The 129,219-nt window shown below is 37.9% G+C and overlaps 4 protein-coding genes across 4 annotated transcripts; 3 read left to right on the top strand and 1 right to left on the bottom strand.

The window, feature by feature from the left end:
- Positions 1-14,444: 14,444 nt before the first annotated feature.
- On the top strand, positions 14,445-20,349 carry LOC131856678 (uncharacterized). Its single transcript, XM_059208547.1, has 4 exons — positions 14,445-14,843; positions 18,805-19,133; positions 19,253-19,417; positions 19,563-20,349. Exons 1-4 carry the CDS (start codon positions 14,445-14,447, stop codon positions 20,347-20,349), a joined length of 1,680 nt encoding a protein of 559 aa, XP_059064530.1.
- A 42,869-nt stretch (positions 20,350-63,218) lies between these two features.
- On the bottom strand, positions 63,219-106,322 carry LOC131064376 (uncharacterized). Its single transcript, XM_059208546.1, has 8 exons — positions 105,786-106,322; positions 105,281-105,461; positions 101,658-101,926; positions 100,814-101,540; positions 100,250-100,607; positions 82,211-82,290; positions 63,993-64,217; positions 63,219-63,269 (listed from the first exon to the last, which is right to left on the bottom strand). Exons 1-8 carry the CDS (start codon positions 105,827-105,829, stop codon positions 63,219-63,221), a joined length of 1,935 nt encoding a protein of 644 aa, XP_059064529.1. The 5' UTR covers positions 105,830-106,322.
- Positions 106,323-118,199: 11,877 nt separating this feature from the next.
- On the top strand, positions 118,200-120,095 carry LOC131856677 (uncharacterized). Its single transcript, XM_059208545.1, has 2 exons — positions 118,200-118,713; positions 119,320-120,095. Exons 1-2 carry the CDS (start codon positions 118,200-118,202, stop codon positions 120,093-120,095), a joined length of 1,290 nt encoding a protein of 429 aa, XP_059064528.1.
- Positions 120,096-120,889: 794 nt separating this feature from the next.
- Positions 120,890-121,483, top strand: LOC131856676 (uncharacterized). Its single transcript, XM_059208544.1, has one exon. The coding sequence runs from the start codon at positions 120,890-120,892 to the stop codon at positions 121,481-121,483; it is 594 nt and encodes a 197-aa protein (XP_059064527.1).
- Positions 121,484-129,219: the final 7,736 nt, after the last annotated feature.

Below are 129,219 nucleotides of genomic sequence, written 5' to 3'. Positions count from 1 at the left end.
AGGATCTAATCTTAATACTAAGAATGTAGGAGCAATGATTGATCTTTGACAAAACTCTAACTAGGTCTTGTTTTGACATCAATGGAACATCTACACAAGGCTAGTGCGATCTTCTAAGGGAAGCTTTATGATGTTCAAATCATCGCCGCAGGCATAGACACCATCCAAGTTGATGCATATCAATGAAGAGGCAACAAATTGAAATTGAGCTTAAGCTGAACGATTCCAGTTGACTACACAAGGCAAGTCTGCAATCAACAAACTGCTAGTAGTATGGATATACGAATTCCACCATCAATCAATCACATTTCCTCCATTCATCTAATCATCTACCATCTAAGATTGAAGACTCAACAAGAAACCATGCAAATTGCAAGAAAACGACATATTTCACCATTACTTCAATGAAAATGGAGTTTGTTTACAATCAATGGCAACAATTTCTTGCCTTGTCCTCCTATTCTACTCTAATTACTATTCTATCAACTATATTCTAACTCTTCCAACTATTTACATGCTATCTCTAACTTATTGCTAATTAGCCTTTACAAATGAAATGCCTAGGCTTATATAGTGCCCACAATACAATTTGATGGCTTAGATCAATTCGAGATCAATGGCCAAGATTTTACAATGAAAACCCTAATTAGGGTTTGTTACAACCATTACATAACATTTAATGCTTGACCAATGATAAAATTGTATTGCTTGGACACATGTCCCCTCTAGAAAAATCGACCAATGGATAGCTAGGGTAGGTACATCGGAGTTTGTGCCACCTTCCATGAGTTAAGTACATTGAATCTGGACATGCTGAGATGGACCTCACTGATTGGAGACGTGATGACTAGGATGCCACCTCATCTGACACTTGTAACTTTGGTAAATATTCAACTTGATGTTGTTGAGAAGCTTGCTTTAATTAATTCATCTGGAATTATTTGCTTCTTCAACGAGCCCTTGTTCTAGCTCCTTGTGTCCTTGATGTGCAGGATGATGATGTACCTCGCCTTGGAACGTTGGATTGAAAGAGGTTGCCCTTGTCCTGGCTTGATTGTCCCGACGAAGACCGTCCTTGATCCGGCTTGACTTTTCTTTGATGAGATCTCCATTTGATGCCTACACAACATTTCAAAATTAGTACCATGATTTTGCAATACATAACATAAATTAGAGAGCAAATTTTAGGAAACTTAATGATAAGTCCTTGAGTTATTATTTCCTAAATATGATTGAGCTATTACAATTCAAAATTTCAAAAATTCAAAATTTAAGGCTATGACGATCAAAATTCGAAATTAAAACAAGGGATCTTGCCATACCTTACTTGAGAGCTTAACTCTTAAAATGCAAAAAAAAGGTATTTGCCCAGGCAAAAATCAAAATTTGAAGCCTTTGACTTGATCTTGAAGGATAATGAACGTCCTCTTTATTAATTCGCCACCCTTGGAATATCTTTGACGTGGTCTTTGGCAAGTTCGCCCAACTTGAGACTAAGCTCGCACTCCTTTGATGATGTCTGCGCCCTCCTCTTGAATGACAATTTCGCACCTCCTTTGTATTCTCCAAATCGCATGCTAATGAAGGATGTTAAATGATGATTTGAAATGAATAAACCACCTTCCCTTTATAGGCGCTTACCTTCATATTAATCTTAGGCCGACTTTGGTAAATAAGACAAATTTAAAATAAACTTAAAGGCCGACCCTTGTAAAATGAAACAAATTTTAAATCAAGCGCCCCTTTTTTATTTATAATTAATTAATTTAGTGCCTATAATTTTAAATAAATTCGATTTTTAAAAGGCAAAAATTAATTAATAAAGGGCCATACGCTATTTTTAAATGCCACTTAATTAAATTTTCAAAACCTATCGAATTTAGCATTTAAAATAAATTCAATTGTTTGTTTTGGAGCCAAAATGGGAAGATGAAAAAAATACAAACCTCATCGCCCTGGTCCCTGACTGAGGGACAGGAGCGATCCACCATCTTGGTCTTGATTATTGCAATTTCGACGTCCAAAGTATTTATTTCCACGTTGAATTAGACATTTTTGCTAGGATCTTTGAGCTTGATTGACTTGTTCTTGCAAATGAATGTCCTTTTGTGGTGATATCGCCCTGGTCCCTTGGAGAGGGACAGGAGCGATCCATCAATTTTTACTTGAAATTCTCCATCCTTGATATCAACTTCTCCTTTATTACCTTTCAAACAACGCTTTGAACCCTTTGCAAGTTTGTTTTGTCATGATCTCCGAAGGAAAATGAGTGCTTTGGCAAATATCGCCCTGGTCCCTTCCTGAGGGACAGGAGCGATCCTAGTGTCCTGGCTCAAATTTGCAAACTTTTGATCTTCGTTCTTCGTTCATTGCCTTCCAAAGGATGTCCTTGACCTTGCCTATCCTTGCCTTGTCTTGGTTTTGACGGGACATAAGTGTTTTAATAAAGATCGCTTTGGTCCTTGTCCAAAGGACAGGAGCGATATAGGCTCCTTGGCTCAATTGATAACATTTTGACGTCAAAAACCTTTGTATATCATCTTCAAAAGACATCTTAGACCTTGTATGACCCCGCAAAACCTTGACTTAACGTGATTTTTGAGAGATTTGGCCAATATAATCAATATCGCTCTGGTCCCTTCCTGAGGGACAGGAGCGAACTTCAAGTTTTTGAGCTTGTCCTTGCTTCCATCAACTTGCCATCACTTTCATCGCGTAGAATGAAGTCCCTTTGATCCCCTTGGATACTTGATGTTTGATAAACTTTCAAAATTTAGAGCTTCATGAGGATTTCGCTATGGTCCCTTGGAGAGGGACAGGAGCGAACCTAGGTTTTTAAGTGCAAATCCTTCATTTTGGCGATCCTTGTAACTTTGTGCTTGATTGAGACGCTTCGAAATGTCCTTGCCACCTCTCTCCTTGACTTGGAGTGGTTTGAATTTGAGGAAAAAGGCAATATAACTAAGATATCGCCCTGGTCCCTTGGAGAGGGACAGGAGCGAATTTGTACTTGTAGTCTCCATCACACTTTGCCAGCTTCCAAATTTATCTTCAACGGTCTCGTAATGTCCCCTTTCATTCATCCATGCCTTGGAATTCATTGTAACTTGGCAAGAAATTTGTCTAAGACAAAAATCGCTCTGGTCCCTTAGAGAGGGACAGGAGCGAACTTGGGCATTTGGGTCCCTTGTTGACGTTTGATAATCTTCAATTTGTCTTCAATGGGTTCAATTCATCTCCTTTCTTGCCTTCAAACATAAAACTTGCTTGATCTTTGCCCGGATCGTACCTTATGAAGAATTTCGCTCTGGTCCTTCAGTGAGGGACAGGAGCGAATTTGACCCTCTAGGCAAAAACTTCATCATTTCATTGTTTTTGATCAAGTCTGGATGCTCTATCATGCTCATTTCGTCCTTCACCATGCCTTTGATGTCTCAATTCGTCCAAACACGGTCAGGAATAGCTCAAATAAGTATTTTCGCTCTGGTCCCTTGGAGAGGGACAGGAGCGAAATTCGCTCTTGATCCTCAGTGAAGGACATGAGCGAAATTTGACTTTTCGCACTCTCTTTCAGGATAATTTTTATGGAATATAACATTTAAGTATAAGTGACATTTTTATACTTTAAGTTATATTCCATATATACTTTCAGGATGTTTGAGAGTGGTTTCAGACCTCCAGGAGTTATATTGCAAAATCTAGTTTTTGGAGGTTTTTCAGTTTCCAGACTTAGTCAAATTCAGGATCAGGACATTCCAGACTTAGTCAAATTCAGGATCAGGACATTCCAGACTTAGCCAAATTTCAAGATCAAGACATTCCAGACTTAGCCAAATTTCAGGATCAGGACATTCCAGACTTAGCCAAATTTCAAGATCAAGACATTCCAGACTTAGCCAAATTTCAGGATCAGGACCTCACTCAAGCCGAACTTGCTTATCCATGTGATCCCCTGGGCAACGTTCAGAATGCAAAGGCTAGATAACAAAACCCTAAAAAACCTAAAGAACAAACCCTAAAAAGCAAAAAACATGGGTCCCCATTTGCAATGGGGCGATGTGTGAAAACGTCACAACACGTGGCTGTGTGGATTGTGCGGGCTTGGTCTCTTTTTTTCTTTTTCCTTTTGCGGCTGCTGCGCGTTGGTGTGCGTAACCCTTGCTGTGCGTGTTGATCGGGCCGTGCGGTGCGTGGTCGGGCCGTGCGGTGCGTGGTCGGGCCGTGCGGTGCGTCTTCCTCCTCCTCTATCCCTTGCTGTGCGGCAGTGTTCGGTGTTGTGCAGTGGTCGGGCTGTGCGGTGAGCGGTGGTGGGTTCATGTCTCGGCAACAACCTTCGGTGGCTCCCACCGCACGGTGGTTCCACCGCACGGTGGTTCCACCGCACGGTGGTGTCACCGTCGGTGGTTCCACCGCACGGTGGTGTCCCCGTCCACCGCACGGTGGTGTCCCCGTCCACCGCACGGTGGTGTCACCTTGGTGGTTTCACCGCACGGTGGTGTCACCTTGGTCCCACCGTACGGTGGCCATTTTCCCTTTTTCTTTTTCTTTTTTTTTCTTTTTTTTTTTCTTTTTTGACCGTACGGTCGCTGTCGTACGACCGTGCGATTTTATTTTTGTTTTTGAAATTGTCTAGAGAGTCTTCGGCTCGGGTCCCCTGTCTCTAGGATCGCCCTTCATCCTTCTCGGTTTTCCTCGCCCAAAAGTCTCCTTTTGTCCCGTGCCTCTCAAGTCGCTTGCCTGGCCTCTCGAGTCCCCCTCCATCCTCTCGGGTCCCCCTCCAGGCTCTCGGGTGTCTATCCGGGCTCTCGGGTCCCCTGCGCGCTTCGCGTGGTAAGGTTTCAATTTGTACCCGTTGGTGGCCAATCTATTTTCAATGGCCATCGGAAGACCTGGAACCACAAATTCTACAGGGACCACGACCTCCTTCCCGTACATAAGAAGAAGAAGGATAATAAAGATTTTGAAGGCTGCGGCCTTCCACACAAGGTTCCAATCGTTGCCGACACTCTTTGGATTATTTACGTCGCCAGGGTTTCGGGCGTCTCCCTTCCAATATTCTCTGTATTCCGGCAAGTACACCTTTGTTGGTTGCTCTGGTTCCTCTACTTCGAGCCTATAGCTTTGGAACATTTTGTAATCTGCCATTTGCCAGTGGAAGAGACCGTTAAGTGAGCATACCTCATCTTCAGAACATCCCTCCAATTCGAGCACCCCTTCACTGTTCGGCTCCATCGCGTTCTTGCCCTTGCTTTCATCGGGACCCCCTTCCCCTTTATTAGAGTCCGAGTCTGAAGAGGCGAGCTCTTCGCCGACATCTTGGGTGTGTAGGTCAATGGTATATTTCCGCCCTCCCTTCTCCATGGAAAGGGTATTTTTCTTCCAGTTGTGGTTTACCCTCGCGTTGATCAACCACGCTCTCCCCAGGATGGCGTCATAGCCTTTCTTCTTCGAGGGAATAACCACGAAATCTAACAAGAATGGTTGCGTACCAATCGTCACTTGCTGGGCCATCAACAGGCCAAGTGGCTTAATGCCGTGTTGGTCCGCTCCCACTAGCTTGAATGTGGGTGGCCATAGGGTGGGCTTCCCTAGCCGCTTCCATGTTTCTTCTGGTAGTACATTCACCCCAGATCCACCGTCCACAATGGTGTCCTTCAGAATGGTCCCACGGATACCCATTTCTACCACAGCTGGGTGTCTACCACTACTCATGGCTAGTAACATCGGGTCAGTCGAAGGGCTGACGGAAACCTCCACCTGTGGTGTACTCTTCGAAGCGATGGTGGGAACCCCTACCTGTGGTGCACTTGACGATGCGGTGGCGGGAACCCCTACCTGTGGTGCACTCGACGATGCGGTGGCGGGAACCCCTACCTGTGGTGCACTCGACGATGCGGTGCTTTGCACATTGGTGAGGATGGCAGTCCTCAATTGTGGCATAGAGTCTAGAAGGTCTTTTACCTTTATCAGCACCTCCATCTGCAATATTTGCCCAATGATGTTATTTTCCGCTTCCGTACGGAATGATGTACTCGCCACCTCGTTGTCCCGTCGTTCGGTCGTCATCTCATGTTCAATATTGGCCTTTGCCTCCAGTAATCTCTCCTTCTCCGTACGAGGGTCAGGATAAGTGGCTTTTTTCGTCTGGGTGCAGGTGATCGCCAGTACTTCTTTCTCACCAGTCTTCTCATCCTTCTCAATGTTGAGGAGATTAACCCCTGCCTGCGGGCAATTTGCGTCCTCATGTTCACCTGGCCCACACCAACGGCAGAGGTGCTGAGGGGTGGCTTCCTTCGTGCAATCACGGGCGAAGTGCCCCTACTGATTACAGGCCCTACATTGGATAATTGGCCGGCCCTTGGCGTCATTCTGGATACGGCTTCCGTTATTGTTATTGTTGCTATTCCTTCCGCTGCCGCGTCTATTGTCCTGGTATCCTCTTGATGATGCCATTGTGTTAGTATGTTGGCCGGTACCTGCTGGTGCGGATGTTGTGGCTTGCTCCGTGAACAACACCTGGCTCATTTGCGTACCTCGGGTTTTCATGTTGTACGGGCTCTCCTTGGTGGAGTGTCCCATCACTTGGCAAATCTCACAGAATGCCTTCTTTTGGCAAGTACCCTTTGTGTGCCCTTCCTCTTTGCACTCAGTGCACCATATGTCCCCTTCGTTCCGACCAGTGCTTCTCATTATTTTGAATTCCTTTCTCATTCGCTCCATGTCTTTCTGGAGCGCTTGCACCCGTTTGCCAGCCTCGTCGTCGCTACTGCTTTCCTGTGAAGAGTCATTGTCCTCGGATGAGGATTTATTACTTTTCTTCTTCTTTGATGTTTTGTGTTCGCTCTCCAGGTCCATCGCCCTATTATAAGCGTCGTCATATGACGTCGGGGGTACAATTTTCATCTTCCTCCGTAGGGAGGATTTCAACCCTTAAACGAACCATCGTTTCTTCAATCCATCTGCGGGTTGGCTTTCCATTTTACCCAAGAGTTCTTTCAGCCTCCGACTGTATGCCCGTACTATCTCCTTGGTACCTTGTTTGGTACTGTATATCTCCGTTACAATTTCATTATCATCACGGAGCAACCGAAACTCCCCCGTGAATTCCTTCTGTAGATTGGCCCAAGTGGCCACTTTTTGCTTGTCCACATCAGAGTACCAATCTATGGCAACTCCTCGTAACGTGGCTGGGAACTGCTGTACCCAGTCATCCTGGTCTATTACTCCGTTGGCGAACCAAATGGTTTCACATGTACGGCAGTTCCGTAAGGGGTCTTCCTTGCCCTCCCTTGTGAACTTTGGCAATTTTTGTTTACTCGCCATCCCACCACTGGGTCTCGCTCCTCTAATTCCTTGTGTGCTTGTACCTGGCGATCCTCCGCCTCCTGCAACTGAACCTCCACTTGTGGGTCCTCCGAAAAAAGTTGCTAACACCGAACCAAACAAATTGCCTCCCGTACGGTACCCTTGTGCTCCCTCGGCACCTTCGGTCGTACCGTCACCTTTCGGTGTCTCCCTCCGGTTGGTTGTCTCCCTCCGGTTGTCCTCTGAAATGGACAAATTCTTTAGCAAGTCTCTGGTAGCATCGATCAGGTTTAGACTTCGCCTTGTTTGTTCCACCAACTCTTCGCGGCTTCTTACCCTACGGTGGTATTCTGGCGAACTGTAGAGTTCTCCTTCGGCACCCTCCGTGACTCCTTCTGGCAGCCCTACAACAGTGTATACAATGTAGTTCTCTCCATCTATCTCTGCCTCCGCAACCTCCGTGACACCTCCTGGGTTCCCTTCGGGCAACCCCTCGGCCGGTCGTCCCTCGGCAAGCTGCCTTAGCCTACGCCTTCGTTCTATCTGCTGTCTGAGATTCAACGCGGTTTGTGCCACTTCCCATTCGTCACTCTGGATCTTTTTATTTTTGTCCTTATTTAGTCTATTGGGCATAAGTCACTTCCATACACAGCAAACACACGCCATGTACACAAAAAAACTTTTATTATTTTGATTTTTATTTTGCCTTTCGGCCACAATTTATATCAGCAGTGTGTCAGGATTATTACAAGGTTCAATTTCCTCCTGGCCTGGCGCCATCTCGTTTTGTTTCCCATCGGCTGTTCTCTTCGTAGCGTTGCAGGATTTGTTGTCGTCGCTCTTCCTGGGCAATCTCCTCCAGGCGGGCCTGTTGTGCCAGCAATGCCTGTGCAAGTAACCGAGGGAGGTGGTTCATCAACCGGTTTACTGCCGGGCTAACCTCCAGCGCTGTCCACACGGCACTTGGTGGGATTTCAACCTCCACCGCTTCTCGTCGAACGTATGTCTGAATGGCTACCTGGAGCAAAATTGAAAATTCTCGCGTTGCCGTGTCTTCTCCTGTGTAAAGTTCTGTCCGCGCATCGTCGGCCTCCGGGTTTACTTCACCAACGGGTAGGCCCATTGTGTTTGTGCACCATCCGTGTCTTCCGTTCCCGAGTTCGTCTAGGCAACGGCGCCAAATGTTTGCCCTCTCGAGTAAACAGTTAAATGCAGAAAGTAAATGCACAGAACATAATGGAAATATATTAAATAACCAGCCTCTGTATTAATTCCACAGTCCATGTACAATAAGTGCTTATAACATTACATCTGACACGACTATCATGATCCTACTTCGAAGAAAAGGTACACAATATATAATACCCGAAGGGGTACGACACAACCGTCGCGACTCCAACTACCTATCTGTCGGCTAACTAACTGACCGCCGTAACTCATTATTACCGACGACAACATAAACATAATATAACAACATAACATAATGATTATTCCCGTCAACAAAGAGATATGTGTTGATGTGTTTTTTTAGCACAATCAAACACAGAATAAATACCAAGGTATCTTAACCTCTCTTTAATAAAGTCTCTCAAATGCTATGCTTCACGATCAAATGAGACAACCCCAAGGTTTCTACTATTAGGTCTTGACTCGTGGATAAGCTCAATTGGTTGATATGATTGCTAGTAATCCAAGGGGACTTGCATTGAATACTTGAATGTTGAATGTTTGGATGTTGCTGGAACTTAGATTCTAACTACTTGCTTGGAAAATAAAATGGCAAAAGACATAAGGCTCAAGGAGTCTATACCAATCATAAGAATGTAGGAACAATGGACAATCTTTGGTTAAACTCGACTAAGCCTTGCTTTAACATGCAAAACAACTCCACAAAGCTTAGTGCGATCTTCTAAGGAGAGCAAAATGATGTTCAAATTACTATCAACAACAAGGATACCAACAAGGCAATGCATATCAAGGTATGAATAGCAATTGAATCTAAGCTCATTTAAAGATTCGAGTTGACCACACAAGTCAAACTTTCAATCAGCAAATCGCTAGTGGTATGGATATATGACTTTGACCATTGATCATGCACAGAGTTCTTTCATTCATCTAAACAACATTAAAATGAATTGAAAAGTAGAGACCATGCAACTTGTTGACATAACACATCAAATTCACCATAACTTCAATGAAATTGTATGCTCTTTACAACAAGGTCTTTGCAACAATCTTTGCCTTCTCCTAATCTAATTTCTATTATGATTGCTAGCTATTAATTGCTATCTATGAACTATTATCTATTACTCTACTCTTGTTGTCTTGCTATTCTTCTATTAATTCTCTTTACAAAGGTGGAAACTGAGCCTTATATAGATAGCTCTTTAAAATGCATAGTTCAGATTGATTCACAATCAATGGTCGAGATTACAAGATGGAAAACCCTAATTAGGGTTTGTTACAACAAACTCTGTTTGACCAATGAGAAAATTACATTTAGGTTCAATATTGAATGTGAACCAATGAAATATGAGGGTAGGTGGCTCAAAGTTTGTGCCTCCATAGGATGAGTTAGGTGCATTGCATCCAGACATGCTAATGTAGAACTCCTCTGATTGGTGGAATGATGACTAGTGTTAACCTCCTCATTTTCCTGAGGCATTTTGTTCTCAAGTTATTAAAAATAAGGAGTGTTTTATTTAGTCTGGGCTTGTGTAACTCTCAGTTTTTGTCTTGTTAAAGTTTTTCTTGAACTAAACCTCTCAGTTGAACCTCATATAAGTTCAAGGTTCAAGTTCAAACGGAGTATGTTGTATCGCGGCTTCATTTTTTTAAAAGAGTTAAAGGTCTTTGTAACAATTGTCATTGAACTTGAACTATTGAACCTTTTCAAAAAGTTCAAAGTTCACAGTTCAAAGTTGTGAAAGTCGAGTCTTGTCTGAGTCCTGTTCTTGTAACATGTAAGCCGCGGCATTTTGGTGTCTTTGTCTTGGTTTGTCCTTTTTCTGTTCTTTTGAACTTGAACTTTTGAACCACTTCTCAGAGGGTTCAAAGTCCAAAGTTCAAGGATTGTTAGCTTTGGACATAAAAGTGGCGAAGCATCAACATGGAGGGAATATTCCAAATTTAAAAGGTGAACCTCGAGGGAATGAGCCACGATGAAGAGCCATACTTGAGAATAATCATTTCAGGGAAGGATATGGAGAGAAAAGACTTGTAATTAATGAATTGTCAGAGTTAAAGTCTTTTCGGAGTGATTTGGCACGGATAAGTATGCTGTTACAAATCATAACAAATCGTTTGACCGATTTTTAAGCCTATTCCCAAGATTTGCTTTATTTTTAAAAACAAAATACTTGCCTTCTTCATTTGCCTAATTTGGTAAGTAAAGGATTTGCACAGGCGATATTTTTTGTTCTTGACTCTTTGGATTCCGAGCTCTGCATGAAAGGTGAGTTCAAAATCTTCCTCACATTCCTCTGATTTCTTAAATTGGAAGCTTTGTTTGGTAGTTCAGTTGGTTCAGTCCGTCTCCCCTGCTGTGCTTTTTTTGCTTGTAAATCCAAAATGAGACCCAAATTGCCCAAGATAGACCACATGTCTTGGTTAGTTTGTACCTTGCCTGAGTCAGGGGATACTTTTATGTCGTCAGTAGATCTAGACGAATTTCATGAAAGGGCACGAAATCCCACTAGTTCTCCCTTAATGCAAAAGATTCTAGATAGTGGGTTAGTAGAAGCGGCAGCTTTCCCTCCAGCGGTGTCATGTCCTGAGTTGGTTCTAGAATGCATGAATAGATATGACCCTGTTGAGAGATGTATAAAAGGTGCAGATAGTGAGGTTTTGCTCAAGGTTAGTCGGGAGGTTGTTGCTGCCATAATGAAAATACCTGAGAAAGAGCAATATGAGGATTGGACGGTGGGTAAGTCGCAGGGACTTTTCTCTTAAAAAAAATCATTCTATAGGAATGTCATTGCTAGAAACTGGTTGCTGAAATTTCAAAGGGGAGGTTCTCGACTGCCAAGTCCATTGACCCAGGAACATCTAATCAAAGAAGGGATATAGTCATTATGTTACATAGAGTGAGGGGAAACCAAGTTGCCTTTTATAGGGAAGATTGGATGTACTTTTTCATTCAGGTCATCTTTGGTGAGAGAAAATATATTGATTGGGCAGAATTGATTGCAGACAGGCTACATGAGGGTTTGAGTTGCTTCGATAATAAAAACTTCTATATGTCATCATATCTCCTGTATTGCTTGGCATGTATTAGGCTGTGGCTTGATTTGTATCATGAAGCGTGGGTTGATAATATGAAAATATTTGAATATCACCCACATCTACAACAACAAAGGTCTTGTGAAAATTATCGTAAATTGCATGACATCTTTCTAGGCAGAATGGTGTACGAACTGAAGGGAAACATTCATAAAAGGTTGTCGGATAAAGCCATGCAGTTGATAGGTACTTATGGCAGCTTCTTCATACAATTTCCCAAGTTTACTTACCTAAGGGTAGGCGGTTTTGAAGGAGAACCGTACAAGCTGCCTCGATATGCATTTGACAGGCAGATTTTAATGGAGATATGCAGGCAGCTGGCGTATACACCTGCCTGAGATATGAAGTACAGAACTAGACATCAGTCAAGTGTCTCATTTCCTATTGAATTAACTTATTTCATTTGTAATAATGTCTCTGATGCCTTGAATTTGGAATTAGAATTTAAGAAATTGAATTTTCAATTATATGGTCCACGAGCAAATTTTGATGCCAAGGGATTCGCCGTCGCCCATCTGACATTGAGAAAGGATTTTATCCATGTGCCAAATATAGAGGATTTTTGGGCTGACTGTTCTGATGAGTTTGAAGTTAGGAAGAGGACACATCAAAGGTTCACCCTACAGCAGGTCATGGCCTTTGAGTTGAAAATGAATATTGCTAATGTCAAAGATGATGAGAGTGAATTGATGGATCCTCAATTTGTGGATGATAGGCAGAAAGGAGTCATTCCAGAAGTGAACTGGGAAAAAGATGAGGAGGACCAAATTCAAACAAGAACATTCCCAGTTATCAGAAGAACAAAGAGATGGCTAAGAGAGTGAAGAATGGGAAAGGGCTCCAGAAAAGGTTCAACCTCACCCTCTGAAGTCCCATTGGCTAACTCTCGTGTTACATCTTGTGTTGCAGGATCATCCAGAATACAGACTAAAGTTAATCAAAGTGCTAGGCAGGTGGAAATCAAAAAGGAACCAGCTCCTACTAGGTTCACTAGGGCCAGAACCAGAAGCGGAACTAAGAAACCTCCTATGTATTCAATGGTAGTTCATTTGGAAGCCTCTCCTGATATGGACAATCCTTCAACTCATCCAGACTCAGAGGTGCCAAATGTTGACAATGCAAATGACACTCAGCAAGTGGATAATGTGGTAAACACTGCTACCACATTCGTAGTAAGGAATGAAAAAGAAACCGAAGTTGGCTCTGATGAAACTTATGTGTGCATTGGACCCCTGTGGTTAGAAAATACTCTGAATAGCAAGAAAAGGAATGTAGTTCCAGTTTCGGTTCCGCTTGGAGACATGGTGAGCAAGTGCTTGGGGAAAACTCCCAAAGTGAAGAAGCTGAAAACTATTTCAAAAATTGATTTTGATGCCGACAATGGGAATTGGACTGCGGAGATAGTACACCCATTGACAAATGAGAAAACAGAGAATCCTACAGCCTAGGATTTTACCGTTGAAAAGGTGAATATTGGTACTGCTTCTCGGGCCACGGATGTTCTTCATCTTGAAGCTTCAACGAAAAAGATCATAACCAGGACTTGGAAGGATGAAAAAGACAAAAAGGAACTAAAAGAAGCCTTAAAACAAATGGCAGAATACATTGACGCAATCCATGGACCAAATCCCCAACCATTGTCTGCACAACCAACACTCTTCGACCCTAAATCCCCTAGCAATCAGAAGTTGCTTGCAGAAGTACAAAGGAATAAAATGGTGCATGGGGTCTTCCTTGAATGGTTGGATACGATCAAAAAAGAGGGAACAGAATACATTTGGCATCTGAGTAAGGTGTATGATGATGCTGCTAAAGTCATCTGTGATAACCCCCGCATTATCACCTGATGTAAAGTTATGTAATAATATTAAAGGATATGGATCAAGTAAATAAGATTATTGTAAATACATGATTAATACGATAATATAAGTATTATATTAAATAGAGGAAATATATTTATATAATAAAGGAAAGAATTATTTAATATGTCATATATTTAATATATACATACAATAAAAGAAGTGTTATGTTATTATCTTAAATATATAACAAATGAAAGAAGCGTTACATTTAATATGTATATATATTAAAAAGGGAAAACATTATTATATATTTAAAATTAAATTATAATAAAGGCAAACGAATAAGTAAGCCCTCCCGATTCCCCCGCACCAAGAGGTGCGAAGGTACCACTGCACCCCTTGGTACGGAAGGGGATCGTGGAGGGTCACAGCCCTTCACAAGGCTTTAAAGGTAAGCAGCGGCCGCAAGGGAAGGGGAGGGGAGAGCACGGGAGAGCTTTCGTGACCAGCAGGTAAGAGGTAAGGTTGATTAAGTTCAACCAAGAGGAGATGGATCTGGGCCAGTCCACTCCGAGGACTTGGGTGATGGGATGCATCACCCAAGGCAAGGAATGACACGTGGTCTTCCTTGGAAGGCTTGGGCGTAAGAGGTTACACCCAAGACAAGAATCGAAATAACCTTCGATTTCCTGGAGGGCTTGGATGTAAGAAATTACATTCAAGACAAGAGTCGAATTCACCTTCGACTTCCTGGAGGGCTTGGAACCAAGATGGATTCCAAGAAGGCGAGCTTCACGGCCGCCTAAGGACATACTTTGTATGGCATTCATATCCTTTTTATTAGATTAAAATTATGATTATGTTAATTAAGTATTTTAAAATTCGGTTGCAATTTAGATTACATATATATATTTATATGTGTGTTGTATTCTAACAATCTGTTTTTGCAAGATAGTGATCCCTAACTAGTAGGGACATTACATTATCCAAGAGTTGGGAAAAGAAATCACAACCTAGAAGAATAAAGAAGCCAAATGGGCCCAAACAGTAGCCCACATGGAAGAAATTCAAAGGCATGGTGTAATGAAGTTCCTTGTAGAGAAGCCTTTACAAGGATTTGATGACAATGTTCTGTACATCTGCAAAAAGAACATTGAATGGAGAAATTCAGTAATAAAACAGGGTTATGAAGAATTTGTAAAACTTGGGCGAGAATTGTCTGAATTGGTGCAAAACATGCTTAATGATCTGAAATGCATAGGGGTGAAATATATGGAGGATGGACAAACTATTGACACTGCAGATGCCATAAGAAAATCCTTTGAAATGCAAGTTGATATGGTGAAGAGTGCAACAGTGATCACCAAGAATGATTTCTCCACCATTGCCAAAATTGAATCCTTACTATTTTTATGCAAAGATCATTTGAACAATCATGTCGATAAAGTAATACAGGTGCGTCGCGCTAAGGAGGTTTGGCAACAATGGATTTTACACGTAGGCATTTTGAATGAACCTGTCATCCAACAATTCACGGAGGCATTCACGGAGTGGAAGAAAGATCAAGTCGGTCGTCCGTTGTCATGCAATTGATAATTGTTTCCGTGTTTTCTTTGTTCTCTGCTATGTTTAGTCAAGAAATGGTTTTTAAAGTTAGTTTTTAAAACAAACTGTTAAACTTACCCTCGGGTAGGGTGGTGTAACTCTGTGGTTTCCAAGTGGTTGAGGTAGGAAGTTTAACTATATATTTATGGAAAAAAGACTTTAAAAAGGTCCGAGAAATTTTAAGAAAAATTAGCAGACTTTGTTTTGAATATTGTGGATTTTCAATGAAGACATTTTATCAATGAATAAAATTATACATTTTCAGCAGCTTTCAAATCTGTGTTTGAATGCGGAAAGAAAAATCTTTGTTGGGATATATCTGTTTGCACAGAATCTGTTACTTCTTTGATTGTCCACTTTTCATATGTCTATGACTGAATTTGATAAGTAATCCTTTTGTTAACTTTGTGTGGATATTCTAATTCCCTTTGTCTTGTGAGACACGAGAGAGACTCAATCAGAATCCATGATATTATGGTTTCTTTAATAAAAAATTTTGAGAAGTGAAGTTATTTTGGTTGTAAATCTGTGGGATTACATATGGAGTATTTATCTTCCTAGCATTCATGTGGTGTTGACTTATGAATGTGAAATGCCTTTTCTCGCTTTCTAGTTAAAAGTGAAGTTAATATTTGTGTATGTTTAAAAATTCATTGAATATCATATGGGAAGCTGCACCCTTATGCAGAGGGTAAACATTCATCGGTTTACCCAACTGTTGGTTCAATTTGCCTTTCACAAAACTAAGGGCATACTTGAGTCATTCATCGTAAAATTAAGAAAGGCTAAATCTGTTAACCAACAACTAGGATGCCACCTCAATTTGGACTTGTAGACTTGATAGATCTATTCAAAGTGTTTGAACAATATCTCTTGATACTCAACATTATTCGGTTTTCTCAATATAAGGATGATGGGCACCATTATAGTTAAGCAACTTTGATTAACTCTTCTGAAACTATCTGCTTCTTTGATCATGTTTGATGTAACTGTATGATGATCCTGGTTGATTTTCCCTTATTCAAGATACAATTGATGAATGATACACCCAATTGGATTTACCTCCTCAATGTACTAACTTTGACGTGTCTAGTTTTGGCATTACCTTCTCTGACAGCATTGTTTGGGTGGTTGTTTGAGCCAGGATGTAATTGTCATTTCAGTTTCTGTAGAAAACTATTGTGGTGTGTGGGTTGGCTAGAAAATTTTGTGTTTGGTGATCTTTATGTGTGTGACGACAACAAATAAAATATGGCTCAATGTGAATTGAAAAGGCTGGTGGTGAGGATTAAATTTTGTTTTCATTGCATCGATGGTTGTCTTCTTTTGTAGGTAACGTCTCTCTAAAACACAAAAAAAAGTGAAAGCATCTTTAATTTTTAAGTTGTAAAAAGAGGGGGGCAGCTATTGTTGATGAACTAGTAAATTCGATTATAAAGAGATTGTTTTTGTGTTGAGTTCTTTTGGCTGGTAATAATTTTGGGCAACCTGTGTAATGTTCTGAGCACGATTTTCATTTTTTTGAGTGTGGAGATTTGTGATAGGAGTTAGTTTTTTGGTTTATTTGGTAAGCATCAGACAGAAATTCTTTCTGGTACTGTTTTTTATGCAACTATATCTCTATGGAAGGAGTGTTTTCATTGAAATATTGTGGATTTCCTCTTCAGCTGCTTATCATTATACATGGGTGTATGAAATGTTGAAAGTATACACAGAAGTGTAAAAGTTGAAAGGAATATTTTGCAGTAAATCGCATACTGGCTACATTGTCAAAATGGTGTGACGTCTTTGTTGCTGTGGGAATTAAAAAGAGAGCTATTGAAGTCTTTTTTGAAAGAATCTGTGGGTCATACGATTTTTATATGAAGCTGTAAAAGATTTTTCTGTGATAGTTTTTGCTGAGAGACGTATGTTTTGCACAGACTGTAAAATGAGGTGATGAGATTCAGTGTGAGAACAATCTGATCTGCAGAAGTGTCAATCTTTGTTGTTAAGTAGAATTTTTTGTATTGGTATGGGCTGTGGTATATGAAGCTAGACTTTTATCCTGTGAAAAAGTACAGACATATAGTCTGAAAGGTGCTACTGTAATGTTTTTTTGAAAAGTGTTATTGAAGTATTGCTTTTTGTTGAGTTGGATCTTAAACAGAGGTTGGAGCCTCTGCTTCTAGGAGTTGGTGCTCTTTAAGAGTTGTAGCTCTTGTATGTAATTGGGTTGGAGCCCATTTTTTATAATGATAGCTATTGTGTGCTATGGTTTTTTACCTGAGAGGGTTTTCCACGAGATAAATTATGTGTCTTCTCTTTGAATGTTCAATCTGCTTATTTTGTGTGGCTTCAACTGTTAATAATTTTTGAATTACTGATTCACCCCCACCTCTCAGTATTTCTGAATTGGTTTTCAGGCTAACCTTGTCCCTGTAAGAAAGAAGAATGGGGAAATGGGGAAATCAGACCATGTGCAGACTTTAGGGATCTCAATAGAGCCTCCCTTAAAGATCATTATCCCCTTCCCTCCATGGAACAAATTCTACAAAAAGCCAGTGCCTTACAAAGATTTTCATTCTTGGATGAGTATTAGCTACAATCAAATTTTGGTCCAAGAGTCCGACCAATACAAGAATGGCTTTATTACTAAGTGTGGTACCTATGCTTATTGTAAGATGCCTTTTGGGCTAACCAATGCAGGTGCCACCTTTCAAAGAGCAATGGACATGGATTTCAAGGGTGCATTAGCAAATTTTGTGCTTATATACTTTGATGATATAACCGTATATTCAAAGCATGCAGCTGAGCATTTTGATCATCTTGAGCAGGTGTTCATGAAATACAAGGAATATGGTGTCCTTGAACCCAAGCAAATGTGTATTCGCCACTGATCAAGGAAGATTGTTAGGACACATTGTATCTAAAGAAGGCTTAGCCATTAATCCAAAGCAAGAGGAGGCTATTTTTTCCCTTCCACTCGCGAGTCACAAAAAAGGATTACAAAGTTTCCTTGGTAGGATCAACTTTGTGAGGAGGTTCATTCCCAACCTTGCCACCATGGTAAAACCCCACCTCCATGCTAAAGAAAAATTTAGCCCTCAATTGGACCAAGGAAGGGAAGGTCGGATTTCAAGAAATCAAGCAAGCAATTGCTCAAGCACCTACTCATGTCAATCCTAACTATAAAAAGGATTTTATCCTGTATACCTGTTGTGCGTTGCACACGCTCCCTGTCGCCGACAGGGTCCCCTTCCCTTTTTTTTGGCCTTTTCACCTTCGCCCTGTTGAGTTCCGCACAGAGTGTCTTGTGTCCCTTTGAGCATGCCCGTAATCAATCCATGAGATGATGATGTTATGAACGGAGGAGCCTGTGAATCCGTATGATCAGTTGAGCCTTCAGGCATGAAAATTCCAAGAGATCGTTTAAGCTTGTAAAATCGCCTGAGATAGGTGTAGGATGATAGAAACTGGCCAAATCCCCCCAAGTAAAGGATAAAGCATCTGAAGGTTGCATGAAGACCCAAAACGCCGATTTTCGTAAGAGGATATAGGAGAGATAAGAGGATGCAAAAGTATAAATTTTCAAAACCTCCTCTGAATCCTGAAATTCGCGCTAAGGAGGAAATTACATGATGTTTTGAAAGTGTCGAAATTCGCACTTTTAAGTGAAAACACAGAAAAGTAAAAAATTGGCAAAATCCCCAAAATGCCAAAATTGATAAAACCATTCAAAAGGCCGAAATTCGCATTTTGGAGGGCAAATGTAATTGTCACATGCCTTGCTAATTCTTATTTTTTGAAAGCTGTGGATTGTTCTGGGAAGCGTAAGGATGCAGAGTTCCAGTTTGGCATTTTGAGAGATGCCATAGAGGAGGTTGGGGCTGCTAATGTTGTACAGGTGATCACTGATTTAGCACGTGTGTGCAAATCAGTAGGTTTGATGGTGGAGGGTGCTTACAAACACATCTTTTGGACCCCACGTTGTGTTCATGCATTGAACAATGCATTAAAAGACATAGGGAAAATAGATTGGGTGAAGCAAGTGGTGGCAGAAGCTAGAGACATTCAAATGTTCATTTGCAACCACCACACCTCACTTGCTCTCTTTAGATCATTTTCAAAGAAAGAGTTCCTTAAACCCGTTGAAACAAGGTATGCTAAATTGCTAATGCCACTTAATTTTGTATCAAACTTCCAACTTTTTAATTTAATTCTCATTGAATAAAATATAGATATGCCACTTAATTTTTTTATTATTTTAATGAATGTAGGTATGCCACTTACTTCATCTTGTTGGAGAGGATGCTTGAGGTGCATGATCCTCTACAACTGATGGTGGTGAATCCTGAGTGGGGTAGATGGCGGGAATCAAACTCTACTGGAGGAAAATCTGTCAAACAAAAGATTCTTGATGACAATTGGTGGTCCACTGTAAGGTAAGACATCACTGATTTAAAAATTTTATTATCAAATTGTTGATTGTTTTAGATTGCTGATTTTCATATTCTAATTTTAATATTTTGAACTTTGCACTTGCACATATGTTTGCTCTGTCATCTCACCTATTGTAGATGTCATTAGATATGCTGATACAGACTCTCCTAGTCTTGGAGAGATATACGAGACATTTGACAGTATGCTTGGGAAGATTAAGCAAACAATTTTGGCGAAGGATCCTACTTTGGGGTTCTATGAGCAACATATTAGGCCCATTGTGACACGGAGGTGGAACATAATGAACACCCCGCTTCATATGGCAGCCTATGCATTGAATCCCAAATGGTATGCACCAAAGGATGGAAGGTTGCCTCCATGTGACGATGATGAGGTTTTAGATGGGTTCACGCGAACCATTGATAAGATATATACAGAGGAGCAGGCTTCCATACTTCGTGCACAATTCCTTGACTTCACAAATCTTCGTGGTCCTACATTGAGTAAACCACAGGCGAGGTTGGACATAGCTATATTAGCCCAGAGAGACCCTATTGGATGGTGGACATGGCATGGGAGGGATACACTACAATTGAAATTGCTTGCCACTCGCTTACTTTCACAGGTTGCTAGTTCCTCTGCTGCAGAGAGGAATTGGTCCACATATGGCTTTATCCACTCTATCAAGAGGAATAGATTTACCTCTAGACGAGCGGAGAAGCTAGTGGCCGTGCATAGTGCTCTTCGACTTCAGGATCGTCAGACTCCAGCTTTACGATGGGATGTTGATCCCAAAGATGTGGCCCAGGTTGATGAGGAGGAGACACCACAGGGATTGGTTGGGATTCCATTGGACGAGGTGGACGTTGACCAGGATAGTGGCATAGACTCAGAGGACTCTGATTTTGATGCAATGTTAGGAGATGTACATTAGGGGCAGCATTATACTTTGCTTTTTAGTTTTTAGTATTTACTTAGTACTATTTTGATTTCCATATCGCAATTGACAATGAAACAATATGGCAGCAGTGTAGCCTTTGGGCATTTTGTATGTTATTTATTTAATATCTATTATGATATGCATATTGACAATGTGAATGAATTGAAATTCTGACTTATGAGTGCATATTGAGTATTGACAATTGAGTCTATTGATAATGTTGTATGTTCAATGTTTGCATTCTAAAATGTTTTCATAGTATCATACACATGCTATATGTTCGATGTTTGCATTCTAAAATGTTTTCATAGTATCATACACATGCTATATCCATGTTTTCATATTTTCATAGTATCATACACATGCTTTATCCATGTTTTCATATGAACATTTAAATTTTCCTATATATTTAAAATTTTCCCTATATTTTATATAGCCGTCCCCTTTGCCGTCCCCCCCCGTCCCCAAATTTGGCAAAAAAATTTGCCGTCCTGGAAACTCGTCTCCTCGTGCCGGAAACTTGGGGTAACGTAGGTTAAAAGGTTAAAATTGCACAAGGAGGGATAAATGCGAAAAGTTTAAAACTTGTAAACTCCCCCAAATCACCGAAAAGCGCATTATGGCGTGAAAGTTTTAAAGTCAGAAACTTTTCAAAACCCCCTAGAATGCCGAAATTGCATGATGAGGTAAAAATATGAAAAGGTTAAAGGAATTTTCAAAAACCTCCACATCGCCGAAGTTCGCATTGTGGGAGTTAAGCGCGAAAAGGTAAAAAAGAGTTTGCAAAGCACTTAAAAGTGCCGAAATTTTCAAAGTGCCTAAAAACACAGAAGTTAGCAAAATTCCTTCAAAGTCCGAAGTTTGCAAAAACCTCATAAGTGCCGAAAATCACATTATTAAGGATAGATGAAAACTGTAAAGTTAGCAAAGTGGGTCAAAACCCCGAAAATGGCACTATAAGGTAAAACTCTGAAGTTTTCAAAGCATCTGTAAATCCCGAAAATCGCAAATGAAGGGAGAAGTGTAAGGTGCGAAAACTATAAGTTTGCAAACCATATCATAATCCCAAATCCTAAATTTATCCTAAATCCCTATAGTGTCAATACTTTCAAAGAATGGTATTGGACCCTCAGCATGAAGGACGACATGAGGGATAATATCAATAAAATGCATGATAAATGCGATGACACTTTATCAAATGTGAAGGATCTTGGTGAAAGGATCCTCAAATCCACGGTTCCCAGTGGATAGTGAGGTACAACCGCAGTGGGAGGACTGGCTCAATCCCAAGGTCACTTACTCCATAGAGGATCTAGATTTTGCTGCTAGGCTGCAAGCAGACATATCATATTTTGAAAATAACAAGTCATACTGGACAGAGGCCTGGAGAATTTATTACAAAATGTTCAACCCACCTATGCCGCCGACGACCGAATTATTCAAGTTACGCCTGAGATTTCAGGACTACGTTTAGGTAGAGCGTGCAACTGATCGGGATATATGGGGAGAGTATCTGCACAACGAGGTCGAGTTCATCACCGAGGAATCTAGGGCTGACAAAGAGAAAGTGCTTTCCTAAAGTGCCTTTTTTCTTTTATATTTTGAAAAGTGCACTTTTTGGCCAAAGGGTCATATTTGACTTCCAAGTCAACTGTAAACTTAAACCTTTTTGAATTATTTTGGATAAGTTCTAATTAGCTTTTTAGGTAGTTATTGCTCCCTTCGGGGTAGTTGCTGATATTTACCCTCCATTTATGGGCATGGGTACCTATTGTAAGGATGAATCTGGGCCATTTGTTTAGATTAGATCTTGGCCATTCATCTATTTTTGAAGCCTATTTAAAGGGACTGGTTTTCCCTCATTTTGTAAGAAGTTCATGGATTGTTGCTGAAGCTCTGGCGAAATTTACAAGATTTAATACAAAGTTAAGACTATTTCAATTTCATTGTGAGTGCATGGTCTCCTTCTTCACCAGTTTGAATTATTCTGTTATGTTGCTTTCATTTCTATAGCATTTTCTAGATAAACATCTGATAGAATCCTCATTGTTCATACCATTAGGGACTGACTGATTGTCACTCCTTCTGCATGGTTAATCTCAACCCTTTCACATGCTTAGTTTGGTTATTGAATACTCATTGAATGAATGTTAAAGTTCTAAAGTGTGTTTAATAGCATGAAAACTCAATTCTCCCTTGAAGATCGCACTAGATTCATACAAGTATTGTGCTTAAATAGCTGATAGTGTTTAATCTAGTTATTTGGAGGTGTCTGTCTGTTTTTCTTAATATGCTATCTTAGTTAAATAATTTAGACTTGTTGTACCTCTCTTTCCCTATCCCTCATTTTTCCCCTTTTTTTTAACAAGAAGAATCTACAGTTTTGCTGAAATAGTATCATCTAACTGGAACCAATCGATAATGAGACTGTCAAAATTTTAGGGAGCTCATCCAGCAATTATCCATATCACCGTAAGTCCCCTTTGTGTTTCCAGCAAAAAACATCAAACCACTGAGCAATCCTGCAGTCAAGACCTGACAATCGAAACTTTGAGGTCGTCCCCTTTGATCAAACGAAAACCAGCATTAGGGATTTCCTTATCTCAAGAGAGGATAGGATACTCAGCAAGTACATTATATTCTGCGTTGGCCGGATGAAGTCGCAAGTTCAGCGATTTTAGACACGTCAACAATACCTTTGGAGAAGAATCCAGCATCTCAATTGTCCTGACATAGCAGAATAACGACAATTTGGAGCAACTCATTGCCTTCTTCAGTGAGGGATTAAAGGATTATGAGCTTAGGTATACCTAGAAAAGCAGGTCCTCACTGTTAAAAGAGCATTGAAGAAGTTTAGACACATGTTGTCTAACAACAGGATCCAGCTCTTAGTTCCTCATGCAAGTGTCAAGGAATTCCTTCTAAACAAGGACATCATTGAGAAGAGGGTTGGGTGGATAACCAGGGTCATGGAACATGACATCCAAATCAAGATCACCAAGCTTGTAAGAAGAAAGGGCCTATGTGAACAGCTTGTCTCATCTTTTGTGACTCCTTCACAGGTCGCTCTTGTATTACAAGAGGATCAACCAACTAGCAGCGACACTCGGTTCAGTTGGATCAATGACATGACCACCTTCTTAATGGACAGTAGATATCCCCAAGGTCTCGATAGGACCAAAAGAAGACATTTCAGGTTGCAGTCCATTCCCTATGTCTTAGTGGATCGTCACCCTTTTCAAAAGAGAGAGTCTAATGGAGTCTTATTAAGGTGTATTGAGCATGCTCAGGTCAGTAGATTATTAGAAGAATTTCATGATGGCTCTTTGGGGGGCCACTTCTCTGCAAGGACTTGTTGACGTGTATTTTGTACACGATCATACACAGAATAAAATACCCAAAGGCATCTTATCCTCTCTTGAATAAAGTCTCTAACTGCTGAAGATATCGCAAGAAGATATCGCAAGAAGGATCAGTTAGGATGACTCCAATGTTCCTTTTTAGCATATGCAATGAATCTTGATACGATTCCTTCGATCTCAACAATTGGAATCTCGGGAAGATTCCTCATTCGTTCCTCTAAGTGGATGACCTGATCAAATGCCTTGAGAAGAGCAGCGTCCCATCCAGGTTCAAGCTCTTTGGTCTTCTCAATCAAGAGCATGGTAGCAAACATCTGGTCCCGTTGCTCATCTGTGATAACATTAACATCCTTGCAAAAGATGACCTTGACTCTATCCTCCAATTCCTGCAAATCCACATCTGTCTCAACCTCGATCCTCCTGCCAAGAATGGTACGTAGTACCTCAAATACTCTGTCCTGGATCGGGTGGATAACCTCCTCAACATGATTGCACCTAGTACTGATGTCCTCGAAGAGAACTTCCTTCATCTGGAGTAAGGTTGACCACTGGAGCAAACTATGAGGTCCTCCATCCATGATCTTTTCCTGTGCTAAGACCTTCCTTGATGTTTGTCTGATTACTTGCAAGACAGGAATGATAACATCTTTAGTATGAGCAAAAGCAGCTACTGTTATCATCAAATTGTGGATGATCTCAAGAACCTGGATAGCCCTATGAATGGTCTGCATCATCCTTGTTGCAAATTCCATGGCAACGGTATGAGATTTGTCAATCCATGAGCTCATAAGCTGGACCAAACTCCTGACTCTCTCTGCCTCACCAATTGATTGAAGGGGAAGCGCCTGTACGGGTGATCTTGCTGGATCCTGACGTCCCAAAGGCTGATTGAGATGGCTGAAATATGCTCTCCAAGCACCGACCTCTCTCTCAAGCTTCCTATTTTTCTCCATTTCTTCCCTAAGCTTGTCTTTCAGTGCCTCAAATGAATCGATGGCATCATCAAGTGTTTGCTCGGCTGTGAGTGGACCTAGCTCAAATGTTTCTACATCATATTCCTCTGCAAGGATCTCACCTTCATACTTGTCTACGGCCGGTGTAGCTATCTACAATTTTCTGGATCCAGTCTCATCTCGGATCATCTTGGACATCTTAGTGCCCTTCCTCTTCTCTGTCACTTCCTGGGAATGTCCAACAAGGCTCTCCAAATCAATCACATTGTCCTCGTCCTCAATCACAATCACCTTCGTTAGTCTTTCCTTTAACCAATCTGGGATGGCAGATCTTGTTTCTTTAACCTGAATCTCCTTAGGCAATTCTTCTTCTCTGGGAGGAGATGTTACTTCGTTATCTTCCCTATCTTCATGCAACTCATTATCTTGGAGAGATCCTCCTGGTGATCTTCGAGGTGCCTGTCCTTCTTTATCGTTCTGTACCATTGATTCCATAGACTCCTCTATCTCAAATGTCCTCTTCTCTTGTCGAGAAGATGTGCCGGATGAACGATCTCCGTTGGCCTCTTGCTTCTTCTTGGAAGATTCTCTTTTTTCAGGTCTTTCTTTCCTCTTCGAGCCTCTAGGATGGAGATTGCCTTCACTTGCGCTTCGAAGGTTGCCTTCACTTGTATTTCTGGGATTAGGATTACCTTCGCTTACACTTGCTCCACCTTCAGCTGGTCTCTCCTCCAAGGTGAAAGTCATAGCTATGCCCTGTTCTCTCAACTTCTGATGCTGCACATCAACCCATCTGCGAGTACAAGACAAAACCGGAGCCATCAAAGCATCTAGATCCACAACCTCGGGCTCATTCCAATCTAACCTCACTGTTTTGCTTTCTCGATCATAGGATGATTGGAGATGTCTGCCACTGTCCTGAGCTTGGTCGGCCACTCTGTAAATCTTGCATTTCCTGATGAAATCCAAAGGCAATCTAGAATGCATCTTTCTTTTCACTTCAAGATCATCTAAGAGATTCATCATAAAATCTTCTATCTGAAACTCATGCTTATATTTTCTACCGACTGTCTCCTCTATATATCCATGTGGATCAAAGCTTTCTCTCAAGGCAAAGAATGAAAATGAATACAAAGCTAACTCCTCTGCGTCATCCATGGCTAGAGCATTAGGACATACCTCAACTGAATTGCCTAATATGATAGGTACAGGAACTCCATTTCCATGTCTGTGTCTGAATGCATTCGCATAAGCTGCCAACTATCTAGTTACTTCAAGTAACACAATTCTATCTGTCGGATATCTCGGCAACATGTATGGAGGTGAAGGACATCCATGGACCCTGATATAAGTAAATTTCGGAAATTGGATGAACCAAGCACCGTACCTCTTTACTAGCTCTTGCGCATCCTATGATAGTCTATTGTGAATCCCACCTTGCAACGTCCTGGTGATATTCATCGTGAAGGTATCATTAACTAGCTTGTAGTTACTTCCTAGCGGATGATGCAAGTGAACATAGGAATCACAAACCCTGACCTCGCCGGGTCCTCTTCCAATCACCCCTCTATGAGGTAGTCCTGCGTACTCAAAGCTCCTGATCAAGGCATATATGACGTATGAACTCATGTGGAAGGACTTGGTAGCCTTCAGTCTCCTTAACTGTACGTCCAAGCAATGGCTAATCATTCTAGCCCAATGAATTGTTCCTTTTCCCTGAACTATCACTTGGATGAAGTAGAACATCCACTTCTCAAAATAGAAGGCTTGAGGAGCTCCTGTGACTCGGTTGAGCATTGTTATCAAATCTCTGTACTCCTCCTGGAAATCGATCCTATGTGGTGTGTTCGGGATCTTGCTCAGGCGAGGACGACTCTTGAGTAACCAGTTCTTGTTGATGATGCTTAGGCAAGCATCAGGATCATCTTCGTACATGGACCTGGCTCCTTCTATGCTCTTATAGACCATATCTCTGTGTTCTGGAAGATGGAAAGCCTCACTTATAGCTTCCTCTGAAAGATAAGCTAAAGTGTTTCCCTCCTTGGACACGATCGTTCTGGACTGTGGATCATAATGACGAGCACACTCGATCATCAACTCATGGCACTGGACTGCTGGAGGGAAGCCGGCCGCCTTAATGATGCCACTTTCAATTATCCTCCTGGCGACAGGTGATGGCTTGCCAATGTAAGGGACCTCTCGAAACTTCTTCGTACTGAAGTTGCCCAAGTTGGTATCTCCAATGTTGCTCCACTTAGACACGATCTTGGTCTCCAATTCCTTGTTCTTTTGATCTTCCTTCATGAGAGCTGGACGACTGGTGGATGCTCCGGCCTTCGGGGTCGCCATTGAAACACCTACACAACATTTCATAGTAAGTAATAGATTTTGCAATGTATAACTATAGATTAGAGATTAAATTTAGGAAACTTCATGATAAGTCTTTGAGTTATCATTTCCTAAATACGATTGAGCTACTGAAATTTCAAAATTTCAAAATTCAAAAATTCAAGACTAAGACTATGACGATCAAAATTCAAAATAAGGGAAGATTTCGCCATACCTTACTTGCGAACTAACTCTAAAAATGCAAAACAAGGAAATTCGCCTAGGCAAAAATCAAAATTTGAAGCTTTTCAACGTGATCTTCCTCAAGCGAACGTCTTCCTTAGCAACTTCGCCACCTTTGGGGGGTCTTCAATCGAGATGATGGCAAGCTCGCTCCACTTGAACCAAATTCGCACTCCTTTTGATGATGTTTCGCACTTCTCCTTTTGATGAAATTCGCACTTCTCCTTGTCTTCTCCAAATTGCATGCAAATGAAGGTTTAAATGATGATTTGAAAATGAAATAATTCACCTCCCCTTTATAGGCGCTCACCCTCTCAATCCCCTCTAGGCCGACTTTGTAAATAAGGCAATTAAAATCAAATTTTAAATAAAAATTAAGGCCGACTTTGTTAAAATATAGAAAATAAAACCCAAGCGCTTACCATTTTTATTTAATTAATTAATTAATTAATTAATTGCCTTGGTAATTAATTTTTTCGATTTTTTTTTTCAAAGGCAAAATTAATTAATTAAATGTCTTGCGCAATTTTTAAATGCTAATTTTAATTGGATATTTCAAATTTTATCGATTTTTTAGCATTTAATATAATTCAAAAATTATGTTAGCGCCAAAATTTGGAAGATGTAAAGAGGTACAAACCATATCGCCCTGGTCCCTGGCTGAGGGACAGGAGCGAACTTCATTTTGGCCTTGATTTTCTCGCCTTTTACGTTCAAAATCACATCCCTTACGTTGAAACTGGCAATTTAAACAGGAATCTTGAACTTGATTGATTTAATGTCGTAAATGAATGCCCCTTATGATCATTATCGCCCTGGTCCCTGACTGAGGGACAGGAGCGAACTTCAGTCTCTAGCTCAATTTTGTGATCTTTCAACCTTCACTTCTTGCTTGTTACCTTTCACATGACATTTTCAACCTTGTATAATTTTGCCTTGATGTGATCTTTGGAAGGAGTAATAGATTTTATGAATATCGCCCTGGTCCTTGACTGAAGGACAGGAGCGAACTTGCATTTTTAGCTCAAATTTGTGATCTTTAAACATCCACTTCTTGTTTATCACCTTGCAAATGACATTTTCAACCTTGTAAAATTTTGCTTTGATGTGATCTTTGGAAGGAGTAATAGATTTTATGAATATCGCCCTAGTCCTTGACTGGAGGACAGGAGCGAATTTGTCTCTTTGCTCAAGTTGATCACTTTTTGATGTTAACTTCCTTGCCTATCATTCTCTCAAAGACATTTTTGACCTTGTGTAACCTTGTACGACCTTGCCTTGACGTGGTTTTTGAAAGAAATGGCCAATTTAGTGAATATCGCCCTGGTCCTTGCCTGAAGGACAGGAGCGAACCTTGGTATATAGTGCAAATCCTTCATCATATTGATATCAATTTGTCTTCAAGGCGTAAAATGACGTCCTTTATTCCTTCTTGAACACTTGAAACGAACGTGGCCTTCGAAATTTAAGCAAATTTAGAGATTTCGCTTTGGTCCCTGACTGAGGGACAGGAGCGAACTTAGGCATTTCATCATATTTGGCGATCTTTGCAACTTCATTTCTCTTGGAACACCTTCAAAACATCATTGCTTCCTTGTACCCTGAATTGGAGTGACTTAAACTTGAAGGGAAATGTTAGATAACTAAGATTTCGCCCTGGTCCCTGGCTGAGGGACAGGAGCGAACTTTCACTTGTAGGCTCAATCACACTTTGCCAACGTTTAAAACTATCTTCAACGGACTCGTCATGCTCCCTTTCATTCATCTTTGACATGGAATTCGTTTCAACTTGGTGAGAAATTGGTCTAAGGAAGAAATCGCTCTAGTCCCTGGTTGAGGGACAGGAGCGCCTAGGCAAATATGGGCCTCACTTTGGTGTCTTGCAATCTTCAATTTGTCTTCAATGGATTCGTTACACCTCCTTTGCTTGCCTCAAGCTTAAAACTCACTTGATCTTTGCCCAAATCTTGCCTTATAAGGAAATTCGCTCTGGTCCCTGGGAGAGGGACGGGAGCTATCACTAAATTTCGCCCTAGTCCCTGACTGAGGGACAGGAGCGATTTTGCTTCTAGGGTCCATTTTCCTTATGATGGCAATTTCAAGTTATATTCAACTGATAAGATGTACTTCCTTGGTTCTCCTCAAATCGCGAAATCGTTCAAATCTTGCAAGGACAAGGCAATGTTGGATTTTAAGCTTCGGTCCTTCAGTGAGGGACAGGAGCAATTTTTGTTCCTGGCACATTTCCATGTTTGCGAATTTCTTCAAATTATATTCAACGGAAAGAACATGCCTCCCTTTATCTCTTCCAATCCAAAATTCGTCTTGATCCTGCAAGGACAATAAAATTTTGAGAAACAAGCTCCGGTCCTTCAGTGAGGGACAGGAGCGATTTTGTTCCTGAGAGCAAATGTTCATCTTTTTGTTGCAAATGACTAAGTCCTGGCGTTCCATCACGTTTATTCCATCTTCCAACACGTCCTTAGCGCTTTAGTTTGATCGAAATGAAGTCAGAATAGTCCAAACAAGACATTTCGCCCTGGTCCCTAACTGAGGGACAGGAGCGATTTGGCCTAAAACTCCAAAAATTTGCCACTTTAAGCTTCAAAAATCTTCCAAATCTTTCAATTCGCGTTCAAATATATCCCTTGGCGTCCCTGCATAAGACAAATGAAACAAATCAATAACCAAATGCATAAAGATACCATTTTCGCCCTGGTCCCTGGGAGAGGGACAGGAGCGATTTTGTTTCCACAGGTCAAAATATCATGATTTTAAGGCTTTAACCACTTGACAAGGCAAAAATAAGACTTTTCCAATACTCGGGATCAATTATCAAAATTTTCAAAATTTGGTCAAAATCATTCAATCAGACAAAATTCCATAATTCCAACATTAACACTTAGGCAAAATTTGGGCTTGCCTTCAAAATTCCGACTGAACCTAGACCAACTTTCTTGACCTCTGACAAATTCACCTTATTTCAAAATTGCATCTACGCGAAGATGCTCAATAGCTCTCAAAATTGACTGGACTCTGGCCTAAAAACACCAAAACGGAAACCCTAAGGCTTGACCCTAGTCCAGACGACTGACATACTAAACCAAAACCCTAAAAAGCAGAGAGAAGAACGAGCAAAAACGAGCAAAAGAAGGGGTCCCCATTTTAATGGGGCGATGTGTGAAATGGTCACAACATCTGGCGACACCACTGAGAAATGTTGAAAAACATTTGGGAATCAATCTTTCTAGAAGAAAACTCAGAAAATCTCCCTCAACAAAACCAAGAGTTAAGAAACACTTACAAGAAGAGACCATCATATTGAGACAAAGTATCAAGTCCACAGTTACCCATGTGTGTGCAAATACGTTAATTCCCCTAAACAAGATAATCATGATCTTCAGGTTCCCCTGTGATAAGCTACGTAGTTTGTCTAGACTCCAAAAGCATCCTAGATAGAGCCTCGCTGCCAGTCAAACGTCCATAGTCCCGACGAGGTTATCGCCGCAAGCTCACAAACATTGCTCCATTGCCAGCCAGGCGTCTATAGCCCCGATGGAGTTACTCGTACATTCCCTTTTAGCCAATTTGATATTTCCTTTTAGCTCATCTTCTTTTCTTTTGATTTTTTTCTTTTCTCATTTCCTCATCTTTTCTTTTGATACTGCTTTTAGTTCCGTCAATTCTTTTGGCTTTTAGCTATCAAAATAATGAGGATCAGTTATTACTGGCCAACCTTGTTCAGTGACACAAAAATTGGTGAAGTGTAAGAAATGTGCTTTCTTCTTAGGAAAGCAAAGGCTAGCTGCCTTTCCTCTCCACCCTATTCAAGTTGACCAGCCATTCACACAATGGAGTTTAGACTTCAGTGGAATGATAACCCCACCTTCTAGTGTTGGTCACAAGTGGATCTTAGCAGGTATAATCTATTTAACCAGGTGGACAGAGGCAGTTGCATTGAAGGATGCCACGGAGGTCTCAGCGTTGGAATTCCTTAATGGAATAGTGACAAGATTCGGTGTCCCTTCCACCATCATATCAAACAATGCCAAGGCATTTATTGGAGCCCACATCAGTGCTTGGACAGTTAAGCATTGTATATACTTAAAGAAATCATCCAATTATTACCCTCAGGTAATGGCCTAGCCGAATCTTCCAACAAAAAACTCATCGAAATAATCAAAAGAACAATTGAAGATAATCAAAGATCTTGGCATCCTAAGTTGAGGACAGCCTTATGGGTTGACACGATCACACCCAAGAGGGCAATCGGTAACTCCCCTTTCATCTTGGTATATGGGAAGGAAGCAAGACTTCCATCTTCCTTGGAGTTGGCCTCTCTTGAACTAGCACATCAGCCCAAATTGACAAAGAATGATGCCATGACAATGAGGCTAGCTGAGCTAATGGAGCTATAAGAAGTTACAAACCAGGCCATGCATACACTTGAGGTTCATCAGGAGTAGGCCAAAAGAAGTTTTGACAAAAAGACTACTAATAGGGTCTTCAAAGAGGGAGATTTAGTTCTCAAGTGGGATGCAAATAGAGCCAAAGTCGGTGGTCTATATGTCATCACCAGTTGCAAAGAGGCCAATGCATTTCATCTCTCTCAGCTCGATGGTGAAATTCTTCCAATCCCAATGAATGGGATTCATCTCAAGCCTTGCTTCTAAAGAGGGTCTTGATGAAAATGTAAACATTAGATTAGAGGTTGTTTTGCTTTCATAAGTGCTTTTGCACCTGCTACATTCTCCTTAAGAGAGTGTGTGCTCTAGTTTCCAGCTTGCCTCCAAGTGTTGGCACACACATGTTTTGGGTCCTCTCAGTGACTCGGTGCCCAATGGATACTCAAGGCCTCTAGATCTCATGCTTAGCAAGCAAGCATCCCGCAAAGGTCGCCAAAATGTTGTCATGTTATGACACCCTTGGTCCATCAATGAGAACCGATTAGAGATATATTCCATGGACAAATACTGCCTCAGTTGATCAAGTGCCAAGACAGAGAATCATGAAAATACTCAATTATTCTTTCATCATGAGGTGGGCTTCGGGCCTTCTCCTTTCCCCTTGCATCTTGACTTCATCCCTTGGAGTCCTTTGGTCCTTTCTACTTCCCTTTTCTTCCAGATTACGGAATACGGGGAACCAATTTACTCCTTCCCTTTTGGGAAAAGGTATATTGTCTCCCCGGACTCCGTAACCCAGACTTCCCTTTCATTCCAGATTACAGAATGCGGGGAACCAATTCACTCTTTCCATTTTGGGAAGAGGTATACTATCTCCCCAAACTCCATAAACCAGGCTTCCCTTTCCTTCCAGAATATGAAATGCGGAAAACCAATCTACTCCTTCCCTTTTGGGAAGTGGTATATTGTCTCGCCAGACTCCATAACCTAGACTTGCCTTTCCTTCCGGTTACGGAATGCAAGGAACCCATCTACTCCTTCCCTTTTTCGTAAGAGATATATTTTCTCCCCGAACTTCATAACATGGACTTCCCTTTCCTTCCGAATTACAGAATGTGACAAACCAATCTCCTCCTTCCCTTTTGAAAAGAGGTATATTGTCTCCCTGGACTCCATAACCTGGACTTTTGTTTCCTTCCAGATTACAAAATGTAGGGAACCAGTCTCCTCCTTCCCTTTCGAGAAGAGGTATATTGTCTCCCTAGACAACGTAACATGGACTTCCCTTTTCTTCCAGATTACGGAATGCGCAAAACCAGTCTCCTCCTTCCCTTGCGAGAAGAGGTATACTATCTCCTCAGACTCCATAACCCGGACTTCCCTTTCCTTGCAAATTAGGGAATGCGGGGAACCAATCTACTCCTTTCCTTTTGGGAAGAGGTAAACTGTCTCCCCGAACTTCTCTTTCCTTTCGGATTATGGAATGTTGGGAACAGTCTACCCCTTCCCTTTTTGGGAAGAGGTATACTATCTCCCCAGACTCCATAACCTAGACTACCCTTTCCTTCTGAATTACGAAATACAAGGAACCAGTCTCCTCCCCTTTTGGGAAGACCTATATTGTCTCCCCGAACTCAAGAACCAAGACTTCCCTTTCCTTTCAGATTACGGAATGCAGGGAACCAGTCTACTCCTTCCTTTTGGGAAGAGGTATGTCGTCTCCCTGAAATCCATAACCCAGACTTACCTTTCCTTCCGGCTTACGAAATGTGGGGAACCAATCTACTCTTTCCCTTTTGGGAAGAGGTATACTGTCTCCCCGAACTCCATAACTCGGACTTCCCTTTCCTTCTGGATTATGAAATGCGGGGAACCAGTCTACCCCTTCCCTTTTGGGAAGAGGTATATTGTCTCCCCGAACCCCAAGATCTAGGATCCTCTTATCTCTTCCCTCTCCTCCCTTCGGACTCTTCTCGCCTCGTCTCCCTTTGCAACGGTTTTTTTGAATGCTCAACATCCAACCTCTGGTGACATCAACACTTCCACATAGCGTGATCAACATTCAACGCTCTTAATGCTCCACCAACTCCTGCAACTTGTCTACTTTCATTTATAGAGCTACAGGGGCATATTTAATATTTTTTGCAAGACTGCCATCAAGTGGAGTCTAAGGCCATGCTTATTTATGGTTACTTGATGGCCTTCACATCAAGTTTGTATGCTCTGACTTTGGAATGTCTAACCAGAGTTCCGTGACTAGCGGTGAGTCACGCGAGTCAGCGGGTCGGGTGACCTCCGCCGGGTCACGGCGACCCTGACCCGGGCCTGGACGAGTCACAGGGTGTGACTCGCCTGACTCGTCGAGTCACCCCCTGACTCGCCGAGTCCGAGGGTCGTGACCCGACCGACGCAGCTTGCAAAAAGTGGACGCTAAAACAAAAAAAATATAACACATTTTTATTATGTTTTGTGCCATTTGCCTTTGTTATAACCCTAAAAGGGATTGCCATTCAGTTTTATGAGTGGAAGAGAGGAAAAAAGAGAGCCATAGTTTTGCAACCAGCTAAGAGGAAGAGGTGAAAAGCTTGCACAAATCACATTGGGGCAACACTGCAGTTGCATTGAGAGCATCAAGGAGCTCATTTCAAACACTTGTCAACAAATTTGAAAGAGGTAAGTTTTAATTTTTATTGATTATGTTGGTTTTTTTTCTATATTATGGATTTTTTCATTTTTTTTTTATTTTTTTTTTAACTTCAGCTTTCCAAATCTATATTGCTGCTTGCATACTTCAATGATTCAATCACAATGACATAAATAGAACAATAGCATAGCAAACCCTAGACTCTTTTTTTGAAAAAATTGTATACATGTATTTATAATTTTTTCTAAAAAAAATCTAGGGTTTGCTGATTTTTCTGAATTGTTAATTTCTTTCTTTGAAATTTGAAAATTTTCAAGAAAAAACACAATGCACAAATTAGTCTTTGCTGATTTTTTTTAATTAGTTTAAAATTTTTAATTTAAAACTTTGTCAAACACAATGCTCAAATGGTGATTTGTAAAATTGTCTTATTGCAGCAGCCCTCACGTTTTGAAAACAATTTTTTTTCCTAATGGCTCATCCTAATCCTCCACCTAGGAAACATGGTCAAAAAGATGAGGCATGGAAATACACTAAAGAATTCCCTAGTAGATAGAGAAATCAAACCGAGTGTATGTTTTGTAAGGAAATTAACCATGGGGGGATAAATAGATTAAAACATCATATTGTTGGCATACGTGGTCATGATACTGAGCCTTGTGACAAGGCAACTCCCGAAGCAATCCGTTTTTTTAACGTCCTATTAGAAAACTTTGAAATACATAAGCAAACAAAAAAAAGACAGAGAGGAGTTATGTCATATTGGTTCCCCTCCACCCACATCCGCATCCGGCTCCACATCCATAGCTACATCCATAGGTTGTGTTGGAGAGGGTTCTTCTATGCCTCCCTTTCGTCCTAGTGCTTCTGCTAGTGCCAGTACTTCTATTCCTACTCCTAGTCACACTTTTGGTCCTAGAGTGCGAAAATCCAAGATAGACAATTTTTTTGTACCACGCACTACTCCTGGCGCACAACCCTCGCTTGAGAGAATGTCTTGGAACAAGGAGGTCCATGATGCAAGAAGAAAAGCAATTTGCAAGTTTTGGTACTTCTGCAACATTCCATTTATTGCAGCCAAGTACTTTTTTATTTGATTGTTTTAAATTAAAATTTAAAATTTAATGGTTTGAATTTGAAAGTTGAAATTGAAATTGAACTTTTCTTATTTAATCTATTTCAATTTGTGATAGGTCTCCTTATTGGCAAGGCATGATTGATGCAGCAACCATTTGTGGGCCGGGGTTTAAAGCCCCTAGTGATACTGAGTTGAGTGGCCCTCTCTTGTTGGAAATGGTGGAAGATATGAAAGTTGACCTAGAGGACCACCGCCAATCTTGGAGCCAGAAGGGTTGCACCATCATGACAGATGGTTGGACTGATAGGAGGAATAGAACACTCCTAAATTTTCTTGTTTCCAGCGGAGGTGATTGATCATTTTACTTCTCTATATGCATTGTGATTGAAATTGAATAATTTGCATTCTAATTTATTGATAATTAATTTGTTTTATTTTTAGGATCCACCATGTTTTTGAAGTCCATCGATGCTTCCTCACATGTCAAAAATGCGGCATACTTATGTGAGGCTATTGAGGAAGTTATAGATGAGGTGGGGGAAGAAAATGTGGTGCAAGTGGTGACGGATAATGCAGCAAGTTATATTGCTGCAGGTAAACTTTAAAAGTTTTCTTTTAAGTTTTAACTTTTAACTTTTAAACTTTTAAGTTTTTGACGTTTAAATATTAATGGTAAAATTTCACATCTAATTCTTTAACTAGTTTAAAATTGTTGCAGGAAAACTTTTGATGGAGAGGCACCCAAAAGTCTTTTGGTCTCCATGTACGGCCCATTGCCTTGACCTCATGCTGGAGGATATAGGTAAGCTTCGATGGGTGAAAGAATGCGTTGAAAGGGCCAAGAATATATGCAAATTTATTTACAATCATGCATTGGTCCTTAGCATTATGAGGCAATACACGGGGGAAAGGGAGTTGGCTCATCCTGGTATAACGAGATTTGCCTCAAATTTCCTCACATTGAAATCCTTGTTAAAATCAAAGGCTTCTTTGAGGCGCATGTTTGTTGGTGAGGAGTGGACTTCCTCATCCTATGCTACGACCACTGCAGGGATGGATGTAGTAGATTGCATTTTTGATGAGCCAGGTTTTCGAATCCCTTGTGCAGAGATCGTGCAGGTAATCTTATAAATTTATAATATTATATGCATATTTTTGTTTTGTTTGCATTGTGCAACTTTGCAATTTTTCTTATTTTCATGCACACTTGTGAGTTAACTATTTTTGTTTAACATTATTTGCAAGTCACTGAGCCCCTAGTAGTTCTCCTACGAGTTGTTGATGGGGAGAAGCCCGCTGTGAGCTACATATATGAGGGCATGGATAGGGCCAAGGAGGCCATTAGATCCATATATGCTGGAGTTGAGGATAAGTATAGGCCCATTTGGGACATAATTGATAGAAGATGGCATAACCAACTTCATAGGCCCATCCATGCAACAGCTTATTACCTCAATCCATCATTTCGTTTCCGTGCTGATTTCAAAGCGGATGAGGAGGTTCTTAGCGGGCTATATTCAATAGTACAACGGATGGTCACTGACACCACAGCTACAATTCTTGAGATGGATGCATTTAATAATGCATCAGGGGCAATCTTTGCCAGCCAATTGTGCAAAGAGGGTCGGACAAAATTGTAGCCTGGTAGAAAATTCTAAAGTTTATGACATGCATTTTAATTTTTCATCTTATAATCTACCTTTAAAGTTGGAAATGAGACTAATGTTTTTTTCTTTACCTTATCTCAGATAGATGGTGGCAAATGTTTGGGCCTTCAACCCCAAACCTTCAAAAAATTGCCATCCACATATTGAGCCAACCGTGCAGCGCTTCTGGATGTGAGCGCAACTGGAGCATGTTCGAGCACATCCACTCGAAGAGGCGAAATAGATTGTCTGTGGAGAGGTTGAATGATCTAGTCTTTGTTCATTACAACCTCCGTCTCAAAACCAGACAGATTTTGGACGATGACTCCTCTCCGATCACTCTAGAGGAAGTCGACCTCGAGTCCGATTGGCTCACTGAGTCCACCGATCCAGTCTTCACTGATGAGGACCTTGAGTGGGTTGACCAGGCAAACAGAGAGGCTGAGGCTGTGGCTATGGCAAAGGAGGAGGATAGAGCACGATCAGGCACAGCACCTATGGCTACTCAGACTAGCACATCACAGGCAAAGACTATGGTTACTCAGTCATCCAGGACCTACCTTAGACGCCTTTGTAGGAGGTAGATAGACGAGGCTGAGCCTGAGCCTGAGCCATAGACTTGTTTTTTTTTACACTTTACAGTTAGATATATGTTTGGGAACATTTAAAGTCATGGATTTTATATTATACATTGGACAACATTTATAACTCTATATATCTATGTTTTCTAATTCCTTCAGCTACAATTTACATTTCTACGCATGTGATGGATGTATGTTTATGTATGTGATCAAATTAGCTTCTATTTGATGATGTTATAGTGTCTTTAAGCTTAATTCAATAATGGGTGTATAAAACAAGTTTTAAATTGTTAAAAATCTCTAAATTTCAAGGGTTTTCTTATTTTGCCGAGTCGTTGCCGAGTCATTGCCGAGTCCGAGCCGAGTCACGAGTCGAGTCAGCCTTGCCAAGTCAGAGCCGAGTCCGAGTCTAGGAACTTTGTGTCTAACAATCCACTTTCTAGAAGTACTTTTCTTCTTGGTACTGCCTTGTCAGGGTATGGATGGGTTTCTTGCACGCTGCCATGTCAGATCCGTGCACCGCCCTACCTTCTCGGACTGACATACCTCTACGTACGCCAAAGTCAAGGCTTCCCCTCTTTGACAATTGGTCTCTTCTCTACGACCAGTCTACTATATATCAACTGCTAAGCCTCATTGTAAATGGTTCTCCCCCTACTGGCTTGAGCTACTTTATGCTCTTTCACTTCTCTTGAAGATTTGTTTATTTTCTTGCATTTTTGCAACTATAAGTTTGGCCATTGGCCTGAGAATGAATTGAAATCATCATTCTTGTGCCTCTTTAACTTATGCATGTTGTGTATGATTCTTTGGCTTCATTATAAGTGTAGGTTTTGTGGCTTTCTCTCATGTATATGTTGTGTTAACTTGTTTCTAAGTGTGACTTGTGGGAAACCTTATCCCCTTTGACATTAAGCAAACTCTAACCTCCATACATGTGTTTGGGGTCATTCATGCAACTGAAGTCTGTGCATCTCCAAGGCATTTCTATTGGTTCTTTGTGTCATTTCAAGGTGGGGAGAGGAACATCTCTTATCTTGGTGCATCACCTCCTTTCATTTTAGCATTTCCTCCTTCCCTTTTCCTCTATAAGCTGTTACGATAGGTTTAGAAGTAGAATTTGGAGTGTTGAGTTGGTTCAACACCTGCACTTGGATTGAGAAGGAAGTCGGCCTTCTCCAAAGATTCAACCCCATTGCACAAGGTCCCACACTTTGGGGTTGTTTTCATGTTTCACAAATTGTTGAGTTGATAACTCAGCAAGGGTGTAAACGTTTGTGACTACAGTAGGCAAAGACTAGGACAAGTTTGATGAGTGTAATCATGAAGCAGTTATGTTGTTCATATTATTTGTTACCAACGAGATGCTTCCAAGAGTGCCATCTAGCTAGATTGTCGTAGAAATCTGGAGACACCTAAAGAATCTACACAAAACGTCAAACAAGGGTCGAGCATTCTTGCTTAAAAATTTGTTCTCGATTATGGTGGACGACAAGATGTCTTTGTAGGATCATCTCATGAAGATGAAAGACATTTGCAATCAACTAGAGGCCACTGGTTGCAAGATGGAGATGAAAATATAGTGGTTATCACACTGAAAAGCTTACCACAATCCTATGAGCACTTCATTGAAACTCTCAACATTACATCCACCGATGTTGACTTGAAGTTTGATGACCTGCGCAACAAGCTTTTGCAGCAAGACAGGTGAAAGAAGTAGTTTGGGAGCAACTAGACAACCACTGTGGACCAAGCTTTTACTACCAAAGACAAAGGCAAAGGCAAGTCCTTTTAGCAAAAAGCACAAAGCAAATCCGAGTAGAGTTCCAAGAATAATATTACATGTCATTATTGTGGTAAGCTTGGTCACATGAATAAACATTGCAAGAAGCAATTAGTTGATCTTAAATCCAACCAAGAAGGGTCTCACCAGAAGGCCCATGTTGCAAAGCATACTAAGCAAGAGTCTTCCTTTTATGCATGTATGGCCAAAAGACCAGCAAATCATGTCAAATCCTTTGCGTGGTACATGAAGTGTAAGGCTTGCTCAAATTCATTGAACCATTATGAGTCTTGCACCAGCTTTCCTCTCCAATCCTGAAAAAGAATATGATTGTCATTTCACAATTGAGATTGGTTGATCATATATTTTGGTTCAATTGGTGGTTTGTTGATGGTGTTTTTATGCATGATCAAACACAGAATAAAGTATTGAATACTCTATCCTCTCTTGAACAAAGACTTCTCAAATGCTGAAGATTAACAAAAACGATCGCTTCAGACGACTCAAAGTTTCTCGATGTCAGGTCTTGATGTGTTGGATAGCTTCAATGGTATTGATGTGATTTGTTGTACCTATGAGGGGACTTACGTAGTTGTTCTTTGCTAGATTTAAGTTCAATGGAATGACGGTCTTCAAATGATGTTGCAATGTCGCTCTCTTTACCACTACTACTGGTCTTTGATTAAATAAATGAGAAAAGAGTAAGGTTTAGGAATGCTGCACTAAAGCCAAGAATGCAAGACAATGGACAATTTCAAGTGAGCTCAACTAGGCCTTGCTTTAATATGTTATAAACAGCTCCACAATGCTAGTGCAATCTTCTAGGGATAGTTTAATGATTTTCAAATCACTACCACAAACATAGACACCTTCAAGTTGAAGCATATCAATGATGGAATAGCAATTGAAGTTAATCTTTGGCTAAATTGAGTTCAATTTACTATGCAAGATACTTCACCATCAATGGGGTACTGGTAGTATAAACAACGAGCTTCACTTTCAATCATGCACATGCATCTTTCACTCATCAAAAAGACTTAAAGCAAATTCTATTCTAATTTTTTGGCCTTTTCAATCATTAACTTCTCGCATAAAAGGATGAAGAAACAAGCAAATGCACCAAAACTCAAGAAGTCACCTATACTTAAATGATTTTATTAATTTTTGTAGCATCGAGCAACAATTCTTCAAAACTCAAAAAAATATATATATTCAAAACTCATCTAATCAATCCTTTAAAAATGAAATGAGTTGAGCTTATATAGAGCTCTCAATTACAATGAATGGCCAAGACTGAATCAAAATCGAGGGCCCGAATATTGGCACCTAAACCCTAATTAGGGTTTGTAACAGCCAAAATACCTAATTATTGCAATTTATTTAATGTTAGCCAATGGGAATGTGACATCCATTTGGCACAAACTACGAGGAAAAATCCTCCAATAGGAAAAATTGACACCACATAGGATCATAACAATCTATCTTCTAGAACCTTGTTGCCCTTATCCTTTTCTCTTTTTACAAATTCAACAAATTTGGACATCATTGATTCAATCTCAGTTATTGGAGTTGTTGGCAGGTTCTTCAATTATTCTTCCAAGTAATTGACTTCTTCCAAGCTTGAGGCAAAGGTAGCTTTCCATCCTAGCTCGAAATCTCTTGTCTTGCTGGCAAGTACAGTGAATGAATGGATATCATCCAACTGCCTCTTGAAAGGTGATCCGTTTGTTCCAAAGAATATGATCTTTACTCGCTCCGCTAGTTGATCGGCATCAATGTCAATTCCTTCATTTTTCTCTTTCTTAAGAATAATCTCGACTACTACCAAAACCTTGTCATGTATCGAATTTATTGCTTGATCAACTTGAGTGCATCCATCACTGTTATCCTCAAATATGACCCTCCTCATGCGAAGCAAATTACACCACTGTTGGAAATTAGGTGATTGTCCTATTATCAATGAAGCCTGCACCCTTTGCTAAAGCTGTGAACTTCAGCTGCCTATTGAAACATGGGAACACTTCAAGGTTGTGGGTAACCTAAAACTGAAGTGGACCTCCAAAGTAAGCTGGTTCTTTTCAAAATCTTCACCTAAACTAACAACTTCTTCAAGGAAAAGAGTGAGGAGGAAGACATATGAAACTAAAATCTAACCCTAAGGTGATACATCCAGAATGAATACTCGAAAACCTGGACAAACTGATTAACACACGAAAATAACCATTAATAAAAGAAACCTTGCACAACTCAGAAAATTCGTAACCTCTACATCAACACTTCATAAGAAGGATGTAAAAATAATAATCTCAGCAATAGAAAAGATGTTTTCTCACAAACTGAGGTTACTCTTACAACTGACACAACCTATGACCTACAAATAATTAGAAAAACTCTTGCATAAAGGTGCTAACAGCAACACAATCACAAGGATAAAAGACATCACTTGAAACTGCATTAGCACTAAGCACACAAAAACAAGAAATCTGAGAAGGCAAAATATGTATTACTATCAAAAGGTGTTACAAAGCTTATCAAAACTCTCTGAAACTGGTTACAAACTCCTTCCTTTCTGCAGAGATAACTCAAAAAATTACAGTCTGCAAGAAGCAAAAGGCAAGAACCCTTGAAATAATGAAGTCCTGCAGTATATATGCTTTCCAAAAAGCAGATAATGAATAATATAATCCACCTCCTCTTGGGCGAGCAAAAACATAAAGCCCACTTGGAAATACCTCTCTGAAAGGGAGAAACTTGGGCCAAAAGTCAAGCCAACCCATGCTGCAACCATAAAAGCTCATAAAAGCACCATAAATGGCCCCAAAATATCACTGACAGGCCTGCAAGCCTTCATTAATGCAAAAAATATCTCCTTGACTCCTCAATAAATGAAAATAAAATAAAATATACATCTCATAAAGTAATTGTTTTAAATTTATTATTTAATTAAATATTCTGTTTTATTTCATGCTTATGTTTAAAAAGCAAAATGCTAATAAATGAAAAAAAAAAATTAATAAAGTGACCAATTTCACTTTAATAACATTTTATTATTTTCATCTATTATTATTTTGATTTTAATTATAAACATGAAGTAAAATAAATTATTTAATTAATATAATGAAAAAAATTTTAAATCACCTTAATTAAAATGTATTGAATTTTATTTTACTTCATTTAGAAGTCTTCATAAAAGACATACTTATTAAGTGATTCATTAATATCACTTAATAAATATTTATATTGAAATAAAATATTAAGTGATATTAATGAATCACTTAACAAGTATTTACAATGCAAATATTTATATTGAAATAAAATTCCTTGGCAAAATCACGGGAAATAAGTATGAGGGGAAAAGAAATATTAATGATAAAATCAAAGGCAAAAAGCCAATTGCCTTTGTCATCGATGCACATGATATAGGGTATGAATAACCCTAAAATATATCATTTTTTTTTTCGATATTTCTCCTTTGCTCTGCCGCTGGAAAACTCTGGAGGAGCCGCCATAATTTGCAGGGTTCTCTTGAGAAAATGAAGGGCGTTTGTAACACTTATGCTGCATATTCCGCAAGGCTGGGCATGATTTTTTGCTCTATTTTTGGACGATTTTCTGATCTCTATGCATATTAGGGGTACCGCCATTGTTGATTTTCTGTGTGATATGCGTCGAGGCTGTCCTCTTGCTGGGCGTGATTTTCAGCTGGTTGCCATGGGTTTTTTGAAGATATTGCAGGTATTTCCGCCATTAATGGCTGGGCGTGATTTTCAGCTGGTCACCATGGGTTTTTTGAAGATATTGCAGGTATTTCCGCCATTAATGGCTGCTTCAGGCAATTTTCTGCTTCTTACATAGCAATTCGGTTTTTTAATAAGAATTCACTTGGAAAATTTCTGAATAATATTGCTGCTATCTTTTCATCTCTTTGTGGACAAAAGAAGGGCTGCCATGAGGGAAGTTACTTGTGGCTCGCTGCTATGTATTAGATCTGGGCTTATGACTGTAATTTGGTTGATTTTTGAAGACTTTAATCACCATATTTTTGAGTCTGATAGTGATTTGCAAACTAGAAATCTTTATTTTTCCCATACTCCTCTGTACTTTAGATTTTCCTTGTCTTATGCATTGACTGGGCAGCCATAGCTCACGTCATACCTGAATTCTTCCCTCTTTCATGTTGGGACTGCACTTATGAGTTTGAAAAAAAACCATAAAAGTCTCTCTAATGGCATATACGAATGTGTGAGACCTTAGCTATTATGATTCATGTCTGTATATGACTGATTTTAACCCCTCTATCCTCCTTAATGCTGCTCATACTATCTTTGAAACTGCTGTGACTGTATTGGTAGTTTAAAAAATCATTCATATGACTGAATGTCTGATACAAAGATTGCTTTGTGACCTGGAGTTGTCATGAAAGCATTTTGACTATGTACCTTTCTTCCACAAAGAATTGATTCCTATCATTGTCACCTACTGTAATCATCTTTAATTTGCAGCAGACCAAGGAAATTGGACTATCTGCATGATAAGCTGCTATAAAGACTACTATTAAGTTAAACTTGCTCCTTTTCATTACTGAGGGTTAAACTTGCTCCTTTTCATTACTGAGGACAACTAAACGCTGCTCACCATTCATTGTCTTTGGCTGTCAAGAAACTTACTGTGTTTGAGACTTTTGATAGTGAATAAATTTACTGTACCCTTTCCCATTGGCTGCTCAGAGCTCTGAAAATGTCTGATCATTGTCCTAGGACAGTCAATTACTTGAAGCTACTATTGGATCTTTGATTACATATGCTCTTTGTTGGATGTACTAATATTCACCACCCCTTACTCTTACATTAGATTTTGTGTGACACGCTGAGCTCAACCCTTGTGGGAGCCCATTTGACCCCACGCTGAAAATGAACATGATCAGATCTGTAGCTGCACATGTTAGAACTAAGACGCATCTGATCTCTTCTCTAATTTGATACTTGCTTCCTTCTTCTGAGACCCTCTGTGATGGGCTAGCTGATATAATGTATGTGGAGGCCATATTGTATGTTTATAGATGCATGTATGATTAGTGTTTGATGCCCCGACATTGCTCTAACAACACTTTCACCTCCAGATGCAGGCATGCGGAGTAGCTAGGAAGCAATAGTTGGATGCAAGGCAAGCGGGGAGACTAAAGACGATGCAGGGTAGCTCAAGCCGGACTTGTCATTCAGGCAATGACGAGTCACCCTTCACTACTCATACATTTTCTTTCCATAGCATCTTTAAATGTATCATGTGTATTTCATGTGCATTATAATGGTTAGTTTCACGGCTTGTGTGAGACATTATTTATTTATATTGTCAATAAAGATTACTTTTTCTTGCCAAAAAATTTGCACTCTCTCCTTGTATCATATGCATCTATATGAATGTAATCTGTAATCTGATAATGTAATTGCTTTTAGACTCTTCTTGGGCATTTGGAGTGTGACATAGCAGAAGTAATGTGTATCTTTGCTACATTTGTAAAGCAAGCATAGCTTAACCTATTTTTCAGCTAGAAGCGAAAAATAGGTAACATGTCCATCTTTCAATATTCCTTCTTTCACCAACGTCTGCCTTGGCGTATCCTTTATTAATTGCAATATGGGTATAGTGAAATCTTTGGTGTAGACAAAAGTATCATATGCTTTCATGAGCGCTTGAGTTCTTTCAAGAATGCCCATAGCTCTATCAAATATCTCTACTAACTCCCTTATGAATGCATTCGCTCTTTTGAAAATTTTGTTGATCCAAGTATCCATCAATTGTGTCGACGCTCTTATCTTTTCATAGTCATCAACTGAGTCGGGAGGAGGCAATGGCGACAACATAGCCAAAGGATCATGCTTCCTTAGAGGTTGCTTGAGTTGCTTGAGGTGACTTCTCAATACACTGTTTTCCTTCTCCAACTTCTTATTCTTTTGTACTTCCAACTATAGCATGTCGTGAACCATATTCACTGTGTCATTCATATCTTCCAATGCCTGATCAGTAGTGGGAGGACCTAAATCAATAGTCTCCAAGTCATACTCCTCCGCTATGATCTCATATTGGGGCTTGTCTACCCTTGGAGTGGCAATTTGTATTATTCTAGATCATTCACCATCTCTTGTCATCTTTGATATCTTGGTTGCTTTCTTCTTCTCGGTTCCTTGAATTCTATCTAGGTAGCTGCCCAAATCAGAAGGATCTTCCTCTTCTTCCACTATCACTTCCTTTTTCATCTCTCCCTTAGCCATGCAGGAATAGCTAATCTCTCTTCTCCGACTTGCATTTCATTCAACTGTTGATCATCTCAAGGTGCAGATGTAACTTGTTGATCTTCATCTTCAATGCTCACATGTGCATCATTTCCTACCTTATCATTGACTGGCTTAGGTAGGACTCCCTTATCTTGACCCAATGATTGCTTTCCCTTATCCGACCTTTCGTATCTACTATTCTTAATTATAGATTCCATGGACTCATTTACCCCATGCTCAATGCTTATCCTAGATGGGTGATCTTCTTGGGTGGTTGCTTGATTCGTTTCTATGGTAGAAAGGCAATGTCCTGAACTTGACTTATGCTTCTTCTTTGGAGGCTCTTCTTCATTGATTTCTTTCCTCTTGGATCCTTTGGAATGAGACGACTAGGTGGCACTTCCACTTTGGCTTTGGCTTTCTATCTCATCATCAAAAGACTCTACCTCTCCCATCAATTCAAAAGTCAATTGAGTGCCTTGGGTCTTCAACACATGGGTTTGAGCATCTACCCATCGCTTTGTGTATGATAAAGCTAGTTCATTAATTCCTTCAGATTAGTGACGTCTACCTCAATCCAATTGATTTTTACTTCTTTATCTTTCTCTTGCTCATATATTGGTAGGAGGCGCCTTCCACTGTCTTGTGCTTGATCAGGAAAGTCCAAGACCTTGCTTGCTCTAACAATATCAATAAGTAGCCTTGAACATGTTATTTTCCTTATATCAAGATCATCCTTAGCATTCATGAAATGATCTTCCAATTGCAACTTGCGCTTGTGTCTTCATCCACTTGATCTCTTGATGTTGCTGTAGGGATCGAAACTCTTTGGAAATACATGGAATTGGATGGAGAACAACTGAACATAACCCTAGCTTGCAATATCTGAACATAACTATTTAAATCAATAAATTATATCTCGAATTATGCTTAGATGATTAAAACGCATTGAATTAAAGCCTCCTATACCAGAAATCTCATGAAAGTTATAAGCAAGAAGCTGGATTGGTCTTCAAACAAAGTCTGATTTTGTGTAAAAAATCATCAAATAAGCCTATTTCAGACTTGTGAATTGTTTCAAATCAGACTGGAAACTTCAATTTGATTGTCCTTTGACAAAATTGTTGTAATGTCCCCAATTTTAAGGTGACATTTAATTAAATTGATTCATATTAAGTTATCAAAATATAAATAAAATATTCATATGATGACTTAATATTAATTAATTTAATTAAATTATTAAATATTATAATGTCACTTTATTAAATAAAGCTTTCCAATGTTCAAGTCGGCCTTATCTTCTAGAAAGTTCCTGGAGGTCTTTATAAGGAGGCTTGTTGGGAGTTGTAAGGCATGCTTTTGATTTGATAAACGCTTGGTGATTTCTGAAGATGAAAACCTTCAGGAGTTTGATAGGACTGGACGGAAACTTGGTTCTTTCTAGAGGTGGATTCACGACAGAGTTCATAGCTGAACAAATTTGTGAAGTCTCCATTGGAGACAAATTTGTAAGGTTAGGGTTTGTTTCAGAAATAATTGCAGATATTGATGATCAATATTGCCGTATGACAGAAGGAGACATTTATATATGGTTGAGAGCTAATTGCATACGTGCTTGATTAAATTATAAATTTATTATTGGTCTGCTGTATTCTGAATTGCTATATTTTTCCATAAGGAGTCTGTGTGATGGAATTGATATGAAACTCTTCAAAGTTCCTAGCATTGGTCGATATCAATATGAGTGCTAGGTGGCGATATTGAGGCAAAAGGGTCAATATTTCATCGGGCAATAGAAGAAGTTTCAGATAATAAAAAGTCAAAAAGTCCATTTGCTGGAAATTATATATGTTATACTTGGCGGCAGCAGCTATTGCGGGAGTGATAGTTAACGGAAAGAATACCAGACTATTGGCGGTGGTGGCATATCTGTCAGTTCACAGGGGACACACATCTATCGCGAGATAGTTTTCAGAGCGAGGCAAGAAGATTGGCGACTCCCAACACCAATAAATCGATCTATCCCTATCTGCCCTTGACTCATGAACCATTGTAAGAGCTATGGTGTTATGTTGATGTAAATCTGTTTGAAGCTAAAAGGCTGTATTCCTGAATTTGCTGATAATAAGAATAAATGATACTTGCCTTCCAAACTTTTTGGTGTTAAATCTGTTTATAGTTCAAAACCTGTCTACTATTCAAGTCTGAATGTAATAACATTTCTGGAAAGGAAAAATAATTCTATAAGCCAGGGAATTTTTTAGGATCAGAGATATCTCGGTATATTTCAGGCTTTGGGATATTTCAATTGTCTTTGTAAATGAGTGCACCTCTGATATCAACTGCTGGATTTCGTCAAGTTGCTGATGTAGAGGTGATAAACTTGTTTCTAGAATTCGTTGTTGATCAACTTGCTGGTGTTTCGAGGAACAATGTCGTCTCTAATGACAAACTGCTGGTTCAAGAAGTCAGTTCACTGTAAACAATGATTAGATTTGATGCCTTGAATGTCTTCGCCTCAGCCTTAGTCAAAATCACCTTCAACCAAAAGTGAATTCGCGGTGATTTGCAATAATGATCTTGACAATATCTAATCAGAATTAGAATTGCTGTGCTTGGAGACAAATTTGTTGTATAAGATAGTCAATTTTGATTCATCCAATGACTTCACTTTGCTCTCAATCAAAATCGTCTTTGCTCAAGGGATGAATTCGTTGTAGCATGTAAGGAATCACTACCTTTAATAAAAATCGTTTTTTAGTTTGATCAAATGAAATGATCAAACAAATCTTTATAGTTGCTTGAAGGGGTGTGGTAATTCATCACAAGGCCAACATCATTAAATGATTTGCAATAAAACTTCTAAGGCCGACTTGAATCATCAAATTCAAATTTAAATAAAAAACGCTCCTCTTTCAAGTCGTGGGGCCCATTCAATCAGCATTTCCTTAAGTCGCACTTTTGACCTATCAAAGGAAATCACCTTAAACCTTAAGTCACACTTTTCAACTATCAAAGGAAATCACCTTAAACCTTAAATCGCACTTTTCACCTATCAAAGGAAATAATGTGATTCCTTATGTCACACTTTTGACACAGCAAAGGAAATCATGTAATCCTTATGTAACACTTCCAAGGGGTCAAAGGAAATGATTAAAACCTTATGTCGCACATTTACACCCTCAAAGGAAATGCCTCTTCACTGACTGGAAATGCAATCGCTCATCTTGCTGATCTTGAACAGCAAAGGAAATAAAAATCTCTGAGTCACAAATTTGGGCATAGCAATGGAAATGCAGTCCGATATGCCTAACAATGCCCATTGGGAGCTTGAATGGAGGTTGAATCACTCACCCTATTGATCTTTATCAACAAGGACAATGAAAATCCCTAAGTCGCTGATTAGAGAAGGCAAAGGAAGTCTTAATCGCTCATCTAGACGAGCAAAGGAAATCGCTTGATCTCCTAAGTCACTCATTGAAGGAAGCAAAGGCAGTGATTATTGAAGTAGCCGCTTTCCTTCTTCACTTGATATTGCTTGATCCTAGCAACATCCTTGTCAAACAATGATGATCTTCAATCGAAAGTAATGTTGTGCAAGACCAAAGCAAAAAAATGCCTAAAAAATGCTTAAGTCACACTTTTGGGGGATCCATGACTAAGCCTGGAAGCTTATGTCGCAGTTTTGAGGGGTCAATGACTGATCCTCAAAATGCAAACTTAGAATACTTCCCTCCAAAAGTAGCCTACCTTAGCCAAATTTGTGCCTCATTTCAATCAAAACCAACGAATGGTGTGGATTCTTGACCTTCAAAGTGTCGAATGTGAGATCAACTCAAACTTACTCATTGTCAAAAGGATCGTTCTAGTATTCTATCCTAACAAACTCCTAAAACAGCAAACAAAAGAGGGGTCCCCATTTGTGATGGGGCGATTTGTGTGAAATGGTCGCAGCAGGGTTGTGCAACAATATTTTGTAAACAGCATTATATCAATTCATATCAACAATTATTCCTCTTATATGGTGTTTTGTAATGCATATGAATTAACCTTGTAATACTTTGTATGGTTATACCACCGAAGAATTGTCATTTCTATCCATTTTATATTGTAACTATAGATGGTAGTACAACCAATGAGTTCGCTCATTTCTCATTGATGAATGTACTTACCCCACTAAACAAGTGGAAACTTATAATTTGATTTCCCATTGCATAAATCGAAGTGACCTGTTAACTTTCCCACTATTTAAGTGGAAGTGCCTCGTTTGTTTTCCCACTGAATAAGTGGGAACTACCTTTTGTTTACCCACTAAATAAGTGGAAGCTTTGTATTTACACACTATGATGAATAAGCATGAAATGTTCGTTCTTTTCAATATTGCATAAGCATTCCACTACATAGGTGAGAATTGGCCAGCTTGCCACATGGTGCATTTCCTTTTCAGTTTCAACATTATAGTTAATTGTATAGTTCTAAACACTGTATGCTCTCACCTTGCCCATCTTGGGAACTGGGAGATCAAAAAATGGAAGACATTGCATTGCATCTTACCTTCTATTAGAACATATTTTAAAAAAAAATAGGGCTTCTTATTACATTCTAACTCAAACACTCCAAAGCTTTTCTTGACACTCTCAAAAACATTAAAATTCTCTACTCTTCTTGCAGCTTCAACATTTTGCACACTTATTTTCCTTCAAGTTCTCTTTTGTATGCTCCAACACTTGACCCAAGAATTTTTGGCTTGGTTTCTTCTTTTATTAGCAACTCTTCAATGCTTTGAAGGTTGCTCAAATGTACTTCACCTTCTCCACTCGTGAAAGATTCCATCTATCAACAAAGACTTTCCTCATCTAGAGAAGGTTGTGAGTCTTCTACAAAACTTGATTTGCAAGGTCAACCCACGCTTTGTCTTGTAATGGAAGATGTCTTGCTATTTCCACTTGCTCTTTCTTTATATTTTTATTCGTTGTGAGTTGATTGTTTTATTATTTGTTCCCAACTATGATTTCAACTAATGCTCCAACTTTTGCTTCTGGACAAACTTTGGCTTCAAATTTCCATTGCTAGAACCTCTTCAGCTACCTCTCATAGTCCTCTCCTTTGTTCTATTTGGTCTACAAGCCTTAAAAATCATATAATTTCTTAGTTTTGACCACATTGTGGTATCTTCCTATCATTATTGGGACCTAAAGGCATGAATTTCTTAAATCAAACTCGACTTCTCTAAAACAATGACACCAATGTTTACTCTTCAATATGAGTAGAAATAACACATAAAATATGAGTAGAAATAACAATACATACAAGATGAACAGTATGATATATCTTTACTCACATGAAGTTCTTATACAAGTAAAACAAAGATTATCTGCCAAGGATCACATTATCTTCCTTGACTACAACAGATCTATATAAAACCATTGTTTGCAAACCCTACAAGTACTCTCCAAGTTGCCAAGTACATTGTTTTTTTTCTTTGTGAGTTTTAACAAGTTTAACTTGCGAGTTTTTTTAGAAACAAGAAAAATATGGGAAAAATTACCTACTCAAGTAAAACACTAGTTAAAAAGCATTTTTCAAAACTTTTTTTTTTCTATAAAACCATGCATTTTCTTTTTCAGATGTCAATTTTCATTCTAATTGAATTTTGCAAAAAATATGTTTCTTAAGAAATTTTAATTTTAGTACTTTCTATGTTGCCGAGTTTTTGTCGAGTCAAAAATTTGGGCTTGTCGAGTACTCTTCAAGTTCGAATTTATGAACTGTATAAAACCATCAATGGCTGCCAAGTAAACACAACAATTTACTAACAAGAATTGAATTCTAATAACTCCCACAAGTTGACAAAACATTGACACATAGCCGGGGATAGGCAAGCAAGCAAGCAAACATAATCAAGACAAAATACTCTAACTATAAAGGGACAAAGCTCCCACCCCCAAGCCCAAATTAAGGCCTTTGAGACCACCTAGACCTTCATAGTGCATGCCATTTTCATAACTTTATCACTATGATTTCTCCAATGCCAAGTCCTCGCTATTTTAGTATTCTAACCAAATCTTCATTCTTCAAAGGATAATGCTGAAATTGGAGAATTTGACCAATCTAAATCATGACAGCTATTCAATTTCTATAGCTTTTTTTGAGTGAGTGGGTGTGTAATATCTCCATCTTTACACAATATTGTTTCGTGAGCGCTTGGCCAATTTTTGGGTTTCCCATAAGCCTCTGAATGTGTTGGAGAGAAGTCCAAGAGTCTTGGAGAGTTAGTGTGATGATTAGTTGATGCATAGTTGAAGTACTCACCAAAAACAAAAACTCGCCAAGGCCTGAAAAAAAACTCAGCGAAATCTTGGCAAAAAACTCAACAACTTAAAAAATTGCTTAAATTTAATTTGAAATGCATTTTTTTTGCAAAATTCAATGAAGAGATGCATCCAATGAGTCAATAAATGAGTAAACAAAAGAAACAAGCTAAGTCTAGATATATTCGATTGATTTAAATGCAAACTGGGTACAAAATGGCATCCTCTTATAGAATGCTAATGGTTAATAGACTGAAACAAAATGAAATAGCAATTGTTATTGTAAGACTAAAAGTAAATACTACATAAAAACATTTTACATCTCCCTCTTCCCAGCTCTTGAGAAAAATAGGGGAGAGATAGAACTAGAGGGTCTAGTCCTAGGAGTCTCATGTGGCTCGTCCACCTCGCCAAAATGAGATGGAGGGTAGCACCCCTTGCGAGGGTCCGAGGGTGAGAGAGTGAGGGGTAGAGAGATAGGTCTAGATCTTGGGGGTGAGTGGAGAGAGTGAGATAGAGAGTGTTAGAGAGAGGGGATAGAGGAAGAGTGATAGGGAGATAGATAGGTCTAAAATTCGGAGCAGATAAAGTAAGATAGAGAGAGCGAGAGAATGCCGATAGGAGCCTATTGATTACTGAAATTTGACTTAAGTCTGAAAATTTAAAAGATCTAAAACCTAGAATTTGCATTATAACTCCTAGAGATCTGAAACCACTCTCAAACATCCTGTCAATATATACATGAAATATAACTTAAAGTATAAGAAAGGAAAAAGACATATTCAAATGTGATGTTATATTTCATGTATAAATTTTGATGAAAAGAATGAGAGTGACTTGAAAAAAAAAGTGTTTGGGCCTCTCTTTTTTTATGCAGACGAGTTTTTGCCAGACACTCGCCAAGTTTTTGTGAAAAACTTGGGAAAAACTCACCAAGTTTTTCTCAATAACTCTGTGAGTTTTTTGTGAGTTAATGGTGTAAATACTTGTCGAGCAAAAAAACTAGTGAGGTTTTCAAAACTCTGCGAGTATTCCATCTATGAGTTGATATTCTAGTTTGCCGTGACACTCTTTGTAGCACTTTTGTCCTTCTGGGTTGTTCTCTACAATTCCTGAAGGACATTGCTATTTTTTAAAGTGCCCATTTTGGAACTCGACATCACTATTCAGCATCAATTGCTTCTTAGAGTGCTTAGTTTTTGTATTTGGTGCCTTGGCAATGGTTTCTACAATGTGGTCAGGATTATTTAAATTATTACAATAAAGTTATAAAGTTAATATTACATTATTTACTTTAATGTTTTAATTTTAATAAAATGATGTTATGTCCCCTCAAATGGATGCCTAGGGGAAAAGGGACTTGAACATAGGTTAATTTTATATTCTAAAAGGGGAAAAATTATTTATTTTGAAAGGAGATTTTGGCTCTCATTTTGATTATTGAAGGGTGCATATATAACAAGATCATATCCGAGTGAACAGATTGTTCTTTCAAGGATTGATTGAGGATGAACCCCTCATCAAAATTACTAATTTTGGTGGTAAAAGATCCTCCATAGCTGGTAAGAGTTGAATGTTTGTTAATTTTTCAAAGAGTCCCTTCTCTTCTATCTTATGCTCTGTTTATTTTTTGAAACTTAGTAGCTTCGGTAAGATAAATGATTGAATGAGAGACTTCATTTATCTCTCATTCAACCATCTACCTTATCGATATAACTACAATATAAACATAGACCTCATGATTAAATAAATGAACTTGTCATAATCATCTTATATGCATAATCGATGATATTACTCATGCTATGATCAAACCAAACTTATAACTATCATAGCTATCATATGATAACTATAATAGCTATCATCCTAATTGCATGTTAATACCAATCACTTATTTCAGAATTATATTTTATCCTGATCATTTATCGGATGACTATATTGATGTGCCTCGATTATTAATGGTTATCGGGCTAAGTTACCGGTACTTCAGGTTTTGCCCCCAAATCTGGATACGATACGTATCGGATTCGGATTCAACCCGGAATCCCTGTGGATTCGGACAGGGTACTGATTTTTGCCTCCTGAAACGCATCTGTTTTTGGAGTCACGATTCCAGACGCATCCGGTGTAGACGTGGCAATTCCATAGGGTTTTTTTGACGAATCCGCATCGGTCACAAATTTCAAGGCTTTTTTCACAGGTCGAATCATGTCTTTTCACGTTTTAAACCCTAAAGCAAAGCTAAAAGTTAAAAAACCGCAAAACCATTCCACGCGAAACAGTGAAAGGAAAACCGAAAAACGCAGGTGAGAGAGGAGGCGCGACGACAGAGGTGAGAGGAGGCGCTAGGGCAGGAGGCGTGACGGCACAGAGGCGCGACGGAGGCGCGACGACGGCACAGAGGCGCGACGGAGGCACGACGACGACACAAAGAGGCGAGACGGGAGGTGCCAGGCAGGAGGGCGACTGCCGACGACCAGCGCCCATTCTTTCCGGCGCATCCTCCATTTTTTCGGGCTTCCCTACTGCAGGTTTTAAATTTTAAATTTTATTAAAGTTTGTTAAAATAATTATCATAGTTTGTTAAATAATTAAATTTTATTATAGTTTTAAAAAAAAATTATTAGTTTGTTAAATTTTATTATAGTTTATTTAATAGTTTATATAAAATTAAATTTAATAATTTATTTTAAATGAAAGTAATTAAATTTTAAATTTTAATTACACAATTTATTATAGACTATAGTTTGTTTAATAGTCTGTTAAATTGTTTGTTTAACAGACTATTAAACAAACTATAGTGTATAATAAATTGTGTAATTAAAATTTAAAATTTAATTACTTTCATTTTAAATAAATTATTAAGTTTAATTTTATATATTTAACATTTAGAATCTATTGTTTACTATTAATTTATTAAATATTAATAATTATTTTTTAATTTGTTGTAGAAATCATAATGGCAACGACTACTAGCTCTACTCCTCAACGGGCTTTCAAAACTGACCCAAATTCACCTTTATGGAAATATGTCAAAATAATAGACCAAGTAAAAGGTGGTGGAACATTTTTATGGATATGCAACTTCTGTAGTACGAAAAAAACTAGCTCCTACAGTCGTGTCAAAGCCCATTTTTGTGCCATTCCCCAACAAGGAATCAAACCATGTCTAGGAAAGGATGGAAATGGGATGTCACCTCAAGAAATAGCAGGATATATTAGAGAGCAAGAGGAAGCAGATGCAAGAGTTGGTCGTGCCTCAAACCATCCTTTGTTGACAGGAAGAGGAAGTAAATCAAAGAGGCCCCCTACTTCTCCATCTTATAACGATTTTCTTGATATCGTGGTAGAGAGCCACCCATTCTTGGACCCAATTAGTGAAGAACCTGTTATTGTGAAGAGAAGCAGGGGACCATTAGAGAGAGCATTTAAGAATGATGCTAGAGAGATTGCAGATCAATCCGTTGGAAGATGTCTATATGCAAATGGTTTGTCATTTAATGTGGTACGATCACCATATTGGCAGGATATGTTGAGAAAGGTAAATGAGGCTCCACAAGGGTACACAGGGCCAGGTTATGAGAAGGTGCATAGTACCTTACTAGCAAAGGAGGTAAAAAACATAGACAATGCATTGGCTCCCATTAGAAATTCATGGAAACAAACAGGGGTGTCCATCATTTCAGATGGATGGAAGGATACCAAAAATCAGCCATTAATTAATGTAATTGCAGTGTGCCCTAAAGGGGGCAATGTTTCTGAAAGCTGTGGATTGTGAGGGACAGGTGAAGGATGCACAATTTATTGCTAACATCCTTATACAATGCATTCAGGATGTGGGACCTCAAAATGTTGTCCAAGTAATAACGGACAATGCAAAGAATTGTAGAGCTGTAGGTATGTTGATTGAGACACGGTTTGAACACATATTTTGGACACCTTGTGCTGTCCACTCTCTCAACCTCATGCTACAAAAGATAGGCAGGAAAATAGATTGGATCAAACAAATTTATGTTGAGGCTGAAGAGATCCAAATGTTCATCACAAACCATAACATGTCACAAGCCATTTTTAGATCATTTTCACAGTTGGAGTTGCTAAAGGTAATTGAAACACTTCAATTTTTAAAATCTACATTTCACTTTGATGGTTACTTAATTTTTATTTTTTTATCATGTCTTCTTTGTATTCTAATTTTTATTTTTATTTTTTGAATAGGTTGCCGAGACCCGATTTGCATCCAACACAATCATCTTGAGGCGACTTGTGAAGGTGCGACAGCCACTTGCTAGCATGGTAATTAGTCAAAGTTGGTCCCTATGGAGGCAATCCAATACTGAAAGGGCAGCAAATGTAAAGCGCATGATCCTAGATGACACTTGGTGGGATCGAGTGGAATATCTTTTGAGTTTCACTGAGCCCATCATGAGTATGATCCGTTATACTAACATGGATCACCCATGTTTGGGAGAGGTATATGATGGCATTGACTCGATGATTGAGAAAATGAAAGCCATCATCAATGCAAAAGAGCAAGATCCCGAAGAAACTTTCTTCAAAGAGGTTCAATCAATTTGTGTTGAGCGGTGGAACAAAATGACCACCCCACTACATCTTCTTGCATTTGCATTGACTCCCAAATTTTATAGTGATGAAATGCTTGCTAAGCCATCAAGGGTACCACCATATAGAGATTCAGAAGTCAGTGAAGGGTGTAGGACAGCACTTACTAAGCTCTTCCCAGATTTTGAAATGGAGGATTTAATGACAAGTGAGTTTGCTGATTTTGTAGCCTCCAATGGTCAAAGTGTTTCCGCTCTCCATGACAAGTATAAAAAGGATTCTCATGCTTGGTGGTACCTCAATGGCCATACATCACCAAACCTTCAAACTCTTGCAATCAAAGTTTTATCGCAAGTAAGTTTCTTAATTTTTATTGCTCTCTAAATTTAGATTTTTTACTATTTTATAATTGTCACCCTCTCAATTTGTGTCAATTATTCAATAGGTTGCTAGTTCCTCTTCATCTGAGCGAAATTGGAGCACATACTCCTTTATCCACTCAGTGAAACGCAACCGACTGGCAGCAAGTAAGGCAGAAGAGCTCGTTTATGTGCATTCAAACTTGCGCCTTCTTACTCATAAACAAAATGAGTATAAGGATGGGAGCACAAAGTTTTGGGATGTAAATCCAGAGCGAACTGATTTGGATTTTTCAGCTGCCACACAATCTTTACTTTCTGGGGAGTCTGATAGCCAATGTGCTGCTAGTGCAAGTGGCAGTGAGGCTGCATGTGGTTCCAGTACTCTACCTACATCATCTAATGTCAATGATGATGTTGATCTTGATCTTCCTAGTGACCCATATGATGCTATTGCTGATTATTAGTTGTGTTATTTTATTGTTGAACGGTTGAGCCAGTGAACAATGAATTCGATATCTATCATAACATTCAAAGTTTGACAAATGGATATTTCATATTAGATTAGACTTATAGTAAATTTGTAATTTTGTTATAGACTTATAGTTATATCAATATGAATCATATATGATAGTTCCAAGTTTTGTTTAGCATATGGATGATATGTGGGATTCTAAATTTAATTTTTGTTTCTACTTATTAGAGTGTATATATGTATATATTTATGATTTTTACTTTTTTTTGTACGGACATACCCATACGTACCCAGCCCCCCCCTAAAAAAATTGTCATACCAGCGTATCGTACCCACGTACCCGTACTCGTGCCCGTACCCGTACCGGCAACATAGGTTATCGGTTTAAACATGTTAAATGGTAAATAACGTGACTGATAGTTATCGGTGTAACACGCGATAAAGGATAAATGACGTGACTAATAGTTATCGGCATAACACATGTTAATGTGGTAATATTAACTGAAACGGTGCCTATGCAACGATCAAGACATGTCTTGATCGGGCATGTCAAAAGACATGACCGGTCAAGGCATGCCTTGATCGGTGAGCATAGACTATAAGTATATGTCAATAGACTGTTGTAGAAGCATCGAAATAATTAATGTTATCTTCAGCAACCTGTAACATAAGAAATAGAAAATATCAGTAAAGAAAAATAATATATATATATAACTTCAGACTTGAACTTAAATTTGAATATCATTTACATGGTATCAGAGCCACGCTGATCGAACTTGAGGCATTCAAATTTGAGAAGTTCAAACCGAAGATATAAACATCATATTTCCCATGGCTAATGCTATCAGATTTGAGGACAGACTTGAGGGAGGCAACAATTTCTCAACATGGAAATTCAGAATTAAAATGATTCTAAGAGAAAACAAGGTTGAATCATTTGTTAAAATTGAATCTAAAGAACCAAAGGATAAACCTGACAAATCAACATAGATCAAGGGAAATGAAAAGGCTATGAAGATCATAGTCGATGGAGTAAGAAATCACAACATGCCAATAATAACAAAGCATGAAACTGCCTATCATATGTTCAAAACACTTGAAAGTGCATTTGAGATAAATAATGCAAGTAAAACCCTGGCTCTTAAAGGGAAATAAATCATATAAGTATGAACAAAGGGGAGTCAATCAATGCATACTTTATGCAGATATCAGCCCTAAGGGATGAACTGGCAACGCTTGGATATGAGATCCAGAGCAAAGAGCTAACGCTCATTGCTCTAGATGGGTTGCCTAGTACATGGGAGACATTCATCCAAGGCATCAGTGCAAGAGCTATAAATCTGCAATTTGATAGGCTAAGAGCAAATTGTCTTCAAGAGGAGTCAAGGCTAAATAAGAAGGGGATCAAACAAAAGAACATAGATGAAGATCTCCATGTTTTAAATACCAACTCCAACAAGAAAAACAAGAAGAAACATTTCAAGAAGAGAAAGAACCGACATGAGAAAAAGTCATCTAAAAGAGACAACTCTCACATTCAGTGCTTTAGGTGTGATCAATATGGACACTATGCAGTAAGATGTCCAGATGGAATCAAACAACAAGCTACATTTGCAAAAGTTAAAAGGGAAGAATATGACTCCGAGAAGCATGTATTCTACTCTGCTCTCTCCAGTCAAGTATCCAATAAATCTAACATCTGGATCATTGACAGTGGGTCTTCAAGACACATCACTGGGTATAGAGAATTATTGGATTCCATGGTAGAAGAAACCGATGAGGAAGTAACCATTGGTGATGACTCTGCACATCCAATGAAAGGCATTGGTACCTGCACCATTAAGCTGAAGACAGGCATGTCTCTTCAACTCACTGGAGTCTTATTCATTCCTGGCATCAAGAGGAACTTAATATCCATATCTGCACTTGAAGATGATGGGTACTAAATAACATTATGAATGGTAAAGTTCTAGTATGGCCACAAAACTCTTCCATCAAGAAGGCTACAACCCTAGGACATAGAAAAGGCTATTTCTATGAGGTATGTACTAAATCTAACCTAGCCCTCCTGCATGAGATTACAGATTCAAATGAAATTTGGCATAGAAGATTAGGTCATTTAAACTTTTGTTCTTTATGTTCAATGGAAAAATTAGTAATTGGTTTGCCTAAGTTAAAAGAATACCATTCTGGTACATGTAAGGGGTATGCCCTAGGCAAAAATACTAAGAGTTCTTTTCAGAATAGTTCTAGAAAAACAAGCAATGTTTTAGAGCTAGTTCACTCTGACCTATGTGGGCCAATGTATGTACCATCATTAGGGGGGTTCCATTACTATGTAATATTCATTGATGGCTTCTCCAGGAAGACCTGGATCTATTTTCTTAAACGTAAAGAATCAGAAGAGACTCTCAAGAGATTTAAGGAATTCAAATCCCTCTCTGAAAACTCTTCCGAAAGGAAAATAAAAACCTTAAGGACTAATAATGGGAGGGAATACACCTCAGACATTTTTAGAGAATTTTGTAAAGATGCTGGGATTAAGAGGGAGTTCATTGTCCCCTACAACCCCCAACAAAATGGGGTTGTTGAGAGAAAAAATAGAACCATTGTAGAGGCAGCCAAAGCCATGCTTCTTAACCAAAACTTAGAAACTCATTTTTGAGCAGAAGCCTCCAACACTGCTATATACATACAAAATAGATGCCCTCACTCCCACATTGAAGATAAAACTCCTGAAGAAGTTTTCACGGGTATAAAACCTGATATCACTCACTTTAGGATATTTGGATGCCCTGTTTATATTCATATACCTAAAGAGAAAAGAACAAAACTAGAACCTTCTGGAAGAAAAGGAATCTTTGTTGGGTATAGTGAAACTTCTAAAGCCTATAGGGTATTTGTACCTGGACATAGTAATATTGAACTTAGTAGAGATGTAATAGTTGAAGAAGACATAGCTTTCAATAGGGCTAGATACTCTATTGAGTCAGAAACTTATGCTCCATCTTCAGACCTAGAAAAGGATCATGTTCCTAAGGTTCAGAGGGAGTATTCAGAAGAGAATGAGAATGAAGTTCAGATTCCACACCAGGAAAACCCTAAGAAAAGACCACTATGGGTTCACAAAACAGTGGAAGATGCAAGGAACTTTGTAGCTCCTTCAGGGACCTTTAGAGAAAGTAAGAGGCCCCAAAGATTCACTAGCTATGTAGCCTTAATGAATGATCTCTCCAAATCAGAACCTTCTAATGTATCAGAAGCACTTAAACATCAAGTATGGAAAGATGCCATGTCAAAGGAATATCGATCCATCTTAAACAATGATGTTTGGGAAATTGTTCCTAGACCAAAAGGAAAATCTGTTGTTTCATCCAAGTGGCTATTCAAAATCAAACAAGCTGCAGATGGTAGCATAGAGAAACATAAAACCAGATTTGTAGCCAGAGGGTTCTCACAGAAAGAGGGTATAGACTATGATGAGACTTTCGCTCCAGTTGCTAGATACACCTCAGTCAGAGCAGTACTAGCCATTGCAGCAGCCAAAGGATGGAAAGTCCATCAGATGGATGTAAAGGCTGCTTTCCTGAATGGGAAAATTGAGGAGGAAGTCTACTTAGAGCAGCCAAAAGGGTTTGAGATCCACAATGCAGAATCACATGTGTGCAGATTAAAGAAAGCCCTATATGGACTGAAACAAGCCCCCAAGGCCTAGTATGAAAGAATTGAAAGCTACCTCATGGGATTGGGATTCTCAAAGAATGATGTAGATCCAAATCTATACTTCAAACAAATCAAAGGTGATATGTTGATATTGATCTTGTATGTTGGTGATCTTTTGATTACAGGAGAAGATCACCTTATTGATCAATGTAAGAAAGACCTTAAGAAGGAGTTTGATATGAAGGATTTAGGCCTTCTACATTACTTCCTTGGATTGGAAGTTTGGCAAAACTTTGACAATATTGTGCTTAATCAAGGGAAGTACACCTTAGACATATTGAAGAGATTTGGCATGATGAACTGCAGACCGATGACTTCTCCCATGGAAACTAATATTCACAAACTAAAGGAGGCAACAGCAGATTCCCCATTGGTAGATCCTACGCTCTACAGACAGATGATTGGTTCATTAATGTATCTAGTCAATAGTAGACCTGATATCTGTTATCCAGTAAATGCCTTGAGTCAATCCATGTGTGAACCTAAGGAGATTCATCTTATGGTAGTAAAACATATAGTGAGATACCTTCAAGGCACTCTCAACTATGGACTCGAGTATGAGAATATTGATTTGAATCTTCACAGGTTCACTGATTCAGATTGGGCTGGAAGTGTGACTGACAAGAAAAGCACCCCAGGGTGCTGCTTCAGCTTGGGTTCAACCATGATATCTTGGATTAGCAGGAAACAGTCTTCAGTAGCTCAGAGCTCTATAGAAGTTGAATATATCGCAGCGTGCATGGCTGCACGAGAAACTGTATGGCTACGGAAGTTACTTGTGGGATTATTCGGAGAACCAATCAAGCCTACTATAATTCATTGTGACAATCAGAGTTGTATAAAACTCTCTGTGAGCCCTGTATTTCATGATCAATCCAAACACATTGAGATCCCTTATCACTATGTGAGAGATATGGTGGACACAAATGTGATTCAGTTACAGTATATCAGTACAGGAGACCAGACAACAGACATACTGACCAAACCTCTTGCCAAAGTAAAAGTCGAACACTTCAGAAAAGGTCTTGGTATGATTGAGTTATAATCAATTTTTGTAATTTGTACTAATATATGAGATGTTTAATGTGTAAACTTCTTTTGTCATGTTATGACTTTATGGGCTCCACCCCTATGTACAATTCTAAAAGGTGACAATCTTTTAGACTATGAACACTTGTATTAAACATTATGAGGTGGCGATCTTGTAATGTTGATATCATGTTGACTTGATATCACTCTGACTCATGGATGTGCCATGATATGTTATGGTAGACATTATGTGACGTAATGTCAGTGCACATGCCATAACCTGGATATAAGGGAATTCAACATTCTCAAGTATTTTATATCCAAGGTATCATGTGTTATGTGATATCTATATCTCGAGATGATGTGATATATTCTTGTGTCACTCATTGCGTGATGCATCATGTCACGAGCATATGTGATATGATCCTTTGTATTATGTAGTCGTGTAATACATTTTATTATGAGAAATAAGATGCTTATTTTCATAGGTCTCTAGTTATCTTCCCTAGCTAAGAGGGAGTGTTGAAACTTAGTAGCTTCGGTAAGATAAATGATTGAATGAGAGACTTCATTTATCTCTCATTCAATCATCTAGCTTATCGATATAACTACGATATAAACATAGACCTCATGATTAAATAAATGAACTTGTCATAATCATCTTATATGCATAATTGATGATATTACTCATGCTGTGATCAGACCAGACTTATAACTATCATAGCTATCATATGATAGCATCGATTGATGCTATCATATGATAACTATAATAGCTATCATCCTAATCGCATGTTAATACCGATCACTTATTTGAGAATTATATTTTATCCAGATCATTTATCGGATGACTATATTGACGTGCCCCGATTATTAATGGTTATCGGTTTAAACATGTTAAATGGTAAATAACGTGACCGATAGTTATCAGAATAACACACGATAAAGGATTAATGACGTGACCGATAGTTATCGGCATAACACATGTTAATGTGGTAATATTAACTGAAACAGTGCCTGTGCACTGATGAAGACATGTCTTGATCGAGCATGTCAAAAGACATGACCGGTCAAGGCATGCCTTGATCGGTGAGCATAGACTATAAGTATATGTCAATAGACTGCTGTAGATGCATCGAAATAATTAATATTATCTTCAGCAACCTGTGACATAAGAAACAGAAAATATCAGTAAAGAAAAATAATATATATATAACTTCAGACTTGAACTTAAAATTGAATATCATTTACATATTGACCCAGCAAAAGGTGGCAACAAACAACTATTTCATCAAACATAACATAGGTCAATATGTAAATGATATTCAAATTTAAGTTCAAGTCTGATTGTTGCCACCTACTAGCTATTGTGATTGGAGCAATACCTAATCATCCTTTCAGATATGTACTCCTAATCCTCCTTCAAAAGCATCAAGGACCCAACTAGTTATTGTGATTGGAGCAATACCTAATCATCCTTTCAGATATGAGCAGTACTTAATGCACTACTTATTGAACTTTGTAAAACTGCTTGATACTGAAGTATGCAGAAGTGAATGAGTATTTCAATTTTTCTAGCAACTGTTCTTCTGGGACTGTGATGTACTGCAAAATGCAAGCTAATGGGGAGTTCAGGCATCAGAACCAAATGGAGTAATAGGTGACAATATTACTATATTATGTTCACGGCTTTAATGGCTTGATGATTTTGTTTCAGATATTTCCTTGTGGACCCCTAATCAGGTTTCACAATCTTACTACCAACTTTTCTCTTCATTGTCTCTCTATGTTCATTTTGATCATTAGGTACTTGCCAAGAGCACAGAATATGTCCAAAAGCACTTTCCTCCACAAAATATTGGTAACTTCAGAATATGACATCCCTACAATGCAAAAAGTAAACGAAATATTTCTAACCTTAATTCGAGTTGCTATTAATGCTGCAACTGTTCCACTTGTAATTTTGTGCTCTCCAATTGACGGCTCAAATCCCCATTCTATATCAGGAACTGCTGTAAATCCAAACCATATACAATCTGAAGGAGGTGGTTTAATACTTATTCTTACTGTCCCTTTCAGAGACAAAACTCGGATTGACAAAGCTAGAGGCACCTGTAAAAACAACTCCAGGATTGATCAAGCATGTTTAAAACTCTATTAATGTTGGAAAAGAAACAGCATACAAACTTATTAGAATACCACAGAAAAATTTAAATTCAATAGCTCATATGTAATTCAATCCAAGATTACAATAATCTAAATTGATTTGAAAGAAAAGGAAAGAATTATTTGCTTCTGTACTCTTGAGTACCATTGACCTACTTCTGGTCATCTGTGGACATTAATATAATTTCTTTGTCTTTCTTGCCCATCCATACAAGGCAATCTTGAACAGTGCTCAACATGCACTTGGTCACTCAAAAGACAAGAAGTTCACACAACCATATTACCTTAAAAAAAATGTAACTAGCCATGTATGCCCTTTTAAATATTCAATTATCATTTATCTGTGTTAAACATACTGTTCCTTACTGCATTTTTTTCTTATCATTAGAAAGTTCAACAGATGCAATAAATTTGGATATGAAGCTCTGAAAATTTCTTCTAGAAACTAAAGCATTATAAATCAAAAATCAACTACAAGAACTATCGTATTCGCAAACGACCTGTTGACTGCTTTACATCATTCTTCACATTTTCACTAGTGGTATGTACTATGATTTTTATATATCTTGTGCCAAAATGGGATTAGTAATAATATTGACCATAGAAGAACCAATCCAGGATATGACTGCTTTTAGCTCAATGTCCTTAAAGTGGACCTTTCTACTTGGGATCATTGAGGCTTCTTTTGGTAGTAACTTCATGCTTGTTACGTAGAGGAGTGAACCTGGCATTTGATTTGAAAGGTGCAACTCCAATTATTTGCTTGAGCTTAAATGGTGTTGCTGCTGCTCACCTGAACAGCTTGTGTTTTTTGAATAGTTTCTCAATTGTTTGAAGTCTGAACTACAGGTAATTGCAGCTCTTCATCTGCTACATAATGTGCTCATTGTGTTGTATCACATAGTTGTGCATCTGCATTTTCCGGATTGAAGTATTTAAGTTTTCACAACTTCTCATCTTGTCCTCAAGGCTATTAACGGAGTTGTTAAGAGTATCTTGAACTGTAAAATCTCAAATTATGGTCTGACTCTTGGTCTTCCTGAGTAGCTTTAATTTTGTGGCTACAGAAATTTATTAGTGAATAATTAATCAATCTAATAATTTAAATATCATATATATTTGTAGCACCGTAAATTGTTTATCATAACAATTTGGTGCTCTGTTTGGCATGTAATGTCCCCTCATTTACTACATATAGGATAGGGATAATAAACTTGCTAAGATCAATTGCGAGACTTCTTTCCTCATTCAACTAATGATACTTATAGTATTTGATGAACAATGTAAGAAAACAATGGTTTACTATTGTAATTTAATTGATAATAATATATGAATATTGACAATCATCAATGCTACTGCTATCCCTGGTTAGGCAATCAGATGTATGCTTAAGTGAATTGACCCTTAAGATATATTATGCTTGGGGCAGACCATATGGTATTCTGTTATATTTGATATGGTAACTCAAATCTGCAAGATGATCTTAATAGCCTTCACAGGTGTAACAATGGGGGAAAAATGCTATGCACTCGTCCACAATTGCTTATAGTGATGGGATTTCTATTTCTGATGTAATCCTTCAATGTCTGGCTATCTCCAAAATGAAAGATTGATAACCATGCAAAGAAATCTTTATTGTCTCACTGAATTTACTGATGTAAGGCTCTTCCTGATATGTTGATACGAACTTGCAATTATGACTCCTAAAATCGTTTTAGTATGACATGATAGTCTGTTGGTCTTTAAAGATCTTTATGGATGTGCAGAGGTATATGCTGTTATGATATCACTGATAGTGATATGCTGCTGCCCCTGGTCTGGAACTATATGCTTGCAATAATAATTCATGGTGCTGTTTCTGATATCACCTTGAGCTGCATGCAGTAATGGTGTCGTCTCTGATATATGCCCTTTATGGGATTGTGCATACGATATTTGGGCCTTCGGCCTTGCTAGAGTTCTTCCCACGAAAAAATAGGAAACAATATATAAATCAACTCCCTGTCTTTATAAAATGGATTTGATATGCATTATATACCTTTGATTGGTAACATCTCTTTGGGTAAGTCTCTTCACAAAAGATAGGCTTTCTTAAACCCATCGCACCCTTTCTCTAATTAAAGATTATGTGTCCGCACCCTATGGATAATAATAATTCTTCAGCAAACTAAAGAATCACACCTCTTCATTGTCTTTGACCAAATCGTATCATGGGATTTCACCTTAGTTACTTCACTGCCTCAACATATCGTATTACTTCAGAATTACAATATCAAGTCAATGTTGATCTTTGCATATCATTACTGTGGTTTGTTTTAATACTTTAATATTGGGGGATTGCTGTTTGATAATAATCTCAATCTTTTAATAACTGTGCTGGTGCCTAAGCAGATCGTATTCCTTCCTTATGTCGGGATCAATATCTCATATCTATCGTATTACATTGCTGCCTTTGCCAATATTATTCCTTCTTAACCGCTGACTAGGAGATAGTCGATTTCTTCATTTATAAATAGTTTTCAATTTCTTGTATAGTTATTCCATATGGCTATAAGAATATATTGATATCGGGTAGCACAAATATGTCTTGTATCGGCTCTCAGACGCCTGTTCGGAATAGCCCATAAAGTTCCTCACCGTATTATCAGTCACGCCCATACTTCATACAATGTTCGAGGGATTCATTTGAAATGTCAGTTTGTGGCAACTGGTAGTACACACACTCGCGACATTACATTTCTATTATTTTTTATCATTCACTAACTCTAATCAAATTTTTATTTAATTATATTCTTTTATATTTAATTTAATTCTTATTTTTATTCTTTTGTATTTGTTATTATTATTTATTAAATTATAGTTCAAAGTGGGGACATGACAGGGCACTTGCTTTAGTGTGCATTCCCCTAGTTTATTTTAAGAAAATTTATGTTCTATGGTACCATAAAACTTCAACGTTAATTCTGCACTTAATTTGTCATCAAACACAAAAGCTGAGGCTAGGTCCTACTTCACGGGCTTTGACATTTGAGTCTCCCCTTCGGAGGACCTTGGCACCCAACACAATAGTCCTGGCAAAATGGCCTGAAAAAGTGGCAACTTCAAATGCCAGCCTTCAACTTTTCTGATCCGAACTCAATATTTGCATTTGATCATTAAGAGTCGTCCTATACTTGAAATTAACTTTGTGATCCCTATACAAGGAGCATTTTTTATCTTTCATAAGGTTTGGCTAGCATTACAATATAATCTGATCTAAAGAAATCATACAAGGAATGAGCTATCAATCCATAGAGTAGCAGACTACAAGCTTTCTGTACTCAAGTATGGAATTCATGATTCTAATTTGTGATTATGTTATTGCACTAACACTTGCAGGACATCAAAAGAGCATTGCATCACCACCTTTATGTGCAGCTTCTTACAAGGATTTCATATCTAAGGTAATCTTGTCATTTTAGCATTTATCATTGATTTAGCTTCCGTCCTTGCAAAGGCATGCACTTTAATTCATCATTGTTGTTGTGGAGGTGAGAACACCAATATGAGGTTTGACTTAAGCAAGCCCCTATACAGCACAACCATTTTTCCCCATTGTATGTATGTGCAAGTTTAGATCCAACTGCGAGACAGGTACAGATGAGCAGAGTAGACAATCATAAACAATGCCATGCTTTGAACGGAAGAAAACCCTAGTACTAGGGTGCCCAATGTCCTTTTCCTACCAATTTAACCCAGATTTTCAGGAGATGGAAGTGCAAACCTTCCTGATTCCATTTCCAACCATCTCTCAAGCATCCACAGCCTTCGAATACGGGCGCCTAGCGCTTTTGTGCTACAAAATCAGCCCTAGATTTGAGATATAGGTTCTTCTCTATGTCTACATCTCATATTTGCCTTTCTGTTTAGTGTTTTCATTTTGTATCTATTGCATTCCTATTAGATTTAGTCATTTTGCCATTGTTAGTCTAGCTCATTTGCATACACACACTTAACCAATTCCAATCACATGCAATCAGCCGAAATGTGAGTCTAGGATAGTGTGGCTCTTCCTCGTGGACAACAAGCCAAGCCCACTCACACCTCTAATGTTGTAAGGAATTGATTCTAGGCGAATGCACATGTTAGTATCATTTCTCCTACACATCAATATTGAAAATTTAACAAATAATGGCCCTTCTTATTTTGAAAGTATTGCTTGAACAACATTAATAGAATTGAAAACAAATATGCAGTAACATTTTATGCATCAAAGGTTCCCTCTTAACACAAAACGGCACCACCATGAAATGTTGACAGATTATGTGATATTGTGTTAGAGGACTACTCGTCTAGCATTAAAATTATTCTCAAAAGACCTTGTGTTCTCACAATGTTATCAAAAAAATCTTGCACATTGGCCACCCTTACAATTATTGTAACTACAAAGTTAAGTTTCTTCCGTGAATAAAGTGTATCATTCATTGTAAGATTTGCTAAAAAGAGGACAAATTAATGAGTAGGAGGCGACTCAAGAACTAGGCGAGAGAAGCATGTCACACAATAGCAAGAAGCAAACTAGCAATCTGTAATAGGCACCCCTGTTTGGCCTGATTTTGTTTTGTTTTCTTCTCTTTTACATTTGAAATGGGTCTTTCACAATAAGATACTAAATGTAAATAACAAGATTACAGCCAATAAACACAAACAATGATGTTAACCATTCATCTATACATTCCTTTCTGAGAATACAGTTCTGATAATCAGACTTAATGTGGTTTATTTCTTCAGAATATTACATCGCAAGCTTAACAATGAGTTTCATTACATACCCATTAGATGCAAACCCATGTTACTGATGTTCTGAAATATAAATCTGCACATCAAACCCTAGACGCAGTCCATACACAGAGACACAAATTCCTCCAGTACTGGTTCAGCAACAGTACTCAGGAAAAGCTCTAGAAACGTCTAAATAATCCTTCCAATCCCTGTGCTAGCACCTCCAGGTTCGAACTCCAGCAAAGAAGGAAGCAACTGCTATGTATCAGGGACGTCCAGCTATGTGAGTTCAGCTCCAGCAGTCAAGAACAATCCTGCTATGAGTTTTGGCCTCCACCAATGTTATTCCCAGCAAACAATCAGAATTACCCTATAGAAGCCCTTCCAAGTTCTCAGCTTTCTTCAATGAAAACCAACGATGTATGTGAACAGCAATCTCTTCTCTAAAACCTCTTTAATCACTCCCACAAATCTGATCAAATATTCCAATCATACCAAAAACTGAAGTTATAGATTTCCTTGTGCTAAATGATGTTTCCTGCATGCAAACACTATGCTGAATCTCCAGACTGTATCTTTCAACAATGTAGAAATTGTCGCTTATGAGGGATTTCGTCCTCACAAACCTTGAGAAATAATCTCCAGCAAATAGACTCACAAATTCTCCAACCAAGCATGCCAAATGAACTTCACTAGTTTTCTTTTATAACATTCTCAAGAGGCTCCACTCTATTTACCCATCCATGTGGGATAAAAAAATTCTTCGTAATTAAGCCTCACATAAGGACATAAAAGGGCCCCCCTTTAAAACAACATTGTGCAACTAGGCCAAGGGTACAATTCACTTAAGTCGTAAAGTGACAATATAATAGACTTAAGTAACTAAAAATCAAAATATATTTATTTTAACACAATTAAACTTCACCCAACGTCCAAGAATGACATATTTCACTGCTGGGAAAAAAAAGGCCGACTCACTGCTAAAAATAGTAAGTGTGTCCAAACACCAAACTAGCCCAATCTGGGATGCACTAAAACTTACTATAAATAGTAAATGCTGAAAATGACCACTACTAAAAATAGAAAGTCTCGAACAAGTGATCTGAAATCACTCCAGAAGGTGTCATTCATCTTTATTAATCCATCTAAACTCACTGGTGAATCAGAAAACCCCCCAAAAGCCAACACCAACTGTACTACGAGATAAACCTGAAAAAATGGGGACATTACACAATCACAAGAACGCACAATGCAAATAATATGTTATTCCAATAAAAAAGAGGATGTACAAATATGCAGGATTACAAGCATGCAAGATACATGAGCAACAAGGTAATACAAGCATGTCAAGGGAATGCTCAAGTATAAGCAATGGGTGACCATACATAGAAAATGCCCAAGAAAGAGTCCTGACTCCTAACCAATAACTAACTGTAATAAAGGATTCATCAAGAAGATTCCTAAAAAACAAGTACTTACCAAAGAGAGGAGATTACACATACACAAGTAAAGACCTATCTAAGCAAGCGTATCAAATGTGCACGATAAAACTGAATAATTAACTAAATGCATAAAGAATAACGCACTCTAACAGTCATCACTCTAACTAAATATCATGTAGAAACAGAGCAAACATCCATCTAGCAATATTGAGCTAAAATGCGACCTCTATATGAAATCACCATGAAAGGATTGGTGTGGTTTCGTCCTCAATCAAAAACTTGAAGATTTTTGTCCTGAAGAGAAAAGATGAACATTGTTCAAACTTGAAAGAAGAAATCAGTTTTCAAAAATGGGTTCTTTCTTCATACCCCAAACCCCTCTTTTGCAGCTTTTTGAGGGATTTTAATTTTCTTTTCTTTTTTAACCTTTTCCCTCCAAAAAATAATTAAAGTATCTTTTTAAAACACTTTAGACATTCTATCTTTTAATAATTTTAATTTAAGTCATCCCTTGTTAAATAAACATAAAGTTACCTTTTAGACGATACAAATTTGATTATCAAATAATTTTTCCCTTTACAACATCTCAATAGCCTACAGAAAAATTAAAGATAAGCCAAGGGTCTTTTGCCTACCTAGCCTATGTCTAGGAAAAGTACAAGACAATCCTCCCACCCCAGAATTGCTTTCCTACAAGCAATTGCAAGCTAGAATGCTCCAATACATGTTCTCCTTCCCAACTGTTGTCATTTAATGGTAGATCATTCCATTGAACCAGATACTCCTTAATGCTTCTATTCCTCAAATTTTGTTCCCTAGTGCCAATAATTTCTTCAAATACCAATATCAATTTGCCCTAGTGCCTTCTTGAGACATGACACACGGGAGACATTCCGTATCTTGCTATGCTCTAATAACTCTAATTTATAGGTAACTTCTCCAATTCTTTGCTTGATTTTGTATGGCCCATAAAATCAAGACATATGCTTTTCTACACCATTCATCTTCGATGACTACATGTATGGTTGTAATCTTAAGAAGATGTAGCATACACCCTTATTTTGTTTTGTTTTGTTTAAGCTGTTTGAGTGTGCTTATAGAAGTAGAGAGAGATATGCAGAAGACTTGTTTGACAATAATAATACTTGCAGCAAAGAAATAACTCAGAAAACAACAAACCCATTAAATCTGGAAATGTACAAGTTTGATTTTTGACTAAAATCTGCAAACTGGCAATAGTAGATTTAGACACCACCTTCAATATTCACCTCCCAAGGCCATGGAACAGATGAATTTGAGTGTGCAAGCCCAAGACTTCCAAACCCTCATGCCACCCCCAAGCAAGTTCGGCTAGCTAGGAATGATGTACGACCAGCATAAGGATATACAAACAGCAGTCGATCACCCCAAAACTTCTTCAATTGATCTCTACAAGTCTGATATTCAATAATCTCTATGCAAAACCAAATATGAAGCTTCACAAATAAGCCCACCTATGATCTTTGTATGAAACCACCATTTAATCCTCCAGATTGGATCTCTCACCAATGTGGAAGATGTTCCTTGCAAGGGTTTTTGCCCTCACAAAGCCACATGACAAACAAGTTCAACCAGCAATTAAATATTCAAAATATCCAAAACCAAGCAAATGAAATGAGCTCTCAAAACTTGCTTTTATGGCTCTCTCAAAAGCTACGCCCCCAACCAAGGAGTCATTTTTAATTTTATTTTAAAATCTCATCTCATGCTCATCCCAAAAAAGGCCCTTTATTATATTTAAACACTTTAACTTAATATTTGGGTGCCCATTTAGTCCATTTTAAATAAATTAAAATAACAATAAATTTAAATAGTTAATTCAACTTATTGTTATTTTATTTTGAAGCACTGGAATGCATTAAAATATCATGATATCACCATTAACTGCATCCACCAACCAATCTTAAAATAGCAATACTGACAACTAGCTTAGTCGTTGCCCTAAATAGACTTATTAAAAATAGTATGGGAAAACCATCCAAATCCAAAAAAAGGCATTACACACATATCAACCGCCTGAGCTCACAGAAACACCTGTCACTGCTCAATCAAACTGTCATCATGAGTTCCCTAACTCAATTTATTAGCCTACGGGAACCCACTAAATAGGCTAATAGTCCACCAAACTAAAGTGCTTAACAAGGGAACATTACAAAAGACCATATCACCAACCTCGAAAACTTGTTCTATGCAATGCTAATCTACATACAATTTTTGCTGATTTTGAGCATGATGGAAATCATTTTTAAGAGTTTTCATTATTTAATAGCTTTGCTCATTTCAAGTCTTTTTCCCCAAGAATCCTATTGTCTATGATAACCAAGTCAACAAAAGAGAGAGCCTCTTGCCCATATAAGGCCTTGAAAGGGATCATGCCTATGGACATGTGATGTATTGTGTTGCAATATTGCTCTCCCAAATGGAGCCATTTGATCCAATCCCTTTACCGCCTTACCACATAATTTCTTACATAACCCTCTATCCATTTGTTCCCAATCTAAATTTGCTAGTCAATTTGAGTGTGATAGTTGGTATTGGGAGTAAGTTCGGTTCTTGTCAATTTGAAGAGTTCCTATCAAAAAATGCTAAGGAATCAACCATCCCTGTCACTAACTATTGTTTGTGGCAACCCATGGAGTTCAAATATTTCCTTGGAAAACAACTCTTCTACTTGTGGTGCCTTATTATTAGAGGAAATGGAATAGAAATAAGCAAATTTGGTAAATTTGTCTACCACAACAAATATACAATCCTAACTATTAACTTTTGGAAGCCCTATGATAAATTCCATTGCTATACCTTCCCGCTTCTGATATGGAATGGTTAAGGGTTGTAATTGCAAGACAAGTTTGCTCAACTTTTCTCTGACAAGCCATACACTCTTAAATGTACCTAAGGACATCATCCTTGAGGCCCTTCCAAGAAAATCTCTTTGTGGCCTACTTATTAGTTTTAAAATAACCCAAATGTCCTACCAAAGGGTAGCATGAATTACCCTTAAGCTTTTATCCCTCACCTTGGATTCTAGGACAAAACAAATTTTTCCTTTGTACAAAATGAGCTCATTTGCTACTCTATATCTATCATCCTACAAATTTCTCTGGGACATTAGTAGCAAAAGGATGTTTGGAGTACTCCACCAAAATGTGAGCTTCAAAATCAATAGAGATCTTTGGCACAAAACATAAGGTAGGTTTCCTACGCAAAGCATCAACCACTATGTTTTGCTTTCCCTTGACATAATTAATGTCAAAATCATAAACCTAAATCTTACCCACTTATGTTGCTACTCCTTCAAATCCTTCTAGCTTAGAAGTACTTAAAACTATTGCAATTCATTTTCGCCACAAATTTGTTGCCAACTATATACTATCTAAATTTGGCCAAAGCATGCATAATGGCCAAAATCTCTTTGTTGTAAATAGAAAATCTTTTTCTTTTGGGTTCTCTAAGCTTGTAACTCTCAACAAAGATCACATTCCAACACAAAATGGACAGATAAATCAAGTATTACCAATATAATACATGAGCTCATTACCTCTTTTAATCTGTCAAAAGTGTTGTGTGACATTTGACCATGTGAAAGCTCCTTTGAAATCCCCTCAATGAATCTTATATAGTAGCTATAGTGTCCCATTAATCCTCTCAATTGAATTAAATCTTTTGAGGGAGGCCAGTCTAGAATAGCTCATACCTTTTCTGGTCCACTTGAACTCCTTGTGCATTGATGAGTTGAACCAAGCACAAGATCTCTATCATTCCAAGTTCACACTTAGATGCTTTGGCAAAAAGTGTGTATGCCTCTACAATTCCCAACACTTCATCCAAATGTCTAAGATGTTCTTCCCAAGTCTTGTTGTTAACAAGGATATCATCAAAGATTAATAACTTGGATCATATAGGATTGAAAAGTAGCAAGAGCATTACTCAAGCTAAAAGGCATGACCAAAAACTCATAGTGTCTATAGCGACATCTAAAGGTTGTCTTATGGATATCTTCATCCCAAACTTTAATTTGGTGATACCCTAATTTGAGGCCTATTTTTGAAAAATAGACTACATAATGTAGTTCATCAATCTTGGGAATTGGGTTTCTAACTTTTATGGTCTTTTATTTATAATTGTATAATCAATACTCATTCTCATTGTTCCATCTTTATTTTGACAATGACTAAGGATGACACAAAAGTACTTGAGCTACGTCTTATGTGACCTATATCCAGTAGCTCCTTGGTGGCTTTCTCAATCTTCTCTTTATGCTTTCTAGGATGAGATAGGAAATGGTAATGACTGGCTTAGCTCCTTCTTCTAACTCAATTACACGTTTGAAACCTTAGGTCTCATAGAGGCACATCTTTGAATACTTTGCTATGGCTATCCGAGATACGATTTGTCTTTGATAGGAGTAAAGGGAGTAATCAAGCATTAAAAAGCAATATTTTGCCATGTTTTCTCCCACTAGGGTTTCCACATAAATCATGTTTGCAACTTCTGTTCCTTTTTTGTTAGATCTATATTGTGTGGATGCTCTATTCATTGCTCTAAGATTGCTAAAATTATAAATAGAAAAAGATGATCTTATACTAAAAAAATTGATCAGCTATTACATGGCTTTTCCCTAGTCTAACAATGACGGAGTAAAAGCAACCATCTACTCATCCACCCCTAGATAATTGGTGTATTTACTAGATACATAAGGGCTTGGTGGTCCGCATTGAATGTAAACGGTATAGCCAATAGGTAGTGCCTAGATTTTTGTACCAAGTACACCATTCTGAATGCTTCCCTTTCGGTCACACTATAGTTCTTTTCTGCCTTCAACAGCAGTCGACTTACAAAAAAATATGGGATGGTCTTGTTAATGCATGGTAGCTTATGCAAGATAAGAACTTCCTAACCTTTCTTGTTCTGTTATTTACATGCTTCATGTCAGATTTATATTGCATATGATTATCGGATTGTACAAACATTGCTTATCATTATGCTGTCGGGCTAACAACCCGATAGCATATTAATGTCAATTATTAATTGGCATTAATATGCTATCGGGGTATTAACCCAATAGCATATTAAATGCTATAAGTTATCGGGTTATTAGCCGATACATACTTGCTATCGGGTGCATAACCATTGGCACCGGTTCACATCTGTTATCAGGCGTAATTATATCGGGCATATTTGTTATCGGGTATAATGAATACACCGCTTCATTTGGAATTAACATTAGTTAACAACTGCACCGGTTGGATTACATACATCGTGCACTTTGAATCATCGGTGTTTATATGAACCGATTCATTACATTAATCAGTCATTATATTATGAGATTACAATATGCTATCGGGTTGTTTTGAACCGATAATCAGCATTGTGTTAATGGTATAATTACAAAGGCACCGATCAATGGGTGCATTGATCGGTCATGCCTAAAAGGCATGACCGGTCAATACACCAATTGACCGGTTGCCTAAATGATATATATGCCAATTGAATTCATTTGGAGTAGACATAGAAAATATTAAATGATCTCTCTCCTTCAGACCTGCAGATAAAATCAGAATTATCAGACATTGACATAATTCCTCATATCCATTTATAGCATACATAGTTCATAACTTGTTCTTTAATTGAAATTGAAATAACTTTACATGGTATCAGAGCCAAGGTAATCGAACCTAAGGCTATTCAATTTTGATAAAATTCAAGGACTAAGTTACAAACTACATCACATTTCCATAATGGCCAACGCTATCAGATTCGAAGATAGACTCGGAGGTAGCGAAGATTTTTCAGCTTGGAAGTTTAGAATCAAAATGATTTTAAGAGAAAACAAAGTTGATTCATATGTCCAAACTAAAAGTGCACAACCAGAAGATGAAACCGAGAAATCCACATGGATCGAGGGAAATGATAAGGCTATTAAAATAATAGTGGATGGTAAGAAATAATATAATGCCCATCATTAGAAAGCAGGAGACGGCTTATAAAATGTTCAAGGCACTTGAAAAGACATTTGAGATATCAAATGCAAGTCGTACTCTAGCACTAAAACGAGAAATAAATCATATCACCATGAACAAAGGGGAGACAATCAACGCCTACTTCATGCGGATATCGGTTCTAAAAGATGAACTTGCAACTCTGGACTACGAGATCCGAGGCAAAGAACTAACACTCATTGCTTTAGATGGGTTGCCTAGTGGATGGAGCACATTCGTCCAAGGCATCAGTGCAAGGTCTAAATATCCTAAGTTTGAGAGACTAAGAGATGACTGTCTACAAGAAGAATCCCGATTGAACAAGGTAGGAATAAAACAGAAGAATATAGATGAAGACTTGCAAGTCCTAAATACAAACATCAATAAAAAATACAAAAAGAAGCAATTCAGGAAAAGAAAAGCTAAACAAGGCAAGAACACTTCTAAGAAAGACCTATCACATGTTCAATGTTATAGGTGTGACAAATTCGGACACTATGTTGCAAACTGTCCGGAGAAAGGGAAGCAAGCCACATTTGCAAAAGTGAAGAAATCTAGAAAAGAAAATGACTCCGAGAACTATGTCCTCTACTCAGCACTTACAAGCCATACTTCAAACAAATCTAACTCATGGGTGATCGACAGTGGTTCATCCAGACACATCACCGGCTTTAGAGAAATACTAGACTCCATGATAGAGAAAGATGATGAGGAAGTAACCATCGGAGACGATTCTTCACATCCAGTCAGAGGAATTGGAACCTGCACCATCAAACTGAAGTCAGGCATGTCACTACAACTTGAAGAAGTACTATATGTTCCAGGCATCAAAAGAAATCTAATCTCCATATCAGCACTAGAAGATCAAGGATACAGAGTAACCTTCATGGAAAACAAGGTGTTGGCTTGGCCAAAGAGATCCTCCATCAAAGACACTAAGGTCATTGGTCGAAGACAAGGTTATTTGTATGAGCTATGTACAGAGCCCAATCTAGCATTGATCCATGAAGCAACTAATGCAAATGAAGTATGGCACAGGAGATTAGGTCATCTGAATTATAGAGCTTTGTCAACCATGGGAAACCTTGTCACAGGTCTACCTAAGTTGAAGCAATATCATTCAGAGGCATGCAAAGGGTGTGCCTTAGGTAAAAATACCAAAAATGCATTTCAGAATAGTACTAGGAAAACTAGCAAAGTTTTGGAGTTAATTCATTCTGATGTATGTGGACCTATGTCCGTACCCTCGCTAGGGGGATTTTTGTACTATGTAATTTTTGTTGATGACTACTCTAGGAAGACGTGGATCTACTTTCTGAAATATAAAGAATCAGAAGAGATCCTAAGTAGGTTCAAAGAGTTTAAAACATTAACAGAAAATCTCTCTGAAAACAAAATTAAAACCTTAAGAACTGACAATGGGGGGGAATACACATCAGAACTATTTAAAGACTTTTGTAAAAATTTTGGGATTAAGAGGGAGTTGACAATACCTTATAATCCACAACAAAATGGAGTAGCTGAAAGAAAAAATAAGACCATAGTAGAAGCTGCCAAAGCCATGATACTAGATCAAAATCTAAACTTGAACCTTTGGGCAGAAGCAACTAACACTGCTGTATACATACAAAATAGATGTCCTCATTCACACCTTGAAGATAAAACTCCTGAGAAAGTCTTTACCAAAACAAAACCAGATATCAGCCATCTTAGGATATTTGGGTGTCCGGTCTATATTCATGTACCTAAAGAGAAAAGACTAAAACTAGAACCCTCTGGAAAAAGGGGAATACTTGTAGGATACAGTGAAACTTCTAAAGCCTACAGAATCTATGTACAAGGGCAGAGAAATATTGAACTAAGTAGGGATGTAATCTTCGAAGAAGATTTAGCCTTCAAAAGGGCCCAAAATACAATAGAACCTGAAATTCATAATCCTACTCCTAACCTAGAAGAAGAACCTACTCCTGAGCTTCAGAGGGAGTATCTTGAGGAAACTATAAGTGAAACACAAGACCCACCTATAGATAATCTCAAGAAAAGACCACTATGGGCCACCAAAACTATAGTAGAAGCTCAGAAGTTCGCTGCTCCTTCAGGAACCTTCAGGGAAAGCAAGAGGCCTAATAAATTCATCAACTATGTTGCACTTATGAATGATCTATCTAAAGCTGAACCTAACAATGTTTCAGATGCACTCAAACACCAAGTATGGATAGATGCCATGACTGAAGAATATCAGTCCATTATGAAGAATGATGTTTGGGAGATTGTTCCTAGGCCAACCAAGAAGTCTGTCGTGTCTTCTAAATGGTTGTTTAAAATCAAGCATGCTGCAGACGGCAGTATTGAAAAACACAAGGCCAGATTTGTAGCTAGAGGGTTCTCACAGAAAGAAGGAATAGATTACGAAGAAACATTTGCACCTGTTGCCAGGTACACATCAGTAAGAGCTGTCCTAGCCATTGCAGCAGCAAAGGGGTGGAAGGTACATCAGATGGATGTTAAGACAGCATTCCTAAATGGCGAGATCGTGGAAGAAGTCTACTTAGAGCAACCTGAAGGGTTTGAAATTCATGATGCAAAGTCTCATGTGTGTAGACTCAAGAAAGCTCTTTATGGGCTCAAACAGGCTCCCAGAGTTTGGTATGAAAGAATTGACACCTATCTCTCAAAGCTGGGTTTCTCTAAGAAAGATGCAAATCCTAATCTCTATCTCAAAAGAAATAAAGGTGATATGTTAATATTAATTTTATATGTTGATGACTTATTAATTACAGGAGATAATCACCTAATAGATCAATGCAAGAAAGATCTATCCACAGAATTTGATATGAAAGACTTGGGGCTTCTTCATTACTTCCTAGGATTGGAAGTCTGGCAGAATTCTGATAATATTGTACTGAACCAAGGGAAGTACACCTTGGACATATTGACAAGATTTAGAATGCTAAACTGTAGACCCATGACCTCTCCTATGGAAACCAACTTCCATAAACTTAAAGAAGCAGCAGCAGAATCAAGACCTACTGACCCCACTCAATACAGGCAGATGATTGGGTCCCTGATGTATCTAGTAAATACAAGGCCAGATATCTGCTATGCTGTTAATGCCTTAAGTCAGTTCATGTGTGAACCTAAGGAGATACACCTGGTTGCAGTAAAGCATATAATGAGATATCTACAAGGTACCCTAAAGCTTGGTCTTAAATATGAAAAGGTTGACATAGATCTACATGGATTTACAGATTCAGATTGGGGTGGCAGTGTGACTGACAGAAAGAGCACTTCAAAGTGCTGCTTCAGTTTAGGGTCAGCCATGATATCCTGGATCAGCAGAAAACAATCTTCAATAGCTCAGAGTTCCACAGAGGCTGAATATATTGCAACTTCAATGGCTGCCCGAGAAGTAGTATGGCTAAGGAAATTGCTCGTGGGATTATTTGGAGAACCTATGAAACCCACAGTCATTCAGTGTGATAATCAAAGCTGTAAAAAACTTTTTGTAAATCCAGTATTTCATGACAGGTCCAAACATATTGAGATCCCATATCACTATGTACGAGATATGGTTGACAGGAATGTGATAAAGTTAGAATATGTGTGTACAGGAGATCAGACTGCAGATATTCTAACCAAACCACTTTCCAGAGTGAAGGTTGATCACTTCAGAAAGGGTTTAGGTATGATAGAAAGGTAATCTGCTTTGTAATCTATACTTACATATATTTAAGATGTTTAATGTGTAAACTTCTTTGTCATGTCTGGACTATCTCTTGGCTTCTTGCCACCTGTGTTCATATCTAAGAGGTGACGATCTCTCAGACACTGAACACTTGTATGTAGACATCATAAGGTGACGATCTTATGATAGTCAAACCAGTAATCATGTTGGATCACTGGTAAGTCATGGATGTGTCATGACTATGTTGTGATACAACATTTGTACAAATGTTATTGCATTATCACAATTTGGATATAATGAGAACTTAAACACTTCTCATATGGTTATCCTTGTATTGCGTGTTAAGCAATACTGATATCACGTGTAGGTGATATCTCAACCATTGATCATGATTGGATCTCTGGTAAGTCATGGATTTGCCATGACTATGTTGTGATAAACATTTATAAATATTATTGCACTTATCACAACTTGGATATGATGAGAAACTAACCTTTCTCATAGACTTATCCTTAAGTATTGCGTGTTAGGCAATACTAATGTCACGTGTTAGGTGATATCTTGATGAATCTTACAGATCACATGATTTGATGATTTCTCACATGATCAGGTGATGATTCTCTTACTTTTATCACATGTTAAAATAATACTTTATGTCACATGCTCAGGTGATGTTCTTCTATTCTGTATCATATGTCTTGATGGTACTTCTCATGTATAAATGATTTTTGCTGACTGACATTATCTTAGTTATGAAAAGGAAATGTGATGCAGGTTGCCTTATCTATCTTCCAAAGCTAAGAGGGAGTGTTAATGCATGGTAGCTTATGCAAGATAAGAACTTCCTAACCTTTCTTGTTCTGTTATTTACATGCTTCATGTCAGATTTATATTGCATATGATTATCGGATTGTACAAACATTACTTATCATTATGCTATCGGGCTAACAACCCGATAGCATATTAATGTCAATTATTAATTGGCATTAATATGCTATCGGGGTATTAACCCAATAGCATATTAAATGCTATAAGTTATCGGGTTATTAGCCGATACATACTTGCTATCGGGTGCATAACCATTGGCACCAGTTCACATCTGTTATCAGGCGTAATTATATCGGGCATATTTGTTATCGGGTATAATGAATACACGGCTTCATTTGGAATTAACATTAGTTAACAACTGCACCGGTTGGATTACATACATCGTGCACTTTAAATCATCCGTGTTTATATGAACCGATTCATTACATTAATCAGTCATTATATTATGAGATTACAATATGCTATCGGGTTGTTTTGAACCGATAATCAGCATTGTGTTAATGGTATAATTACAAAGGCACCGATCAATGGGTGCATTGATCGGTCATGCCTAAAAGGCATGACCGGTCAATACACCAATTGACCGGTTGCCTAAATGATATATATGCCAATTGAATTCATTTGGAGTAGACATAGAAAATATTAAATGATCTCTCTCCTTCAGACCTGCAGATAAAATCAGAATTATCAGACATTGACATAATTTCTCATATCCATTTATAGCATACATAGTTCATAACTTGTTCTTTAATTGAAATTGAAATAACTTTACAGGTCTAGCCCTTGGGGTCCCATTTGCGCTAGTGTTGCTCCAATCGCATAATTCGATGCATCAACATGTACATTTTTATCAGATTGTAACAAATATTTACTCATAAATTTCTTGTGTCTAAGATTTTTTTGTTTGTGGCTTGTTTAGTTGCAATATGTAGAATTAGTATTTATATAGTATAAACAAATCTAGAATTTAAATATGCTAAATTAATTAGAGGCCAGAAGACAACTTAAATTTAGATGAGAATCCATAGACAGTAATAAAGAACCTATTTTATATGTAGGTTGAGCTGCATTATTTATCACTCCTGAAGTCATCCTATCATCTTAAATACATTTTCAAAAAAATTGTCCACAAAATTTGATATATTTCTTGAAAAATAAGAATTTCAACATAAAGCACTACATTGACACAACAAAATTAATGCAAACCTGTGAAACTTGATCTGCAAGGTGGGAAAGCAATCCTTTCCATGATCTTCGACTACCACCACTTGAATTCTTTATCCCATCTATTAAAATTTAAAAATTTAAAAGACAGCAACATCAATAAAAATTTAGTTCCTATACTCTAGTAGGTGGTAGCAATGTAAAGCAGATAAAATATTCAGAAAAAATAATGCATTCAAATAAAATTACACAAAAACTGAAAATTATCTGAAAAAAAATGCCCAATTAACTTTCCAATATAGTAAAATATTTTTTATTAAAATATACAAAATCTTTTACAAGCAATCCATTACAGTTACATGGGTGCAATGCCATTTCTTTAAAGCTATTAGTAATATAAATTAGATTGGACAGCCAAAAACATAAACTTACACAAGCAACCGTACCTGTTTCTATTACTTTGCCCTATCATACTACAAAAAAATGCACATATAACTCTCCTGGATAATACTGGAATGCATATCTGCTGAATGATGAAAAAAGAAAAACATGAGAGAGGGGAATCTGAATCTGGAGCAAAAATATGTTATGGAAACACATGAAAGATAGCTGAGTAGGGAAGTGCAAGAATCTTGATCAACTAGAAGAACTTACCTTAGTCTACTTTCAATTTCATATAAATTGTTATACTTATTCAGCTGTTTTTTTTTGTTAGTTCTTTGTCAGCTTTGGACAGCTGTAAATAAATAGTTATAAACATTTGAGTAAAACTCCCTCCTAATTTCTCCACATCAGCTCACCCTGAATCAACACATATGTCTAAGATTGAAGCCTGAAGGTTCTTCTTTGATCCTCATCTATTGATCCTAGGCAACTCTTCACTAGGTAGAACATTACATCTTTGTACCAGTGATTTTCACTCAACCTACAAAGGAAGACAACATTCTCCGTATTCACATCATTCAATCTGCCACTTCCAAGTTGGAATTTGCCATCAACTTGTCCAAGACTTGGCTTCTAACAAGTTTTGTGATCTGATCCCTCCATGTCATACTCATGGATTCTATTACAACAAAATCTTCTACCTTGCTGCGTGAAAATATCTTTGACAACTAGATATGATATATGATTGGAATTGGCAAGTTGTCTTACAATTTTGAGTGAATTTGGACAAGGCATTCAACAAAGCTTTGTCAACATTTTTCACTCCAAAATTGGCGGAGTTAGGCAAGTCCTACAATTTGTGGCGGACTTAGATGTCTCATCAACAATTTTGTTGATCTCAATGGTGGAAATCAGACTTAGGGGGTAGGCTTGCAATACTTCACAAATATTGGCAGATCTAAGGGGTCATGGAACAATTTCAACCAACACTTAGCAAGTTTCCAACAACACTTTCAAGAATTACCTTTGGCTAATTTAAAGGGGAAATCATCATTTTGCTTGCAAATATAAGGCAAGAAGATTGTCGGATTTCAGGAGTCATTCAATAATTTCAACCAAAATTACAACATTCTTAATCAATTTTACAAGGAAATTTTGAATCAGTCACCCTCCCAATTGCTCACAAAGTCTAAGCGTGTTGCACCATTGGCAGAAATGGAGAGGTCGTGTGCACAAAGTTGTACATGCCACAAGTGGGTTTTTATTGCAATGGCGGGTTAAGAGGGTAGGCTTGCACAAATTTGTACATGCTCAAGGGGAGTAAAATTTTATTTAGTCAAATTTTCATCCTCCTTCATCCCACACCCAAGACGCAAATCTAGCCTCTACTCGCACTAACTTGTACACGAAATTATCCCCTTGGACCAACACTTAGACAATTTTCGAATGATAACATGAGGTAGGGTAGACACCAATACACAACTTACCCCCCTAAACCTTGCATAAATTGATACATGCCAAAAGGGGGTTGAACTGAACTTAGGTAAATTTTCACAATTTTAGCCCTCTAGGTCTTGCATTAGGCAAACTTGAAATTCAAGACCCTAGGCATTGTGCTTGCAATTCCTAATGGAACTACAAACAAACCTTCCACTACTTACCTGATATTAACCCTCACAACACCTTGCACTCCTAGCAACTTGACAATTTTGCATCATGACCACATCGGCAACTTAACAACCAAGCAACTATCTTGAACTAAACAAAACCAACGTCCTATCACCAATAAAGGTTAACAACTGAGAAATTACCGCCACGCTTGAGAACGACCTAAGTAGGACACCTAAGCTAAGCAAAAAGTGGGGGTCCCCATTTGCAATGGGGCAATGTGTGAAAACATCACAACAAACACAATAGCTATAGTGTAAAATGATGCAAACAAAAAGAGTAGAAGAGACTTGGAATAATTAGGACTCTGATATAGCTTGCTTAATTTCCTTGAAAGCTTCATCTAGCTCACCACTCCATTCAATTGATTGTCCCTTCTTGAGCATTTTTTATATAGCCTTAGTTTTCTTAGCAAAGTTAGGAACAAACCACCTAACAAAGTTGATCTGCCCAAAAGGACTGAATTCTTTTCACAAATTTAGCTTGAATAATGATGCTAATAGCCTTAACTCTTTTTGGGTCTATCCTCATGCCATCCTTCAACAACAACATGTCCTAGAAGCTTAACCTCTTCAACACCAAACTAACACTTCTTGGGATTCAAAGAAATCACATACTCCAAACATCTCTTAAAAATTAATACAAGGTGTTTGCAATGCTCACCTCTTTCCTTTGAAAATGCATTTAGGTCGTCTTGATAAACTACCATGATCCAATCAATAAGACCAACAAAGGCCATGTCCATTGCTCTCTAAAAAAATCATTTTGTATTCTTCAAACCAAACAGCATCCTCATGTACACATATGTACCCCATGGAGTAGTGAATGTTGTTTTATGTTGTTTTGACTCTTTCACAACCACCTGATTGTAGCTTGAAAATTCATCCATCATAGACATTAATTTCAGTCATGTTACTTTCTGTAACAAGTGGTCCATGTTGGAAGGGGTAGTTATACTTATGAGATTTTAGGTTGATAATCCTCAAATCAACAGATGACCTTACTTTTCCATTCTTGTTTTGTATAGAGACGAGTTAGACACCCACTCAAAATGCCTAATTGCCTTGATGATTCCTACTTCCTTTAATTTCATCAACTCCTTTTGCATTTGGGGAGCCAATGTGGGATTGATAGGTCTTTATTTCTACCTATATGTTTGTTGATTCTCATATGACCATGCAAAGCACTTCTTAAATTTATGCACCAAGGAAATCAGCATTTGTTTTTCATTAGGTTTAAACCTCTTATCAAAGTAAACAATTTTAGGGTTTCCGATTGTCCCCAAATTCATTCCCTAGACATCATCCTCGTGAGTTGATTTACACTTTTCTCGTAGCAGTCTCCACTATCAAACATATTTTTTAAGGCAACCAACCTTTAGGAATAGTACTTGTCTTGAGTTGTACAACATTCCCAAACAAGGTTTCTCATTCATTTTCTAGTTCCACCATTGGTTGCCAATCAATCAACTGGCTATCAAACTCATCCATACAATTCATAAACTTGAAAATGTCCTAACTATCATCAAATACTTGCCAACTGCATATATTATCTGGTATGGTGGGCTTTAATACAAGCTCAACACTTTGTTGAAAGAGAGGAAGATCAGCATTCAATTCATACCTTGATGCAGCAATAGCAAGAGCATCAACATTACCATTGTCATTTTTCTCCAGCCATTCAATACCAATGGCATCAAACTGATCCATGCTGTGCCAAACAGCATTTTTGTACGATCTCCACTTCTTTTCTTTGGCTGCAAATATGCCTTTTACCTACTACACTACTGGTTTTGAATCCCCAGGAATTATTAGGCATCTAATTCCATATTTATGAGCTATGTTCAACACCACCAACAGAGCTTCATATTCAATTATCTTATCACTACGTGGGAAAGTTAGCCTAAAGGAAATTTTACATTTTTCACTAGCTGGAGATAATGAGAACAATACCAGCACCATTACCTTCTATGGAACAATCCCCATCAAAGAACATGGTTCATAGACTATCAAGCATCTAGCAAAGTAGAGGCAACCATCTCATCACAAAAATCTATCATACCATCAATACTAATATCAAATAGGTTTACATGATCAGGAGACTTGAATCTATCTTCAATGTTGTCAAGGAATCTTTGATATTTTCACCATGTACTAGAATGGTGGCATTGGATAAATCCATATGTATGCTCCCACCAATAGATATAGCTGACTTTCTTGACAATACAATAACTTCCATCATGAAAACTTTGTTCAAGCAACCAGTTGAACTTCTACATTACTCACCAACCCAATAACATTCACTTCTATAGAATCCATAGCAAAACATGTTACATGGGATATTGACACTTGTAGACCAAGTTCGTTCATTACCTGAAGTGGCATGACATTGCTAGACACACCCAAATCAAGCATGCAATTATCGAGCATCCAACCATTGATGATCAAAGTGATAAAAAGGGTCCACACTCAGCTAGCTATTCATCGCTAAAGTGCCCAGATAAACCTCCATGGTTTCTTCTTTCTTTCTCTTCTCTTCATTTGGGATGTCAATTGGTTGTCCAAGCATAGTAACAAAAATAAACAATAAAGCTCTTGCCCTATGCTCAAGGATTCTAAGAGAAGCTAATAAGGGTAAAGACATCCTTGCCTAGCTCAAGATCTGTCCAATATCAATTGGAGTGTATATTAGCAAAGGCAAAGAAGTTGCTATGGTTATTTTGTTCGAATTTGGAATGCAAGACCCCAACTAAACTGAAGAAAGAATGACACAACTGTGTTACCCTTTACTTTCCAATTTGAAGAACTATAACTACATGGTTGGGTGATATTTCCTTAGCTTTTCTACATTCCTTCAAATTAGCAACCTTTACTCTTTGGATAGCATTGCCACTTGTTAGCACATGTTGATTTGGATCTTGGGCACATTCTTCTTTGCTTCTTGTTATTCTCAAGTTTTATCAGCAACCTTCTTCGTTGGGAATTTTTGTTCATCCTCACCCAAGACCTTATGTTTATCACCATCAAGCCTTGAAATCTTCACACTTGATTTGCTAGCTTGGTGCCCCTACATTGGGACAAATATGTTCCCAAGTTGATGACCACTCTAGACCTAAATAACTGTAACATCGGTGAGGGCTTCGATGTCCTCATTTGATGACTTTGTTCTCTTGTACCTCTATTGCATGAGAGCCTTCAAATGCTCAAAGTAATGAGCAAAGAGTTAGTATTGCCATTGATCAACATTACCTTCACATTGGGAGATTTGGTCACTCAAACCAATACTATCGTGACATGTTTGAATCTTTTCTTGATCATAGACCAATTCATCAAATTGGTCAACATTGTCCTCATAATATTCTGCACAACCATCCTCATTTGGGAATTCAACCTCTCTACTCAAAGAAAGAGCAATGGCACAATTCAAAGGATCATGAGGTAGGAAGCAAGATCCACACCATAAATTATCCTCCTAATAATTCACATGCTCCATCTTTAAGGGATTAGGTATATCCTTTTCTTTTTGTTGGAAATTCACATGCTTTTGGACAGTCTAACTATCATCTTGTTGTGGCCTTTTAGACCAATCATTATTGTAGGGCCTATTGTGCAGTTGTTGCCCTTTATTTAAATGTATTGATGCACTATGAGGCTACAACCCTTATAATTTTGTGCAACCTTATTGGATAAATACTTCATAACACCCATTATTATCCAACTTGTCCTCAGTTGACAAAGGCTCACTCAATGTAGTTCTATATTGTTGTGACAACTTCACATCAGCCCCTCTTTAACTATTTAACATATGCCCTCATATTGCTTTCAATATTTATGGCTATTGCATATGCTTCTCTAAGCATTTGAGTATCCTTATCTCTTAAGCAATATCTTATCTAAGAATCAAAAGCACCACAATGCAAGACACATTGATTTGTTGGGTTTTAGATGTTGGGGCACCTTTCTCATGGTCAATATAAACCATTTTTTGAAGTCTGTCATATTCTCATTAATATTCTTCTTGATGGTGGTGAGCTCATGGATAGCAAAGTTTGGATCAATCCTATTCCCATAGTACATTTGGAGTGCCTCCAACAATTCTTCCCAAGAGGAGGTGCTACTATGAGAAAGATTTCTAAACCATTCTTTAGCACTTTCCTCCAAAGAATTTACAAATAGCTTCATTGTCACACCTCCATCTTCAATTTCAAGAATCTCAAGGTTCCTCCCCTATCACTGCATTGTTGCCTTGAAACTTTGGAATTTTCCTTCAATGTCACTTGGGAGTGGATTAGGGTAATTGGGAATACCAAAGATATCCAATTGTCTATAACTTCCATATTCCCAAAGGCTGCCGAACTGGAGCAAATCTCTAAGCTTTTCTAGGAGGTTAATTTACTACATTTTGTCCCACAATTTGTTTTTGTAGGTTATGTCGATTCAACTATATGTTGTGCATCTGCTAATCTAGGACATGTTGAACCAAATTTTAAGGACTCAAATTCATTGCGGACTCAATGGCCCAAAAATTGGACTCGGACTCAAACTTGGCAAAAACTCAGGAGAAGAACCCCAACCTCAATTACAAATTCACAAGGGTAGCACAAAAGGTGTTAATAGAAGCAGTTTAGAAGAACCATGGAAAACAACAGTTCTTTGGTTGATGAAGTTCTTCAACTGTGAAGGACAATATGGGACTGTATTGGGACTAGGCATGCGGCTACTGATTCACTTGAGGTATGCAAACACTAAGCCACAGGCCAAAGTCAATCTTCTTGCTTTCTTGTTTTCACAAATTTCTTCTATGGTATCTAGGGTAAAAGAAAAAGGAAGTCAAATTAAGTATCCTAGTTTGATTCACCTACTTGTCAAACATCACTTCTTGAAAAAAAATCTAGAATGGAGAAATGGTTAGAATTTTTGTCTTCTCCTATCAAAAAGACAAAAAAGGGACCCATGACAAAAAGGGTGAAAATGGAAAAAGGAGAACCTTCACAAAAGAAAACAAAAAGGGCAATTGGGGAACCCAAGCTCACAGAAGGGGATACGTCGAATAAAAGGAGAAAAGTAGGAACTGATGATCCCAGAACCTCAAGAGGTACCCGTAGCTCTACTAGAAGGGTCAGTGAGGAAGAGACAAAAGAAAAACCTAGCTCTCCTGCTGACACCCATAGGGCTCCTGACGACCCCTCTATTCCAAACCCTAGTGATCCTGTCCAACAAACTCTTGTGCAATCCCCTTGTGGCTTACATTCTCTTGAACCTCCACCACCTATGTCAACACAACCCAGTCCACTAGACACTAATGATGTACCACAAAATGAACCAAGTTCTGAGAAACCCCCTGCACAATCTCCACCTAAAATTATCACCACTGATGATAATTCATCGAATGATTTCGATATGCAACAATCCCCTCACTCTTCCACACCTTCAAGGGCTAATACTAGAACCTCCCGAAGAGTTTGAGATTGACCAGAGTCAGTCGTTTCCTTCCGAACTTCATGAAGCCCCATTTCCCTCTTCACTCAGCATTTTGTTAGAAGAGAAGGTAAAGAAATTTTAGTTGAAGAAGAGGTCCCTCAGGAAAAAGATAAGGGAAGGAAGGAAGAGGATGAAGAACTATTAAAAGATGATATTGTCTAAAATTGAAACAGAACTCTTTGAATGTAATGTCCCCTTCTCATTAGTCCACAGACATTCACGGGGATCGGCCTATCACTTGACCCTCGTAGGCCAAGGAGATTGATTAGGGGGTCGACTTGCAGTGATTTACGGCTTCACATTTTGTGTCTACTTGATTTTATGGTGAAATAAGGAGATTACACATATTGTGAGACATGTGCACTTTAAATATAATATAATAATATTTTAAAAGTGCAATTAAATTAATGTGTAATAAATAATAGTGTAACAAAAGGATAAGAAGAGAATCTTCTAGAAGGAATCAATTGATTGGATGTGAAAAGAATAAATAGAGGAGGTTGGATCAATGTTGATCATCAATTGTTTTGGATATCTTCTCTTGTGTAGACTTGTGGGGCCAAGGGTTTCTGCAGACAATCATTTGGGAACGAAAACTTCCTATGATTTGCATAACTGAGGAGGTGAGAGATCTTCCAAGGGGTTGCAGCTGAGAGTGGGAGACAACACAGTCTTCCATACTGTGCTTATTGGATTATTACATCTTCATGGTGATAGGGACTCATGGTATTTTCAGATCACTATATCAGACTCCCCTAGTGCATCAATTCTACTTGAGGAGAAAGGCGATTTATTGGGAAATCATTTGGAATGGGAAATTGGGAGGTAGCTGTCTTTAATGCAGGTCTGAGATAAAATCGACTCCTTCCTACATACCCTCAATTTGCCTTTATCTCACTGTTTGAGCATCGAAGTTTACTTTAGAGGACAGCGCTGGCCATAGAAGCATAAGGCGATTCTTTTAGAGCATTTGAAGGGAGTAATAAGAAGAGTATTGTATCAATATCAGGTCTGAAGACAAGTCAAATCAGACTGCTAAGTCACCTCGATTTTGCTCATAACTCTCCCTTTTGGCATCAAATCTCATCCAAGAAGCGCCACACTTGAGGGGTGACGGTGAACATTTTGGGAGAGGAGACTAAAAGCTAGCAGCAGTCCAACATTAATTCTCAGTCCTCCATTAACAGCAGGGGCGATTTTGAAGAACTCTTCGATTTGGTGAAGGAGATGGCACAACTTGGATATTGATTGCTTCTTTGGCTGTCAAGGAAGGCAATTTTTTTTCAGGTTCTTTTGACAATATTCTATGTACTTTTCAAATAGTTGAAATGTTCATGGCTGTTAATTTTCCTCAGGAAATTCTGAGTATTAGATGATAAGTGTCTAGTCATTGGTGAGGATGTTTTGTGTGAGTTATTTGATCATTATCTATTGAAATAAAGGAGGAATAAGGTTGCATTCTGAGTTCATGATAATCTGAGGTCTCATGCAAACTGTTTGACGAAATGACAGCAAGCTGTATATGTATGTTAGTGTGTCTAAAATTGGTATAGAACACTATAACTTAGTGTCATATGCATCTTCGGTGATTGTCTTATCAATTAGGAGTCATTTATAATTGATCTTTCATAATAAATGTGTGTTTGTTGAACTCTACACCAAACTGAAAAATTCTGAAACAACATATCAGCATAACACGCAAAACACAAAACTGCATAACAAGCAGATTGGACAGTCAGTTATCAGCAGAAATCCCTTGTATTTTCAATCAATTCACTACAGGGATATTTCATTGAAACCAAAAAGAAAATGTGGTTTTTAGAGGAAAGTCTTAAACAAAGAGATGAGGAAATTAAAAAACCCACTTTGCAAGTTGAGGGAATTCAGAGAGAAGCTAATGCTAGAGAGGAAAAACTAAGAAAACAATGGCAGATACAGAAGAAGCACTTTGCCAGGGTACAAATCAAGCCTTGAAAAATGATGAAATAATAAAGAAGTTGAAAGAAGAATTCGAGCAGAAAGAACAGCAATTGAGAGGCCAAAGGATCCAAACTCGTGATCCTGGCACTTCCACTTCTTTTGCTATCCCATGGAGTCTTTCTCTGACTAGTGAAGAGTGTAAGAAAGAGAATGCTGAGTTGTCAAAACAATTAGAAGAGATGAAAGATCAAAAGGACAAAGCTATACAAAGACTGGAGCAGGTAGTAAAGCTATCTGCAGCTCTGTTGGCAATGAAAAAAACCTTCAAGGATATATGCTTTGTTCCTCAAAGAGAGATTTCTCCAATGGAAGATAAACCAACTGGTACTAGGAAGAAAAACAGAGTATGAGGATGATGATGATTTTCTTGAGGACTTTTATAGAAGTCATCCTCTCTATCAAAACCAAATGTGTGAATTTTATTTACATGGTTTTCTCCTAGGACATTACTATCAATCTTTTCTAAAAATTTACGTTGGTGAAGATCAAGTGAGAGCCTTTGTTTCTTTGTTGCAAAACCAAATTGAATGGGAGGATAGGCTGAACCAATACAGAGAACAGCAGAATAGATTGGGACTTCCCATAAGGGATGAAACTCCCAAATCATCAGCATTCAAGTCAAAATTCATTTCCATTGCCCAGCTTGAGCAAGTACAGCATGTTGATGTGTTTTTTAGACACAATCTAACACAAAATAAAATACCCAAAAGCATCTTATCCTCTCGTGAATAAAGTTTCTCAAATGTTGAAGATTCACACAAGGATCATTTGAGATAACTCCAAGGTTCATAAATGTCAGGTCACGACGTGTAGATAAGCACAATTAGTCGTTGTGATTGTTGTTTCATCAAGGGGCCTTACGTACTCTTAGGATATGAATGCTTAATGGTTTTCAAATGATATGCAATAAAGCTCTTTCTTACTACTACAAAATTTTACCAAAAAACTGCAAAAGATGAGGGTTTAGGGAAACTAAGCTATGTCTAAGAATGCAAGAGTGAAGGATGAATTTAGTGAAACTCAACTAGTCTTAGTATTGCCATACAAGAACAGCTCCACCAAAACTAGTGCAATCTTCTAAGTAGATTAAATGGATTTTCCAATTATCATCAAACATAGACACCATCAATGATCAAATAACAATTTGGACTCGAGCACAATCAAGAATTCCAGTTGACCACACAAGGCGAATTTGCAATCAACAAATTGCTAGTGGTATGGATTAGGAGTTCCACCATAAATAATACACAACATTCTATCATTCAATTTTAACACTTAAAACAAAATTCTAAAGCTTAGATTGAGAAGATGAATAAAAATGCATATGCTCCCAAGATTGAATAGAAAACACCAGACTTCAATGTCTTTATTAATCTAGCAACAAAACAGCAACAATTGTTCAGGTCTTTCTCATCTATCTCTCTATCTATCTCTACCTTATTCTATATCTACAAAATGAAAAGTGGCAGCTTATATAGAGCTCCAAAATGAAATAGAGGGCCCAGATTGCCTTGAAATGAATGGTTGAGATCAAAACCCTGATTAGGGTTTTAATTGTAGCCAACTAACTAATTACATAATCAACCAATAGAAATCTGGCACGTTTTTTGCACGAACTTTGAGAAAATTTCCTCCAATGAGAAAATGAACACCACATGTAGCTTATAACAAACTTTCTAGAAGCTTGTTTCCTTGGTCCTCTCTGATGGCAAATGCAACGAATCTAAACATCACTGCGTTGAGCTCTTCCATGGATAAACTAGGCAAATTATCGAGTTTGAATTCGATCACCTCCAATGTATCAGCACAAGTAGCAAAGACCTTTTGCCATTCCACCACCTGCTTCCTAAGCATTTCCATGAAAGCCATGAATGAACATACTCCAATCAAAACAGCATCTGAGAAACCTGTTGTTGGCAAGAAGATAGATTTTATCTTATTATGTAGCTCATCAATGCTGAAACCATCTTCAACAAGCATATCTTGAAGGAATATTTCTCTGGTTGAGATGATGAATTGTTCTTGAATTCCTTTAAGTGCCTCTTCCATCTTGATGCAATCATCCTTTGTCTTATCAATAGTTTCTTTCTTGGTCACCAAAATGCAATACCATTTGTTGAAGTCATAAACTGCTTTTGCATCCATCATTCGACCATCAATGAGCACCTATTCGGGAATTTCTTTTAATGCTTGCAAACGTGGAATGGTCTTATCTCAAATGAACTGAAACTCATCCCATATCTCCATAATGTTCTGGATTCTACACAAGAAAGTGGTGACTCTATCATAAGTTGTAGATACTCATGAGTGAATGCACTAGCCTGTTGGAAAGCATTTTCAATCCATGCCTTAGTGGTTTGAGCTATTATTCTTGTTTCCTCTGCTCCTTCAACTGCTTCTTCAGAGAGTATCTTAGGTGGGAAAGGTGTATCTTCCTCCTACTGAGACAACATACAGTGGATGTAGTCTATCAATTGCTTGTTTTCCTCTTTCAATTGCTTCCTTTTTCTTACCTCAATCTTCAAGGTTCTTCCATGTTAGAGGGTGATCCTCTAAATTCTTCAACAACTTGAGTGCGAGTGAGAGGACAAATATTTATCTCGCTTATGTCATAATCTTCTGCTGTAGTTTGATCCCTTGGTTTATTAAATTTAGGGATAGCCACTTGTACTTTCTAAGACCAAGAGGTATCATTCACAATTCTTGAATACTTCTTAGGCTTCTTTTCTTTATTTTGTTCTACCCTAGCCAGCAAAGTATCCAAATCTCTAACCTCATCTAATATTGTCACTGGTTTCTTCTTCATTCTTTCTCTCAACCATTCGAGTGCTTGATCATCTACTTCTTCTAGATCAGAATGCCGCCGATTGCCTTCGGGGGCCATGAATGTGTCTTCATGAGGTTCTTGATCCTAATTATCAACATTCATATCTTGTACTTCTTCATTTGCGTTGATGTGCTGATCATAGATAGGATCCTCATCATGGGGTGGTGAATTGACTTCTTGTTCTTCTTGCTGATTGGTATCAATAGATTCTTTGACACTCCTATCTTGGGTATTATGAATAACTCCTTCATCTTCTTGTGAGATGTTCTTCCCTTTCAAAGCTGCATTCATGTCTGCAAATACGTTCACTTCTCCCCCAGAAGGAGGACTAGTGGTAGATGGAGTCTTTGCTGACTTTTGCTTCTTTTGCGGGGCTGAGTTATCCTTTTCCTTTTTACTCTTCTTTGCTTGAGCATGTGAACTTTCAAGAATGTCTTGTTGATTGCTCTCCCTTTGTGTGTTCACTTCATTTCCTATGCTTTCATCTTTGGACTCTTCTGAATTCTCATATTGATAGGATGATGACTCCTCATTATCCATTCGATCATATGTTGGAGTGATCCATTTTGCTCTCAATTTATCAGCTTGATACAATATCCACTTCCTAGTGTTGTCTAACACTATTTGATTTATGACTTCTGGTTGGGTGACCTCGGAAGCATACCAATCTATTGAAGCAAGAGGCTTGTCCTTTTCTTTTCTGTAGTGTGGCAATATCAAATCTTCATCTCCTTCAATTTGATCCAGTACCCGCAATACTCTTGTGTGTTTAATTAATTTGAGAGATAGTCTTGAGTATGCTCTTTCTCTTATTTCAAAGTCATTAACTGCATTAGCCCAATGATCTTCTATATGCATGAAGTGGTGAAACTTCTCTTTATTCATTCTCCCGATGTTATGATAGGGATCTGCTCCTAGAGATGCGAGTCTTGAGACTGTAGTGTTGTAGCTCTTCCTCTACTCCTTGTGCTGCCAAAAGAGTAGCGCATGTTTCAAGTGATTTACCTACCATGACTGGGAAGGTAGTTGTTTCTTTCTTTCTCCTTTTCTCGATTGCATCATATTCTAGTAGTTGTCGGGATACTTCTAAAAACACCATCATGTCAGTAGGATGTAGGCATATGAAGAACATCCTTGTATTCTCAACTATGTGAATTTTGGGAATTGAGTATACCAACACCCATACTTATTTACAGGTTCATTGACTCCTCAAATGGTCTAACATGAGTGCCCCTTGTAGTGTTCTCACAATATGCATGGTGAATGCATCATTCACCTTCCTAAAATTGCAACACTATTGTTCAAGTGCAACTGTGGATATGCATCAATATGAGAGCATTTGTCCTTCTACCGGTCCATTAAATACGAACTCGTATAGAATGTTTTAGTTTGTTCTACATTTTTCAATTGCTCATGTAGATTATTGCTCACTATCTTGGCCCAATTGATTATGTTAACACCTTTAGTCACTTCCTCCATGTCGTCCCAAGTTTGTAAAATGCACTTTGTGGAGATCCCATAACTCTGTTTCGCATCATTACAAGCTTGGCTATTCCTTCCTTGAAATCTGATTTTAGGAGTGTTTTCTTGGGTATTCTCTTATGAATATTCCATGGTTCTATGATCCAATTTTTGTTTAGGATGTCATCACATATCTTTGGTTTGCTTTGGTATAGTGCTAATGCATCCTCCTTACTCTTGCAAATGAGCTTGTCATATGTAGGCACATTGAACACTTCAGCTATAGACAGCTCCGTGAGGTATGCTATCTTGCTTCCATCCGGTGCTACTATAATTCTCCTCTCCGGGTTATAATGCTTTGCACATTCTAGAACCAATTCACTACATTCTACTGTCGGTGGGAAGTTTGCAATGTGAGCAATGCCATTCCTTGTGAGTTTCTTTGCCATCTTTGAAGCGGTGTATTTGCCTCTACCGAACACTCGATCTCGAAAATCTTCCACCATTTGGAGGTGATTTTGGTTTCATAGAGTGTATCTTTGAATTCGTTCTTCATTTGGACCTGCCTCTTGTTTCCTCGTGACAGAGCTTCAATCATTGGCCTGCAAACAAGATAATTTGTCACCAACTAGATGTGGTTGTTTGAAGTTTTGAGGGATGAGATATGAAAGATAAGAATGCGTTTGATATTCAACTTGATCAATCAACCTATCTTACCTTTGTTAGAGCAAACAAAACTTTTGTTAAAACTCGAAAGCTACAGCTCTATAAATTTCAGACCTGGAAATGATTAAATGAACTTAAATTTTCAATTTTAATAGCAATTTTATCAAATCCTAGGGTTTGTAAAGGTGTTTTGCATAAAAATGTGTTCTTACAATTACCAATTTACCGATTGTCAAGGTCTGATTTGACCTTATTCCACTGCTGCAGACCTGAGACTACACTGATTTTCACTAATCTTTACCCAGGTTGCTTTCAGATTGAACTGAAGATGCTAATAAATCAGAATAAAACTCTTCAAATCAATATCGCCTTGCTTGTAAATGTGCTTTTTGATCAACGAAATGATCAAAACCTTGTGCTAAAATCACTATTATAGAGTAAATTTGCCCTTCAAAATATTGCTTCTGAAATGCAAATCGGAATTGTTCCTTGATGATGCAGTTCGCTGTCTTGTTGAATTGCAGAGCAGATCGTGTTATTGATTGCTTTGAATGATGCTTTGGAATGAAAATAAACACCCTTTTATATAGGCGTTGGAGGTTAGGGGTGTGTCTTTTCATTTCAAATCCCCCTAGGCCGACTTGTACATTATTAAAAAAAAACTTTTAATTGGTCTTTACGCTGATAGCTCCACATTAGAAGGCCGACCTTGTTCATGAATTTTGACTTCTAGCCTTGCAACCTTGGCAGATTTTGAGAGCACCTTTGCATTATTTGATGTGATCGGCTTTACATGATACCTTTGCAAGTCTTATACATGATCGAATTTCATAACACCTTTGCAACTTATGACCTTAGGCGGCTTTTTGTGTCACCTTTGCATTTCAACTTTGAGGCGGATTTTTGGAAGACCTTGGCAAGTTTTTCCTAGAGGCGGCATTTAGGAATACCTTTGCAACTTACTACTTAGGCGGCATTTTGGGGCACCATTGCAAGTTTGATGTAGTGGCAGCTTTTAAGAAGATCTTTGCAAGTTCATGATTGGGGTGGCATTCAAGAGACCATTGCAATCTTCCTTGGAGGCAGTAATTTGAAGGACCTTTGCAACTTTCATCTTAAGTTGCATTTTTTAAACACCTTTGCATCTTGTCATCTAGGCGGCATTTGAAGTGAGCTTTGCAATTCAACATCAAGGCAACAATTAGAGTGAGCTTTTTGAGACCCCTTTGCCATTGTTGATCAAGGCGGCTCTTTGAGACCCCTTTGCAAGCTACCCTCAAGGCAGCTTTTCTACTCACCTTTGCAAGACAAGATTAACACACGATTTACATGTTAAGCCTTGCAAGAGAAAACCATGGCCAAATATTTCTTTTGTATTAGAAACTTATTCAATCTTCGTATGCACCAGCCCACAAGAGACACCAATCCCCTTTACATGATTTGTAGGCACCAACCCACTGGAGACACCAATCCCCACAGCTGAGCACCAAACTAGCAAGAGACACCAATCTCCTTGAATACGAGGCACGAACCTCCAAAATAATAATGATGAGTACTTGATCTTCTTCTTGAATCAGATTTAATTCCCCTTTACAAATTGGCTCAAGACTTTGTCAAAATCTGCCTTAACATATGCTCAATATATCTCTTCGATCTGCCCAAAATTCTTCTTCAAATCTGCTTATAATCTTCACCAATTTCTGCTCATAATTCTGTAATAATATTCTTCGTAAATCTGCTATAATATCTCTTAACAAATCTGCAACAATGTCTTTCACAAATCTGCTACAAATGACTTCTATATCTGCTCTTCAATATAAAAGATATTCAATAAATGCTTTCCTTTAAAAAGATTTGCAACTCCACTTTAAATCTTCACATAACAACGCTCGGTCACTGCAATAGGGGTCGGCCCCTAAAAATTAAATTTATTTTTCAAATGAATAGTCCAAGAGGGTGTCCCAACAGGGAGGTCAGCCACAGCAATAAAAGATTATTTTGCAAATAGTACAACTTCAAGAGAGGGCACCAAAAGTCTAAGGGTTGCCCTTAGCACCATTGATTTTATTTTATTTTAATTCAATTTCCTCCAGACATGGGTTTACACATGTATAATATTTGTGCAATTTAATATTTAAATTGCCTCCTTCCTTGCCGAACAAGTCACGAAAATAGTGCCATAAATTTGGCACAATCTATCTCCCATTAACTTTGCAATTTATCCTCCATTAACTTCGCCTCTGATTTGCCCTGTGACATCAATGACAATAATCCAACAGACTATTTAGAATTGATGGAGGTAGTTTGAATCAAAAATAGCAGACTGGCCAAACGCACTTGTGAAATCAAGCATCACAGGCTGCAGGCAATCCTTTGTCAACACTTTCAACCCCAGCAGGAATTTGAGTGGTTCCAGGAACCAAAGAAAGTGCCGTTGCCTTTTTAACTTCCTTTGTTCCCTTCAAATTTGATTCCCAACATACCCTTAGAAGTAATTTACCTACCTTTTGGAATAGCACTAACATAAATGACAATGTAAAAGAAAACATAACTAATACAAAGACTTACCCTTTCAAACCCAGTAAGAGATCATTGTAGAAGATGGAATCTAATTTAGAGGCAATGCATTAAGTACCCAATAGGCTTGGTTGCACAGTTGCTAGAACTACAGAATTATAAGTTGACACCTAAAATGAAAAACGTGTTTCATATAGACAGTACATCTAGAGCAAGCAAGACATCCCAAGTAAAACTTCAGCCACTGTGTTCAGCATTTCATTTTTAACGAAAGAGAAAGCAGCAGCAATGAAGGATATGATGTTCACGAAGCAAACTCATAAGCAATGGTGTTTACATGTATTTCAATTAAAGCTTATGGAGCAAAAGAAACCTAGCAATTAATTCTGCTACATCTTCCAGCATGCATTTTTAGATATTTGCCCTAACAAATATAGGAACTCTGGTTTTTCTACGATATGGTCCCATGGAGGTGGGCTACCTGCTGCTGAGAATTTTTAAGATCCTCTGACAATCAAGTGGTCTCATTAATTTTATAGCAGCGGGCAATGCTAAAAAAATTGGTTCAGAATTTTTAGGACGCTAGTAGTCATATAGATCTTTTAGGCAACAGCTAATGCTAAAAAATTGCAGAAGCCTTTTAATGATGCCAAGTGGCCAAAAAAAACCCAAACTAGTAGACAAATTTTCCAGCCCCACCCCAACGACAGCTGCTGGAAATCTGAGATAGGGACTCCTACTTTCCAAGATAAGATTCCAATTTATCTTGAAGCAGCTTTTTCCTAATCTCATGGGACCTCCTGCTTCATAAAAATAGATTAGATACCCCCCTGCATGTAATCACTTCCCTAGAGCATTCAATTCAAGCAAATGAACATCAAATTGAATACTTTGCCTCCCTTCTTCTTATGCAATTTGCTTGACGATCATAAATAATCATATAAAATTAGTACAAACTACAGAGGAAACATTCAAAATGCTATGTAAAGAAATGGCCACAAAGCTTTGTATACTTTTGTAAACAGTGGAAGAAAGCAGTAATATACATTTGAAACCTTAAAAAATAGCAAGAATAGAATCCGTGTGATTAATTTTCACCTGATGTTTCTTCTTCATCCTTTTTCTCTCTAGCAATTGTAACAGTCTGTAATTGATTACTAATGTTTTCATTGTCCTTGTCTAAGATACCCACTGATTTCTCCACTGCAATTTCAGATTCAACACTTGTACCAGCTATGCTTTCCTGGAAACTGGGTTCACAAACTTCCAATCGTGTTTCTATGTCCATAAGTGCAGCACCAAAATACTCAATATCAACCTCTAGGGCCCATGCTTCACCAATACTAACGGGTAGGACCCTCATATTAGAAATATGAGGTGGAAGCTTCCCAAGGTCCAATCGTGTGCAATTTATTCCACCAACATAACTTGGGGTTCTGACCTTGGATAGCAGTCTCTGCTCAGAACATTAAACAGAGGAATCAAGAAAGGAATGCAAGTGCTTACAAGGGATAAATAAATATACTAGTTTAGACCATATGAAATGCTTGGATGATTACCAACTTTGTGCCACATATGCATCCTTTGAATGAAAAAAGAATTGAAAGCATGCTGTGTTGCAGAGCATTAATACAAATCAAAAAAAAGAAACTAGATGCACACCTGAATCAATGCCTGAATGCGGGCTACAACATCTGGACTTCTTTCCGCATCAAAAAAAAGCCTTGAAAACAGTAAATTACAGCAAAGTGTTTCTTGATCAGCAATGCTACTATCATGACCAGCATTACTACCAGGAAAAGTAGACTTTTCTGAATCCATATCAGAAACACTAACTGACTGCCTTTGGCTCCCAGAACTACCGAGTCTTGATGATGAATCAGTGTGAAAACGGTTATCAGTATTTTTCTCTGCAGGACCTGCTTTGCTTGAGAAATCAGTTAATGAGGAACTATCTAGATTCCTGGATTCCTTTGCACTGGCTTTTTTCTCTTCTTGACTTGAGGTAGGAATACTATTTGTCGTTACTTCATACCCAATTCTAGGAGCCTTCCTTGCAAATTTCTTCCAGAAATGACGAGCCTTTGAGGAAGCTATAGCACCTTTTATATTAGTGTCTCTTTGAATAGTGGGAACTGAATTTGACTTTAGAAATGAAGAATAGCCTTGATTTACCCGTTGGAAATAACTTTCAAATTCTTTCTTCAAGTTCCAGTACCAATCCACTCCTCCTGGATCAGATCCTCTAAGGTCAGTCCTCGAAGCAAGCCTAAGTACTTTGCACCAGGCTTCCTTTTCCCAAGCAGTTTCAAGATAAAAGAAACAAACTTTACTTCTGTTAACAAGCACCCGATTTTTGTTTTCCATTTTGATTGGGTACCTTTTTGCCCTTCATAAAAAACAAAAAATGTCACAATACCAAAAAGCATGTTTTAGAAAAATTATCCAATTAAAGAAGAATGAGTCAAAACATCTGAAGTAGGTACTCTCATTTGAATGGTCTTACCACTTTCTCGCAGATTGATCTCCACCAGACACTGCTCTAATAGTACACCCTTGAAGTTCAATTACTTCCTCAGAACCATCTGAATCTGTCAAAATAAGTATATGGTCCTTAAGTTTGGCATATTTTTGCACAGGCAAGACTTCAGGAGTTTCCTTGACTGAATCTTTCTTAGTCTTTGGTTCCTTCAAACCTTTCACCTGCTGGTTACAAAATCCCTTCATATCTTTCTCTTGAAGCGAAGGGCCTGTTACTGCCACCCATATCCTGCCCTGAAATTCCAAGCAAATAACACTTTAAGCACTTTGCAAGCAGCAGAAAGCTTAAGATCAGTTGATTATTTGGATAAGATATTTATATTTTCTTTCTTTGAAATTCCATGAGCTGTGTTATTCTCATATACTGGGAAGACATAGTTTTCATGTATTTACCACAAAATTATACTGGACTATTTTCTAATCAGAAGTATAGCATAAGACAGAAAGACAGAGATGCACACACACTTAAAACCATGATAAAATTACTCCTATGAAAAAAGATGTCAGGAATACCAGAAAACCAGAAAACAGCTCTCTAGGTGAATTGTTTGATTGTTCTAACCCTTCATGAGCTAAATGAAATTAGCTCTGATGATTTGCATAGAGAATGCATTTTCGGTCATTAGCCTCAAAATAGAAAGCATATTGAACCGGTATTTTAATGTCTGGCATGCATTGCTACCATAATGTCTTCCCCATAATGTTCTTTCCTTTGCTCTCATGGTTCTGGAATTTTTGTTCCAGTAAATGTAATAACTTTAATAAGTTCTTGTGCCTCTCTTCGAAGAACTAAATGTAGCATCAATAGCCTCTTGATCTCATTTCAATATCTGATCTGCAAATTATTCTCAGTTGTCTGACAATGTTTTCCAAGGAGACTATCTTAATTTTGGTTGATGTCTTTAATTTCATCTTGACATTTAGATTCACACAGTATGCAATGTACGCCAAATAGTAACATCCCTTAAATTATGGGAAGCCATGATTCTATTTTTCTAATTTGCAACATATGAATTCAATTACGCTTATTCCCTGATTAATGCAGTAACAGACAGAAGGTTGTTAGAAATAAGTCACATTGGTTGCAACCTCCTGAAGGCTTTTATAAGCGCAACTTTGATCATGCCTCTAGAGGCAAACTTGATACAGTCCAGGAGGCCTAAGACACAATCACTCACAGCCACCAGTCAAATCAAACATGACAAGAACAACTACTCAGCTCAATGTGCATTATGGCAGCAATAGCAGTTAACACTATCCTTATTATCAAAATTCAGACACATCCTTGTCTCTCAGGTACAGTACAGCAACAGGGACTCTACAATCCTCTCTCTTATCTCAACCTTTCTTGCTGAAACAAACACAGCCAGAGGCTTTTTTACAACAGTCAACGTAGTAAAATACCATAACCTCCTCTTATTTTCTCTCATTCCTCTGTCCTCAGCAAAGGAGGAAGATATTCAACAAAATACTCTCTATACTATCTTGCCTAACTCTAAATCACCTACAAATGTGTCATTTTATAGAAATAACAGCCCCAAACATAGGCAGCCAACCTAAAAGTAGGCTCAATACAGATTATGATGCAGTCAGTAATAATGTTTGATGGCCCAAAATAGCCTGTCCAGGTCACAGGAAAATAACAGTCAGCTTAAATGACATGCCCGGTTTTGTAAGAGAGGAGCAAAGGGGACTGTTTTACAGATTAGCATTTTGTACTCTCACATCATAGATAGACATAGACCCTATTTTCTAAAACCCTTGAGAGGTGTATTTATGATGAACCTGTATCCTTAGGACTTTAGAGGGAAGTAATACCTTTCATTTCCCTTGTCCTTTGAATGGCTTGTCAGACTTTCCCTACCTCCCCAAGAGTGGTGCTGCTCCATTTTACCCTACTTGCATTAGCTTCATTATAGAACGAGTGTCTGTTTAATTTATCGTTTGTCCCTTTTGTGGCCATGGTAGATCTTGGGATATTTTCACCTCTTTCTACTTGATGCCAAGATTGATTTAAGAACACAAACAAATGCCATATTAATAAAATGTTAAGGAATGCTGCCTTGTTAATCTTAAAGTTGGGCCATAAATTATAATACTTGTCATCTAATTTAAGACAGAGAGATCATCAGCAATTTATCTTATAACTATCACAAACATATAAAATAATAAATCCAATTCTAATATTTTTGTAGTAATGTATAATTACTAACACAGACATATAAAGACTGGTCTAATGGCTTTTGCCAAAAGTTGTTCCTTTCAATGTTTTTGCTCCTACAGTGATGACATTCATTGACCCCTTAAAGTACCTCCTTTGAACCAAGTACTAATGCATACTGGCATTCACGCAAAAAAATGATATCGAGAGAAAGTAGTCTATCTAATAAACACAGTCGGTGGATCCCATACAGTAACTAACACATCAGAGTATTCTGAAATGTCGGTTCATTTCCAAAGGAAGGAAATAAATGCATTTGGGTATGCCAACAATGATAATAAGGCACAAGCCAACTTCAATAAATTTTTTAAAATACACGAATATGCAACATGTAGATAATAGGAAAAAGTTGTCCCAAATGGAATTATCATGCACTATCGTCCCAAAAAAAAATGATCACCCACTATCAAGCATATTGATATGTATGTTGGCTATTGCTTTTCATTATATTGGTGAGAGACCTCAAGTTATCCTCTCAGGTGTTAGACTATCTTCTCCATTCAAGTTACTAGGTTTCCAATTTTCTATAGCTTTCATTACAAGTCTCTAAGCAAAATATTGAACCCTACCGATTACCTTGGTTCTCCAAGACTATTATGGTGTATGGTCCTATGTGAGTGTTATGCTCGGGCCAACTTTTCTACCCAAGTCAACAAAGTGTTCTTTAACATCATTTGGATTGTGCATACCCATTGGCCTATAGACAGTTATAGAGTAATCAGAATAGGGAGATTTTATAAACACTTTAGTAAATAAACCGATAATACGTTCTTGTATTTTTCTTTCAAGAACAGCATAGATCCTCATATATATAAAGGCAATCATAAGAACAGGGGATCTTATAAAAACTTTGGTAAAGAAGTGGACAAGTTGATTTTTATTAGGTTTAGGAAGGTTATGTAAATATTGTCCTTGTTTATTCCTTAAAAGGAATGGCAGGGAGCCTCTGATTTGTGCCTTTGATGGAAATGTCATTTAGTGTATATGCAGCATTATAAAAATTTGTTCACAAACATTGTTAGTTTGTCATTTAATTTTTTTAAGCTTACACGTCTCTTCTTTGCCTTCACATTCAGCCAAAACGGAACGCTGAGAAATGAACCCTGATGGACTTTGTATGTGACCCACCCGCATGTTGCCCATCTCCAATTTTTCAATCGCAGCATATAAAAAACCAAGTGTTATTTTATAAAATGCAGGCCAGGTATTTAGATTTGCTTTCTAAACAAAATACTGTTAATACTGATCTGTTCCGTACCCATTTTGAAACAAAATATATAGTAACCAAAGGAGAATGAAATTCGAGATAGCTTTAACCTACAGAAAAATAGAAACATAAAAAGTTCTACCAAGGTAAGAGTGCTAACCTGCTTGCTAAGCAAGGTAGATGCCGAAACATGTGAAACCAAATTTGGTTTGGCTTCCGAACGTATGGACCGAGACTGCCAACGACGAACGAGTCGTCTTATGAAGAAAAGTAATAACCCGGCTTCAACAATTAAAACAGATACGACCCCGGCCAAATATGCAACCGCTAAGGAAAACATCCTGACAAAAGATAAGAATGAGTTTAAAAATCCCACGGAGTTAAAAGTATCCAATAAATATGACCCGTACAACGATACAACAGTGCCAATAAGAGCCGGAAGAATCAATTCCTACAAAGAATTACAATTAGAATGAACATCGAATCAGCAATTTTGAATCAAAAGACTTAATCGCATAGATTTAAAGAAGGTTGTTGCTCAAAACAATTCAATAGAAACCTATGCAATTTATAGTCATAGAGGCCATGGAAAAAGGAAATTAAACAAAAAGGAGGGATTCATACAGAAAGGCCATTTAATTTTATCGTATTAACAGCAAATTTACCAGTCGAGTAGCATGGAATTACAGCAAAAGCTCATTATTATCATTCGCCGTAAATTTCGTTGGAAATGAACTAATCAAAATACTTAATGTCATAAATTGCTCAAAAAAATCAAGAATCAAACCGTCAAAATTTGAACAGCATTTTAATAAGCAAGGTAAATTTCAGACAAGAAAAGTAAAATTAACATTAACAAATCATGTGACCTTAATTGTAGGCTGGAAAACACTGAGATCCCTGCAACTTCGTTTTCTCTAAATTTGCGATAGACAAATGATTTATCGTCGGATTTTAAAACACGGAAGGTCAGTCGAAAGCCGTTGCCTACGAAGCATCACCAAAATACCGTTGCAAATTGAGATTATTACGCATCCAACTTCAAAATTGCCAGTGGTGTGAAAGTGTAAATGCTTCAAATAAAAATTCGAACAATTTCCTAGTTCTTCCGAAGCTACCTAGTGGTCTGATCACGTGGGGCCGTTACAATGGACCACCACAGGAGAAATCGGTTGCCGGCTGGTCACATGAGAGCTGACTGTCGCCTTACATGGGTTTGCGTTTTTTAAAAGATATGACAACCCTTAAATAATGCAATTCGACTTCTTGTTATTATTATTATTATTATTAATTTTAGTTTAATGTTAGAGATAAATTCCTCACTTAATATAATATTAAATAATAAAAAGTACAAAGAAATAGAGGAGTATTATAATAGAAGGAAAAATCCAAAAAAACAATTTTATAGGGCAAGTTTTTCAACCTATTTAATTGCAGAGTAATGATTTTCTTTTAGAAGTTTCTACAAGGATACTATGGGTTTTAATTTAAGCAGTGAAAGGCTGTGAAGATGTTTATTATTATTATTAGTCTTTTTTAGTATGGGGTGTTTTACCACCAAGTTATCAATTTTTTGGTATTTGTTATATTAAATTTTCATAGTTCCTGATAAATATTATGATATGCCTTTGGATTATGGAGTTGGCTCACGGAGTGTGATCTCAAACGTTGTTGATGCATGTAACTAAATTACACACCAGAAACATATCATATAAAATTATTATTATCAAAGTGTTGTTTTTAAACTTGTAATTTGATGGGATTTAATTTAAGAAGTAAATATTTCAAGATCATGATATAATTTAAGACAAGAGAATCATGTCACAAGAATTAGATATGTATTGTAGAGGTTTTGTAAAGAAAAGGTGAATCAAATTAGAATGAAAGTTTCATATATAATAATTTTTTATCATAAAATTAAAATTAATTAGTATATATAATTATAATAATAATCTATATAGAGATATCTCAAATATGGTAGGATTTTTGCTTTAAAATTGATTAAAAATATATATATATTTTACTTAAAAAATGTAAAGTTGAAATCATTAGACAACAAAAATAGAAAGTTTGCAATCATTAAAATCAAATCAAATCCAATATGAAGTTAAATATTTTAAATGGAAACGTGGTTGTCTAATTATGCTTTTTAAAAACAAATCAAAATTAATTTTGCTTTATTTTATTAATTTGTTTATTATTATCTTTTTATTTTTATTAAGGGGATTAAAAATAAATCAATCCAATTTCTTGTTTTATATGGTGGGTCTCTTTTTTTATTAATAGTTTTTTGTTTTTGGATTGTGGACCTCCTATAAACCTTGTTGCCATTGTAGAATGCTTATCTAATTAAATAAACTCATATACATTATAAAAATTTAATAATAATTAATGTATAATTATATATTAATAATAATCATGGGGGATGACCCTTTGGTAAAATGGTGGGGCCTCTTGCATGTAGTGCCTACAACCTAGGTACAAACCTCACGAGTTCATCTCTACCATGTTAAAAATGGAGCACTCTTACCTTGGGGAGAACCTTGGAGGAATAGTAGGGCCTCTTGCTTGTAGTGCTTACATCCTTGATTCAAACCATTGATTTTATTTTTTTTAAATGGAGCAAACGGAAGTAGAAGAACGATTGAAAGCAGAGAAGCACGTAAAGGATGAAGGTGTGAATACACGAGTTCAGACCGATAAGAATTCATCTTATCCAAAGGAGGATGCGGAATTCATGGCAGACAGCCTGACTTCCTCCCTTACTTATCTTCAAACAATTGATCTATCAAACGAAACATCCCCATATTTGGAATTAACTCGAAGACCTAGCTATAGTATGTCAATTTATCAAGCCGAAAATGACAGAGTCAATATTAGGGCTTAGATTAAGGACTCTTAGAGAACAAAAGTTATTACAAAATTTATGTCAAAAGGTTTTTTAATTGTCATAGTTGCCACCCAAGAAGAAAAGAGCAAGATATTGTAGGGAGGGTTTTGGGAAATGAATGGACACCCACTGTATATGCAGAAGTGGCATCCAAACGCCAATCCATTAACCCTAGATCTGTATGACTCACCATTATGGATTCAATTGTATAATTTACCTCTAGAATACTAGGCAAAAGAAAGTTTGGAAAAATTTGGATGATCATTGGGGATGATCATGGATATTGAAATGGCCTTGATCAATGGTGACTCATACCTATATACAAGAATTAAGATAGCAATCGTCAAACAAATTCCAAAGGAGGTTTGTCTATCGGTTGAGGGCAAGATATGGATTCAAAAGATAGAAATCGAAGAAGAAAAATTATATTGTATGAGATGTGACTGAAGGAAACACCAGATCAATAACTGCAAAATAAACTCGAAGACCATAGAAAAATAGGTTACAAAAATCCAAATCCTAAAGAATGCACTGGATCTACTAATACTAAAAAATCAGAAATAGTAAGAATTGAAGATAGATTCTAGAATGAATAATAAAAATGAGGGATTGGAGGACAATAAATTACCCCCACAACCTCTGCATCCTAAGAAAATCAATGAACTCCAAGAGAAGGTTTAAGATGCCCCACTCATTGAATATGGGACGGACAATGAAGAAGAATGGGAAACATATGAGGATGGGATTGTGGGTGATGAATTGGATATTATAAATCCTAGATGCATTAGTTAGACAGCACCCAAGATATTGGGAAAAACAAAGAAGTGCAGGGGCAAGAAAACAAACAAATAAAAAAGTGAAGAGGAGGCAAGGGAGAAGGGTTTGGCAAGTGTGGCAACATTTTTGAAAAAACACAAGGGAGAAAGTGCCTCCCTTGGACAGCAATGAAAATCCTAACATAGAATGTCGGGGGTCTTTTGGCCCCTGACAAGCAGTTCTCTTTAAAGCACCATATGGAGAAGATACTGGTAGATATTGTGATTATCCAAGAGACCAAATTCAATCAAGAAGAAAGCTAGAAATTCATACGATATTATCGAAGATGGAATGGGACATTTGTAGATGTGCATTGTAATTAGGGAAGGATTGAGATTATCTGGAGTCCTAATATCGTGGAAGTAACTATGATGGTGAGCGAAGATAACTAGATGGAAAGCACTGTAAGATGTAAGGTAACAAATACAACCCTTCCCCTGATTAATGTATATGGGCCCACTAAAATGGACGACAAATCAAAACTTTGGAAATCCATACAATCCATATTTAAAGAAGATGATAGGGAATTTATCATCCTCAGAGGAGATTTCAATGCAATTTTGAATTCCTTGAAAAAAGGCGGTGGGTTAAATAAAGTAAACCAAACAATGTTGGACTTTAGAGACTTTGTAGATAATATGGAAGTAATTGATTGTGTTTCAAAGAATGGAACTTACACATGGACCAATAGGAGGGCAAGGTTTACCAATATTGTGGAAAGGTTAGATCGCTTTTTCATTGAAAATGGTTCGGTTAGGAAAGATACAAAATGGACATCTAGCATTCTACCGTTATCCCTCTCCGATCATTTCCTTGTCCAACGAGAAATAAGGGAAGGAAGAAGACCCAAGAAAGGGTATTTTAAGTTTGAAAATATGTGGTGGTGGGATCCAACTCTGAAGAAAAAACTCAAGATCTAGTGGAAGGAGAGCAACATTTTTCATGGAACTGCCATCTTTTGTTTTATGAAATGACTAAGCTTTCTCAAAGACAAATTAAGAAAGCGAAATAGGGAATCATTCAAAAACATAAGAGAGAGATCATTTCTTGTTGGGTTTTTCTCCCTCGAGTAGGAGGATTTCCCCAGGATATATGTTGTGTTCTATTTTTCATGTGTTGCTGTATTTTTGTGTTTCTTCTTATTGCAAATCTGATCCTAAAATCAACATGGTATCAAAGTCAGGTTATAGATATATTCAAGGCACTTATTCTCCATGCGGTCTGAGGGAGAGCGCCACCTTTGGGCGCCATTCTCTTCAATTGTTGTCCACTCAATCAATGCAAGATCCAAGTAAGCAGATTCAACATCATCATTCTCTATAAGCAACAACATGCTACCCACAGTGGATCCATCCTAGCCTAAGCGATACTCCGGGAGTTACTTGTGTGCACCTTTCAAGAAGGGTGTTTAGTACTATAAGTGTTATTTAATTCACAAATTTGAGATTGCTCGACTTAAGCATAGGATAGCCTGGTATTGCTAAATTCATGTATGATCTAATATACCTTGTCGTCATTTCGGACAATTGTTCTATGTGAATCTCTACTGAAGAATTTGGAAGTTCAGTCTTATGAAGTTTTTTGAGGAGTATTTTCCAGACATTGGGAAGTTTGATTCATTAAAGAATTATTTCAGTATTGAGTGGATTGAATTCATCTTGGTCATCAATTCCTTGTTGGGGAATTCATGATTTGTTGAGTATTGAAATCACAACTTATGATCATTTCGACTTAGGGAGTCTTTATTGACATTTCCAAGTGCAGCTCTCCACATCACATTCAGTTGGATTCTGATATTGAGGCTCTGGCTTATATTCGGTGTGTATTGAGTTTACACTACTTTAAATAGCACAGTTGCAGCCAACAAGATATAAAGGAGTTTGATATTTGGTAGAATGCAACTAGGTCAATATTGTTGTCATTGCTTTACCAGGACATCGTTCCAGCCATGAGTCTGAAGGAGAAGCCGTAATGAAGTTATGTCGATTGCTAAGTGTATACTGTCTTTCGGTGATGGTTGTAAGTAATACATCGAAAGGAAAATTATGGAGATCAAAATCTAAAAGGCATCAGTGATTGGATATTTGTAATAAAGAGAAGTATTTTTTATGTTTGTACTTTGAATAATGACCATGAATTTTTTATGTAATTCATGCAGTGAATCATGTATTCTTCATGTAGTGGTCTATAAACTATGAGTAATCTCTCTAAAAATTCTTCCAAAACAGATCGAGGAGCATAAGGATGATGAGAGATTTCATTCAAGGGAGGAAGAGCTTGATGCATCCTATGAGGAATTCATGCAGGCTGAAGAATAGAGACACAACTTGCTGCCATGGGGCTAAGTTGGTGGCACATAACTAAAGAAATCACTCGAAGAGGAAGAACCTATTCAGATTGTCATTGTGATCAGTGTCTTTGAAGAGGAGGAATTAACATTTAGAGGGAGTTTGACAAAGCAACATAGGCCCTTGTTAATGCATTTTTTCTCTAAGACGGATAAATTTGAGGTGAAAGCCCTTGTCCATCTCTAAGATGAAGATGTGGTTCTTTCCACCCTCTAGGAGTAGCCATGGTGGATGTCATGTTGAGAGACTCCATGCCAACATCACATTGAGAGACTTCATGATGAATTCCTTGTACTTGTGTTTTTCCACTCATGAGACTAGCCATGGTGGACATCATGTTGAGAGATCCATGATGACATCACATAGAGAGACTCCGTGATTGGCACTTGTACGTATGTTTCTTTCCACACATCGAAGTAGCCATGGTGGACGTCATGTTGAGAGACTCCATGATGACATCACATTGAGAGACTTCGTGATGAACCTTTGTGCTCTCCACACATGGGTGTAGCCATTGTGGGCATCATGTCGAGAGACTCCATGACGTGGATATCTGGAAAATATCTCCCTAGATAAGAGGGAGTGCTAGTGTTTGTAGCTTAGAGAGATATTTTCTCCTAAGTAAAATTAAAATAATGTTTCTCAAGGCAAGTCGGCCTTGACTTACAAATTATATTTTATATTATTATATTTCTTAAAGGAGGCCGACCTATATGAAGAGACACATTGTTTTGTATATATACAAGGTGGAGACCATTCAATTAGATCAATCAATTGGAATTACTTCATTCACACCTCCAACAAAAGTTCACTATTCCAGCTGGTCAGATCTCAAGGAGGAGATTATTCATTTGTATCAAGGAGAGATATCACTATTCTTCAAGTATCAAATTCAGCCTTGAGTAGGGCCTGAGTTGTAAGTAGATTTTCCGCTCTTATTCATTTGATATATATATATATATATATATATATATATATATATATATATATATATATATATATATATATAAAAGAGAGATAATTTATTGCTAGGGAGTAGGAGGGTTTTACCAGGATATGTGTTGTGTTCTATTTTTCATGTGTTGTTGTATTTATGTGTTTCTGCTTATTGCAAATCTGATCCTAAAATAAACACATTGGGAAGAACTGATTAGCAGTTGTCAAAATAAAATTTGCAATCGGAAGAATAAATTTTGAACATTAGCAGGAAGAATCACAATGATTAAGGTGGTATTATCGATTGTTCTTATATATGTAATATCCTACTTTCGTATGACTAACAAAACAATATTTGATTTGGAAGGGATCATGAAAAAATTCTTGTGGGAAGGGACAAATGATATAAAGAAAATTCCTCTGGTTAAATGGGATACTATATGCATGACAAAAACAAATGGTGGTGTAAGGATTAGGAAGCTCGCATGGAAAAATGTTTCTCTAGGGGCTAAACTAGTATGGAAAAAATTTAAAGAGCCCAACAAAGTGTGGTGCCAAATTATGCAGAAGAAATATTTTGATACTATGGATTCTAGTCGTATCCTTATTGTGGCTAACAATATTGGGGGGTCTGCGACTTGGAAATTTATTGGGGAATGTAGAAAACTCATTGTGGAGCACTTATCCTAGTGAATTAGGAATGGAAGGAAGGCCAAATTTTGGCATGATTCTTGGAATGGAGTATTATCTTTGGCTACGACTATGAATGACCCAGTCTAGATAGAAAGGTTTGTTAGTGAAAATAAAATGTATCTAGTGAAATATGTTAAGCAATCGATGGAAGGGCAGGATATTGGTTGGGATTGGGACTTGATTAATTGTCTCTCAATACTGAATATAGAAATAACTATTTTGACACTACTAAGACAGAGAAGAATTGTACTTTGTTTGGATGAGGATGAAATTATATGGACTACGAAAAAAATATAGGAACTACTTTGTTAGGCTTGAATATGAATTACCAGAGACTATGAGGGAGTGAAAAGATTGGTTGTTTGTTTTATGTTGGCAGAAATATGTTCTTCATAAGACAAGAGAATTTTTGTGGACCGCTCTTATGGTAGGATACTAATTGGGGATAAACTAAGATTAATTGGGTTTGACAATCCGAGTCATTGTCCCTTGTGCTATTCAGATGGAGAAAGTATTGACCATCTATTACTTTGGTCCCCCTTCTTCGAGAAATGTTGGGAATGGTTGTTTGCATCATTGGATTGGAATATTGTGATGCAATCATCATTACACTGACTTCTTATCAGTTGACCTTGTTTGAATAAAAAGACTATATGGGGTAGCATTTAGTTCATCGCCCCTTCAATGGTGGTGTGGTAGATATGGAAGGAAAGAAATAGGTTGATTTTCACTGATAAAGCTGTTAAGGTTGAGGAAATTATTAAGAAAATAGAAAGGGGCTATGTGAAATGGCAAATTCAATGCCAAAAAATATGAGAATTTTAAATTTCACAACTTGGGATAATAACATCCAGAAAAAATGGGAAGCTTTAAAGCCCATAAACAATATCATTTCAACCAATACAAAGAATAGAAGAGTGGTGAAATGGACCGCATCAACAAACAATCAACACAAGTTAAATTTTGATGGCGCCATGAAAGGGAACCCTGACAAAGTAGGGATACAAAGGGGGATTGTATTAGGGTTATGGCAATGAGCATTAGTCGGGCTTCAAATAATGAGGCCAAACTAATGGCATTATTGAAGGGGCTTGAGTTATGCTCAGAATTACTATTAAACGGTATTAAAGTTGAAGGGGATTCCCAGTTGAGCATAAATGTGTTGGCAAAGTTTACATCCATAATTGGAAGTTGAAATCTCTAGTGTCTCAAATTAATCATAAAATTGAGGAGTTTAGTAGTATTTCTATTTTCCATGTCTACAAAGAGGCTAACAAAGCTACAAACTTCCTTTGCAATCATGGTCCTAAAATGTCAAATGGAGAAATTAAAATTGGAAATGAGGATAGTTGGTCAAGGCTCAAAATGGTAATAGACAAAGATAAGGACTTCATTTCCCCTATTCCTAGGGACAAAATTGGGTAAGTAATTAAAAAGATTGTTTGAAGGTTGGTTGGTGCTCGTGGCACAAGTTTAGTAAATCCTAAGGAATCCAATGTCACAAGTGTCTTCAAATTAAAAAGACTAGAGTATGCAATGATAAAAGATAATGGTTCTGAATTCTCAATCGAAGGTGGTAAGGACTGATTTTACTCCTTGCCAAAGGTAGAGGAAAATAATGTTGCACGTTTTCATTGAAACTTTTTATCTACTTATACACTTCAACAACTGTAAGCGACACAAACATGTTTTGGGAAAGGAAAACATAGGACCATATCATGGAGTAAGATTGCATATCTAACTATGGTAGGAAAACAAGATTCTTTAAGAGAATTTTTCCATTGGAAGTGACACCAAAGGGGCTATATAACTATTACTCTCTATTATTTATCTACATGAAGAAATATGGCTAAGACTTTTGGCGTCAAATGCATTTTTGCAACATAGAGGGAAGTTAAGGAGGTCCTTGAGGAGTAGATCACCCATCTATTTCAAAAGGGGAACAATGAGGAAAAAATGATGGTAATCAAAATTTTGGGAGCTAATTTTTTGGTGAATGGTCACGTTCATGAGGACACCATTTATGAATGCATATTCGATCCTATTGTGCATATCCTGGGTTATGACATTAATGTCTATGGGACTGTTGATCAAATTGTTTGTGAGGAGAATATAGAAGGGGTTAAGGTTGTGTTGGATGATCTTGAGCCAGTGCCAAAATCAAGAGTCATCTTGCGATAATTTGACCTAAACGCAAAAAAGAAGAAGACTAAGATGAACAAATCTTGGAAGCTTTTCAAGGATGGAGTAGGCCAGAAATATAAGCTGGATGATTATAAGGCCTTCATGAATGATAATGTGGATCTACTTCCGGTAGATATTATTGAAAGGGTGAAAGAAATTGTAATGGGGATAGGGTATCTTTACCACTAAATTTTGCACTGGCTATGTAATCTCTAATCTGATATTAATATAATGGGAGTTGCCCCCTAATGGTAGTACTTATCGATTAAAAAATAATAATAATCATTAATTATTTAAATATAATAATTATTAGTATTATTACATGTTCTATTACGATAGTAGGGTCTATAGGAGGGAGCACCCAAAAAAAAGCAAGCAGTATAAAGTAAAAATTGGGTTTGATATTTGATTTGTTTTCGAAAAGCATGCAGTAAAAAAGTAGAAATTGGATTTGATTTGATTTTAATTGCCTTAAATTATAGATCTATTCATAGTTTTTACATTTAAAAAAAAAATATAAGTCTACTAGTATATATATATATACACATGCCTGTTAATGAGCATGTCTAGGTTAATCCAAGAACAAAGGAGAACAAAGCAATTGAGTGGGTAAAGCCAACAGAGGGTTGGGTGAAAGTCAATTTTGATGGAGCACCAAAGGGTAATCTAGGTCTATCATGAGTGGGATGCGTGGCCCGAGATTGGACTGATAATATCATTGCAATGGGAGCACATAAATTCACATAAATTGATGGAGAGATCAAACAATGAAGTTGAGGCCCAAGCAACATTATTGGTGGTCAAGATGGCTGAAAAATTATCAATCTCAAATTTCCACTGAGAGGGTGACTCTCTGATAATTATTAATGCTATTATGAATGGGGTAATTGCTACTTAGAAATTAAACAAAATTATTAAAATTGTAGATACCTAAAATTGTCCTAGCCTAATTAAATAAATATTTTTATTTGTTAAGTCACCAATAAACAAATTCAATTATTTATTTATGGCGGATTCGGGTCTGCAAAAATAGTTGGATAACAATGGCGGATCAGCGGAATCAGGGAGGTTGAAAGGATGGAAGTATGCAGAAAATGACAAGATTGTGGTGGATCCCACGATAGAGATGGAGCAAGATTGCAAGTTATGGGCTGAACATGCTGTTATTGCCAGGATCCTTGGCCTCAACTAGTCCAGAAAAAATATTAGATCATGGGTAGAAGAGAAGTGGGGGGACTGAATTGTCATAAAGTTTTTACCAAAAAGATTTTTTGTGGTGTTGTTTGGAAAAGGGTCTGAAAGAGACCGTATTCTCAATCAAGAGAATTGGTTTGCAGAAAAGCATGCAGTGTATTTACAGCCTTGGACTCTGAATTTTGACCCTATCCCATTGGCAGTTTATTCTTGCCCAATATGGATAAGATTATACAAACTACCGATTGAGTTTTGGGGCGAGGTTTTTTTGGAAAAGTTTGGCAGAATGCTAGGTACAGTTTTGGAGATAGATTTTGACAATGAAGAGGATCTTTGTAAGTATGCTAGATTGAGAATTGTGGCTATAAGATGCATCTCGAACTTCATCATGCTTTGTGCGTCAAATGGGGTTTGGTGGCAGCAGGTGGAAGTCAAAAAAGAGATACGAATTTGCACTAGATGTGGGAGCAGATTTCATGAACAAGAGGATTGCAAGATGTTTGTGAGGAAGGCAAGAAATCCTAACAGGTGACCTTCACAAAATTGGAGGCGTAAATCAGACCAACCGTTGAAAATGGTTATGGGTTCAATTGAAAAATTTCAAGAGGCAAAATTGTCGAATCAGCAACAAGAGAAGGAATCCTCATCTAAAACTGGGGAGGCTCTTTCTGAAGAGAAACTAAACACTGTTGCTAACAAAGAGACCGGAGGTGGCGAGGATTTGCCCATACAAGATGCATCAGAAATAAGGGAGGGGAATGAAGTCCCGTCTACCCCAAGAATCAATTATTCATGCAAAGGCTTATCTGATACGGAGTTTGAATTAGATAAGGAATTCGAAGAAGAGTTGTTTCATGAGGACGCCCTCGATAATGTGGATCCGAGATGTATAAGTCAGTCGACCAACACATTGCTTGGGAAAGCAAAAGGTTGTCAAGGCAGAAGGAGTAATCGCCAAAAAAGGGAAGACAAAGCAAATGAGAAGGGCATAGTCAATGTGTTTGACTTTATGCAAATAGCCAAGGGAGAAGGCCTCTCCCTTGGCAAGATATGAAGATCACCACGTGGAATATCAAGGGTCTCTCTGCCCCTAACAAAAGACGCTTGGTAAAACAAGCGTTTTGTAGAAGTAGTAGCAAAATAACCATCCTTCAGGAAACAAAACTTAGCATAGAGTAGTCAATTAGTTTTTTGAAATATTGTAGAGGTTGGGAGGGCATTTTTCAAGAAGCCAATGGAGCTATTGGAGGACTTGGTATTATCTGGAATCCCTCTTTAGTAAAATTAACCCCGCTAGAGAAAGCTGATAATTGGATGTTGTGCTCTGTTTTCTACACTAAGGAGAATTTGGAATTTCTTTTATTCAATGTCTATGGACCAATGAAAACCATGGATAAGTTTCATGTTTGAAATGTTCTCTCAGAAAAAAAATTTAATTTGAAGAGTGAAAGATTAAATGTGGCTGGAGACTTTAATGCATTGCTTGACTTAGACGAGAAGAAGGGAGGTTTGAGAATGTCAAACAAGGTGATGGAAGACTTTCAGGATTTTGTTGTTCAGAATCATTTGTTGGATGTTGTCCCGAAGAACGGTCTATTTACATGGACTAATTGCAGGGCCAATTTCGCACATATCTCGAAAATATTGGACAAACACTTTATTGGAGAATTTTGGGTTAAGTCGTCCTATCGGGTTGAGGCGTTTATTCTCCCCATATCTTTGTCAGATCACTTTCCTGTAGAGTCAAAGTTGAGTGACACACCATTAAAAGGTAAGAGCAGCTTTAGATTTCTGAGCATGTGGTGGAGAGATACATAATTTTTATCACTTCTTGAACTTTGGTGGTGCGAAAGCAATATTTTCTTTGGTTCCCCGTCTTTTACCTTTACAAAAAGATTGAAATATTTAAAGGAGAAGATTAAAGTCTAGAACAGAGACACTTTTAAAAAAAAATTGTTAAAAGGGAACGAGTAGAGAAAGAATTATCTTCATTAAACACAATTATTATCACCTTTGGGATGTCCAATGAAGAGTATCATAAAGAGAAATCTCTTAAGGAGGAATTGGCAGAGTTAATGCTCAGAGAAGAATTGTTTTGGCGGGATAAATCCAAAGAGCTATGGATTAAAGAAGGTGATGCCAACACGAAATTTTTCCATGCTTTGATGAAAGCGAAAAGGAGCAGAAATCGTATTGACTCGATCTTGGATAGAGAAGGTAATCGACATTCTTCTCTAGAAGCTATTGAGGAAGTGGCAGTGAATTTTTTCAAAGAATTATTGGGGGATGGGAGCAGTGTGAATTCAGCCCAATCTCATTTTATGATGGATGTTATTCATAGAGAGATTTTGGATGCGGACAACAAATCATTACGTTGTCCTTTCACTTTAGAGGAGGTAAAAAAAGCAGTGTTTGATTTGCAACCAAACAAGGCGCCCGACCCCGATGGTTTCACAATGGATTTTTATCAGAAATGTTGGGGGTTTTTGGAGCATGATATCCTAAATTTTTTGGAGGATTTTAGAAAGCAGGGTAAATTTGTGAAGGAAATTAACCACACCAATATTGCCCTTATTCTAAAGAAACAGGATTGCTCTTCCATAGCTGATTATCGACCAATCTCATTATGCAACTCCATATACAAAATTTTGTCCAAGGTGATGGTGAATAGGTTGAAACCAATCCTGATGAAGATCATTTCACCCGAACAACACGGCTTCACCCCAGGACGAGAGATTACAGATAGTATAATCTTGGCTATTGAAACTATACACTCGATGCACTCTTCCAAACTCAAAGGTATGATTGTTAAATTAGATGTGACCAAGGCTTACGATCGTGTAATATGGAGTTTTCTTATGGTGGTCCTTAGAAGGTTTGGTTTTGATAATAATTGGTTGAAATGTATATATCACTGCATCACTTCTGTTAGTTTCTCTATCATTCTGAATGGGTCTGTTAGTGGTTTTTTCCCTGCTACTAATGGGATTTGACAAGGAGACCCCCTGTCGCCCTTCTTGTTTGTGCTCATGGTAGAAGTTCTAGGAAGGAATATATCAAGAAGGGTGGGGCAAGGCATTTGGAAAGGGGTTTCAATTTCAGATTCTTTGGACCCGATTTCTCATTCGTAATTCGCAGATGATACTATACTGTTTGGTGAAGCCACACCGAGGGAAGCCTATACTATTAAGGAGGTGTTAGATGATAATGAAAAGGTGTCTAGGCAGTGTATGAATGAGCAGAAATCTATGATTTATTTCCTCGATACAAGTAGGAGTATTCAATCGAAGATTGTGGGGATTCTGCAGTTTGGCCAAGGTGGTTTTCCTATCAAAAACCTTGGGGTTCCTTTGTTCGCAGGTAGACTGGACAATAAAATTTGGGAGGAAATAGTTAACAAGTGCAAAGCCAAGTCAGCGGCTTGGATGAATAATTGGCTTTCACAAGCAGGGTGCATTCAGATGATTAAGTCTATATTGTTTGCAGTACCGATTTATTACATGCCATGTTACAGTTTGTCTTGTAAGGCAATTTCTGCACTAGATGGTATGCTTAAAAAATTTCTTTGGGAAGGATCAAAAGAGGCAAAGAAGATTCCTTTAATCAACTGGGACACTGCTTGTATGCTCAAGGAGGAAGGTGGGGCGGGTCTTAGGAAAATGAAATTACAGAATTTAGCACTTGGGGCCAAACTAGCATGGAAAATGTACAACACCCCTCAAAAGGGATGGTACAAGGTTATGGCTACCAAATACTTGGACTCGAGTGAACCAGAAAGGATTTTCATAGTAGCTAATTCGGTTGGAGGTTCTCCGATTTGGAAATTTGCATGGGAGAGTAGGAAGATTATCACAGATCACCTCACTTGGAAAGTTGGCAATGGGAAAAAAGCAAAGTTTTGGAGGGATTCCTAGAATGGTGAGGTTGCATTGGTGGATATGATAGAGGATCAAGATTCGATTAATCAAGTTGAGGCAGATATGGGAGCTCATGTGGCAGATTTGTTGACTCATTCCATTCCCCTAATTCCCCAATCTCATGGAAATGGGCAGGAGATTGGCAAAGCGAGAACAGTTTGAAGTTGAATGACATACTCAAAAATAGGAAGACATTTGTGACTAATGAAATTGATTCTATTGTCTGGAATGCTGCAAAATCAGGTAAATATAGAGTGAATCTGGGGTACGAATTGCAAAGAAAGAGACAAAAGGATGGTAATTGGCCGACAGTATTGTGTTGGGATAAAAGAATTTTGCCTAAAGCCAGAGCTTTCCTTTGGATTGCCTTGCATGGAAGGATTCTAACATGTGACAAACTTAAAACTATAAGTATAGTGGGGCCCAACAGATGCTCCCTTTGCAAACAAGAAGAAGAAACAACAAAACATCTATTGTTTAGTTGTTTGTACACAAAGCAGTGTTGGGACTGGCTATTGGCGAAGCTTCAGAATCAGATGGTGCGTAATCAATGTTTTAAAGACTTTATTTTCGCTTGGCCGACGAGTGGCAAATGTTAAAAATGGGGAAGCTTATGGATAGTTAGCCCATCCATGTTAGTATGGCATGTTTGGAAAGAGAGAAACAAAAGGGTATTTAGGGAGGAAGAGATGGAGGTTTTGGTCCTCACCAAAAAAATCCATGCAACTATTCAAGAAACCATTAATGGCAAGATTAATGGGAGGAGATTTAAATTTTATACTAGATGGGATATGGAGATGGAACAAGGTTGGAACTTGAAGCAGAACAATAGTCATCACAAAAACTTCAAGTTCGTAGAAAGAAAGAAAGTTAAATGGTCTCCACCTCCATCCAGACGGAAAAAGTTGAATTTCGATGGAGCTAGTAGAGGTAATCTGGGTTTATCTGGGTTTGGAGCGGTTGTTAGAGATGAGAAAGGAAGTTTAGTTGGTGCCATTTGTGGCCCTGCGAGTGTGGCTACAAATAACATCACAGATATCACAACATTAGAAGAAGGATTTAAATTGGTGTGTTCTAACAGATTTATGAAAGTAACGATTGAGGGTGATTCTCAAATTATACTAAATGGGATCATCAAAAACAGCTTCACGAATTGGAGATTAAATGCTTGGATCCCAAGGATTAAATCCTTGATGGATAAGTTGCTAGATTATCAAGTCCACCACATCTACCCTGAGGGCAATAAAGTGGCAAACTTTCTTACCAACAAAGGAATTTCTGAGTCTAGGCTAGTAGTCATGTCGTCGGCTGAGGCAGGGTTCAAAGATCTTCAGAAGATTTTGTACATTAATAGCAAGCACATCCCAAGGATGGGAATTGGGTAAGGTGCACCATCGATTGGATTTTTGGGATAGGAGAGGTCCTTTCCTTTTAGTGCTCTATCACGTGGCTTGGACAATAGTTTTTATGACTCTTTGAGAATGGATTGTGTCTGCACATTAAGGATCTAATGGAGTACATAGATGGTGGATGCTTATTTTGGCTTTGATTGACATGCCCGAAGAACTATCTAGAGGTGGTCGGTCTATTTATGTAGAGCACAAAGAAGCGTGTTTTTACTATGGTAATAATGGTGCATCATTTTGGTTTGAGCTGCTTATGCCGCAAGGAGTCCTTGGAAGAGCAATGTGATCAACTCTTTGACATCGAGCTAGAAGGTCATTACGCTATTCAAGATTTGGTTGAAGATGCGTTTAGCGAGGCTCGACACTGGTGTGATGGGTATATATATGAAATTGTTTTGTGCCTTTTAGTTGATGTACTATCCTCAAAAGAGGTGTGTGTGGAGAAAATTGCAGGTTTTGTGAGGATGGAGGACATGGAGGCTGTGGGTGGTGCGGTGATGGAGTTCATGGAGGAGTGGGCTAGTATTATGGGCCCTTACTTTAACCCTGTATGCTTCCTTCCAGTTGTCGAGTGCTCGGATTTAGAAGATGAAGCATAGTTGGCAGTGGTGGCTCAAAGAAACAGGAAAAATGAGTTCATGGCAGAGGCTTGGGAAGTGTTTAGAGTGGGGGTCGCAAATGCAAATATGGCGCCTTTTCGAAGGATGATGCAGAAAGAAGATGGGTGACTCTCGAAGGCTAGTGTTGACAAGGTGGTCACTATGGGTGTGCGAGTGGTCACCATTTTGAGGTTTCTTTAGCTCTGTCATGTTATGTATCAGATTGATTAGTTTCAGGTTGTATTGTTCTTGTTGTGTTGCGTGTTTTGGGTTGGTAGGTAGATAGAGTTTGATGAACATATAATGTAATTTTCCTTTGATCAATATAGGGCGCTATCCCCACCTTGATAGCACTTGCTTTATATATATATATATGTTTAATTTTTTCCCTTTGCTTCTATTAATTAAGTGAATATTTATTTATTTAATTAATTCACTAAGACTTTCTAAGCCCTTTTCCTTTCCTAATTTAAATAAATATTTTTATTTATTTAAATTCTCTTTTCCCCAAATTAAATAAATATTTTATTCTTTTAATTTATGTGGCTCTTCCTCTATTAGTTAAATAATATCTTTAATTTATGTAATTAACTCATTTACCTTTTTCCCCTATCCATTTATCTAAATGACAAGGGATATGGTTGATCTCCACACAAAATGACACTCCATATGATTTGTAAAATTTACAAAACACAATGTATTTCTGTGAAATTTTCAGCAGTTAAATCTTCATGATCTACATCCCCATTGTTGTAAAAACACAAAAAATCGGGCAAAAAATCACTGTGTTTTGCAGATTTGGGAGTTTTTTCAGTGTCATTTTGTGTGAAGATTAGCCACAGGCAATGACAAGTGGCTCTTTTTCCAAATCAACCACTTCCTTTATTTTATTATTTCCTCTACCTACCCTTTTATCTTAATTGACCATCTTTATCTCACTTCTTAATCCTATCCCTCCATTTCCAGGATGTTCTCTATGAAAGAAGATTTCTCCTCTCTCTTTCAAATCAAATCTCAGAGCATACTTATACTCTACCAAAATCATAGCTTATATCAAATCTACATCATCACAACCATATTCGTTCTACATTGAGCTCTTGTGCAAGCATAAAAATTAAAGAGCAACCATATCAAAACAAACTCAATGGAGATAGGAGAACAATGGAGATCAAACCCATTCAAATTTGTAAAGGTATCATTTGGTTTATTTTATGATTTTGCATGTTTGGTGGTTCTTCATTGATTTTTTTTTAATTTCATTGTAGATCTAGGGTTTTGTGGTTGGGACTAGGGTTTGCAGTCATGGTTCAAATTCAACATATAGATTTTGGTACTCCCATTGGGGCTCTTGTCCCTTGCTACTAATCATTTTGGTTGAGTTTTTAGTGTTTTGCAAATTTGCAAGTTGTATTTTTGACATTTTCAGTCGTTTTCACATCCCTCACAATTTTTATTGTGTTTTTGTAACTTTTGTCATAATTTCATTTTCTACCACGTATTTGGTTTATTATGTCACATATATGGCACTTATTAACATGTTTTTGGCAGATCTGGGCATGCATGTGGTTTTTGATTTATCCAATTTTTATTTTACTTATGTTGTGTTTGCATCTTATTTTGTCGTGTATATGACATCTATTGATGTGTTTGTGTCTATTTATGTTGCATATACAACTAGGTTTTTTAAATTTAAACATATATTTTTTCTGTCACATATTTGGTGTTTTCTAGCGTATATGTGGTTATTTTGTTGTGTATTTGGTTATTTTTTATGTATATGTAGCTAACCCTAACATGTTTATGCTTTGTGTTATTGAGTTTATGGTTTTGCAAGTTCTCTAATTTTTGTAGCTTATCAGCTAGTTTCTCTACATCCTTGGAGATTGTTCATCCACTTGTAGAAGGCCCCTCTTTTTGCTTTATTATCTTGATGCCAATCCTTGTGTTGTAGGTTGGGGGTTATTATTGAAACTACTAATCTATGGTTTTGGAGGGGTAGCTAGGTGTGTGTTTGTGATTCATAGAATACAAATCACATTTCAATTTGGTGCATTAAAGAGAACCATTATTTGAAGTGTCTTGTGTGCTTGCATGCTTTATGTTGTAGAACCCTAAGGTATTTGTGAAAGTATCCTCTCCCCTCACCTTCATGGACATTAGGTGTAAGAGAATCACTAAGCATCTTATTTTTATTTTTAAAGGGTCTGCCATTGGAGAAGCAATCACTCCAAGGGGAACAACCCAAAATAGTTTTTTTCTTTAAGACGCTATATAAAAGTTAAAGGTTAAAATTGGAACCCAAATTGGAGGTGTATGTCATTAGTGTCAACTTGGGGTGGAATTGGAGCCACATAGGGTTGGCTAAAGTCTTGAGTGGCTTACTAGCGAGTGTAGACACACAAGTCCCTCAAACAACAACTAGAAACCTTTTTCTAGATGCCCACCCTATTGATTGATTTGTTGGTGTCATTCTCAATGCAAGGAATATGTACCACGCCTTGAAGTTACCATATGGCTCCCTTGAGATGAGACATAACTCCTTAGCTTTGCATAAGCTATACACATAACTTTTTAGGGAGAGGGCGATTGAGCCATCCTTTCATTCCTAGAGGCTCGTACCTATCCTCTCTCGCAAATACAAGGTTGCAAAACACTCCTTAAGGTGTTGCACTTTTTGAGTCAAAGGAAATTCCAAGTGTGGGCTTGATTTTTCTACCATTGGATATTGATCTTAAGCGTATGAAATGTTTGGTGTGTTTCTATTTGTGATAAGACTAGTGGAAGAGGAGCTTAGGTCATACCCTTGTTATCATTAATCACACAATATCCATTGTTTCTTCTTGCTTGTAACGTTTTCTTACCACAAAAATCATCAAAGAATTATATTTGGTCACACTTGATATCTAAAAATAAAATTCATATTCGGACAGACATTAGGCAAAACAATTTCACCAAAAATGCATATTTTGACATTATTTCCATGTTTGTGGCACTTTCTACTACATATCTGGCACATTTTTGTTGAACACAAAGTACCATTGAGAGGGGGGTGAATCAGTGGTTGATAACACTCTTTTCTCTTTTAAGGCAACTTCAAAATACTAGTTGTTATCTTAATTACTAAACAATCAAACTAGTGAAGCAATTGATGAGACCAAAGAAGACAATCACACAAATGCAACCCACAACACCAGGTGTACGAGGAAAACCCAATATGGGAAAAACCTCAGTGAGAAATGTTGTTGGAGACTATTGCTCCAATCCAGCTTCACAAGTGAAACATTGAATTACAAAGATTTAGGGCACCAACCCAAGGGGCACCAAGCTCCAACTTGGTGATGTATATTGAAATACAATTTAGATACAGTTAAATCTTTTTGTTGCAAATGAATTCTGCAACTCTTTGGTCAAATAAATTATGTCGGTTATGAGATCACTCTCTCTAATTATTGGCCTCTCTTCTCTCTCTCTCTCTCTCTCTCTCTCTCTCTCTCTCTCTCTCTCTCTCTCTCTCTCTCTCTCTCTCTCTCTCTCTCTCATAGTCTCACAAATCACTATGTCACACTTGGATGTTGCCTTGCTCAACTACACCTTACCAATTTTCTCAACTGTTGAACCTGCTACAGTTATACCAGTACTCAATTACTGTCGGCTAAACCCTCTCATTGGTTTGCTTGTTGAATCTCTTTGCAACTTTCTTAGAATAAATTCTAAGGAAGATGATTCTTATCTGCACTCAAGCTCTCTTTACTCTTCTTCTCCTCCTCAAGCATCAATATCTTCTGTTTCGAGCTTGTGTACATTTATAATCATGGATTCCCGCCAAGAATGCATTCAAACACTATCGTGTTAGGTTTTCGTTTTCCAGCTCAATCTGAATCCCCTTTGATTCAATCTACTTTTCAGGGATATGATCTTTATGACAATGTTCAATCACCAACAGAACTTCGCATTCTAATGTGCGTTTTCTAAATATGGAGGTTTGCACCATGCTTTTTTGCTTTCTTTGTCACTCACCATTAATGGCTTTGCTCTTTCCATCACCTAATAGGTATGAAGATAAAATCTTCTTGCAAGATCAGTGTGATTGCTTTTCCAGCTTGCCTTCCTCAAGCCGCAATCTTTTGGCATCCTTCGTGACTTGCGGGTTCCTCATAAAAGCCGACCTGCCTGCAGATTTGTTACCTTGATGCACACTCCACCGACCTGTGCAATACCTCCACATGGCATCCAGTTGTCATGCTTGTTGATATCACCTTTTCTTGGATTCCTATGTTGGTTTGACATGCTTTGTCAACCAAGGTTGACTACCGGTTTAGGTTATCTTACCGGTATGACCATCAACCATCCTTTGTATTTTGTTCATTGGTTGTTGTGCCTTCGTAACACACAAACAACCTTCATCCCGGTTTATGCCTTACCGGTAAGCCTTCTTTACCGGTAGATGACCCAAGTCATGTGTACCTATATCCTTCCTTCTATCTGTTCACCCTCATGTGTATTTCCATCATATTGATCACCCCTTCTTACTTACTGGTGACCTTGCCAAACCGGTTGACATCACTGACAACTTAATGCCAAATTGCCAACAATCTCCCCCTTTGGCATTGATGTCAACTTATCGCAAGATACTTCATATCGGTACATTTCTCCCCCTTTGACAATGACAAGGGTACTGTACACTCCCCCTTTGCTCCATACCGAGCTCCCCCTTTGACTGCTATGAATTCCCCCTAAACCATATAAATCCTTCCTTGCTTAAGTGCATAAGGAAGATGACACAACTCTCAACATGTGTCAGAGGTACTCAAAGGTGCTTATCGGTAATGGTTTGGTGAAAATGTCTGCTACTTGTTCTCCATTAGGGACATAATCCATCCTTACCTCCTTTCCTTCAACCTTCTCTCTGAGAAAATGATACTTGATAGCAATGTGCTTTGTTCTGGAATGCATCATTGGATTCTTTGCTATGTTGATTGCACTCGAAATATCACACCGGATGAGAATAGGATCAGTGATGTCCACCTGTATGTCTTTGAGGGTCTGCTTCATTTAAAGCACCTAAGAGTAGCATGTAGCAACAATAATGTATTTTGCTTCAACAATTGATAGAGAGACTAAGTCCTGCTTCTTGCTATGTCATGAGACCAATCAGTCACCTAGGAAGAATGCACCACCACTTGTTCTCTTTCGATAATCAATGCAACCTGCCTAATCAACATCAGTGTATGCTTCGAAGATGAATTCCCCTTGTTTAGGGTACCACAATCCATAATTGAGTGTCCCTTGTAAGTACCTAAAGATTTTGCTTACAACATTCATATGTGACTGCCTAGGTGCAGCTTGGAATCTGGCCACCACGCATACTACCTATACTATATCCAGTCTAGAAGCAGTTAGATAAAATAGACTACCTATCATGGATCTATACAAATTCTGATCCACCATCGACGATTCATCATTCTTTCTCAATTTACTTCCAGTCACCATGGGGGTACTTACCGGTTTACAATCCTCCAGTTGAATTTTCTTCAACATTTCCTTTGCATACTTGATTTGTGAGATAAATATTCCCTTATCTTGTTGTAATATCTGCAAACCAAGGAAGTATGTCAATTCACCAAGCATTGAAATCTCAAATTTTGACTGCATCTGATCAGCAAATTCTTTGCAGAGGGTGTCCTTATTGCCTCCAAAGATAATGTCATCTACATACACAACCTCAATGATCATGTGGTTTCCATCTTTCTTTATGTACAAATTTTTGCCAGCACTCCCCTTTTTGAATCCCTTCTCCTTCAGGTACTGATCTAATCTTGAATACCATTCTCTAGGAGCTTGCTTTAGACCATACGAGGCTTTCTTCAACCGACACACAAATATTTCATCATCATGCAGCAGAAACCCTTCTGGTTGCTCCATGTACACTTCTTCTAAATTTCCATTTAGGAAGACATATTTTACATTCATTTGATATAATTTATAACCCTTGTAGGCAGAGAAGGCTAGAAACATTCTAATTGCTTCTAATCTAGCTACTAGTGCAAATGTTTCTTCAAAGTCAATTCCCTCTACCTGAGAGTATCCTTTGCACACTAGTCTAGCTTTATGCCTAACAATTTTACCTTCTTCATTCATCTTATTAAAGCGTATGAGCAAAGTGTATGCCCCCACATTAAAGAAATTCTAAGTATCACAAGAAGGAAAGTATGAGAAAAGTGTATGCCCCCACATTAAAGCGATCACACGTGCCTTATTAGGGGCAATTGCTTTAAGGTAGGATACACCCAAAAGAGAGAAAAGAAAGGGAGCACGTCATCGCATGGATTTAGCCCCCAATCAAGGAATAAACCCAAGGATAATGAAAACAAATCACGAGGTAGTGTCACTTTCCTTGGGGTCAGTATGTTGTATGATAACTCATGTATATCATGTATGTATATGCATATAATAATCTTTATTTCCCAAAGAAGGATACTACCTTAGAAGAAAGGGAAGAGAGGATTCCTTTTGAGTCAACATGAAAGAGACCAAGAGAAGATCTCAATGCTTTGCCTCTTTCCCAAGTAGACATTAAGGGAATAATAAAAGAACAGGGATACACATAGAAGAATGGTCACAACAGAGCAAGAGAGGAGAGAGAGAAGATCTATAGTAGTAGTATCGCTAATCTAGCACAACATCTGCCTCCCGATCTTGTTGATCACTATTTAGGGAAGGCGAGAAACACGCCAGAGGAGCTACATTGAGCAAAGCAGATGGATCTATCACAAGATCCAAACAAGAACTATGATCATGTTGTAAGTCACTTTGTTCGATTCTAGGAGCTAGGATTAGGGTTTGTGAAAACTCATCCAACAAATGCTTGTCTATGTCAACATATTCATACTCACTGTCAGAAGCATTAGGAGATGTATTGCCATTATGAATAACATTTCCACCCATTTCCTCATCAAAGTTTAAAGCAAGAGGATCAAGAACATGAATAGGAGTAAAACCATCACATGTTTTATGCAACTTATGATTTGGAGATGTTGGTTGAACATCTTGCTTAGGAGAAAAGGGAATCATGTCAACTGTCAAAGTGAGCTCGAACATGGAATCTTCATCTGCATT

Source organism: Cryptomeria japonica, chromosome 7, assembly GCF_030272615.1.
Source record: "Cryptomeria japonica chromosome 7, Sugi_1.0, whole genome shotgun sequence".
Classification (NCBI taxonomy): Eukaryota; Viridiplantae; Streptophyta; class Pinopsida; order Cupressales; family Cupressaceae; genus Cryptomeria; species Cryptomeria japonica.
The sequence above is the reverse complement of the archived record's forward strand: the minus strand, read 5'-3'. Positions and strand labels throughout refer to the sequence as shown.

Coding starts and splice junctions, on each gene's coding strand:
- LOC131856678 (XM_059208547.1), top strand. CDS start 14,445: ATGGAAGAAATTCAAAGGCATGGTGTAATGAAGTTCCTTGTAGAGAAG. Junction 14,844..18,804: donor ATGTCGATAAAGTAATACAG/GTGCGTCGCGCT, acceptor TGTTCTGGGAAG/CGTAAGGATGCAGAGTTCCA. Junction 19,418..19,562: donor AATTGGTGGTCCACTGTAAG/GTAAGACATCAC, acceptor AGATGTCATTAG/ATATGCTGATACAGACTCTC.
- LOC131064376 (XM_059208546.1), bottom strand. CDS start 105,829: ATGATAATAATGAGCTTTTGCTGTAATTCCATGCTACTCGACTG. Junction 100,608..100,813: donor GCATTCAGGCATTGATTCAG/GTGTGCATCTAG, acceptor TGTTCTGAGCAG/AGACTGCTATCCAAGGTCAG. Junction 82,291..100,249: donor GGATGAAGAAGAAACATCAG/GTGAAAATTAAT, acceptor AAATTTTAATAG/ATGGGATAAAGAATTCAAGT.
- LOC131856677 (XM_059208545.1), top strand. CDS start 118,200: ATGTCCAATGAAGAGTATCATAAAGAGAAATCTCTTAAGGAGGAATTG. Junction 118,714..119,319: donor GGAGGATTTTAGAAAGCAGG/GTAAATTTGTGA, acceptor CGTAATTCGCAG/ATGATACTATACTGTTTGGT.
- LOC131856676 (XM_059208544.1), top strand. CDS start 120,890: ATGGAGATGGAACAAGGTTGGAACTTGAAGCAGAACAATAGTCATCAC.